The sequence below is a fragment of the Hypanus sabinus genome, chromosome 3, assembly GCF_030144855.1.
Source record: "Hypanus sabinus isolate sHypSab1 chromosome 3, sHypSab1.hap1, whole genome shotgun sequence".
Lineage (NCBI taxonomy): Eukaryota > Metazoa > Chordata > Chondrichthyes > Myliobatiformes > Dasyatidae > Hypanus > Hypanus sabinus.
The window spans coordinates 171,768,287-171,890,182 of record NC_082708.1 but is presented as its reverse complement, the minus strand read 5'-3'; the positions used below and the strand labels follow the sequence as shown (position 1 = coordinate 171,890,182).

General features: G+C 42.5%; 1 protein-coding gene across 1 annotated transcript; it reads left to right on the top strand.

The window, feature by feature from the left end:
* The first annotated feature begins 2,476 nt into the window (after positions 1-2,476).
* LOC132391915 (alpha-1D adrenergic receptor-like) lies at positions 2,477-55,039 on the top strand. The gene is made up of 2 exons (XM_059965690.1): positions 2,477-4,171; positions 51,190-55,039. Exons 1-2 carry the CDS (start codon positions 3,217-3,219, stop codon positions 51,801-51,803), a joined length of 1,569 nt encoding a protein of 522 aa, XP_059821673.1. The 5' UTR covers positions 2,477-3,216; the 3' UTR covers positions 51,804-55,039.
* The last annotated feature ends 66,857 nt before the right edge of the window (positions 55,040-121,896 follow it).

Here is a 121,896-nt window from a genome sequence, read left to right as displayed (position 1 = left end):
ATATTTATAGATTTCTGGGGATGTAGGATTTGAAATAAGATTTAAAGTTCAATCAAAACTTCATGACGCTTTGTGCAGAGTTTGTGTTTAAAAAGGACACTGAAACAAAAAAAAACAATACGCAGAGCTAAGTTACGTTAGTACCTAAAACGGGGCAAGACTGAGGATTCATACACAGTGATGAATGAAACCGTCGCTCTATGTGTATGTGGACGTAAAGGGAAATTCAGAATGAGGAGCCATACATACCAGTTGGAAAATGGAAGGACAGGTATTTTCGAGTGAAATCCTGGTCTTCTTCCCGGAAGAGGCAGGTGACGTGAACAGCTAGTTAGCAAATATTTGGTGAGCGAATATCTGAAACTGGAATTATAAACACTGAGTTGAAGTAAAGGAGGTGGAGTGCGACGAAACTCCAGCACAGACGAATTGATCGAAATGGTCTGTTTCTAAGATAAACCTGCATTCCATATGCTTTTCTGTTCGGGAGAAGGGAACTCGGTTGAGGTATCCCCACAAAGGGCAGATAAATTAGGACAGCACTGCAGCCGCAGATGGATTTTCCACACACATTAATTGATCAGTTTCCAAAACGTGAAATTAACAAGTGTGCAGTGCTGGCAAAATTATACCAACCCACAGAAGGGGGGGGGGGGGTTATTTTGAAGGAAAACATAGAAAATTAGATGTTTTAGGTCCTTTGCGATAATCAGCTTATCGAGTCTATGGTCTTGCGATTGACGGGTGCCATGTTCATTAAGTCACTACCTGACCTTGGGCTGTCTCAGAACGAAGTCTTTTTGGGGTCAGAATATGGCTCGACATTTATCCGTACTACATTGGTAGACACCTGTTGATTAATGTCGATCCAACAGCTACACTTATAAATAAAATTAATGATGTGTCGGGACAGACCTGTCTAAGCTCTGTAGTAATCGATTAGACGTGCTGTTCTCAAGTGTGTGCACAATCAAATTTCGATTAGCCGCGCACAGCGTTCGTGGTTCACTCACTGTCCAGTCCTCAGTGTTAGGCGCTGCATGGTGAGCGCCTTCTTACTTCATAAGCTAAAATAGAAACTCGAACTACTCTTATTCCACTTGTTGCTTATTGATGGGGATCAAGTACCCCTGTAACATGTAGAAATTACATTCACCTTCCGACATGATGCATCCTCTCTCTTTCTCTCTGTCTCTCCTTCTCACTCTCTCCTTCTCCCTCTCTCTCCCTCTCACTCTCTCTCCTTTCTCTCTCTTTCCTCTCTCTCTCTCTCTCTCTTCCACTCTCTTCCCCTCTTTCCCTCTCTTTCAACCCTCAACTACAAGAATAAATACCAGAGAGATGAATAGGAAGAGAGCTGAAATAGATCCGGGGGTGATGGAGTGAGAGTTAGAAAGTGAGGGATGAGAAGAAAGAATAGTAGGTTAGAAGGTAGAGTATAGGACAGACGAGATATTGGGGAAAAGGCCACAGTTCTGTGGGTCAAAGTTAAAAACAGTGAGACAGAACGAGAAAAAGGCAGGTAGCTATCGTTAGAAACTGAGAGGTTCAAAGACTGAAAGTCTCAGAGAAAGGCAAGGAGAGCAGCTACAACGAAAGCAGTCAGAGCACGGAGGGCTTGGGAAGGGAAAGAGAGGGAAGATAGAGAGAAATACGTAGAAAATTGCGTTTTACAGGGTGGACCCCGGGACAGGTTAGAAACAAATAGAAAGCTGATAGAGAGAGAAAAAAAAGATTGAGACAAAGTCAGAGAGATACAAAGAAAAAAAAATCTAATGACAAGATGATGATGGAAACAACGGGGAAAAAAACTGGAGATAAAATAAAATCAGTTTAAAAAGATTTTAACATCTATTTAATTACAAATTTACCATAGTCAATCACATGTTGTTGCGAGCTTAATACACGTTTAAAGGCAGATCTTATTGAAATTAGTGATGGTGCTTTGCATTTGGTTACATTCTGCATGTTATATGGTTATATGGCCAAATCACTGTTAACATTGTAATGTAACGTAATGTTTGATATGACTGGAGTATTTCGCGTGAGCATGGGTCACCATAGGAACTATCTTGTCAAAACTTCTTACTTTTGAAAGTCAATGAGTTATTATACCCGCCCTTTTCTCGATAAGTTTAGGGAGGTTTCTGTAAACAAGATCCCCTACTTCCGAGATATTTAAACGATCAAACATTGAGGCGTTTGATCATTCGCTTCCGAACTGCGTATCGCGCCCCGTTGTTGCGAAGCTTTGCAACGTACTGTATCGGAACCAGGAAGAATCAACGCGCTTCTCCTTCTGAAACAGCATGAAGTAGTGAATTGAAAATCCATTTACATGCTATTGAAAGACAAGAGAAACAAATAATACATCAGAGCAGGGGAGAATAATGAAACTCAAAGTAAAATGTTTGGTATTCGCGGCAGAACTGGACAATGAAGGAGTTTGTATTTCAGGATTCGGAGGTGAGCGGAGTGGTCAAACAAAACTCGGTATTTTCCAATGGCCCGTTAAGCACTGACAGTGGGATAGGTTAGCTGCAGTTTATTTATACGACTCGATGTGATATATTTCTATAAATAAGAACACTTTCCATCTATAGTTTAGTGGCTGGTGGTTGTCCAATAGGTCTCTCCACAGTCGGATCTCTGGTGCCCCCTAACGCCGGTCGCCACAGGCGCACGGGATCCGTGACGTGAGGACCATCCCGAGGAGGCGAGGTTTTCAGGAGATTGAAAAGTGATACTGAAGCTTCAGCACCTAAGTGCTTCGACGGATTTTCAGTAGTGGTCAGCTTTGGGGACTCTTTTTACTAGTTGCATGACTTTATGTGTGCCTGTGTGTGCGGGGGGTGTGTGTGCGCGCCTGTGTTTCTGTGGGTTTGTGTGTAAGAGGGACGGTAACAATATTATCCCAGGACTGTGCAGATGCTAGGCAGTGAGACTGTGCGGGAAAAGTTGCAGCCGCTTTTGAATGGGAGTCGGTAAAGGAAAAGGATGCCGCCTGGAACAGGGAGCCTAACGGCGGGGCTTCGATCAAGCTGGAAATGCGATGGACAAGTGGACTTGCCCAGTTACCCTGCAGGACTCAGTCATGGAGCATGAACAACCCCGGGACGGTTTCCGGCAGGGACCGCGGCGCTACGTGGATATCCTTCTGCTTGGAGAGGCTGAAGTTGGCAGACTCACTCACATGGAGACGGCAGTTCTTCTAAAATGACTTTTTCTGAGTTTACCAATGAGAGCTTCCACGGGAACTGTTCGGATGCGTCCACGATTAACTATGGCCTGTCCACGAATGAGTCCATCACCGCCAACAGGTCAGTCCGCCCCGAGGAGCTGGATGTCAACCAAGCGGTGGCCCTGGGGGTTATTCTAGGTGCTTTCATCCTGTTCGCCATCGTGGGCAACATCATGGTTATTCTGTCAGTGGCTTGCAATCGACACCTACAAACGGTGACTAATTATTTCATCATTAACTTGGCCATCGCTGACCTCCTCCTGAGTACCATCATCCTTCCCTTCTCGGCCAGTCTGGAGATCGTTGGTTACTGGGCTTTCGGGAGAATTTTCTGCGATGTCTGGGCTGCGGTTGACGTCCTGTGTTGCACCGCCTCGATAATGAGCCTCTGTGTCATATCCATTGACCGCTACATCGGCGTGCGCTACTCTCTACGCTATCCAACTATTATGACCGAGATGAAGGCGGTGTGGATCCTGATCATTCTTTGGGTCACTTCCATTGTCGTCTCGGTGGGTCCTCTACTGGGCTGGAAGGAGCCGGCCCCGGACGACGAGACGGTGTGCAGCATTACCGAGGAACCGGGTTACGCCTTGTTCTCCTCTCTCTTCTCCTTCTACCTTCCTCTCATGGTTATCCTGGTCATGTATTTCCGCATCTACATTGTGGCCAGGCGGACCACCAAGAGCCTGGAGGCCGGAGTGAAGAGGGAACGGAGTAAGACCATGGAGGTGGTCCTGAGAATTCACTGCAAGAGCGTGCTGGACGACTCCAACCCCAACTTCAAGAGCAAGGGGCATCACTTGCGCAGCTCGCTCTCCATGCGGCTCCTCAAGTTCTCCCGAGAGAAGAAGGCAGCTCAGACCCTGGGTATCGTGGTCGGAGTCTTCATCCTCTGCTGGCTGCCCTTCTTCACCATCTTGCCGCTAGGTAAGGTAGATCGATAAGGTCTAGTTTATAGAATCACGCCGGTTTCACACTTCAGCAGTTTCTTTACCATATCGCTCTTGTCAGGAACTGGTTAATTGTCACTGTCAGACCAAGACGCATCTAGCTGTGTGTGACCCCCATTGCCTTATTCTGAAACGAAGCTTTATCTGGGTACGAGGCCAAATAGCATAGAGTCTGCCGGCAGACCCTAGCAGCGATCACTTACTATCCCCTTTATTGTCGATGTACGTTCAGTTTCCTACTGTGTCACAGTGAGGTGTTTAAACTTAGTTACGAATGGCAAGAAGCCAAAACCAAAGTACCCAAAATAAACCAGTAGTGAAACTCAATTCTCTAAACAAGGGGATCAATTATGTTCACCTCTCCCCTTCTGGTCACCCGTTACTACTCTCACCCCCAGACCACATCCCCAACCCGGTACTCGGTCTGGAGGGCCGATTGTAGTTAGGGACGTTGCTGTTTTCTGCATAGTTATTTAATTGGATGAACCTGACAGCACTGGCTTACGCTAAGGCAGTTCTCAAACTGCGATGATAATGCCACACGCATTCCAACTTTCAGCAATCCACCCTTTGCCTCCCGACTTTCCCACTTAAATCAACTAGTGTTTCTGTGCTGAGCTGTTGCTCCGCACTCGGTGAATACGATTTCATTGCGGCTGTGATCCACCTTTAAGTTACCAAGTTAACAGGAAGTTTCACTAGACAATTGGGGCAATCAAACTGTTAAATTCGGGAACAGACCTTTCGGCTCTTCGTGTCTGCACAGACCATGATGCCAATCTAACCATAATCCCATCTGCCAGCACATGCTCCTTGTCCCTCTATTTCCTGCTTGCTCATGTGTCTCACGTGATACCTGGTTCCACCGCTCCCAGCCACGCATTCCATTCTCTGAGTAAAAGCGTGCATCATAAATCTTCGTATTTTCCCTTCGTTCTTAAATTTATGTTTAATTCCACCATGGGAAAAGACACCAAGCCCATCTATGCCTTTCATAATCTTATCAACCTTGGTATTCCAGAAAAAAAAATCTTGTACCTTCTTCCTGATGGCAGCAGCTAAGAGAGAGCATATCCTGGTGGCGAGGCTCTGCTGGTAAAGAATGGCATCAAATCATTAGAAAGATGTCACATAGGATTGGAAGATGTTGAATCCTTGTGGATTGAGTTAAGAAACTGCAAGGGTAAAATGACCCTGATGGCAGTTATATACAAACAGTAGCTGGTGTGTGGACTGCAGGACTCAACAGAAAATAGAAAAGTTGTGTCAAAAGGGAAATGTTATAATAGTCATGGGAGATTGTAACACACAGGTAGATTGGGAAAATTGGCATGGTAATAGATCTCAAGAGAGTGGAACTGAAATCTACAAGATGGCTTTGTGGAGCAGCTGGTCATTGAGCCTACTAGGGGATCAGCTATACTGGATTGGGTGTTATGTAATGAACTGGTGGCGACTAGGGAGCCTAAGGTAAAGGGACACTTAGGAGACAGTGATCACAATATGATTGAGTTCAATTTGAAATTTGACAGGGACAAAGTAAAGTCTGAGGTGGCAGTATCTCAGTGGAATAAAGAAAATTACAATGGTACGAGAGCAGAGTTGGCCAAAGTATACTGGAAGGAGCTGCTGACAAGGATGTCAGCAGAGCAGCAATGACATGCGTTTCTGGGGGGAATGAGGAAAGTGCAGCATAGATGTATTCCAAAAACAAAGAAATTCTCAAATGGCAATATAGTACAAGGGAAGTCAAAGCTAATGTAAAAGCTAAAGAGAGGGCATACAACAAAGCAAATATTAGATTTAGGAAGATAGAGGATTAGGAAACCTTGAAAAACCTACAGAGAGAAATGAAAAGAATCATTAGGAGGGAAAAGATGAAATATGAAAGCAATCTAGAAAACAATATCAAGATGAACAGAAAATGCATTTTCAAGTACGTGAAAAATAAAAGAGAGATGAGAGTGGATATAGGACTACTAGAAAATGAGGCTGGAGAAATAATAACGGGGAAAAGGAGATGGCAGATGAACATTTTGCATCAGTCTTCACTGTGGAAGACTCTAGCAGTGTGTTAGTTGTTGAAGGGTGTGATGGAAGAGAAGTGAGTGCAGTTACTATTGCAAGGGAGAAGGTGCTCAAAAAGCTGTAAGATCTAAAGGTACATAAGTCACCCAGACCAGACGAAGTGCTCATTTAGGTTCTGAAAGAGGTTGCGGTAGAGATTGTGGAAGCATTACTAGAAATCTTTCAAGAATCATTGGACTCTAGCATGGTTCCAGAGGACTGAAAAATTGTAAATGTCATTCCATTCTTTAAGAAAGGAGGGAGGCAGCAGAAAGGAAATTCTTGACCAGTTAGCCTGACCTCAGTGGTTAGGAAGATGCAGAAGTCAATTGTTAAGGATTACGTTATGGAGTACTTGCTGACACAGGACAAGATAGGACAAACTCAGTATGGTTTCCTTTAAGGAATATCTTGCCTGATGAACCTGTTGGAGTTCTTTGAGGAGATCACAAGTAGGACAGATAAAGGGGTGTGCAGTGGATGTTGTATATTTGGAGTTTCAGAAGGCCTTTGACTATGTGCCACACATGAGGCTGCTTACTAAGTTAAGAGCCCATGGTATTACAGGAAACTTCTAACATGGTTAGCGCATTGGCTGATTGGTAGGAGGCAGCAAGTGGGAATAAAATGATCCTTTTCTGGTTGGCCACCAGTAACCAGTGGTGTTCCGCAGGGATCGGTGTTGGGGCTGTTTCTTTCTGTGCTATATAACAATGTTTTAGAGGATGGAATAGATAAGACCAATAGACCATAAGCTATAAGAGCAGGAGTAGGCCATTTGGCCCATCAAATATTCTCCACCATTCAATCAAGGCTGATCCAATTCTTTCAGTCATTCACATTCCCCTGCATTCTCCTCATACCCTTTGATGCACTGGCTACGCTAATCAAGAACCTATCTATCTCTGCCTTAAATACACTCAATGACTTGGCCTCCAAAGCTGCTAATGGCAACAAATTCCACAGATTTACTACCCTCTGACTAAAGTAATTTCTCCACATCTCTGTTCTAAATGGACATCCTTCAACCCTAAATTCATGTCTTCTTATCCTAGACTCCCCTTCCAATGTGAAGACTGTTGCAAACTATGCATTCAGTTCCTCTGCCATCTCTGCATCTCTCATTACAATATCTCCAGCATCATTTTCTATTGGTGATATATCTACCCTCGACTCACTTTTACCCTTTATGTACTTAAAAAAGCTTTTAGTATCTTTTTTGATAATTCATCTTTCCCTTCCTTATGATCTTCTTAGTTTCCTTGTGCAAGTTTTTAAAAGCTCCCCAATCCTCTATCATTCCACTAGCTCTGGCTTCCTTGTATGCCCTCTCTTTTGCTTTTACTTTGGCTCTGACTTCACTTGTCAGCCATGGTAGTGTCCTTCTTCCATTCAAAAATTTCTTCTTATTTGGAATATATCTTCCTTGCACTTCCCTCATTTTTCGCAGAAGCTCCAGCCACTGCTGCTCTGCTGTCCTTCTTGCTAGTGTCCCTTTCCAGTCAACTTTGACCAGTTTCCCTCTCATGCCATTGTAATTTCCTTTATTCCACTGAAATACTGACACATTGGATTTTAGTTTCTCCCACTCAGATTTCAAAATGAACTCAGTCATATTATGATCACTGTTTCCTAAGGGCTCCTTAACCTTAAGCTCTCTTATCACCTCTGGATCATTGCACAACACCCAATCACAAGCTGTTCTAAAAAGCCATCCCTTAGACATTCTACAAATTCTCTCTCTTGAGGTCACATACTGACCTGGTTTTCCCAATCCATTTTCATGTCAAAATCGCCAATGATTTTCATGACATTGCCCTTCTGACACACCTTTTCTATCTCCTGCTGTAATTTGTAATCCACATCCTGGCTGTTGTTTGGGAGTCCTGAATACAACTGCCATTAGGGTCCTTTTACCCCTGCCATTTCTCAACTCAACCCATGGAGACTCTACACATTCCCAGTCCTATGTCATCCCTTTTTAATTAATTAATACTATTTCTTATACACAGGGCCACACCACCCCCTCTGCCTACTAACCTATCTTTCCAATATACTGTATACCCTTGGATGTTCAGCTCCCAATGGCAGCTATTCTTTAGCCAAGTTTCAGAAATGGCCATGACATCATACTTGCCAATCTGTAGCTGAATTTCAAGATCATCCATCTTATTTCTTATGCTGCGTGCATTCAAATATAACACTTCCAGTCTGTAGTTGTTGCTTACTGTTTTAACTGCACATGCCTCTATTGCCCTGTAAATCATCCCACTGGCTGTGATTATGCCTCATCTCCTGCCTGTCCTTTCTATCATCTCTGTTGCTTGCATCTTTGATTTATTTCTGCTTTCCCCTTCCTCAGCTCTTTCAATCCAGTTCCCATCCCCTGCTAAATTCTATTGAACTATCTTACAATAGGGGTTGTTCCTACTTTCCTAATCAGGTATGAATATGATGGACCTATATACAGTACAAAAATATGGGAGTATTACTTCAAAGCTCTCACAAAACTTGCATCAAGCTCCATTGAGTCTACACGGTAGGAATACAAGCAACTTAAATTTCCTGCTGGAACAGTAAACATGCTCTCTTTGCTGATTTAACCTATTTGTACTGATTGTGTTGGCATTACTTATAAGATAAGATAACATTTTATTTATTCTGAAGGAAATTATCATTGCAAGGTTGCTCAGTCAGAAAAAAATATACTTTAAAATAAAAAATGTAAGCATTGAGGTATGAAAAAAATACAAAATGTGCATTAAAATGAAACCATGTGCTTATGCACTTAAGGAGGAGGAGTTGTAGAGTCTTATAGCTACAGGGAGAAAGGGTCTCCTGTGTCATTCAGTGGTGCTTCTCGGTGGAATCGGTCTGTTCCTAAAGGTGCTCCTCTGTTTGCCCAGTATGCTCTATTAATGCATACAGACTTACTTTCACTTTGTTACACACACTGCCTGGGAGTTAACCTCTAAAAGAGGTTCATTTATTGCTCAGGATTCACAAACTGCAGTAAAAAACTCTACAGGAGGAATTCAGTTGATCAGGCAGCAACCACAGAGGCAGAGAGATTATCAAAATTTAGGGTGGAGATCCTGCGTCGGATCTTACTCAGAATCATTATCACTTATATACAGTGGCATGCAAAAGTTTGGGTACCCCTGGTCAAAATTGCTGTTACAGTGAATAGTTAAGTGAATTTTGTGGTGAGGATGCAGAAAAGGATTTCTTCTAATGACTCTTCCATGAGGGTCATATTTGTGCAGGTGTCACTGCACAGTGGAACGGTGCACCACCACTCCAGTCTGCTAAATCTTCCTGAAGGTCTTTTGCAGTCAAATGGGGGTTTTGATTTGCCTTTCTAGCAATCTTACGAGCAGTTCCCTCAGAAAATTTCCATGGCCTTCCAGACCTCAAATTGACCTCCACCGTTCCTGTTAACTGCCATTTCTTAATTACATTACGAACTGAGGAAACAGCTACTTGAAAACGCTTTGCTATCTTCTTATAGCCTTCTACTGCTTTGTGGGCATCATTTATTTTAATTTTCAGCGTGCTAGGCAGCTGCTTAGAGGAGCCCATGGCTGCTGATTGTTGGGACAAGGTTTGAGCAGTCAGGGTATTTACAAAGCTTTGAAATTTGCATCACCTGGCCTTTACTAATTATGACTGTGAACAAGCCACAGCCCTAACAAGCTAATTAAGGTCTGAAAACTTGGTAAAAATTATCTGAAAGCTCAAATCTCTTGGGGTCCCCAAACTTCTTCATGGAGCTCCTTTCCTTTTTTTTCACTCTAAAATTGTACAGAACAAAAATAATACACTAATCTTGCTTAAAATGCTGAGAAGAATGTTTCATCTTTACCTTAATGACTTTTGGAGATCAGTTCATCTTCTGCTCACTAACTATTCACAGTAACAGAAATTTTGACCGGGATACCCAAGCTTTTGGATGCCACTGTATCTTTATCTCGCTCTATATCTCTCTCTATATATATATATCTCTCTATCTGTCTCTCTTTCTGTCTCTATCTGTCAATCTATCTCTCTATCTCCCTCTACCCTCTCACTTCCCTTCTCACTCTCCCCTCCCCCTCTCTGCCCCCCCCCCCCCGTCTCTATCTATCTATTTCTACCTCCACATTAACTATTTATAATGCCATTCATTACAATATTGTGGGGGTTGGGCACCATATCAAGGGAGTTTTGTGTATTTTATGACTCATGAACAATATCAATTTATAGACGACTGTAAAGATGGATCCTGTTTGTTATCTAAAGTGGCCTGTAATTCGTGTTTCAGGTGATTAAAGACTCTAATTAGTAGTTCCTAAAATTGTTTCTCTAGCCATTACTGGATAGATATAAAGGAAGTAAATGCAATTCCACTCACTGGAACAATGGAATACCATATGACTTGGGAACAGAATTAGACTATTTGACCCATTCAGTTTTCTTTGCCATTTCATCATGTCAGAGTTATTATCCGTCTTAACCCCATTTTCCTGTGTTTTCCCCATAGCATTTGGCACCCATAGTAATCAAGTACCTTTCAACCTCTGTCTTAAATACACCCAATAACTTTGCCTCCATAGTCATCTGTGGCAATGAATTCCACAGATTCACCACCCTCTGGCTAAAGAAATTCCTCCTCATCTCTACTCTGAAGCTCTGCCCTCTGGTCCTAGACTTTTACCCATTATAGATATTACCTTCTCTACATCCTTTCAATATTTGATAGCTTTCAATGAGATTCCCACTCATTCTTCTAAACTACAGGCACAGAGCCACCATATGCTCTTCATCCATTAACATTTTCATTCTCAGGCTCATTCTTATGAACCTCCTCTGCCCCCTCTCCAATGCCTGGACTCCCTTTCTTAGATAAGGGACAGAAAATTACTCACAATACTCCAAGTGTGCCCTGACCTATGCCACCAAGAACATATATAGAGATAGGTGTTGATTAAGGGTCGGTGACATCATGAGCGATCCCACAGACCTTGCTGATGGACTGTTTGTCCCACTCCCATCAAAGAAGAGTCTGCATCGCATCCACACCAGGACCACCGGACTCAAAAACAGTTTCTTTCCCCAAGAAGAAATAGTGATCAAAGTCTCCATCCAGTAACTCCCCCACTACCTTATTATTTCCCATCATTCAGCTTATGTAGAGCCTTGCATCACTTTATGCGCATACAATCAATGTATAGAAGCTACATTATGTATTTATTTTAACTGTGTTTTGTTATTATTATTGTGTTCTTTATCTTTTGAGTTTTTTTTTGCTGCATCAGATGCAGAGTAACAATTACTTTGTTCTCCTTTCACTTGTGTACAGGAAGTGACATTAAACAATCTTGAATCTTATAAAGCATTACAACCTCGCTTTTATATTCTAATCCTCTCGAAGGCATTTATCTTCCTTACTATCTATTCAACCTGCAAGTTAACCTTCAGGAAATCCTGCACAAGGACTCCTGCGAACTCTGAAGAAATATTGGAGGAAGCCAGTGTAATCAACTGTCATAGAATTTGGCTGGACTCTGAAGGGCAAGAGGGAGGAGTTTATCTTCATCATTGTTTATGAGTTCTGTCAGGCTCACTTTGGTTCTGCAGGTACCCAGTGTGCTTCTGGGTAGGTTGGCATGATTTTGGAAGTTTACAGCCTATTCAAGAACTTTGGAGAGGCACAAGGGGTTGGAGTTGGGCTAGTAAGACAATGAAGGCAAGGGTATTGATTTGAGGAGATGATACTGGATTTGAACGAGTGGAGAATAATTCCTGCAGAGAGGGAACTGTTGACAATATCAGCCAAGAACTGAAGTCAATGGTCAGTAGCTTAATGGAAAGTGATTCTAAGGAACAGGAAAGGAGTTTCTTGGATTAGATGCATTCAAAGATGATATGAATGGAAATTGGAGGTGCGTCATCACAACCGGGTATTGTAACATAGGCATTATGTTACTAAGCAAAACATTCAGAGTCCCAGACTAACAATTTGATGATTTGAGTTCAAACAGTAGCAGTTGGCCACATTGACTAATGTATAAAATGATATGGCCTCAGAGAGAAAGTCCATAAATCTCCTCGTGCTCGAGTTTCCTCCCGCAGTCCAAAGATGTGCCTGTTAGTAGGCTGCCTGTAGGGAGACGAATCTCAAGGTTGTACAAAGTGTACATACTTTGATAATAAGTGTACTTTGACTTTGAATTGGGCAACGTAAGTTGTCCTGTGATTAGACTAGAGTTAAATAAGTGAGTAGCTGGGCAGTGCAGCTCATTGGGCTGGAAAGGATCTGTTCCGTACTGTTTAGCTACATAAATAAATAAATAAGATGAAAGAAAGAAAGATTTAAAAAAATAGAAGTTTCCCCTCAGGTCCCTTTCAAATCTTTCCCCTCTCATTATACACTTACCCCTCTCATTCTAATGCCCTTTTCCTGGGTAAAAGACTGTATTTACTCTGTCTGTGCCTCTCAAGATTATAAGGTCTCCCCTCTGTGTGCTACACACGAAAGAATGAATTTCTAGCCTGCTCATCTTTTGCCTTTATCTCAGGCCGTCGAGTACTGGCAATATTCTTGTAAGATTATATAGGATAACTTTATTTGTCACATGTACATAGAAATATATAGTGAAATCCATCATTTGCATCAAATTAAATCAGCGAGGATTGTGCTGGGCAGCCATCAGGTGTCACCATGCTTCCTGCACCAACATAACATGCCCAAACTGGCCATCTTCGCAATGTAGGAGGAAACTGGAGTACCTGGAGGAAATCCATGCAGTAACAGGGAGAACATACGAACTCCTTACAGACAGTGACGGGAAGTGAACCCCAATCTTACTGCTGATGCCACCATAGTGTTCTGCTAAGTGCTACACTACCAAGCCATGTAAATCATCTTTTTGTTTCAAAACTAGACCTTTTTCGTGATCAAAATATACACAAAAGGAGAAAAATTAAACCTGGTCACCTCATTACAGGAAGGAGAGAGCGCAGAGGAGATTTACAAGGATGTTGCCTGGATTGGAGGGCGTACCTTATGAGAATAGGTTGAATGAACTCAGCCTTTTCTCCTTGGAGTGACGGAGGATGAGAGGTGATCTGATAGAGGTGTATCAGGTGATGAGGCATTGATTGTGTGGATAGCCAGAGGCCTTTTCCCAGGAATGAAATGGCCAACACAAAGGGACACAAAGGGACATAGTTTTAAGGTGCTTGGACATAGGTTCAAGGGGGATGTCAGAAGTAAGTTTTTCACACAGCGAGTTGGCTAAAGAAATTTCTCTTCATCTCCGTTCTAAAGTCACATCCATCAACTCTAGGGTATGCCTCCTGGTTCTACGCTTGTCCGCTATTAAAAACATCCTCTCCACGTCCACTCTACCTAGTCCTTTCAATATTCAGTAGGTTTCATTGAAACCACACCCCCCACCCATTCTTTCAAATTCCAAGTACATGCCTAGAGCCATCATATGCTAATCCTTTCATTCCAGAGGTCATTCTTACAAACATTGTCTAGACCCTCTCCAATGCCAGCACATCCTTTCTTAGACATTGGGCCCAAACCTATTCGCAGTACTCCAGAAGCAGTGAAACCTCATTGTATTAGTTTCCATTTGCCATTGTTCTACTTAACTGCTTAATTCTATAGAGTAAATCATTCCCCCCTCACTGACAATTGTTATAGCAACTTCCATGCATGCATGTATTTCAGCAGGCCTGTGGAACACACTGGAACCTGCCTGTCAGTCACAGGAACAACCATCAAACATTCCCTACTTCTTTTGCTACTCTCCCCTGAATTAGGTGGGATTGTACTTTTTGATCAGGCCCTCATGTGGAACTTTGTCAAATTCTTTGCTAGACACATCCATGTTGACTCTGCCTGATTAATGCCCATCTACCTCAGTAGCAGCTTACACTATTCTTAGAACCGATTCCAATTAATGTTCCTATTAAAATTAACTGGCCTGTAATTTATACACCCAACCCTTTCTTAAACAATGGGCCAAATTTAGTAGTCCTTCAATTTTCTGGCGCTTCTCTTTTAGGCCAAAAGGACTGAAAAAAAAAATAGAAAGAACTTCTACAATTATCAGCATGACCTCTTGATGTTTTCCTCATTCAGACAGGACTAATTGTCTACCCTCAAAGACACTGACTCCTTAATGCATACAACAGATTTTGCGTAGATTGGAAATCTTGAGCAACACTCACAAAATGCTGGAGGAATTCAGCAAGTCAGGATGACATGCCAATGCTGACTGTTTATTCACCTCCATAGATGCTGCCTGACTTGCTAAACTACTTAATACTCTCTCTTTTACTACACTTCTCCCATGTGTATTCCACGTGACCTTCTTAACTGCAAGAAGCATCACTCCCCTATCACAGCTGCAAAATATTCCACAAAAAATGTTACCCACATCCTCCACCCCCCACACAGAGATTACTTTTGTGCTCCCTTGTGAACACTATTGCCTTAATTATCCTTGAGAGTTTTGTTTATATACTTATAAAACATGCTTTGATTTTCTGTGATACCATGTGGCAGTTTTTCTCATGCTGTCTCTAATTTTCCATTTTTTTTATTTCCACTCCTCATTTTCTATTTTCTATGAAGCATTTTGTAGAAATGCATTTTGTATTCAGCTCTTAATTCCAATACAAGCTTTGATCTTATGTTCAATCTTGCACTTCATATGGCAATTCAATCCTTCTTTGTGGGAGTATATTTATTCTGAACCATTTGAATCTCTTTGACTTTCTCAAACTGCCTTAATGCTGATTTATCAGATTCTGATAGCGGTACCATCATGGCAGTGCAATAGTTAACACATTCACCGAGCATGCAAAAGTCCCCAGTTCAATCCTGGGCAGGAACACCCGATTCCATTCAATTCTGCACACCTAATATGAAGCCAACTTGCTTCTGTCATGGTTTCTCGTGCCCCACAAACAACCAGGAGACGCAGAAGATTCTTCAAGAAGGTTTAAACTTTAATTTGCAAATCAAAGCTGAGATAGTCAGTGAGCTAGTCGCCGATTGCCCACCGATCCTTGTACACAGCATTTTTTTATAGCAATCTTCTGGTTTAGTTGCATTAGCATATCCAATCGGTCTACAGTTGCGTATCACAAGTACATCAGCCACTATTGTTTCTACCCATTAACTTAATCATGTTCTAATCTACATCTCTCAGCTACCTCTCATTAACACACCATTATAATCTACATCTCTTAGCTACCTCTCATTAACACACCATATCTTCTACATTCTTAAGATTTCATTCTCCTACTAAATTGGATACATACATAGCAAATAGCAAACACGAAGCTGAAGACATAATCTACATCTCTTAGCTAGCCTCTCATTAACACACCATTATCTTCTTATTTGGCACTGATGTGTTCAATAGTACAGAGACAATACAGAGATTTCATTCTCCTACTAAATTGGATACATGCATAGCAAATAGCAAACACAAAGCTGACTACATAGTTTTGGTTACACAGCAAACAATGCAACCTTTATAGGGTCTCACAGAGAGAAAGAAGACTAAGAGTCCATGCACAAAAGCCCCAATAAACTCAAGCACTTATTCCCAAATCTCGGGTTAAAATATAATTTTCTGCGCCAAGACCTCAAAGTATTCTCTCCCTGTAACCCTGGGCCACTGAGCCAAAAACCTGTCCCTTTGTACCTGAGACAGGGAAAAAAACTCAGAAGCCCTTACAATCTACTCCCACACTGTCGTTTTGCTCTTGTTCATCCTGCAGGTGTTGTAGGCTGTAATGATACATTTTCGGTGTTTCTTTCTCCACTAAGCTTGCTTCAGTAATTGCCACGAGCATCGGAAATTGTTTGGTTGCAGCACGCTCTACAAGAGACTTGAGACAAGGAAGAAAACAGCACAGCACAAGCACACAGCTCAACAATACAATACTGACAGTTATCGCCATTTTAGTCAGCCATGCTCCCCACCCTCCGAGTCTACTTTCTAACCAGTCAAATAACTGATGTCCGAACCCTGCATTCTGTGTGCATACCTCGCACTGTGACAAGACAAAGTCCACTGAAGCCTGTAAATAAGGTGACCAAAAACCATCCTTCTTTATTTTCTTTATCACTTCCCCCCTTGCACAATGGTCAATCCCATGTGCTTCTGAAATCAGAATCGTCAATAGAGGGGTGGGCGCTACCAACAAACCATCTTCCGTGCTCCACAAGCCTTCCGGGTTCTGCTTGGCCCCCTTTCGTCTCCACATTGTCTGTTCTGCCAAAGTTGCCTTACCTTGTATTTCAGTTAGGTCCTCTACCACAGGTTCTGGAGCTAGGCTTACCTGGGGGGCAATGACAGCTGATGTACATCCAGATGCTTTTCTGGCTGCCTCGTCCGCAGCTTGATTTCCCTTTGTTATTACATCATTTCCCTTTTTATGTGCCTGTTCAAACTCGCTTTAGTAAAATCAATTTTCAGCCTAGAAAAGCTGTCCTGAAACCTTAGGTGAATCAATTATTATCCACTGCCCAAGTGTTCTTCAACAGGTACTCCTTATTCCTGCCCAGAGTCATGCTCTGAAACTAAATCAGAAAGCTCATTTTCAGGCCTCACACCTAACCCTTAGTGACTAAAGAGAAGCCCTCCTAAATGCAATAGAAAAATTCAGTGTGCTCTGCACTTTTCACACTGATTGTCATTGCCCTTCATCCTACCACGTCCATTTTGTCCATATACAGTAATCCCTTTGACACTACGTCCATTTCCAGGCATGCCTTGCCTATTTAAGGGTCTGTCAAAGTGACTCTTTAACGTAATGATTGAATCTGACTACGTCAACTCTGGCTCCAAGTTGCCGATGTCAACCTTCTTTATGTAACCCTTTGTATCCTTTCAAAACTCCTTCCTCACACTTTATGCCCTCTTGTTTTTGATACTCTTACCATAAGAAAAAGATTCTGAACATCTTCTTTCTCAATTATTTTTTTAAATCTCCCTCCGGTCTCTCCTCAGCTCCCTTTATTCCAGAAAACTAAACTCAGCCTATCCAATCTCTCTGCATAATTGCATTCCTGAAAATGTTCTTTCTTCTGCCTTCACTCCACAGCAACCATTTTCTCCTAGTGTTCCAGTTAATAGAAGGTAATTGAAAGCCCTCCTTTATTCCTGCCCATTGCTTTTGTTAGGAATTTGCCTACAATACTGTTCTATTTCCATTTTGTTGTTCATTGGTCTATCTTACCGACCAGAGTGTAAATTCCCCATTTTGTTGTATTGGACCGACCAGAATGGGAATTCCCTATTTTGATTTATTTTATGTTTGCAGTTACACCTAAGGATCTATCTAATTGCCACACCTCTTCCTTTTTTGCATTCATATTCCATCTGTCTGAAAACATAGCCACGTACACTAGGCAGATATTTGTACTCCTCTTTAAGGCATGTTTCAGTAATTGTTCAGTTACTGGACTAGTAACCAGAGTTCCTCATCGCAGTCCAAACCTGACCCTGCCCAGAGTCACTGTGGGAAAAAAAGATTACGAACAATTAACAAGGTCCGGAATTTAAAAAAAAAATCTCAGTTCCACCAGCTGTGGAGCTACCAGGTTATTGTAAAAGCCTGTTTGGTTCATCATTGTTCTTCAAAAGTAAACCTTCCAATTCCTCCCCGAGCCTGCTTGTAGACAATTTCAGATCTACCATGTTTTAAAGGCTCAGCTGGATCCTTATTACAGGGCAATTGGGATGGATCCTCAGTGCAGGGGCAATTGGGAAAACATGTAATTGCTGGCATTGCCAGTGAAATCCCCATCTAATGAATTTTGGGGTATCTCTCCAAATCATGAGCTCAGCTACTTTATTCACTGTACTCCATGCATTTAGGTTCATAAACATAGTCGTACGACATAGCACAAGAAAGGCCATTCTGCCCACAGTATCTGTGCTGACCATGATACAAATTTACACTAATCCCATCTGCCTGCAAATATTCTAAATCCTTCACAAACACAAGAGATTCTGCTGATACTAGAAATCTTGAATAAAATATATAAAATTCTGGAGGAACTCAGCATCAGTGGAGGGGAATAAACAGTTGACCTTTTGGGCTGAGATCCTTCATCAGGAAAGGAAGAGGGAAGAAGGTGGGTGAGGGGAAGTAGTACAAGCTTGTAGGTGCTATGTGAAGCTCCTTGGGGGGGGGAAGGTGGGTAAATGAGGGGAGGAGGATGAAGTGAAAAACTGGGAGATGATAGATGGAAATGGTAAAAGGCTGAAGAAGAGGGAATCTGATAGAACCATGGAGATAGAAGAAAGGAAAAGAAGAGGGGCATCAGAAGGAGGTGATCAGCATGTGCAAAGAAGGGAAGTGGTAACATGGGAGCCAGAATGAGGAATGGCAAAGAGAGATGGGAAGAAATTACTGGAAGTTTGAGGGCTGAATGTTCATGCTGTCAGATTGGAGGCTACCCAGTCAGAAGTTGAGGTGTTGCTTCTCCAACCTGAGAGTGGCCTCCTTCTATTCTCTGCCTGCTCATGAGTCTGTTAAACTTCACAATTCTACCTGCTTCTCCCACCTCCTTTGACAGCGTGTTCCAGGCATTTACCTACTCGCCTCATAAATCTTCCTCCTCACACCTGAATGCTACATTTTCTAATATTTGACATTTCAACACTGGAGAAAAAACTCAATGCCTCTCATAGTGTAATTTTATATACTTTGATCAGATCACCCCACAGACTCCTCTCTCCAGTGAAAACAATCCAAGGTTGTTCAACTGCTCCCTGTAAATAATATTCTAACCGAGGCAGTATCCTGGTGAACACTTTTTGAACCCTCTGCAGGCATTTCACATCCATCCTTTAATGCGGTGAGCAGACCAGCACAGAGTACTTCAAAACGAGCTACTTTCTTGTTTGAAGAAAAGCAGAGAATGCTGGCTGCACTCAGCAGGTCAGGCAGCAGCCATGGAAAAGAGAAAGAAAGAAACGTTAGTCTTACTTGTTACGAGTTCACAGAAGCATACAGTGAAATGCATCGTATGTGTCCAAATCAAATTAGCGAGGATGGTGCTGGGCAGCCTGCAAGTATTGCCACACTTCTGGCGCCAACATGGCATGTCCACAACTTGCTTTCCCTTACCCAAGCTTCTTTGAAATGTGGGTGAGAACTGGAGCATCCAGCGGAAACCTACACTGTCACAGGGAGAACATTCAAAGTCCTTACAGACAGTGGCAGGAATTGTAAAGCGGTTGTGCCAACCAACGTACCACAAATGGAAATTTGACGTTCCAGATTAATGGCCTTCCATTGGAGATGTGCTGGTAGGAAACATTCTAAAGTCAGAGTTATTGGAGAGAGATGACATTGCTGTTGCCGGGGTAGAGTTGTTTTTTGGATCTTTATTGACCTGTTCAGCTTTGGAGGGAGGCAAAGTACAGGTGTGAATGGGTGGCACACTGGCACAGTTAGCAGTGCTGATCAGGAGATCTGGGTTCATTGCTGATTTGCAGTGCTGTCTGTATGTTCTCTCTGCAATCACATGCAGCTCATCTAAATGCTCCGGTTTTCTCCCATGCGAGGTTCAGTTGGTTAGTCGGCCACTGGAAATTGCCCTGGTGTACAGGGGAGTTGTAGAAACTGGGGGGCGTCACTGGGAATGCGGGAAAACAAAATGAAATGAGTGTAAATGCACATTTGATGGTTAGCACATTGGATGGAAAATGTGAGGGAGATGTTTGCTACAAAATCACTAACAATTATTTTAAAAATTGAAATCTAGAAAATCCAAGAAATATAGTTTGGTGTATAAACTGAAGCTGTGGGCAATAGAGATATACTGTCCATTTGCAGGTGTCCTCCATATGAAACTTGTTTACTGCACTTTTGTTTGCTAATGTTGTAGTTAATGGAGGCATGTAAAGACAGAATGTACTGGGACTGTCTGTCACAAAAACAGTGAACAATTGTTAGCAATAAACATTATTCAGACACTGATGCAGAAACTATCCTTGTTGACCTTTGCGCAGGCTGCACGTTTTTCAGCAGAATTGTGACAGAGGGAAAAATGTTAAAGATAAAATATAATTTAAGAAAAATCCAATAGCAATTTGTGCAGTGTTCCATAGTAACACTGAGATATTGATATAAAACAGCAAACACAACCTATGGACTTGCTTTCAAGGACTCTACAACTCCTGTTCTTAGTTTTTATTTATTTATTATGTATTTGCCCACGATGTTGCTGCATGGAAGTTTCTCCGTTGTACCTGTGCTTACATGACATATGACAATAAACTTGAATTGACTGAACCAGTATTTAATTTGCATGCATGGCTATGGACGGAGTGCTGGAAAATTAGGTTACTTGATAGTTGGCATTGCCATTATGGGTCAAAGGGATTGTTTATAATCTGTCTAACTTCTGACTCTTCATTCCTTCTCCATTGTCAGGATGTAGATCTGCAGAGTAATATAGCATGAATACTGGCCCTTCAGCCCAACTCGTACATACACACCAGGCTAGTCTCACATGCCCACATTTGGCCCATATCCCTCAAAACCCCTCCTATTCATGTACTTATCTGAATGTCATCCCAGTTCAAAATAACAGCAACTTATTTACTTTTGAAGTGTAACTCTCCATTATTATATAGAAAAAGGTGATGCTTTAGTTGGGCACAGCAAACTCCCAAAAATGGCAGGGAAGTAAATTGGTAAATGTTAATGTAAGGTGAGATGTTGTCTTGATGAAGTCATGATGTTGAATCTCGGACGTAAACTTCGACACTTTAAATTTGCCTGAGTTCTTCCAGGATTTTCTGTATTATGGTCACATGTACAGTGAAAAACTTGTTTTGCATACCAATCAAATCTGGTTCATTACACAACACTTAGTCTAGAATAGCCTTTCACCTACTAGGCTTCTACAATCTGCTCTAAAAAGCCATCTGATAGGCATTCTACAAATTCCTTCCCTTGGGATCCACCAGCAACCTGATTTTCCCAGTCTACCTGCATATTGAAACTCCCCATGACTATCATATCATTGCCCTTATAACATGCCTTTTCTATTTCCCGGTGAAATTTACCCACGCAGTTTATTGCCTCTACCCACAAGGTTTCTGCATCTTGTAGTCTTAAGTCACTTTTTCTAAGGATTTAATTTCATTCTTTTACCAACAAAGCTACACTGCTGCCTAACTTTCTAGCCTTTTGATACAATGTGTATCCTTAGATGTTAAGCTCCCAACTATGATCTTCTTTCAGCCACGTCCCAGTAATGCCCACATCATCATACAAGCTAACCTCTAACTGTGCCAGAAGATCATCTATCTTATTGCAAATACAGTGTGTATTCAAATATAACACCTTCAGTCCTGTGGTCATCGTCTTTTCCAATTTTGCCCGATGCTACAATTCATCTCATCTCACTGACTGCAATTTTGCCCTGTCTTCGACCCACACACACAATGTTGGAGAAATTTAGCATCATTGGAAAAGAGTGCTGGTGGAGGGGAACTGGTTGGGCTTCTGTTCAGATAGGGGCAGAAGGTCTTCAGGCTCTTCTGATACAGGAAGGAAAATGAGTTTTCTCTCAGGCCCAATCCTGAAATGTTAACAGCTTCTCTTTTTTAATGCCTGATGTGTTGATTGTTAGGTGTTGATTGTTTCCAACATTTTCTGCTTTTATTTCAGCATTATAGCACTTATAGTTTTATAAATTTTCATGAACATCTGTCTGTATATTTTGTTGAACATTAAAAAAATGCCCTAGAGTATTGTTTTCAGAAATGACAAGAATTCACCTGGGTATCACAGTCAATTTCTATGCTTCAGTGAAGATCTGAAAGCAATACAACGGTCGATTTGGCCCTTATCTGCCTATGGGATCTTCCTATTGTCTGCTGCATTTCCCACATTGTACAAGGGACCTCTCTTACAAAGTACTTTATTGACAACAAAATGCTTTGAGAGGTTGTGTCATGTGCCGTAGAATTGTAAGGTTTTTTTTCATAAACAACACTCACAAAATGGTGGCACTCAGCAATGCAGGCAGAGGAATGAAGAGTCAACATTTTGGGCCGACAACCTTCATCAATGTACAATGGTGACTTAACAGCATTCTCCTGGGTGTATGCTCAGCAGAACAGATGGTAAATCAACTACTGAAATAAAACTTAAACACTGCAACATCAAACGCCTCAACCTGGGCCACCAAAATCCACCACCATCCTAGACTATTCATCTATACACTATATTCCACAAATCGATTGCAAGCCAAGAACTTAGGCAAGACTTCTGCTGGCAGTGCAAATTTCTGTCTGGGCTGTCCATTTTTGTTGCTTCATTCACAATAAATCAATGCCAATGCCAAAGTTGGTGTGCACCCAGTCACAATCTCTATTTGATTGCTGGATATTCTACTTGTAAATTATAAGAGATAACAAAAGTGCTCACAGGCAGAATGATGGTCCAAGAGCCATAGATCTGTGTAGAATGTGACACAAAAGCAATCTGCCTTTAAAAACCTCATGCTTCTTTTCAAATCCTTCCATGTTGACATCTCTCCTAAGCTTTAAAATTGCTTCCACATTTTGCAATTTAATTTTGAAATTTGAAAATGAAGGATAAGCACACATAAAATGCTGAAGGAACTCAGCAGATCAGACAGCATCTATGGAAATGAGTAAACAGTCAACGTTTCAGGCCAAGCCCCTTCATCAGTTCTGGAAAGGAAGAGGGAGGATGCTAGAATGAGTACATGCTGGAAGGTGATAGGTGAAGCCAGGTAGGTGTGGTGGGGGTTGATGTAATAAATTGAGAGGGGATAAGTGGAAAAGGGAAAAACCCTGGAGAAGAAAGAATCTGTTAGGAGACGAGAGTGGAGAAAGGGAAGAAGGAGAGGCACCAGGGAGAGGTCATAGGCAGTGAGGAGATGAGATAAGAGACAAGTGTAAGGAATAGAAGGGTGAGAGGAAAAAAATTCCCAGAAGGTGAAATCGGAGCTCATGTCATCAGGTTGGAAGCTACCTCGATGGAATATGAGGTGTTGCTCCTCAACCCTCATCATGGCGGGGGGGGGGAGGCCATGGAATTAAAATGATTGGTCACTGAGAAATCCTGCATTTTATGAATAGAGCAGTGTTCAACAAAGTGGTCCTCCAATCTTCATCAGGTCTCACCAATGTAGAGGAGGCCGCATCAGGGGCACCAAATACAGTAGGCAACCCCAATAGTTTCCACAGGTTAGGTGTTTCCTCACCTGAAAGGATATTTTTGGGGTCCTGAATGGAGGTGAGGGAGGAGGCGTATGGGCAGTTGTAGCACTTATTCCCTTGCAGGGATAAGTGCCAAGAGGGAGATTAATGGGGAGGAAAGTATGGACAAGTAAATCATAGAGAGAGCAAACCCAGTGAAAAGTGTACGGTGGGGGGGGGGGGGGGGCAGAAAGTAAAGATATATTTGGTGGCAGGGTCCCATTGAAGATTGTGCAAGTCACAGAGAATGATGTGTTGGATGTGGAGGCCTATAGAGTAGCAAGTGTGGACAAGAGGAACTAAATCCCTGTAAATGAGGTGAGTGTGGATGTCTGGGAAATGAAGAAGATAAAGAAGATCTTTGATATCCTGGAAAGGAAAGCCCCATCCTGGGAGATATTTTGTCCTGTGGAGACAATATAGCTGAGAAAAGGGAATAGCATTTTTACAGGAGACAGGGTAGAAAGAGTTATAGTCAAGATTGCTATGGGAGACTGCTTGTTTCCAGTGATGGAGGCAGAGATACTGAGAAAGAGAAGAGAGGTATAATAAATGGATCAAGTGAATTTAAGGGGAGGGTGGAAGCTGGAGGCAAAGTTGATGAAATTAACGAGCCCAGTATGTATGCATGAAATAGCACCAATACAGTCTTCAATGTAGCACAGAAAGAGCTTGGGAGCTTTATGAGTGAAGGCTTGGAACATGGAATGTTCCATGTAGCCAATGAAAAGGCAAGCATAGCTGGGCGCCCATGTCTACACCCTGAGTTTGGAGAAAGTGGGAGGAGCTGAAAGAGAAACTGTTGAGGGTGACAACCGATTCCACCAGACAGAGGAGGATGGTGGTGGAGGGGAACTAGTTGCGTCTGTTGTGAAGAAAGAAGAAGAGAGCTCTAAGGCCTCTTTGATATGGGATAGAGGTCCATAGTGAAAATGAGGCAATCAAGGCCAAATAATTGAAATTCATTGAGGAGTTTGACAGCATGTGAAATGTCACAATAGTAAGTGGGAAGGGATTGAACCAGAGGGATAAAATGGAGTTGAGCTATGCAGATACAAGTTCAGAAGGGTACAGGCAGGCAAAAACAATGGACCTACCTGGACAGTCAGATTTGAGGATCTTGAGTAGGAGGTCAAAAACGAGTAAGAGAACTATGATGTTGGTGGCAGTGGATGGGAGATCTCCAGAATTGATGTGGTTTGATATGGTGAAGGCTGTTGTGTGTAAACAAAGCATGTTGCTTTTATCAATAAAAGTGTCATACTGTGAATGAACAATTTCTTCATCATTTAAACCTTGGTTTGTGAAACTATGTGCGGACAGATAGAATTAGATTGGCACTGTGTTTGACGTAGACATGGAAGGCCGAAGAACCTGTGCCCGTGCAATTCCACATTCTGGTTTATGACAGTATGTTTACATTATTTTGAGTGTGTATCTCAAGTAGACATAACCCTTCTGATAAAAGTCAGCATGAATTATTTGGAGAGGTCAAGTCAGCTATTTCTCTGGCCATGGCGGTATCTTGGTTGGTAATCTTCTATATTCCTGGCAGTCTACATATCAACACAGCCTGACGTTTGGCAAGTACTCAAAACCACAGCAATGGTTCTCATACTAACACTTGCTATGTTTATACCATCCAAACCACCCACAATCCTTTATCTGAGAAATCTTGAAATAATTTCTCATTGTTGCTATCTCAATCATCCTCAGATAATTGATAATTGATAGTCGTTACAACTATAAGCTTAATTTGGACATTTGCTCAGGTTAAGACCATAAGATATAGGAGCAGAAGTAGGCCATTCATCACCATGTCTGTAGACATCATGAGCAGATCCAATTCTTCCAGTCACCCAACTCCCCTGCCTTCTCCCCATACCCTTTTATGCCCTGGCTAATCAAGAAACTATCTATCTCTGCCTTAAATACACCCAGTGACTTGGCCTCCACAGCTGCTATGGCAACAAATTCCACAGATTTACCACCCTCTGACTAAAGTAATTTCTCCACATCTCTGTTCCAAATGGATATCTTTCAATCCTGAAGTCATGCCCTCTAGTCCTGGACTCCTATCTACCATGGGAAATAACTTTTCCATATCGAATCTGTTCAGGCCTTTAACATTCTAAAAGTTCATCCTCTGAACTCCATGGAATACAGCCCAAGAGCTGCCAGACATCCCTCATATGGTAACCCTTTCATTTCTGGAATCATTCTTCTGAAACATCTCTGAACCCTCTCCAATGTCTGTATATCCTTTCTAAAATAAGGAGCCCAAAACTGCACACAATATTCCAAGTGTGGTCTCACGAGTGCCTTATAGAGCCTCAACATCACATCCCTGCTCTTATATTCTATATCCCCAGCACAAGGACTCCCAAGTCCCTTTGCATCTCTGTATTTTGAATTCTCTCCCCATCTAAATAATAGTCTGCTCATTTATTTCTTCCACCAAAGCGCATGACCATACACTTTCCAACATTGTACTTCATTTGCCAATTCTTTACCCATTCACCTAAACTATCTAAGTCTCTGTGCAGGCTCTCTGTTTCCTTAACACTACCTGATCCTCTACCTATCTTTATATCATCAGCAAATTTAGCCACAAATCCATTAATCCCATAGTCCAAGTCATTGACATATATCGTAAAAAGCAGCGATCCCAACATCAACCCCAGTGGAACTCCATTGGTAACCAGCAGCCAGCCAGAATAGGATCCCTTTATTGCCACTCTCTGTTTTCTGTCGATCAGCTAATGCTCCACCCATACTAGTAACTCCCCTGTAATTCCATGAGATCATATCTTGCTAAGCTGCACATACTTCATTTCCCTGACACTCGCGAATGTCCGGTATACTGCAAATGTCTTCCACTGTGAAGACTGATGTAAAATACGCATTCAGTTCCTAAGCCATCTCTGCATCTCTCAACACAATATCTCCACAGTCATTTTCGATTGGTCCGACATCTACCCTCAAATCTCTTTTACCCTTCATATACTGAAAAAAAGCTTTTAGCAACTCCTTTGATATTAGTTTTAAAGCTAGCGACTAATATCAAAGGATAATAATTATTATCTAATTAGTTATTAATTTTAGAATATAATTCATCTTTTCCTTCCTAATTACCTTTTTAGGTTCCTCCTGCAAGTTTTAAAAGCTCCTGTATCCTCTATCTTCCCACTAGTTTTGGCTTTCTTGTATGCCCTTGCTTTTGCTTTTACTTTGGCTCTGACTTCACTTGTCACACATCCTTCTTCCATTTGAAAATTTCTTCTTATTTGGAATATATCTGTCTTGCACTTCCTTCAGTTTTAGCAGAAACTCCACCATTGCTGCTCTGCTGTACTTCCTGTTAGTGTCTCTTTCCAGTCAACCTTGGCCGGTTCCCCTCTCGTGCCATTGTAATTTCCTTTGCTCCACTGAAATACTGACATATTGGAATTACCTCTCAAATTTCAATGTGAACTCGATCATATTGTGATCACTGTTCTCTAAGGGTTCCTCGACCTTAAACTCTCTTATCACCTCCAGATCACTGCACAACACCCAATCCAGCACAGCCAATCCCCTAGTGGGCTCAACAACAAGCTGTTCTAAAAAGCCATCCCTTAGACATTCTAAATATTCTCACTCTTGAGGTCCGGTACTGCCCTGATTTTCCCAATCCACACTAATGTTAAAATCACCAACAATTATCGTGAAATTGCCTTTCTGACGTGCCTTTTCTATCTCCTGCTGTGATTTGTAATCCACATCCTGGCTGCTGTTTTGAGGCCTGTATACAACTGCCATTAGGGTCCTTTTACACTTGCCATTTCTTAACTCAACCCATAGAGACTCTACACCTTCCGATCCTATGTCATCCCTTTCTAATAACTTAATATTATTTCTTATACACAGGGCCACACCACCCTCTCTGCCTGCTAACCTATCTTTCCGATGCATGCTTAGCTCCCAATGGCAGCCATCTTTTAGCCAAGTTTCAGAGATGGCCACAACATCATACTTGGCAATCTGTAGCTGAATTTCAAGATCGTCCATTTTATTTCTTATGCTGCGTGCATAACACTTCCAGTCTGTAGTTGTTGCTTACTGTTTTAACTGCACATGCCTCTATTCCCCTGTAACTCATCCCACAGACTGTGACTATGCCTCATCTCCTGCCTATCATTTTTATCACCTCTGTTGCATGCTATCTTTGATTTATTTCTGTTTTCCCCTTCTTCAGCCCTATCACTGTGGTTCCCATCCCCCTGCCAAATTAGTTTACTCTCCCGAACAGCTCTAATAAACCTTTCCTGCTAGGATAGTGGGCCTTTTTGGGTTCAGGTGTAACCTGTTCTTTTTGTACAGGTCCTACTTCCCCCAGAAGAAGCCCCAATGATCCAGGAACCTGAAGCCCTGCCCCCTACACCGGTCTCTCAGCCACACATTAATAGGCCTGATCATGCTATTCTTGTGCTCATTAGCACATGGCATGGGCAGCAATCCTGAGATTACTACCCTTGACGTCTTGCTTTTCAGCTTCCTACCGAACTCCCCGAATTCTCTCTTCAGGGCCTCCTCCCTTTTTCTACCAGTGTCATTGATACCAACAGGTACCAAGACTTCTGGCTGTTCACCCTCTCCCTTTAGAACCTCTCTCTCTCTGGCTCTCCATCCCATAGGATGATGATGGTTCCTTACAGTCAGTTAGTGAGGTTACGCCACTCCTCAGAAAGGAACAGCATGTGCGTGAATATATTTTAGGTGAGTAGGGGGTTGCACAGGCCCAGACCCACCCTCTCAACATGCCCCACCCCCAGATCCAGCGGCATGGTGGGGTCTAAGACAGCTGGGGGAAGTTTTGTTGCAGTGAATGGCCAGACCAAGCTTCGATGCAAGGGATGCCCTTTCTGCGCTTCATGGCACGTGTTTGCTGTATGGCCGTTGACCCTACGAGAGGGTTCATCTGCCCTTTGACAGGATTTGTTTCTCATCCTGCGGGGTGTCTAGCCCCCTTTCGTACCAGGTAAGCCTGGGGTGGGGTGGGCGGGAGCTGGTTTAGTCGCTGACCACCTGACCATGCGGCAGGTAGTACTGGGTTACACAGTACCAGAAGCACTCAAACAAGTGACCTGACAGATACTCTGCACCCGATCCGAGACATCCTGTTTCCTGGCAGCTGGGTGGCAACACACCATGTGGGTATCTCTATCAGGCTGACAGAACCTCCTGTCTGGTTCCCTCTCTATTGAATCCCCTATGACTATCACATTCCTCATTTTATTCTAGTGCTGGAGATCCAATCGTCATGGTTGTCCTCTGTCAGGTCATTCCCCCCACCCCCAACAGCATCCAAAATGAGATAACGATAACTGACGGGGATGGCCAGAGGGGTGCACTCTACTGTTGGAGCTCTTCCCACCCCCTCGCTGACAGTCACCCACATGTCTAACTCCTGCAGCCTTGGGGTGACTAACTCCTCGTAGCTCCTATCTATCTCCTGCTCACTTTCCCTAATAAGCTGTAGGTCACTGAGCCACAGCTCCAGATCCCTAACACGGTCTCTCAGAAGCTGCATCTGGGTGCACCTGGCACAGATGTGGCCATCTGGGAGACTGGACGATTCCCAGGATTCCCAGATCTGACACCCAGAGCAAAGTACTAACCCCAAAGATGCTCTCTATTCCTCCAAAAAAAAATGCAAGGGAAAAAAAAATGAAGTCCACCTCCCCACATACCTTGCCAAAGCCCTACCACTCTGCCTCAGACCACTCCATCGATGACCGCTCCTTTGATGTCCGTTCCACTCAGCAGTGTCTCCCTTTTATGCCTGAACCTTCCCAGCTCTCCAACTCATGATTGGTGCATTGGTTATAGCCAAGTTCTAGTGAAGCTTTTCCCTTTTAAACTTCGCTCCCGGACCTGTGTGCTGCCTCCTCTCTTGGAGTTCTCCAACTCATGATTGGTGGGCCGGTTATACATCTTCATCAGTGTATTTTCACAAAATGCCTCAGCCCAGCAGCTTGCTGAGTCATCTGACAAATATCAGTGTGGTGTAGAAATCAAAGCTCTTCTACTAGTACTGGGCATGGTTATGGGAACAGAATGTTGGCTCCAGCTGGAAACACTTATACTCAATAGATTATTTTCATTTTATTAACCAATTGTTATCTATTGCAGCTGGCCAATCCGTGAACAACTCTAGGTACTTAAAAACAAGGCCCTTTAACACTCTGTATGTTGCTTCAGTCCTGAGACATTTAAAACCTGCCCTGAACAAGTATAAAGATTAATCAACATTCTTACAAGGGAAGATAACTGAGCTAGAGACAGGAGAGTTTGGGGATGATGCAGTCTGGAGCAGAAATGCTGCTGAAAGATCTCAGCAGGTCAAGAGGCATCTGTGAAGGTAAAGTAATGGTTAATATTTTGGGTCTGGACCCTGAATTAGGATGGATACAGGGTTCCAATCTGTAATGTCAACCATGGCTTTGCCTCCACATGATAACTGAAGTGCTTGCCTTGTGTGTCCTCCCTATCAGCTGTGTCAATCTGCACCCTTGCTGGTTTTTTATCAATCGGAGCTCATTGATCAGCCATGAAAATGGTGAAGCAGATTCAATGGGCTGAATGGCCTAATTCTACTCCTATGTCTTGTGGTCTTATAGACTGTGAGCTCAAACTATTAGTTCCACCAATAGTTACTTGCAGAAATGATAATTATATAAACTAAGGTCCATTTCATCTGCAAAGGTCGTAATATTGTGCAACTTCATTTCTTCTGTTTCCTGGGAGAAAGTTCCATGCTGACTGTGTGTTCTGTACTTACAAATTCTCTTAAAATATATAAAAGACGTCTGGCCAATCAGGTACTGCTATCTGACAAAATAATCCCATTCTTCACTAAAGTCCCCTTCAGACAATCCTCCCTACCTTGCCATCAACTTTCCCCAGATTTAACCATTCACCCATACACCAGCAACAATTGTTAATTAACTTGCCTGTGCCTCCGTGCACAACAGCACCTCTACACTCTTGGAAATTTGCATATATTCGGCATGTCACCTCAAACTTTGACAAACTTCAGTAGATGTAGAGTGAAGAGCATCATGACAGGTAGCATTATGGTCTGGTATGGAAACAGCAATGCCCAAGAAAGAAAAAGTTCACAGAAAACAGTGGATGCAGCTGGTTCATCGCAAGCAATACACACCCCACCATCGAGCACATTTAGTGGAGCGCTGCTACAAGAAAGCAACATCCAACATCCATCATTCCCAGCCAGGCTCTCTTCTTGTGACTACTATTAGAAGGAGGCACAGGAGTTTTACATCCCATACAACTAAGTTCAGGGAGCATAATTCCCCTCCAACCATCAGGCTCCTGAAACAGCATGGATAACTTTACTCACCAAAACTCTCAACTGATTCCATAATCTACAGGCTCAATTTCAAGGACTCTTCTACACATGTTCTCAATATTTCTTAATTTTTAAACTTTTTATTTGCCTGATTTATCTTCTTTTGCACATTGGTTTTGTCCACCATTGCTGCTGCCCTTACCCACATCTCCATTTCCAGGAGATCCACATTCACCCCATCTTCCCACTGCCTTGACCTCATCTACCACACCATGAGCCTCCACATCCAACACGTCATTCTCTGCACCTTCCACCATCTTCAACCATCTTTTCCTATCGCAAAACGCATCTTCCCACCCCCTCCCCATTCTCCGCTCTCCACAAGGGTTGCTCCCTTTCTGACTCTCTTGTCCATTTGTCCCTCCTGGCACATATCCCTGCAAGCGATAGAATGCTACAGCTGCCCACTTACCTCCTCCCTCACATCCTTTCAGGGCCCCAAACAATTCCTTCAGGTGAGACAGTACTTCACCTGTGAGTCTATCGGGATCACCTACAGTGTCCAGTGCTCCTGATTCAGACTCCAGCTTCATGAGATGCAACATAAATTGGGGAACCACTATGTCGAGCACCTCCACTCCATCTGCCAAAAGCAAAATTTCCTGATGGCCAACCTTTTTAATTTCAATCCCCAATCCCATTCCGACATGTCAATCCATGGCCTCCTCGTCTACCATGCTAAGGCCACTCTCAGGGTGAAGGAGCAACACCTCTTATTCCATCCAGATAACTTCCAACCTGATGGCATGACCATTCATTTCTCCTTCTGGGTTCTTTTCCTTTCATCCTTCTCTCTACTATTCCCCACTCTGACCTCTCATCTCCTCTCCTCACCTGCATATCACCTCCCCCTGGTGACCCTCCTTCTTCCCTTTCTCCCATGGTCCACTCTTCTCTCCTCTCAATTCCTTCTTTTTCAGCAATTTACTTTTCCCAGCCACCTGGCTTCACCTATCACCTTCCAACTTGTCCTTCTTCCCCTCCCCTAACCTTTTAATTCTGGCATCTTCCTCCTTCCTTTCCAGTCTTGATGAAGGTCTTGGCCCAAAATCTGAAATGTTTATTCATTTCCACAGATGCTGTCTGACCTTCATGTGTTGCTCTGGATTTGCAGCATCTGCAGAATCTCTCGTGGTTATTTGTCAGTTTTGGTTATGCAGTTTTCCCTGGCTTTTTGCCAGGGCTGAAATGGTTGCCACAAGAGGACACAGGTTTAAGGTGCTGGGGAATAGGCACAGAGGAGATGTCAGGGGTATATTTTTTACTCAGAGAGTGGTGAGTGCGTGGAATGGGCTGCCGGCAATGGTGGTGGAGGCGGTTATGATAGGGTCTTTTAAGAGGCTTTTAGATAGGTTATTTGAGCTTAGTAAAATAGAGGGCTTTAGGTAAGCCTAGCAATTTCTAAGGTAGGGACATATTCGGCACAACTTTGTGGGCCGAAGGTCCTGTATTGTGCTGTAGGTTTTCTATGTTTCTATAAATTCTATTGTATTTGTTTGTTTTCTTGTAAATTCCTGCAATCAGAATCCGAATAAGTTAATAACACTGACATATATAATGAAATATGTTGTTATGCAGCAGCAGTACTCTGCAATACATAATGCAACCTTCCGTTCAGCTAGTGGTTTAATCTAGGGGAAGACAGCCCCTGGTCCAGCCAAATTTAGGAAATCTTGTGGTGGATGCTGCATGATGTGTTCCCTGTTACAAATAACAAACCGTACACAATATACAATTACAAGATCGAGCTTTATAATTCTTAATTTGACTATATGGTTAGTAAAGAAACAAAAACAGAAAAGGGGCCATTCTCGTGAAACAGCCCAATGCAAATGCATAACTTTGGAGCTCACAGTTCCGTCCATTTGATCCCCGTCCACCTCCTCTGAGCATAGCTGACCCTCTGGCCCTCACTCCAAGTCCACTCCGTCTGGCGGTCTACCAACTCTCTCCATTCAAGTCTTCTCTCTTCATCTCTCCCTGACAAAAGACCGCAAAATCCCTGCTCCCTGACCCACGAGAAAGAACAACATGCCTCTTGTTGGATAGTGCACATTCCAATGCCTCTGTTATCTCCAGTCATAACCCAAACATTGCTCCTTCAGAGAAACCACTACCTTAGCAGTGAAACATTACAGAGAGGCCATTACTTTAGCAGTGAAACCTTACAGCATGTTACAATAATAATAAAATCTTTATTTTTTTATTTTTATCTGTTTATTAAATTTTAGAAAATAGTGAGAAAAATAATATTAACCCTCCCCCCTCCCCTTAACCCTCCCCCCCTTAACCCTTGTCTAAAGAAAGTAAAAAAAGAGAAAGATTGCCTGGATATCGAAGGATCCCCACATGCTCCATGGAGTTTGAAATAATTTTAATATTCATTTTTACTTTCTCCAATTACTTTATAATTTTATCTTCAAAGGACCTATGTATTTAATCCTATCTTTTGTAAGTATGGGAGCCAAATTTTCAAAAATATATCATATTCATTTCTTAGATTGTATGTAATTTTTTCAATTAAAATCTCCACCTATTAATATTTTATCATGTGCATCAGCCAAGTTCAAAAAAAACTTCTTGTATGAATTTTGCATCATTTTCATTTGGTGCATAAATGTTCATAAAAGTCCATAATTCTGAAAAAATTTGACAATGTATAATCACAGATCTCCCCACAGAATCAATTATTACATTTTGTATTTTAATTGGTAAAGATTTATTAACCAAAATTGCTCTCAATTTTGAATTAAATGAAGCTGCAATGACATTTCCAACCCAAACCCTCTTTAATTTCTTATGTTCTGTTTCTGTTAAATGTGTTTCTTGTAAAAAAGCTATATCTCCTTTCATTTTCTTAATATATGTTAAAACTCTTTTTCTTTTCACAGGTCCATTAATTCCATTAACATTAAAACTTAAAAAATTAAGTAAATTAATCATTCATAATACCTTGGGAACTCTTTAAAATTCTCCATGTTGCTATGAGTTTCTCCCCAACCATCCAGGCAAAAAAGAAGAAAAATAGAAGAAAGATAACTAATATATAAGAAAAAAAAACAAAGTACCCCCCCACTAATGTTGCGAATAAAAAGAACACAACATTACCCCCCACCACCATTTTACGGGTCATGGTAATCGCCATGATTGTACACGTGAAACTCGCAGCCATTGATCAGGAGCTCCCCCAGCTCCCCCGCAAAAAAAAAAGAAAATAAATTAGTGAAGAAAAGAAAGAAAGTAATTAATGTCTCTACTCCCAATTAATACTCCTCAACTATTTTTTTATATAAATGTCCGTCAAGTCCAACCTTGTTTCAGTCTTCATCATTAGTCCATTTCATTTCTATAATTCTTTACTTCTCTTCATGGACATCAGGTAATTCTTGTACAAATTTCTCCGCTTTCTGGTAGTCAATGAAAAATCTTCGTTCTTCATTGTCCAGGAAAATTATCAATTTTGCTGGGTAGCTCAATAAAAATTTATAGCCCTTTTCCCATAAAGATTTTTTCACTGGATTAAATTCCTTCCGCCTCTTCAGAAGATTGTAACTTATGCCTGGATAAAAAAAACTCTTTTCCCTTCTATTGTCAATGGGCTATTTCTCTTTTTAGCACCTTGAGTAGCTGCCTTCAAGATCATTTCTTTATCTTGGTACCTTAAACATCTTATCAAAATTGATCTTGGATTTTGATCTTGTTGAGGTCTTGATCTTAAAGCTCTGTGTGCTCTTTCAATTTCAATTACTTGGCCTCCTTCTTTCATTTCCAAAATTTTCGGAATCCATTCTTGAAAGAATTTTATTGGGTTTTCTCTCTCTGTACCTTCCATAAGACCAACAATTTTGATATTATTTCGTCTACTTGAGTTTTCAAGCGCATCTATTTTTTCCGACATCCGTTTTCTTTCTATTGTCCAGGCAAGATTATTGTCTTCTATCTTATCTATTCTTTCAGTGTTTTCTTCCACTTTTACTTCCATCTCTTTAACTTTATTATCCATCTTCTTTTGTTTTTCCACGACATTATCGAGTGTATTCTGCATCCTTCTTATAGCTTTTAATTCATTCATAATATATATCAGGATATCTTTTATGTCTCCTTTAATCTCCTCTTTCTTTTCCTCTTCTTCTTCATCTGAATTTCCCAAAGAGTCTGACTCCACTTCCGATTCTTCCGATTCACTTCCAGTTTCACTTCTAGCCGTAGTTGGGATTTGTAGTTTTGTTAATATCTGTTCATGCATACTTGTTTCTTCGCACATGCGTTGTTCTTGCAGTTTCTTCTTAGAGACCGCCGACATTGCTGCAACTTCCTGTCTCGTATCATCAGAAGTGCCATGCACTTCGCCGAGAGGAGATCCAACTTGAGTCCGAGGCTTCGCCGATACGGTTAGGCCTTTTTCCCCGCCGATTTGCGCAGTCTTCAAAGTAGTAGCTTTCTTCTGTTTCGGTTTAGGAGCCATATCAAAAGATAATCTTGAGTTACTTATAAATAGTTTCTAGTAGATACTTGTTAACTCTTCTTCATTTAAACCCTATTTCATTACTTTTTACGAGGGAACTGGATTCCCAACATCTCGATCCTATGTCATCACGTGACGTCCCCCCATAAAAACTTTAAATACAGTAAGAAGTCTATATATACAAAAGTTAAATTCAATAAGTAATGTAAAAAGAGAAGAAAAATATGTAGTGAGGTAGAGTTCATGGGTTCAACATCTATTCAGAAATCTGATGGCAGACGGGATGAAGCTGTTCCTGAATCATTGAATGTATGTCATCAGGATCCTGCATATCCTGGCTGATGGTGACAATGAGAAGAGGGTGTTCAAGAGGTTCTGGGTGATGGGAGTCCTTAATGATGGATGCATCCTTTTTGAGGCATCACTCCTTGAAGAGGTCCTGGATTTTGGGGAGGTTAGTGCCCATGAAGAGGCTGACTGAGTTTACAACTTTCTACAGCTTATTTCAGTCATAAGCAAAAGCCCTCCCCCCTCATACTAGGTGATTATGCAGCCAGTTAGAATGATCTCCATGATCTGTAGAAATTTGAGTGCAAGGTTGTTGCTGCGACACCACACAACTAACTGATATATCTCACTACTGTGTGCTTCCTTATCACCATCTGAAATTCTGCCAACAATAGTTGTGCCATTATACTTTGATAATAAATTTACTTTGACTTTGACATGGATTGTCCAAGGAAGTAAAAGCACTCAGAGGAAACATTTGCAAATTCCACAACGACTGCAGTAGAGGCTGGAACTGAAGCTGGATTGCTGGCACTGAGAAACACAGGCCCTCCGAATTGCATCATTGTGCCTCCCAGTAACTAACACTTCTGCCGGTTGTTATGACTTGCGTTTCACAAGCTCCTGCTATGTGACCTTTCTTCTGACATGAGTGGACTCCCTAACCAGTTGCATCAGCAGCTCCTGGCAGTACATCCCCCAGCAGTGACTTGTACCACGGAGACATGTGATGCTCTCGTTCTTTCTGAGATATTTTCTTGCAAAGGATGACTCATCTGAAAGTAAGAATACTTTTTCCTTCTCCCATTTTTCCCCATTGATTAAACATGCATTAGTAGACAGAGAAATCTTTGCTGTCCATTGTATCATATCTTGAAGAGGACCTTGAGTACTGCTATAATAAATATTAATCAAACAAGAGGGAGCACTTACATGCAGAGCTTATGTCAGAATACACATATGCATAGGCGATGATTCTGTTTCATGGATCAAAGGAGGCTGACAGCTATTCCTGAAAGAAGTGTCTCAAATATTAAGGGACAATTCACAACACAAAAAAGCTGGAGGAGATCAGCAGGTTAGGCAGCACCTGGAGAGGGAAACGCGTGTGCCAAGATGCTTCATCGGCACAGATAAAGGGTTTTATCCCAAAATGTCAACTGTCCATTTCCTTCCACAGATACTGCCTGACCAGCTGAGCTCCCCCAGCTTTTTGTATGTTGCTCCAGACTTCACCAATTGCAGTCTCTTGTGTCTCTCTGGCAGTTAGAGAGTGGACAGATAGTCAGCATCTCTGGATAGATAGTGCAAGGAAAGAGCTTTAAAGGGCCTTGAGGGGAAAGCTTTTCACACAGAGAGAGTGGCTGTAATGTTAAGCTCACTGCCGGAGGAGGTTGTGGATTTAGATACAGTCAGTTCATTTTAGACACATCTAGACAGGTACTGAAATAGGCAGAGTGTAGAATGATGTAGACCTAGAGGAGGCAAATAAGATTAGTGTACACAGGGAAAGGTCACCATGGATGTAGTAGGCTGAAAAGCCTATTTCTGTGCTGTATCATTCTATGACTCTGACTCTACAATATCACTGTATGCTCTGACCACATGGTGTAGACCATAAAACCATAAGATGTGAGAGCAAATTGGGCCATTCAGCCCATCAAGTCAGCTCCATCATTCCATTGTGGCTGATTTATTATCCCTCTTGCCTTCTTGCTCTGTATACAAATACTCCACAATAACATTGATATCACCTTATTTCAAGCACAGTATTTTCTATTACTGACCCCTGACCTGGCTGTGATGACAGCTGGTTGTCCATACTTAAAAGCTCTTAAACGGATGCTGCGTGTGAAAGGCTTGTGTCAGCTTTAGGATTCATTTGAAAATTCAGAACAGGGTTTAACTTTCATTAAGTCAATTGAATCAAAAGTATCAGGGAAATGAATCCTGATAAAAGGCCTCGGCCCAAAATATTGACTGTTCACTTCCCTCCATGGATGCTGTCTGGCCCACTAAGTTCATCCAGCATTTTGTGTGTGTTGCTCCCGGTGTCTATCTGCAGATTAGAAATTAGTGAAAGTGACAATTGTTACGTATTCAGGCAACAATAAACATATGAGTTCGGCAAGGGTTTTTTTATAACAAACAACACGTTTATTAAACACAGAAAACAAACCCCCCAAAAGTAAACAAACACTAACGCAACCGGAAACAGCTGCTGAGCGGCAGCCCAAACAGTTCTTAAAGCGATATTGCAAAAACAGTTCATTAAAGTGATATTGCAAAAACAGTTCTTTAAAGTGGTATTGCCAAAAGTTCGATATGCTCACAGTTCATTTAAAAGGAGAGACTTTATAAGACGATGTAGGTTCTCTTTCACGTCGCTTGCTCCGATCCCCGATGTCGAACTTCCCACGAAGATTTTATGAAACGAAACGGCTTAAAGGCACTGACCTTTCCTTCTCCACTACCTTCAATCCTTTCTGGTAAGACCCAGGGATTTACACGAAGATAGTCAACGAAATCCTTCCAAATAAGGATCAAACAAAGGTCGAAACCTGTTTCACCATAGAAAGCGATTCTCCTTGATCTTTAACTTCCGAACTTCCAATCTTCACTCTCCAATATCTCGAACTAGCAGAATCATAAAGAACCTGCTGGCAATTACCTTTTAAACTTTAGGCATTAAATAAAAACTTCATCCTTCAACTAAACTGCGTCATCACTTAAAACATGCAATGGCATGAAGTCAACTTGGCAAATCCAGCCACAAAGTGCCCCTCCTCACAGGGTGGGGTCTACCTTTTATAACCTGTAAAAAAAACGTCACATGATATCTACTGGCAGGAAAATGACGTCATTCCACCATCACAAGACCATTACCTCAAGTCCAGTATAGCTTCAACCCCAGTCACGTGACAAGGGCTCCACTGTCATGTGTCACGAGTACGTAACAAAATTAATTAAATTACAGAAACTGGGAGTTTAAAATTAAAGCTGAAAATGCTGGAAATACATGGCAGGTCAGGTAGTATCTGTCAAAAGAGCAAGATCAGACATTTCAGGTCAAATCTCTGTTGTCAGAATTAACATTAGCTACCAAGGTGTTTTTGATCTCTAATTCAGTAGTCAGTAATATGCACATTTTAACCCACAAACTTTTCTGGATTTTTTGTTTCCATCTTGTGGAAGTAGTTGGAGTCAGACAGAAAGTGTATAGAAAGGGTGCTCTGAACATCTTGATGTGTGGAGCAGGGTAGATGGAGCTTCTCTTGGCCTATCCCCACCCTGTATGTTGACCAACAAAAGCACAAGTCTGTTTGTCTAATGTATGCTCCAGACCAAGAGATTTGTTTTTTGATAACATTAATTAGAAATTGTTAATACATTTTGGATAGAAATATTGTTGGAATAAAGAGGTACTGGAAATCTAGAATAATGGACACACACAAAGTGCTGGAGGAGCTCAGCAGGTCAATCAGCATCTGCGGAGAGAAATGAATCCTGATAAAGGGTCTTGGCCCAGAAAGCTGACTCCTTATACATAGATGGTGCCAAACCTGCTGAGTTCCTCCAGCATTTTATGTGTGTTTCAAGGGATATCAGTTCAGCGCATGCAGGTGGCATTGAAGTAAATTATTTGTAAAGATCTATTTGAATGGCAGAGCAGGCATGGGGGACTGACTACCCTCCTCCTGCTTCAGTGGCTTAGATCCAACCATCCTCCATTCATTTCCTGACTGTTGTAAATAAAACATAGACAGTAGAAATGTGAGAATCAAAACCGAGGACCAATGGGAAAGATTCACAGCAGAAGCTCTTAAAAAGTGTTGACTGAATTGTTTACACCAAAAATTCGGGATATTAAATACAAAGCCAGCTTCTTGCATTACTCGTTGCAAACCACTAGACGAGTAAAGCAAATAGCCCCTTTTTTTGCTGGGAAGCTGGCACGTGCAAGGGGTCAGCAAGGAGTTGGGTTGCTCTGATCAGAGAGTTGTCGACATTTCACAGTGAAGCAGGTTTTCCACAAGACTCCCATCTCTTAACAGGATCATAACTCAAACAAATGCAGGAACAGAGAAAGCCACATGGCTTACACTTAAACACATTATTACATAACTAGTTGGTTTTCATCTGTACTAAGTGGACCTTTGGCAGGAACTTAAAAACAAATCTTTCCTGTGTAGAAAGTAACTGAACTGAATTGTACACTGCAGAAGCCGCAAGATAAAACAAAGGCAAGCCAGAGCCCTTTCCTTTTCTCTGATGCTTGGGTGTAGACATTTGAGGTGCACATTGAACTGCCACCTCACCACTCCAAGGGTCTGGGTTCAATCCTAACCTTGGGTGCTATCAGTGTGAAATCCGTGCATTCTCCCTTTGTGTGGGTTGGTCTCTGTAAGTTGCACTTGGAATTGACAGGGACATGGAAAGAAAAAAAATGAAGGGTTAATAGGATTGCTATGAGTCAACCTACACTTGATGGCTTCTTTCTATCTCAGAAGGTGACCGCAATGACCTACAGGTTTCGAAGGATGGATGGGGCAGTGGTTGCTGAGGAATTTTCAATGTGTATCTACTACTGTACCTCTACGGTCAGTTCAGGAAAAAAACATTATACTAACAAATGGGCTGAACCACACTGTTTATTAAATGATTTCTTCTTAAAGAAGTCATTGGGGATAGCTGAAGCAGGTGTTGATAGGTGCTTGATTAGCATGGGTGTTGAAGGTTGCTGGGAGAAGGCAGGAGAATAGGATTGGGAGGAATAATAAATCATCCATGATGGAATGGCAGAGCGCTCAATGGGCTGAATTCTGCTCCAATGTCTTATGGCCTTATGGTCTTATAAAGAAAGAAATCTGCATTTCTCCTTTCATAAAACAATAATCCAAAGTACTTCACAATCTATAAATGAATTTTGTAATTTAGTCAATTGCTGTTAATTAGACAATTTTGAGAACAGCTGTCCAAGCCAGTCAGGGAATGATGAAATACAGCACAATTTCTTGCTGATAGCAGAGGAAGGAGTGCTGACCAAGCCAACAAAAGTAAGTTTCAACTTTATTCAAAATGACTTCTTTTAAAATGCGGCACTCTCTCAGCAGTCAACCAAGCTTTCAACCTTGGATCTTGGAGTAATGTCTGGATATGCTAGTGGCTCTTAGGTGCTGTCATATCCGCCTTATTTTGCAATCCCCTCCTACTATTCATCTTCTTCCATTGGGCAGCAGGGGTACAGCCTAACCAGTCCATGCTGACCATTTGACTCAGCTACTCCTAACGCAAAGTTCAAACTTCAAACTAAATTTATTTTCAAAGTACGTATATGTCGCCATACACTTACTGCCTTGAGATTTATTTTCTTGCAGACATTCACAGAAGGTCACGCAAATACTTCTGGATACATTATCCAGCACATTCTATTATTGCTTTTCACTTTGCACAGCTTCGTACGTTTTGGGTATGTTAATTTAGCACTAGAATATGTGATGACAACTGTAGGCTGCCCCCAGCCCATCGGTTGGGCGTGTTGGTTGTTAATGCAAATGACGCATGTATGTTTCGATGTACATGTGATAAATAAACCTAATGGACTTATGTTTGAAATTATCTGTTTGGATGGCATTTCACTGTATCTCGGACCTTGTGACAATAATAAATCAATTACCAATTTGCCTCAGAAACTGAGTACAACAGCTAATCAATAGAGGCCAACAATGAATTTCTGCTCCAATGCTGATATCAGTAGTAACTCTTATTCTAAAACATCGTGTGCCTTGCTTTGCATCAAATGCCCACCCTGTGAGGACCTGCACTCTGGCAAGAGTTTCAACCACACGATGCATTGAACAGGATTTTAGATAACACGGTCACAGAATGAAACTCAGCTGGGTCTGTTGACCTCTGCGCCAGATGTCCACTGCACACATCAAGATGGGGACTGGTTGTTAAGTGCTGTAAGTTCTGCCTGTGGGATTCTGGTGCTGAGTCCAAGTGAGAACTTCTGGGGGATGCATTACCCTGGGGCAGCACAGTAGTGTAGCGATTATTCCCCTTGGTGCTCCAGTGACTTCCTACGTTCCACAATGTACGGATTAGGGTAAGTGAATTGTGGGCGTGTTACAGTACGTTAGCACTGGAATCATGTGACACATGCGGGCTGCCCCGGCATATCCTTGGACAGTGTGGGTCATTGATGCAAATGACATATGTCACTGTATGTTTTGATGTATAAGTGACGAATAATGATATTCTTTCATCATTAATTCCTACACATGAATTCCTAATAGAAGGGATGTCACTTTGTGCTCAATTTCATTTCTGCTTTTGCCTTTGATGGCCAACTGCAGTACCTTTAAGCTGGTATAAAAGGCATAGAAGGCTTTGAATACCCAAGGCATAGAAAATGTCAGATCTAATGCAGGTAAATGATTAATGGAGATAAATACAAGAGGCCACATGACCGTCTCTAACAAAGTAGGTGTAAGGCACTCCTTCCCTCTGCTAGACCGCAACTCACCCTTGGGCAAGGTGTAGCACCTGCTTAGTCCCGCCGATCAGGGTCACGTGCAGCCAAGGAAGCAGGTGGTGGATGGTCGTATGAGCAGCTGTTGCATATCACAAGTCCTGGTTATGTGACCAGTGATGCCAGGCAGACCATCTCTGAAGAGTATTAATAATAGCTGGGGGTCACCAATCTTGTAAAGGCACTGCCCAGAAGAAGGCAATGGCAAACCACTTCTGTAGAATAATTTGCCAAGAACGATCATGGTCACGAGACCACGATTGTCTACGTCATATGACACGATACATAATGATGATGATGAGCATGATCATGATGTGTCACAGAGCTTTTTTCTGTGCTGTACGATTCTATGATTCATGTTAAAAGGAAGGAATCCAACTCAGCTTGTTTCAGTTTAGTAGTTTATGACACCAGCCACAGCATTCGACCTTGCTGGATCTCGTTTAGTAAGGGTGTCAAATATTATGGGGAGAAAACAGGAGAACGAGGTTGAGACTCTACACCTAGAGTATTGTGTGCAGTTTTGGTCCCCTAATCTGAAGAAAGACATTCTTGCCATAGAGGGAGTACAAAGAAGATTCACCAGATTGATTCCTGGGATGGCAGGACTTTCATATGAAGAAAGACTGGATTGACTAGGCTTATACTCGTTGGAATTTAGAAGATTGAGGGGGGATCTTATTGAAATGTATAAAATTCTAAGGGGATTGGACAGGCTAGATGCAGGAAGATTGTTTCCGATATTGGGGAAGTCCAGAACGAGGGGTCAGAGTTTAAGGATAAAGGGGAAGCCTTTTAGGACAGAGATGAGGAAAAACTTCTTCATACAGAGAGTGATGAATCTGTGGAATTCTCTGCCACAGGAAACAGTTGAGGCCAGTTCATTGGCTATATTTAAGAGGGAGTTAGATATGGCCTTTGTGGCTAAAGGGGTCAGGGGTATGGAGAGAAAGTAAGTACAGGGTTCTGAGTTGGATGATCAGCCATGATCATACTGAATGGCGGTGCAGGCTCGAAGGGTCGAATGGCCTACTCCTGCACTTATTTTCTATGTTTCTATGAGAGAAAATAAATCATGATTGAATGGCAGAGCAGACTTAATTGATGAAATGACCTGATTCTGTTCCTATGTCTTACTGTCTAATACAATTCCACCTCCAGAGGTTTCACTTCATTACAGAGTACTGAATATGAGAGATTTCTCACACACAGAATCCACGAGCTTTGAGCAGTGGAGGTTCTCATTCTCATGAATTCCAAAAGCAAGTGCCCTGACCATGATAAGTTATTGCAGCTTAACAGCATTGTGCCTCCATAATAAGAAACAATTAAGTTAATTAATCCTTAGATAAAGCATCAATTAGTTCCTTAATTGAGAAACTGGTGAAGGTCCAAAGACCAAAGTGTTGCCTATAACTGAGAAGAGAAGTGTGCTGAAGCAGTTGCCATCGCCTCATGCTGAGCTGAAGTTTTAGATGTCGGCAGCGAATCAAATGGCTTTCATTGCTGGAGATCAGTCTCCAGTTAGCAGAATGTTTACCGATTCGGCACTCAGCATCGCTTCCCAGTGACAAAGCGCAAATATTGGCAAAGTTCTCCAACTGATGTGAATAATTAACTAACCTTGTTATCAGAATAATAACTGCTGCTCTCACACACGCTTTGATGTAGGAATTTATCCCATGCTTCTGAAACAAATGGTAAATAATTGGTTCATTATGGTCACATTTACACTCAGTGGCCACTGTATTAGGTGACAGCTGTACATCTGCTCGTTAATGCAAGTGTATAATCAGCCAATCATGTGGCAGCAAGTCAATGCATAAAAGCACGCAGACGTGGACAAGCGGTTCAGGTGTTGTTCAGGCTGAACACCAGAATGAGGAAGTAATGTAATCTAAGTGATTTTAGTAGTATGGTTCGAATCACAAATTAAAACCAAATGACTCTGCTACACCACAGACCTGCGGGAATAAAACCCAATACAATCTTGATGAAGGGTGTCGGCCGAAACGTAAATTATTTATTCCTCTCCAATGATACTGCCTGAACAGTCCAGTTACTCCAGTGTTTTTTATGCAATGCTTTGGATTTTCAACATATTCAGAATCTCTTGTTGCAGTAAGTATTTGATAACCATTTGTGTTACCTCCCTTGTCACATCCCGCTTGCCATTTTGTCTTCAGTTGGTTGGGGAATCTGGTTGATTTATTCAGGTAGTAGATTCAGACTGCCACACCTTTCAGGCTAGTCTCTCCCATTGGGAGGACTGGAGACACACTCAGAGACGCAGCAAAAGATGAACCTAAGGAAATACTTCCTAGTCCAAGAGAGACAAGAGGATGCCACCTTACCTGGAAATCCCTGCTTCTCTCCAATGTTTTTGAACTCTGGTAGTTGACTTGTGTGCTGTCTGAGTTTTTTTAGTTGGTTGAGGTGATGCTATTACCGTGCCAGTGCCAGCTAAGATCAGAATTCATTTCCCACCACTGTTTGCAAACAGTTTGTACACTCTCCCTGTGACTGCATGTAAACTGCCCTGTTTACTCCCACATCACAAAGGCATACGGATTAGGGTCAGTGAATTGTGAGTATGCTCTGTTGGTGGTGGGAGCATGGTAACACTGGCAGGCTGCCCAGCACAAACCTCGCTGATATAATTTGATGGAAACCATGCTTTCCACTGTACGTTTCATTAGATGTATGACAAATAAGGGTTTTAAAAAAACTTAAATTGGTTTATTGTAGTCTCGTATCAATGTACAGTGAACAACTTTATTTCATACAGATCATTTCAGTACATCAGGTTGATTCTTTCAGTCACAGAGAAAGGGCAGTACGGGCAAACAATAAAGTGCAAGGCCATGACGAGGTGGATTCTGAGTTCAAACATCCATTTTATCTTACAAGTGGTCCTTAAATTGTATTGTAACAAACGTCTTGAACTTGGTATCTGTTGCCTGAGGAAGGGAGGAGGTAAAAAACAAAGAATGGTTACGGTGAATGGAGTCTTTGATTATGTTAGCTACTTTACTTGGGCAGCAGGAAGTGTAGACAGAGTACATGGAGGGGAGACTGGTATCTGTGATCTGCTGAGCTGTGTCCAGCAATCTCTGCAGTTTCTTGTGGGCACATGCAGATCAGTTGCCGCACTGAATCATTATGCACCCAGGCAGGATGCTTTCTATGGTGCATCTATAAAAATTATAGGGGATATGATAGATTTCTTTAGTACTCCAAGAGAGTAGAAGCACCTTTTTTGACAATGGCTTCTATATGGTTGGATTAGGACAGGTGAATGGTAAACTTGCAGGTATCAACTATCTCCACCTCAGTCTCCAAGATTCCTGGTGTTCAAACAGAATTGAACCTCCCTACTATCATGCAGGTCCCCCACCTTATTCTTCAAAGTTCAATGTAATCTTATTATTGAAGTACTGTACATAGGTAATCACATACACCTGAAGTTCATTTTATTGCTGGCATTCACAGTAAATATAAAAAAACAATGAAAGACTGCACCCAATAGGACAGACAAACAACCAATGTGCAGAAGACAATAAACTCTGCAAATACAGAAAGAAAGAAATGAAGAATATAAGTAATAATAATAATTAATAAATAAACAATAAATATTGAGAACATGAGATGAAGAGTGAAAGTGAGTGCACAGGCAGTTCAGTAATGGGACGAGCAAAACTGAGTGAAGTTATCCTCTCTGGTTCAAGAGCCCAATGGTTGAGGGGTAATAACTGATTCTGAACATGATGGTATGGGTCCCAAATCTCCTGTACCTTCCTCCTGATGGTAACAATGAGAAGAGAGCATGTCCTAGGTGGTGAGGGTCCCTGATGATGGACGCTGCTTTTCTGCGACAGTGCTCCCTGTAGATGTGCTCAATGGTGCGGAGGGCTTCATCCAAGATCCGCACCTTGGCTAAGCCTGCCACCTCCTATCTCAAGGATTTGTTTCAGGTCTAACATTTCAGCACTCCTTCTTATCAAATCACGGGCTGAGCTGCTTTTGATCCCTGTGCAAACTACAGTGAGAGGTATTACTCAGAATACAGAAGTATTACTTTTCCATCAGTTTTATTTTATATAAAAAGAATGAATGAATATTTGTTTAAAATCTAATTTTACTCGTCCATTTTCTGTCCTTGAGAGCAGTTCCTGCTACTGAACTCAGCTGTGTGGATGTCGAGGGGATGTTTCCACTTGTGAAGCTGCCTAATTCTAGGTTCTATAAACTAATCAATCCGTGATAGTTACCAACAAATCCAAGTAGGAACATGCCAAGAGAGCAGCGATATTATAGAACCCTTGGCCATCAAAAGCAAGAGTTGCACTTGTGTAACAACTTCCCAAACATCCCAAGCAATTCACAGATGCCGGGGTACTTTCAAGAAGTAGGTAGTGCTGTAATATGGTAAACTGCATCCTTTTAAATCTCAGCTAAGCAGTGGAGTAATCATGAGAAGATACCCTTTTAGCAGATGTCCTTAGCCAGATGACAGGAGAAATTTCTTTGCTTTTCTCCAGAATCAAGATAAAATTAAAGATTAGCTTTATTTGTCACATGTTTATTAAAACATCAGAATGTATTGCTTGTGTCAATGACCAGCACAGTCCAAAGAAATGATGGAGTCAGCCAGCAAGTGTCATCATGCCAGAAAGATGCAGTGAAATGCATCATTTGCATCAACAACCTACAGACTCCAAAGATCCAAAGATCTTTCAAAAGGTACTAGATTCTGGAATGGTTCCGGAAGACTGGAAAATTGCAAATGTAACTTCACACTTCAAGAAGGGAGAGAGTCAGAAGAAAGAAATTGTAGGCCAGTTTGTCTGACCTCAGTGGTTGGGAAGATGTTGGAGTCAATTGTTAAGGATGTGTTTTCAGAGTACTTGGAGGCACATGATAAAATCGGCTCTAGTCAGCATTCTTTCCTCAATCGAAAATCTTGTTTGACAAATTTGTTGGAATTCTTTGAAGAAATAACAAGCATGATAGACAAAGGAGTTTTGGTTGATGCTGTGTACTTGGATTTTCAGAAGCCTTGGACAAGGTGCCACACATGAGGCTGCTTAACAAACTATGAACCCATGGAATTACAGGAAAGATTCTAGCATGGATAAAGCAGTGGCTGATTGGTAAGAGGCAAACAGTGGGAATAAAGGGAACCTTTACTGGTTGGCTGTCAGTGACTAGTGATGTTCCACAGGGGTCTGTGGAACTGATTCTTTTTACGTTATATGTCACTAATTTGGATTGATGGTTTGTTGCAATGTTTGCAGATGATATGAAGGGACAGGTAGTTTGGAGGAAATAGAGAGGCTAAAGAAGGACTTTGACAGATTAGGAGAACAAGAACAAAGAAGTGATCAATGGAATATAGTGTCAGAAAGTGTATGGTCATACACTTTTGTAGAAGAAATGAAAGGGTTGACTATTATATAAATGAAGAGAAAATACAAAAATCTGAGGCACAAAGGGGTTTGGGAGTTCTTGTACAAGATTCCCTAAAGGCTAATTTGCAGTTTGAGACTGTGGCGAAGAAGGCAAATGAGATGTTAGCATTCATTTCATGAGGACTAGAATATAAAAGCAAGGATGTAACGTTGAAAATTTATAAAGCGCTGGTGAGGCCTTGCTTGAAGTATTGTGAGCATTTTTGGGCCCCTTATCTTAGAAATGATGTGTTGAAACTGGAAAGGGTTCAAAGGAGGTTCACAAAAATGATTCCAGGATTAAATGGCTTGTCATATGAAGACCATTTGATGGCTTGGGCCTATCTTCACTGGAATGCAGAAGAATGAAGGTTTACCTAATTGAAACCTATCAAATGGTGAAAGGCCTTGATAGAGTGGGTGTGGAGAGATGCTTCCTAAGATGGTAGTGTCTAAGACCAGAGGGCACAGCCTCAGAATAGAAGGGCATCCTTTTAGAATGGAGATGAGGAGAAATTTCTTTAGCCAGAGAGTGGTGAATTTGTGGAAAGCATTGCCGAAGGCAGCTGTGGAGGCCAAGTCTTTATGAATACTTAAGGAAGAGATTGAGAGATTTTTGATTGGTCAGGGCATGAAGGGATACGGGAGGATTGGGGTGGTGCAGGTAGGAGACAGGCTGAGATCAGCCTTGACGAAATGGCAGAATACACTCCATGGGCCAAATGGCCTAAATCTGCTCTTGTATCTTATGCTTTTATGGACTTTAGCTTCCAGCACAAACATAGCATGCCCACAATGGAATAAACTTAATCTGCATGTCCTTTGAACGAGAGGGGAGACCGGAGCAGCTAGAGGCAACCTGTGCAGTCATGGGTAGAATGTACAAAGTACAGAGAGTGGCATTGGACCCAGAACTTCCAATTGCTGGTGCTGTAAAGCCCTATGCTAACTGGTATGCTACCATGCCACCTATCAAATAACATAGAAATTTATAGCACAGAAGCCTTTCTGGACTTCCTGACAGATCGCCGGCTGTGGTAAGAGTGGGCTCCCTCACCTGTGCCCCTCTGACCCTCAACACACATGCCCCTCAGGGCTGTGTACTAAGCCCCCTCCTTTATTGTCTGTATAACCATGACTGCATCACCACCCACAGCTCCAATCTGCTAATTAAATTTGCTGATGACACTACACTGATTGGTCTAATCTCAAATAATAATGAGGCAGCCTACAGGGAAGAAGTCATCACCCTGACACAGAGATGTCAAGAAAACAACCTCTCCCTCAATATCGCAAAAACAAAGGAGCTGGTTGTGGACTAGAGGAATGGAGACAGGCTAACCGCTCTTGACATCAATGGATCTAGAGTTGCGAGAGTGAACAAGTTCACTTGGCATAAACATCACCTAGGATCTCACATGGTCTGTACATACTGGCTGTGTGGTGAAAAAGGCACAACAGCACCTCCTTCACCTCAGAGGGCTGAAATAGTTTGATATGGGCCCCCAAATCCTAAGAGCTTTCTACAGGGGTACAACTGAGAGCATCCCGACTGGCTGCATCACTGCCTGGTATGGGGAACTGTACCTCCCTCTATCACAGGACACTGCAGAGAGTGGTGTGGACTGGCCAGTGCCTCTGTAATTGTGAACTTCCCATGATTCAGGACATTTACATGTGTGTGAAAAGGGCCTGAATGATCAGTTGGGACCTGAGTCACCCCAACCATAAACTTTTCTACAAACGGTACTGCAGCATAAAAGCCAGGACCAACAGGTTCCAGGACAACTTCTTCCACCAGGCCATCAGACTGATTAATTCATGCTCATACAACTGTATTTATATTGACTGTCCTGTTGCACATGTTATTTATTATAAATTACTATAAATTGCACATTGCACGTTTAGCCGGAGACGTAACATAAAGATTTTTACTCCTCCTGTATATGAAGGATATAAGTAATAGTCATTTCAATTGAATTCATTTGATCTATCACAACCGCAATGGCCAAAAGATTAGACTAAAGTGCCCTGGACAATTTTACACTCACCTGAATTTAACATATCACTTGAAACCTCCAACAAAGCAGCCTCTCGTCAACATTGTAATGGAGTGCTGGATCAAGCTTTTATATGATTTAAAAGGCTGCAGTTTTCCATATTATAATCCTGCCCAGAGCCAAGTTTCTCTCCACAGATGCTGCCTGATCTAAGAGTCTGAATCACAATCAGAAGCAGCATCAGAAATCAGGTTTATTATCACTGCCTTGAATTTTGTCACTATAAATACTACAAATTACGATAAGAAATGTATTTTTAAAATAAATTAAATAAGTGGTGCTAAAGAGAGCAAGCATACTGAAGAAGTGTTTTTATGGGTTGGTTCATTGTACGTTCTGAAATATGATGGCGGAGGGGTAGAAGCTGTTCCTAAAACTTCGAGAGTGTATCTTCAGTTTCCTGTATCTCCTCCCTGATGATAGCAATAAGAGAGCACGTCCTGGGTGACAGAAGTCCTTAATGATGGATGGCCCCTTTTTTTGAAGCATTGCCTTTTGAAGATGCTAGTGCTAGTGCTAGTGCCCAGGATGGAGCTGGCAGAATTTGCAACCCTCTGCAGCTTTTTCCGATCCTGTACAGTGGCCCCTTCTTACAAAGCAGTGACACATCCAATTAGAATGCTCTCCACTATACATCTGCAGAAATTTGCTAGAACCCTTGGTGACATAGCAAATCTCCTCAAACTCCAAATGAAATATAGCTGCTGGCATGCCTTCTTCATAATCCCATCAATCCATAACAGAGTTTCAGAGATGTTGACGCCCAGGAACTGCTCACCCTTCCCACTACTGACCCCTTAATGAGGACTTTAAAACATTTTCTGTTCTTATTCCAGATGAAACGGAAGAAAGTTCACTGGAGGATAAAGACCATAAGATCGTAAGACATTGGAGCAGAATTAGGCCATTTATCTCCACCATTCCGTTACGGGTGATCCACTCAACCCCATACACGCGTCTTCTCCCCATATCTTTTGATGCCCTGACCAATCAGGAAATTATCAACTTCTGCTTTCAATATACCCATGGACTTGGCCTCCACCAGAGCCGGTGGCAGAGCATTCCATAGACTCACCACTCTCTGGCTTTAAGAAAAATCCTGCTAACCTCTGTTCTAAAAAGTCACCCTTCAATTTTGAGGCTGTGCCCTCTAGTTCTGGATATCCCCACCACAGGGAACATCCTCTCCACATCCACCGTATCTAGTCCTTTCATCATTCGGTAGATTTCAATGAGATCCCCACCCCCCACCCCCGCATTCTCCTAAATTCCAGTGAACACAGGCCCAAAGCTGCGAAATGGTCCTCAAATGTTAACCCCTTCATTCCCAGAATCATCCTAGAAACACTGACAGAGACATGCTGGGTAGATAAGTATTGTAACTTCAAAGAGATGATGAGATATCCACTCAGGCTTTTATCAACCTCTCCTCTGGATATATTTCAGGTGCATTCTTCCCGTCCATCAAGCCCTCCGACGTGGTTTTCAAAGTGATCTTCTGGCTGGGATACTTCAACAGCTGCATCAACCCTATCATCTACCCCTGCTCCAGCAAGGAGTTCAAGCGAGCCTTCATCAGGCTTCTGAAGTGCCAGTGCCGCAGGAGGCGCCAACCCCCCTGGCGCGTGCACAGCCACCGAGATTGGCAAGTCTCCATGAATAGCTCAGTGCGTGGCTTCAACGGGGACACGATGGCCAGGTCTGTCATGAACCAAGAGACGGTGTCGATCAACAGCTCCTCCACACTGAGCCGCGAGCAGTGGGGGAGCAGCGATGGGGCCGGAGGGGGCATGGGGGCCAGCCGAGTGCTGAGCCGCCATAGCTGGAGACTCTTTCCCTCCTTGTCCAGATCGCCTTTCCAACTCAGAGAGAAAATGAACAACCTCTCCAACAAGATCAGGATGGGACAGCGCCAGCCTTGTGCATCAGCTATCGCTAAGGTAGAGAGCATTCCAGTGGAGTCCATTTCCATTGGCGTCTGTCAGGAGTTCAAAGAGCAAGACACCTATCAAATATACGAGGTTAACGATTCCTGTGGACTGAAAGAGACCGATATTTAAGGGGAAGGCAGTGGGATTGTTGGTGTGAGATGCATGCTCTCTAAATGTGCTTGTTCAAGGATTGTTGTTGTTTTAGCATTTCCAATTTTGACTTGAGAATGGGTAAAAGCTTTAATAAGTACTCATGCTGGGAAGTTTCTCAGGATCTCTAGTGACTGTGTTCCCTGTGGATTCCTTGAGAATTCTCTGGCTTGTGTTTTCTTTCATGTTCCATTAGAAAACACCCGGTCCATATCACCCACATTCCTCTTGGTCAGTTCCAATTGTGTTTGCCTGTGAACATCTGTGTTCCTCTGGGGATACCCCATTCATCCCAAACAATTTCTTCTAGGGATGTCCCAACACACCATTATGCTCCTCCATATATCCCTAGTAGTCCCCATTCTCCAGAGATTTCTTCAACCGTCTCTAAGCATCTTCCTCTAGGAATTTCCCTGTTGCTCCCCTTGAGAGTTGGAGTCTTTTTTTCTTTCCCAGAGCAGAGGTATCAAATACCAGAAGGCGCAGCTTTAGGGTGAGGTGGAGCAAATTTAAAAGAGATCTGTGAGGTAACTTTTACCCAGAGAGTGGCATGCCCCACCAGGGGTGATGATGGAAGCAGATGCAACATTGGAATTTAAGAGACACATGAACCAGCAGGAAATGGAGGGATATAGATCCCATTCAGACAAATGGGATCAGTTTAGTTTGATATCGTGGTCTGCACAGACATAACAGACCGGGATCTATGTTGCTCCAGATTCCGTCATCTCATACCTTGTGGAACTTGTGTTCCGTGTTTCACTTTCTATGTTCTATGCTTTGATTCATGTTCCCCTAGAGATTGCTCAAGCAACTAAAGGGGGAAGAATGATTGGAAGATCCCTTGTCTAGCCTTACCTAATCATGCCCAACCATGTTCTTTGTGGTTGGTTATTATTTTCCCGTGTTCTGTGTTCCCCTTTTTTCCTGCTTCATGACATGCCTTTTGAGGCTTTCACCCAGCAATCTTCTCACGTCCCATGCCCCTCAGAAATTGCACTGCAAATCACCCCATATTGTACTGCCTGAGGTACCTCCCAGTCATTTCCTACCTCTTGCCACCATTACATTTCTTTCTCTCTCTCTCTCACACACACACACACACACACACACACACACACACAATTTTCCTCCCCATGATCCTGAAGTGTCTTCCCATGCCATTTCTGGTCCCCACCAATTTCTATCCACTCAATCTTTGAGTTTTGTTCCATTTTCCATGATCATGCCTTCTTCCAATGTTCACTCGAAGTTCTCTCCCCACTCAGCCACCATGGGTCAAGCAGGAGCTCAGCGAGCCCCTGGACAGGTCTGGATAATTGAGTCATGCTGAGGTTGCGGTAGCTGCTTGGCAGAATCCCTGTGGAAGTTCCTGGCAACACTGTCCTGGATATAAGCGCAGATCAGAAAGTTGCACAGATTGCCTTGTTTCCGTTTCTGCAATTTGAATAGCTTAGGACTATCCTTTTATTTTTCATGCATGGGATCAAATCTAGCTCAGGAACAAAGGAGTGAAAATTTCTCCTCTGCTGATTGTGAAAGTTGAACCAAAAAATAATGAGCTCTGGTCCACGTCAGTCTGGGAACATGGTAAGTTGCCTATACTACCCTATAGAGGGGTGCACACCAGCCTGAAAACATGGTACATTGTCAGTTCTGCCCCATTCCTCCCACTGGGGCAGTAGAGTAATGGTGGTAAATACCAGACTCCTGGAGGAATTCAGAGTCAGCAAGAATCTGTAGAGAGAAATGTTGCTGCAGGTTCCATCACTTGTGGCACCTTGTTTCTCTAGCGCTGTACTGTGTTCCCAGAGAGAAGAAGGCAGGTCACAGAGAATATGGGTTTATTCTACATTTGACCATCTGGCCACTGAGTCCTAGATGCATAAAAAGGGCCAGTCCCCCACTACACACACAGCCTTCACCCTAACAGTCATTCAAGGAACCAAGCAAATAGCTGCCTATTGGATCATTATTCTGAGAGCTGCAAAACAGTCCTGGGGACCCACAGGCATACACAGTAAAGAAAATAAACGTGGTTCTTTGGAAAAAAGGACCTTCAGTGTTGGATTGAAACTGTTCTCATTGCTGACTGCAGGTTTATTGACTTTCAGAGTTCTGTTGAATGTCCTGCCAGCTTTAACAAATGGCCGTCCAGCTCAATAACAGGAACTCCACATGTATTTTCGCACTTCAGTGCGTAGCAGGACATTGTAGGGCTTTGAAAGTGGAGCAAGTGCCAGAGACCATCAGTCAGTCTCTCCTGACAGCAACACTTCATCCCTGTAAATGATGAACTCCCCTGGTTTAACCTCACATCTGAAGCTCCTGATAGAGGAGAAGCTTTGAGTCTCGTGGTGAGATGTCAAAGCCTCAGGAACCTGCAGGGAGTGTACCATGTTGATTTCTTTGATACCTTACATTGAGAATAGTTTAGAAACATTTGCTTGGTGGGTGAAACGACAACAGTGCACAACAGCCATTTTCACCATCACTGTTCTGTCCACAACGTGGACTGAAGTATTGTGATGAGACTTCATCAAATCCCTGACCTTCTACATCCTGATAATCCCCACTCAAGTAACACTCTGCTCTGATTCCTTAAAGACAGTTGAGGATTGTCAATAAACACAGGCCTTGCCGATGATGCCCCCTTTCGGTCCTCCCTGGATAAAACACAGAAGGAGACCTGATGATGTTGCCCCCCCCACCTCCCTTTGCCTGGGAAGACGCAAGGTCAAGCATGCTTTCTCCAATGTGGCCTCAACAAAAGTTATCACAGACTGTGACACTGCACAGTGGGACTCCACTGGCCCTTTGGAAAGTTTCCTTCTCTCTGTGCTCGGGGTTCAATTATGCAGCAGAGACAATTCCTTTCCAGAATGGGCTCCTACTGAACACTAAGCATCTTTGGAACTTTACATCACGGAGAGTAGTAAAAGTGTGGGGACTTACTGTACAAATGTACAAGTTCAGAGCTGTCCATCTCACTCACCTCTCTAAAAGGTCTGATGGGAGTGGTTTTTATTGCAGTTAAATCCCCGGTGATCAACAATCTGAAACTTGTGATTCTTGTAGAGTGTTTATCAGTGGTATTCTTTCACCATCAAAGTACAGGGAATAAATTGGTTTACACAAGTGAATGGCTCTGTACTGTTGGTTAATGTCTGCCTCTTCTTAATCTTCAGTACTTACTCTCAAGCAGAAGCGGCTACTGAAGTGAAATGGGGAAATTGTAAGTATGGCAAATGCAAATGATTCTTCAGCCCAGACCTTAACATGGTATTAATGTGGTATTAACAGCCAAAGAGTAGGGTCTGAAACTTCATTTTCTACTGGGTGTTTGATCTGCACAGCTCACAACATATTGAGGAGGAGCTCGGACTGACTCTTTCCTTTCCAGTCCCAATGAAGAGACTCGGCCCAAAATGTCGACTGTTCACTCTTCTTCATTAATGCTGCCCCACCTGCTGAGTTCCACCAGCTTTATTTCCAGCATCCACAGAATTTCTTTTGTTATGTCGAGGAGGAGTAGGGTTGCTATGGAGATGGGGTTATAAGGACAGGGTGAAACCAGCCTCTTCTGAAGAGCAGGAACTGGAGGGGAGGATTTATTTTCCACGCAGTTTTAGCCGTCTCCATTAACGCACATAAAATGCTGGAATCTGCATGTTCTCCTTGCCACTGTATATGTCTCCTCCAGGAGATAAAGTTTCCTTCCACATCACAAGGACATCTAGTTAATTGACCGCTGTAAATTACCCTTAATGTGGGTGGGCAAGTGAGAGAGCACTAGCACAGATTGGATGGACCAAATGTCCTCTATCTCATTAAAATTTACAAATATCCATCAAGTATTATTAGGCATAAGTTAAGGAACACCTGAATAATATTGGGAGCACTCGGAATTACAAAAGCAGTTTCATCTGCTTGGGCAATACCAAAATTTCTTGAGAAAAGTTTAAATTGAATCAGCGTCACATAACTCCTGTCCAAGCACTCCTCTCTCTTTCATTAGTCACTACTGAAAACAAATGGAGGCACTAACAATTTTCTAAAGCTCAGACCTTGCTTTCTTTTTGAAGGTGCAGAGAAAGGAAACAATAAATGCAAAGTGACCAAGTAACTCAGTTTACTGCACGAGTTGGACATTGCTTTGTTTTTGGTCTGATTGTATATGGGAATATTGAAAGCATACAATTTAAAACCAAAACAGGTATGAGAATTCACCTTATGAGATGCCGGTGAAGAAGCTCTCACCTCTAGTTCTATAAGCTCAATGAAGCCAGATGAGATATTCCACATTGGATTGGTTTGAGGATTATGAACGTGTACTTTCTGGTTTGACGTGTTACTGGGGGAAAAGCACACACCGATGTGTTGAGTTACTATCCCGTTTCCATGCTTGTCAAGCCTCTCCACCAGAGGTTCTGGGCAGAGGAGAAATATCTTTCTTTAGTCACCGTCATATGGGTGCCACTTTATCGGAGAGGATAACGGGACACTATTACAGCCCGGGCATCAGAGATCAGAGTTCAGCACTGGCACCATCTGCAGGGAGTTGGTACTGTATATCCTTCTCAAGAGTATGTGAGTTTCCTTCAGATGGTCCGTTTCTTCCCAAAGTCCAAAGATGTACCAGTTAGTAGATTAATAGGACATTGTAAATTATCCTGTGATTAGGCTAGTGTTAAATAGGTGAGTGGTGCAGGCTCATTGGGCTGGAGGAGTCTGTTCTGCACAGTATTTCTAAATCAAACCAAATCATAAGCATGTTGGCCAAGATTCCTTTGCTGTAATCTTCCAGCAGAAAGGAGGGAGTTTTAATTGCACCTGAAAATATAAACTCAACGTAGACAGACAAAAGTACTGTCTGCAGACAGGCTCCTTACATTATATTGTTATTCCGTGTCTGCAGTTTTGGGAAGTCACCAAGCACCACATTTGATGTTAAATTATGTTTTGGTTATTTTCCAAATGTCTTCAGAATAAACCACACAATGATTAATTTGCATGAGTTTCTCCTCTGGGGATAAAAGGGTATTTTTATCCTTTTACTGATGAAACAGAGTAAGTTGTTTAATAGGACTCATGATGTTGAAATTGGATTAGGTCACGACCAATATGTAATGGGGAGTGTTGGGGGATTAAAAGGCGACATGATTTTGTATCTGCAGTGCACATTATTGCCGTTGTCATGGTGTCTAAGCAACTTCTCAAATTCATGCTTTTTTTTTCCTGATAGAATGAGATATGTAGAAGTATTGTAAAATCCTTGCTCCCAAATAGAAATGTCAAAACATCAACCAATCAGAATGGGTAATAAAACAATGTTGAGCCGCTCATTTTCTTCCAGCTGGGTAACCATGGATCCAGTTCCTGCCTCTGTTCTCCAGTTGAGCCTCATCCTTGGTGCTCTGTGGTACCCTTGGCCAGAGCTAAACCATCCAGACCTGACAATAGCCCTGTGCCTCAGCCTGTATTCATTTAGAAACACAAAATTCAATCCAGCTGTATTTATTAGCATGTCTATTTCCATATGCACCACTGAATTAAATAAACAGAGATCAATGAACTGGCTTTTTTGGTTATTTGATCAATAATCTGTCTTTGGGGGCATGCTGGAGAAGATGATTAACCTCGTCCCCTCCCCCCTTCTCCTTATTCTGGCTTCTAACCCTTTCCAGTCCTGATGAAGAGTCTTAGCCCAAAAAGTTGACTGCTTATATCCTTCCACTGATGCTGCCTGACTTACTGGACTCCTCCAGCACTGTGTGTGTTGCTCAGAAGAAAACCAGAATCAGAATCAGGGTAATTGTCTCTGGCCCATGTCATGAAATGTATTATTTCATCAAAACAGACACGGACTGTATGGTGCTTGGCTCTTGCAACAATGTAAGATGCCTCAGTGGTTTCAGTGGAATGGATCTCAGAGCTGGAATAGAACATGCAATTACCACTAAAAGTTGAATTTATAACCTCTTTTGATCTGTAATTCACAGTATTAACACCATAGGCACCACCCAATGTATTCTTTAAATACATACATGCGCAATGTGTTGAAATACACATGCATTCATATACACATGTGCGCACACACTCATGTACACACAAACACACACCCTGCAGACACACTCATACATAAGAACAAACACTTGCTGGGAGGGATGTTCTTAAGTATGTACAGTAGCTGAATAGTCTAAGGGTAGATGAATCTCCCGGACCAGATGGAATGCACCCTCGTGTTCTGAAGGAAGTAGCTGTGGAGACTGCGGAGGCATTAGCAATGATCTTTCAAAAGTCGATAGATTCTGGCCTGGTTCTGGAGGACTGGAAGATTGCAAATGTCACTCCACTATTTAAGAAGGGGACAAGGAAGCAAAAAGGAAATTATAGATCTGTTAGCTTGACATCACATCGGTGGTTGGGAAGTTGTTGGAGTCGATTGTCAAGGATGAGGTTATGAAGTACCTGAGGCATATGACAAGATAGGCAGAACTCAGCATGGTTTCCTTAAAGGAAAATCCTGCCTGACAAACCTAGTGCAATTTTTTGAGGAAATTACAAGTAGGATAGACAAGGGAGATGCAGTGGATGTTGTGTATTTGGATTTTCAGAAGGCCTTTGACAAGGTGCCACACGTGAGGCTGCTAAACAAGATAAGAGTCCATGGAATTACGGGGAAGTTACATACGTGGATAGAGCGTTGGCTGATTGGCGGGAAACAGAGAATGGGAATAAACGGATCCCATTCTAGCTGACTGCTGGTTACCAGTGGTTTTCCACTGGGGTCCGTGTTGTGGCTGCTTCTTTTTACGTTGTATATCGATGATTTGGATTATGGAATAGAAGGCTTTGTGGCTAAATTTGCTGCTAATGGCAAAGATAGGTGGAGTGGGCAGTAGTGCTGAGGAAACAGAGAGTCTGCAGAGAGACTTGGATAGATTGAGAGAATGGGCAAAGAAGTGGCAAATGATATACAATGTTGGAAAGTGTATGGTTATGCACTTTAGTAGAAGAAATAAACTGGCAGACTATTATTTAAATGGCGAGGGAATTCAAAGTTCTGAGATGCAGTGGGTCTTGGGAATCGTCATGCAGGATACCCTTAAGGTTAACCTCCAGGTTGAGTTGGTGGTGAAGAAGGCAAATGCAATGTTGGCATTCATTTCCAGAGGAATAGAGTATAGGAGCAGGGATGTGATGTTGAAGCTCTATAAGGCACTGGTAAGACCTCACTTGGAGTACTGTGTGCAGTTTTGGGCTCCTTATTTAAGAAAGGATGTGCTGACATTGGAGAGAGTTCAGAGAAGATTCACTAGAATGATTCTGGGAATGAGAGGGTTAACATAACAGGAACGTCTGACTGCTTTTGGGCTGTACTGCTTGGAGTTTAGAAGAATGGGGGGGACCTCATAGAAACATTTTGAATGTTGAAAGGCATGGACAGAGTGGATGTGGCAAAGTTGTTTCCCATGGTGGGTGAGTCTAGTACAAGAGGGCGTGACTTAAGAATTGAAGGGCGCCCATTCAGAAGAGAGATGCAAAGAAATTGTTTTAGCCAGAGGGTGATGAATCTGTGGAATTTATTGCCACGGGCGGCAGTGGAGGCAAAGTCATTGGGTGTATTTAAGGCAGAGATTGATAGGTATCTGAGTAGCCAGGGCATCAAAAGTTATGGTGAGAAGGCAGAGGAGTGGGACTAAATGGGAAAATGGATCAGCTCATGATAAAATGGCGGAGCAGACTCAATGGGCCGAATGGCTGACTTTTAATCCTTTGTCTTATGGTCTCATATACTGTTTGTAAGTAGACATCAGTAGCCGCACAAGCATATACTGTACATATGCATGAAAACTGCACACTTTGAAGAGAGATGGCGGAGATGGGTGGACATGCTGGGCGGCTTTACAAATCATTCTCTCCATGATTTTTATCCACACCCTGAACCTGGTCACATCCCTCTGACCAGCTCCAGTGTACACTTATAAACACACATACTTCGAACACAGTCAGAATACTTCTGCAAATAATTAACAAATTAAATGTTTTGTTAGAGTTCAGATGAAACACCAACTGTCCATTCCCTTCAATAGATGATGCCTGACCTGCTGAGCTCCTCCAGCATTTTTTGTGCCATTCCTGATTTCCCTTTATTGTATTTCCTTTTACTTACTGCAATCTCCATGTAATTACAATTTTCAATTTCCCTTCCGCTCACAGCTACCATAATATATGCTGCAGCGCACACTTCATCCTCAGGAGCCCCGGTTTCCAGTGGAAACAAGGAATCAGAATAGATTTAATATCACCAGCCTATGTCATGAAATTTGTTAACTTTGTGCAGCAGTGCAATGCAATACATAACATTAAAGGAAAAAAAACTGTGAATGATAGTATCTGTATTAAATAGTTAAATGAAAAAAAGTACAAAAATAGAAATAAAAAAGTAGTGAGGTAGTGTTCATGGGTTCAACGTCCATTCAGAAATCAGACAGCAGAGGGGAAGAAGCTGAATCATGGAGTGTGAGCCTTCAGGCTTCTGTCCCTCCTTCCTGATTGTAGCAATGAGAATAGGGCTTGTCCTAGATGATAAGGCTCCATAATGACGGATGCCGCTTTTTTTAGATGTCCTGGGTACTACGGAGGCTCATGCCCATGATGGAGCTGTCTAATTTTACACCTCTCTGCCACTTACTTAGATACTGTGCAGTTGCTCCCCTCCCATGGTGATGTAAGCAGTTAGAATGCTCTCCATGGTGCATGTGTAAAAGTTTGCGAGTGTCTTTGGTGACGCACCAAATCTCCTCAATCTCCTATTGAAATATAGCAGCTGTCTTGTCATGGTAGGTCTCAGAGATATTGACACCCAAGAGCTTGAAATTGCTCACTCTCTGTGAGGAGTGGTGTGTGTTTCCCCACTGGAACACAAAGCATGAATGGAATATTAGGAAGAGGAATACACAATATGTTGGTATTTATAGCAACAGTAAAGTTATCAAGTTCAAATTGTATGGACCACATCTAGAATATTGTGACTATATATGGTTTCCCTAAGTAAGGACACATTTACAATAGAGGGGTGCAGCACACATTCTCTAATATAATTCATGGAATGGTGGTTTTGTGATATGAGGAACGATTAAGCAGATAGGTTTATATTCTTAGGTTTAGTGGAATGAGAGGGCATCAAATTAAAACAAAATTCCTACAGGGCTTGACAGGGTAGAAACAGAGTTAATGTTTTTCCTGCCTTGGGGGGGGGGGGGGGGCAGGGTATCTAGACCAAGGCCAACGACTTAAGAAGTTAACCATTCAAGAACAAGATGAGATGAAATTTCTTTGCTCAGGGCAGAGTGAAGCTTTGAAAATTTGTACTCAAGAAGGCTCTGATGAGTTGTTCATTCAGAAATTCAAGACAAATTGATAGACTTTTAGATATCAAGGGATACATGGGCAGATTATTGGTGTTGACATAAAAGGTCAACCATGATCTTATTGAATAGCAGGGCAGCCATGAGAGCATTACATCACCATCTGTGAGGACTTTGTATGTGAATGACTGAGTTTTCTCCAGGTGCTCTGATTTCCTTGCACATTCCAAAGATGTAGTTTTAGCAGGTTAGTAATTGTAAATTGTCCTGTGATACAGAAGAGTCAGGTGTTTAAAAAACCCTTAAGCAAACACTTGAAGAAGCGATGATGGATATGGACGGAATATGTTTACACAGTGAATGGTAGGGCACTGAGGAGTGTGGTATCTGGGAATACAGGTACATGGTCCATTGAAAGTGGCATCACAGGTCGATAGGGTTGTAAAGAATTATTCTGGCACATGGGGCTTCATGAATCAATATATTGAGTACAGGAGATGAGATGTTAAGTTTAAGTTATATAAGACGTTGGTGAGGCATAACTTGGAGTACCGTGTGTAGTTTTGGTCACCTAGCTACAGAAAAGATGTGAACAAGGTTAAAAGAGTGCAGAGAAAATCTACAAGGATGTTGCTGGGTCTGGAGGACCTGGGTAATAAGGAAAGATTGAATAGGACTTTATTCCTTAGTGTAGAGGATTGAGGGAGATTTGATAGAGGTATACAAAATTATGTGAGTGTAGATAAGGTAAATGCAAGCACTGAGCTTGGGTGGGACTACATCTACAGGTCATTGGTTAAGGGTGAAAGATAAGAAGTTTAAGGGGAACATGAAGGGAAACTTCTTCATTCAGAGGGCTGTGAAAGTGTGGAATCAGCTGCCAGCACAAGTGGCGCATGCAAGCTCAATTTCAACATGTCAGAGGAATTTGAATAGGTACATGGATGGTAGCAGTATGGAGGGCTATGGTCCCAGTGCAGGTCGATGGAAGTAGACAGTTTAAGTGGTTTTATCATGGACTAGATGGGCCAATGATCCTGTTTCAGTGCTGTACTTCTGTATGGCTCTACGACTCTATGGACAAATAAGGTTAGTGTCGGTGGGCGAATGTTGAGCATGGACACAGTGGGCTGAAGGACCCATTTGCTGTTTGTGGGTCTTTAGGGTTTTCTCACTCTCCTTATGCCAGTTGCACCAAAGATACCGTTAAGTGTGTACCTCTAAAATACTGAGACACATGAGAATTAATAAGTAAATAAGCTTGTGACATCTAAGAGCAGCCCAACCTTATTGTGGTTTGGAAGTTTGTGTGCCTCAATGACCCGGCGAGCTGTGTTGGTTGGAGTCAGGGCTTTACACTTTGGCTGCTGGTTGGGTCACCCATGCCAAACAGATCAAGGGGTAGAGGCCAGACTAAGAGTGGTCCACTGGGTCCTCCAGGTTTGGTAGTTCAGCTCAGGGCTAACAACCCTGACTGGTAAAACGACATTGTTATGGAAACAGCGGTGAAGAATCCTTCCACATCTGAGTGCAACAGTATCCCTGAGTCTCCACCTAGGACTTGCATGACTGACAGTAGTGACAACCAAGAGGAAGCTACTGTCATGATGAAGGAAGCCCTGAATGTTGCCAGAGCTGGAGCACATTCATTGCTGCTCTGAACACTAGTGCCGTAAAGGGCAGTAAGTAAGTAACTTGGTGAGCTTTCTGCATGATTGATTTGAACTGTTGGGCTCAAAGCTTTGGAACTCTGTCCTGGACCCTCTCTACCTCTCATTCTGATGAAGGGGCCCAGCATGAAGCATCGACTGTTCACTTCATTTCCATAGATGCTGCCTGACCTGCTGAGTACCACTAGTATTTTGTGTGTGTTGCCCTGGATTTCCGGCACCTGCAAAGTCTCTTATTATTCTCCTTTATGACAGTTATTACTTTATGCCCCAATTTTTAATCACTTTCCAATAAATCATTATACAATTCCATGAGATTTCTTCATGAGTAAACTCTCGCTGGAGTGGCTCGGAATGTTTTATTATATTTAACCATTGTGTAAGAGCAGGTGTTTTTTTTATTGATTCAGTTCAGAATTCCCACAAGTATTTATATAAAAACCCACTTCACTAAATTGCTCCTTTTATGACTCCTCACCAATTTTAAGATCTGTCCCCTGTTTGAGATCCCCAAACAGAGAAAATAGTTTCTCCAAATCCATTTAACACTTGTACAGCCCTTGGTCTTTTGCTATAAGGCAAATCCTATGTTCTCTGTTCTGAGTTCCTTTGAAACCTTTACTTCCTCAGCAGCATTTTAGTTGGTTTTGCCCTTTTCTCTGCTTCTTTAAAGGTATATATTTCAGTGCACTTTGCCCACTGTGAACTATTTTGCAATTATTTACTTATTTCATTTCAAGCTTCTCAGTATTATTTGGAGTTCTTAAAGGTAACTCATGTTCAGGCAAGGAGAGATATTTGAGGAGAGCTGGAAAATAGTATTGAGATAAAGGATCAGCAATGATTCTATTAGTTGGCAAGTCAGGACTGAAGGGCCAAATAGTCTGTAGCTCCAATTCTTCCCTGTTTCAACCAGTATATCAACTGGTTTTCCTTTATCTGGAGGGTAGCAGAAATCTCACAGCCAGACAATCGTAAACAGTGCACTACATCTCATTGCAAAAGGGACGCTCAGAAATATAGAAGTTTGGAAATAGTAACAGAGATGTACTGGGTGGAAGGCATTTGGAATTCTTCAAGTGTATGGGTCTTTTGTTAAGTTAACAATGTTAGGGGTATACAGAGAAGGCAGGAAAACAGTGATGAGAAAAGGTTGTCGGTGAACAGGTTAAAGATTAGTTTTATTGAAAAGTACAGTGAAGTGCAGCATTTGTGCCAACAACAAACACAGTGTAAAGATGCACTGGGTCATCCTTCTTCTGGTGCCAACATAGCATCAACAAATCACTAACCCTAACCTGCAGGTCTTTCAGAATGTTGGAGGAAACTGGAGCGGCCAGAGGAAACCCTCGCGGTCATGGGGAGAACATACAACCTTCTCCAGTACTCCTACATGAAATATATGGCAAGACAATCAGCATCTGCAGTCAGTAAATAATTTGATATTCCACATAGATTTGTTCCATGCAAAGATTTTTTGTTCTTATGAAGTTTTGTGAACATCTCATGCAAAGCCAACATTTATTGCCCATTTTTCATCACACTTAAGAAGGGGGGAACTAGTCATCTTCTTGAACCACTGCCATAATTCTAGTGAAGCCGCTCTCATAGTATAGTATAGTCTTTACGAGTGTGTGTTCATGTATGTCTTTAGAACCACTTGAACCATGTAATATGACTTCTGACACATTGTTGTACCAACTATATTTGCTAGTTGTGTGTTGCCCACATTCATTAAAAGATGTTATATTGACAGCCCTCTCCTTGTTACTTGGAACACAGAAGAGCCTACAGACATTACAGGTGGAAATTTCCATATTTTCTACCCACCATTGATGGAGGAAAGGTGATATATTTTCAGGTCAAGCTGGTGCATGATTTGGAAGGCAATCTGCAGATGGTGGTGATTACGTGCACCTTGTCACAGCCACGGATTTGGCGGCAAAGCAGTTTCAGCGATTGCGCTCGTGAATATGCACGCATCAGCTAATTATTATTTCATTGTGATGGTATTTAATTCCACTCTTTTCGTCATAATGCTTGTCGAGACTTGAAGACAGCACTGCAACGTTTCACCGCCTGCTTGCATTCTGCCCTGCCTGAGAAATTGGACTGTTGTGTCAACTGACTCTGAAGACTAGCGGTATTCGTTTTATATTTAGTTATTTCTTTCAGCCACAAGGTTGGCTTCATTTTCCATTTGAGAGTTTGAGTTTTCGTCCCTGTTTGGCCTAGTGTTTGTTGCTTTCTTTTCTCTCTAACTCTGTTTGCATTAAAGTCTGTGAACTATCGACCTGCCTCAGTGTCTCTCACTTCGCATTTGGGCCATATCTGAACTATCAACCCGCTTCAGTGTCTCTTGTTCTGCACTTAGGCCATATCCAATGACATACCTGCTCCCTCATTATTCTTGGTCATAAAGGTTGTGGATTTAGGAGCTGCCATCAGCTCAGTTTTGCTGTGATGTGGGTCAGCTGAAGCTACACCAAAATGTTAATACTAAAAGCATTAGAGAGTCATAGAGTCATAAAAAAGTACAACACAGGAACAGGACATTTGGCCCATCCAGTCCATTCTGAAACCATCTAAATTGCCTATTCCCTTCAACTAGCACCAGAGCCGTACCTATCCTAACATCAGTTAAATATCGAAACTGAGCTCACATGGACCACTTGTGCTGACAGCTCATTCCACACTCTCACAACCCTCTAAGTGAATAAGTTTCCCCTCGTGTTCCCCTTAAACTTCTCACTGTTCACCCTTAACCCATGATGTCTGGTTGTAGCATTTTATTTATATTACCATGTTAAAAACACTTCTGAAATAGCAGTAATTAAATCTCCCAGAAGAAGTGATGTTTGCTATTCCACAACCCCATCTTGTAAAACAAAATATCACTCTTCTACCAGCGTTCATCTTCAGGCAAAAGCTACTGCAACTGGTACGTCTATGTGTTTGAACAGGTTTAACGCAGACTGTATTCTATCAGTGGCCAATATCCATATTGTCGTATTTTCATTACAAAGTGGTTTACTGTAGGTCTGGAGTCACATACAGTCCAGAGATCTCTAAATGGTAAATGAACACGACCTCACTGTTATATAAATTGTTCCTTATGTGCTGTGTCATAAGGGCAATCAGGGTCTTTCCACGACCTTGATTGTTCTTGGCAAATCTTCCTACAGAAGTACAAAAAAGCTGGATGAACTCAGCAGGTCAGGCAGGATCCGTTGACTGCTTCTTTCAACGGATGCTGCCCGACTTGCTGAGTTCATCCAGCTTTTTTGTACGTCTTGATTTGACCACAGCATCTGCAGTGTACTTTGTGTTTTCTACAGAAGCAGTTTGCTATTGCCTTGTTCTGGGCACTGTCTTTACAAGACGGGTGACCCCAACCATTATCAATACTCTTCAGAGATTGTCTGCCTGGTGTCAGTGATCACATAACTAGGACTTGTGATCTGCACCGGCTGTTCATACGACCATCCACCACCTGCTCCCATGGCTTCACATGATCCTGATCAGGGGCTAAGCAGATGCTACACCTCGCCCGAGGGTGACCTGCAAGCTAGTGGAGGGAAGGAATGACTCACACCTCCTTTGGAAGAGATCTATCTCCACCCCATCACCCAATATTATATTTTTTTAACTTTAAATGTATAAAATATTGTATCGTACATATTTATGTATCTTATTGTAATTTTTAATATTTTTACACACTGCACTGTACTGCTGCTGCAAAACAACAAATTTCTCAACATGCAATATGTCAGCAATGCTAAACCTGTTAAACCTGTGTCTGAGTCAGAGAAAGTAGGACAGAGCAGATATCACAGTGGATTCCTCCAGTAAGAAATGCAAGTGAACCGGACAGGCTTTTGTGACAAACATAGAATGCCCCCTTAATTCCTTCTTGGGAAGATCAGAGAGCTCTTCTCCATTACAAATTCTTTTGCTGATAGTTTGCATTCCTGTAGAGCTGCCTGACTAAAGCAAAGCCACAAACTGCAGTAGGCTCCCAGAGTTGGTCCAGATCCTCTCATCCTGTCCACTGGAGTTGACTGTGTCGCACAGTCGGCCCAGTTCCAAGCTGCTGTTGATGTCTTGAGGTTCACTGTGACTTTGCATCCCTGGATGCACTCCAACCATTTGCATTGGCTTACAGCCAGGGAAGGATAATTGACTGCAGGAAGATGACCTTTCCCATGCAAGTTGTTCAAAAATTCTAGCGATATTGGATTAACCGGAAATTAAAAATCAAGCCCTACAATTATGCAACATGATTTATAAAACCATTCGGACTAATTACTATCTTATCATTGCACTTCAACCCCTCAACCATCAGGCTCCTGAACCAAAGGGGATAACTTCATTCACCTCAGATCTGAACTGATTCCACAACCCATGGAGTCACTTTCAAGGACTCTACAACTCGTGTTCTCAGTGTTATTTATTACTATTATTAGCAGTTTTTTTTTGTATCTGAACCATTTGTCTTTTTTTGCACATTGGTTGCTTGCCCATATTGCTTGTGTGTAGTTTTTCATTGATTCAATTGTGTTTCTTGCTATCTACTGTGCATGCCCACAAGAAAATGAATCTCAGGGTAGATCTGAAGCACATCTACATGAAACACTGTCACAGGAAAGCAGCTTCCATTATCAGAGATCCTCATCACCTAGGCCTTGCCTTTTTCTCACTGCTGCCATCAGATAGAAGGTACAAGGGCCTTAGGACTCGGATCACCAGCTTCCAGTACAGTTACTACCCCTCAACCATCAGACTCTTAAACAAAAATGATAACTACACTCATCTGTTGAGATGTTCCCACAACCAATGATCTCACTTTAAGGGCTCTTTATCTTGTTATTTCATGCTCATTATTTATTGCTATTTATTTATATTTGATATTTGCACAGTTTGTTGTTCATTGATCCTGTTTACAGTTACTGCTCTTTAGATTTGCTGAGTATGCTCACAAGAAAAGAATCTCAGGATTGTATGTGGTGGCATATATGTATTCTGATAATAAATATTACTTTCAACATAGAATTACATTGAGCTTCGAATTTCACAGATTCCCCACCTCCAGCTAAATTAATTCATCCTTAGCTTGGTTCTAAAGGGCCATCCTTCTATTCCGAAGCTGTGCTCTCTGGTCCTAGACTGCTGACTGTAGAAAGTATACTCTCCATGTCCACCCTCTCTGGACCTTTCAATATTCGATAGGTTTCAATACAATCCCCCCTCATTCTTCTAAACTCCAGCAAGAACAGATCCAGAGCCATCAAACACTCCTCAATTTTTCAAGCTTGACCTCTGTACATACCCCATAGTATATACTATATGCTACAGTTTAGTATATACTCTAAAGCTATAGTCTGATGACATCACTAGGATCTCTATCTCCTTTCTATACTCTTGACATCATTATTTGAGACATGGTTCATGACAGTAATATCATCTGCAACTTTGTAGATGGTGTTACAGCTGAATCAGACATGAGTGTAGTGAACAGAGTGAGATGCTGAGGATGCAGCCTTGTGGGGCACCAGCTCTGAGAATAATGGTGGCAGAGATATTGGTTTATTATTGCCACATGTACCAAGATCCAGTGAAAAGCTTGTCTTGCAAATGCTTATCCTCATACAGATCAAATCATTACACAGAGCATTAAGGAAAAAGAGTAACAATGTAAAATAAAGTGGAAAAGCTGCTGAAGAAGTGCAATGTAGATAATCGACAAAGTGAAAGATCATAATGAGGTATTTCATCAGGAGTTTGAGGGGATTTGGTATGTCACAAAAAACACTCGCAAGTTTCTACAGATGTACCATGGAGAGCATTCTGACAAGCTGCATCACCTTCTGGTATGTGGGGGGGGGGGGGGTTGCGGTGAGGGCTACTGCACAGGATCGAAGTAAGCTGCAGGAAGTTGTAAATGCATGCCATCTCCATCATGGGTACTAGCCTCCACAGCATTCAGGATAACTTCAAGGACTGACGCCCCAAAACCGCAGCATCCATCATGAAGGACCCCTCCCCCAACTCAGGACATGTCCTCATCTCATTTTTCTCAACAAGGAGGAGGTACAGGGGCCTGAAGGAACACAATGATTCAGGAAAAGCTTCTTCCCTTCTGCAAGCTGATTTCTGAATGAACATTGAACCCATGAACACCACCTCACTACTCTTATTTCTCTTTTTGCACTAATTTAATTTATAGACTTGTTACTGCGATTTACAGTTTTATATTATTTATTGAAATGTACTGCTGCCACAATACAATAAATTTCACAAGATATGCCAGTGATATTAAGCCTGGTTCTGATTTTGAGATTGTGAGGCTAAGAGTCTGTTGGTCAGGAAGTCAGGGATCCAGTTGCAAAGGGAGGTGTTGAGTCTCAGGTCTCAGAGTTTGCTTGGAATTTTAGTGTTGAAGTTAGAGCTGTAGTTGTTACATGACCACAGGTTTCGTTTACTCTAGTCATCACTTTAAATGCCTGGACGAGGCAGGAGTACGACGTCAGTATAACAAAATGTGGACAGTCTGCTGGGACATTCAGTAGACCGAGAGATAGAGAGAGAGAGAGTTAATACTCCAGACTGTGAGTACACTCACTACAGTAATGGGTAAAGTTTGATACTCTACCATGCCCGAAGGATTGGGTGAATGAGCGGCACACAGTGCATATTGGATATGTAACTGTCACTGTGTACGATCCATATGTGGATTCCTGGAGTACACTGTGGTATCCACTTTCATTAACCCTTACATGGATTCGGGTGTGTCATGTGGTGACCACTTGTGCTAAGGAATATTCCATGACTGTCACCTTGTGATATCTCTATGTGGATTTTAGAACACTACTCATTGATCTTCTGTGACTGTGACTTCGTTTTCCCAGCATGGAAGCTGTGGAATCCTTCTTGATTACCTCCTCATTGCAATTTAGGGGTATGATTCTTCTTGGGGCGCACGAGATACCAGGTTCAGATCCCGGATGAGCCCCCAATTTATGTTAAACACCAGCAGCAATAGACCACAACTGGAGTCAAGTTTTAATGTTAAACCACTATATTTATTAGTATCTACTCAAAATATAAAAAATTAAACAAACCATTGTCCTAACAGAAGTTAACACTGTTACGCGTTTGTGGCTGCCAAACCATTAGGCTTAGGGACGATTCTTAAAGGTTTAAGATGGAAAGCTAGAAAGTTCCAGTAATTCATGCAATAGGTGTGAGGAGAAACTTGTAAGAACATGAAAAAGCAAAAAATAATATCCATTAAGTGGCAGTTCCTCAGGCGAAAAATGCCTTGTTAATGAAAGAGATAAGAAAAAAATGGCCAAACTGGCTCAAGCTGACCAGAAAGTGACAGAAGCTCAGATAACTATGTATTACAACAGTGGTGTGCAGAAGAGCCTCTCTGAACACAGAACATGTTGAACCTTGAAGTGGAAGGGCTACAGCAGCAGAAGACCATGGAACATAGTAAGTGGCACACACACTAAGGAGAACAGGCTGGAGTTCCTCACACACTCAGGAGAATAATGCAGAACAGGCCCAACAGCTGCACTGCTCAGTGACCCACCTACTTAACACTAACCTAATCACGGGCAACTAACATTGACCAATCGACTTGATAACCAGGAGGTATTTAGTCTGTGGGAGGAAACCGGAGAACATACAAACTCCTTACGTATGCCGCTGGAATTGAACTCCGAACTCCAAAAGCCCTGAGTCGCATCACAATTGCCCACTGCAAATTGCCCCAAGAGTGTCAGTGAGTGGTAGAACCTCAGAAATGTAAAGAGTAACACAGAGTAGGATAGGATTAAATGGTCGACAGCTGAAGAGTCTGTTTCTATGGTGAATCTCTACATTATGCTGTGTATACTTTCAGAAGACAGAGAAAATGGGGGAATGAAATGAGGAAGGATGTCTCAAAGCAACCATCCAAAACTTTGGATTTGTGTCGAGAGAGCTTTGTCAACCCCTTGTGGGACCATGAAAGATCTTGCTTTAATGTTGAATTGGAAAGATGCCATCTCCAAGTGTGGGGCATTCCCTCAGCACAGTGCAGAATGTTCTGCAAGGGCTGTGTGTGTGTGTGTGTGTGTGTGTGTGTGTGTGTGTGTTTGGGACTGTGAACCCACACCTTCTCACTGAAATGGTGAGTGGCATCCAGCAATCGATCAGCAAGGGGCTGCAGCTGAGGGAAGGTTTGAGATACCCTCATGATCAGAGTGGATTCTGGCACTCAGCTCCCACATTCCCATGTGGAGGAGATGGAAAGACGTTAAAGTTTAGCTTTATTCGTCACAAGTATTATACATCGAAATGTCAGAGCATACAAGGAAATGCATTGTTTGCATCAACAAACAACACAGTCCGAGGATGTGCTGGGGGCAACCCACAAGCATCATCATGCTTCTGGCACCAACATAGCATGCCTACAATTTCCTAACACGTACGTCTTCGGGATGTGGATGGAAACCGGAGCACCCAGAAGAAACCCATGCAGTCATGCGGAGACATACAAACTCACAGTGGGAAATGAAGCCTGATTGCTGATCACTGCCATTGAAAAATGTTGTATTAACCACCAGACGACTGAGCCACCCCCTTTGGATCCTTTGGAGAATTCACTTTCTGGAAACACAAGGAAATACAATTTATATGGTGCAGATTTATCAACACAAAAACATGTGTGAAGGTCCTATGATTAACACAGAAGTGGGTCAGTGAATCACTTCTGCTTAATGTATAAATTGGAAGTATCAATGTACTTGCAAAAGCCTGTCTCCCTCTACTGGTGCATCCTGGAAGTGCGATTTATTTGAACCACCCTTGTGCCTCAGCTGATAAAGCTGTTAGCTGCACAGAGTCAGTCCAAGCTGCCTGGAAAAGATAGTTAGTGGACAAACCCTTCCCCTTCATCACTATTTCACACCCTGATATCCTAAATGTTAAGCTTGTAAAAGTGCAACACTTACACTACTGAAGTTCCTTTCATAACCTCGGAATTTTTCAGCCAATGAAGTACTCAGGGAGCATTGTAGGAAGCACAGGAACCAGACTGAATGCAATTCCCCATTGTGGAGCATCAGGTGCCAGATTTGGGACATCGTGTTACATTAGCATAGCATGCTGGTGTGATTGCACCTGGACGTTTCTGTGCTGTCCAGGCCACCGCACTAAAGCAATGATGTGCTAGCTGGAGAGGATGCAGAAACAATTCACGAGGATGTTATCAGGACTAGAGGTCTTGAGTTCAAAGGAGAGGCTGTATAAGTGGAGGCTGTTTTCCCTGAAGTGAAGGAGTGGGAAGGATAACCTGAAAGAGATTTATACAATCATGGGGAGGATAGATAAGGTCACAGCCTTTTTCCCATGGTAGGGGAATCTAAAACTAGAGGGCATAAGTTTAGAGTGAGAGGGGAAAGATTTAAGTTGGACTTGAGAAGCCAGTTTTTCACACAGAGAATGACGGGTATATTAAACAACTTGCCAGAGGAAGTGGTAGACAATAGCAATGTTTAAAAGACTTTGGGATGGGGTCAGATGGATATGAGCCACATGCAGGCAAATGGGACTACCTCAAGAGGGGAGACTGGTTGTCAAGGATGAGCTGGGCTGAAGGGCCTGTTTCTATGCTTATAATTCTTTGACACTAATTGACCAGCTAGTAAGAAGATAACAATATAAGAAATTGGAGCAGGAGTCGGCCATCTGGCCTGTCGAGCCCGCTCCGTCATTCAATCAGATCATGGCTGATCTGGCCACAGACTCATCTCCACCTACCTGCCTTTTTCATATTACCCAAAATTCCCCTACTATGCAAAAATCTATCCAACCTTATCTTAAATATATTTACTGAGGTAGCCTCCACTGCTTCATGGGGCAGAGAAATCTGCAGATTCACCACCTCTGGGAAAAACAGTTCCTCCTCATCTCTGTCCTAAATCTATTTGTCTGAATCTTGAGGTTCTAGTCTCACCTACCAGTGGAAACAACTTTCCTGCCTCTATCTTACCTATCCTTTTCATAATTTTCTGTTTCTATAAGATCTGCTCTGGCAATGCTAGCATTGTCCATCTCAGGAAGGAATGTTTTTTTAAAATTGTTTCTTTACTGAAATGAAAAAGGTGTTGTTCCTCGAGCTCACTTTGAACCTCACTGACTGATCTGCCAAGCTCTTCCATCATTTTGCGTGTGTTGCTCAAGATTTCCAACATCTGCAGAACCTCTGGTGTCTCTGTTAGAGAAAGTACAAAGAGAATTTATTTTTCCCTACACAGAGTGCAGATAAAATCGAAAACCTGAAGAGACAGTGAATGCAGACACTCTGACAACGTTTAAGAAGCTTGACTGAATTGCCTGCTATAGAACTGAAGTGTGTGAACCATTGCCTATTGATCGCAGGTGAATTGATTGGACCTCCTACACTCGCTTTAGGTGCAGGTTTTCGAATCCATACTTTTTCCATCTCAGCGGGCTCGGTTTGCTGCTCCCACACTGTTAAGTTGCACATCAAGACTCAGTAAATATTTAATCTTCCTACTCCATTGTAGTTCCTGCTCCGTGGATATGTAACATTTGGGGACGACAATCAGAAAAAGAATGTCCTCTCGGTTCCTAGCACCCAATATATTTTGAGCTGCAGCAATGGCAAAACCAGCCACTAGAACTGGGCTGCAATAGGAAAAAACCCTACACCTCAGCTTGGCAGAGTGGCATAGCGGTTAGCATAAAGCTTTACTGTGCCAGTGCCCCAGGTTCTGTTTGTGCCGCTGTCTGTAAGGAGCCTACACACTCTACCTGTCACCTCATGTGTTTCCTCCAACTGCTCAGTGGAAAAGTCTGTTCTATTCACCTTTTTTATGCCATGCATGGTTCTATAATCCTCACCCTTCAGCCTCTTATGCTCAAGGAAAGAAAATTCCTATTCACTCTAGTTCCATTTGCTCAAGCCCTCCGGTCCCGGTGATATCCTTTTACATTCTTTTGCAGTTTAATTACGTCACTCCTATAGCAGAACTACAGTATATTCCAAAAGTGCCCTTACCAATGTCTGATCCAGCGCTTGTACTCAATATCATCATAGATGAAAGCAACACCCTCTTCAGCAGCCTGCCTACCTGAGGTAGGGAATGCCTTAGAAACAAACATTCTGGACAGAATTCCCTTGGAACATAGGATGTACAGAGGAACAGGCACTCCAGCCCACAGTGTTGAGCCAAACTAATTAAACTAGTAATTAAGCAAGGTAATACAGTGGTTAGCATGTTGCTTTACAGCAACAGTGATCACAGACTGGGATACAGTTCCCACCACTCCCTGGAAGGTGTTGATATGTTCTCACCCTGACTGCGTGTTTCTTCCGGGTGCTCAGGTGTTCTCCCACACTCCAAAGACATCCAGGTAAGGGTCACTGAGTTGTGAGCGTGTTATGTTGGGGCCAGAAACATGGCGACGCTTGTGGGCTGCCCCCAGCGCATCCTCGGATTGGGTTTGTCAGTGACGCAGACAAGGCATTTCTCCGTAGGTTTCACTGTTCTGATGTCAATGTGACAAATAAAGCTGATCTTCACCTTGTGAACAGGTCTCTTCACCCTCGCAGTCCATCACGGGTAAAGGCCTCCCCACCATTCAGCATATACACGTGGAGAGCTATTGCAGGATCCATCTTCAAGGACCCCCACCACCCAGGCCGTGTTCACCTCGCTGCAGCCATCAGGGAGAAGGACCCACATCACCGGGTTCAGGAACAGTTATTACCTCTCAGCCATCACACTCCTGATCCAGTGGGCTTAACTTCATTCAACCTCACTCAACCCATCGCTGAACAGATCCCACAACCTATGGGCTCGCTGTCAAGGACTCTTCATCTCATGTTATCAATATTTATTCCTTATTTATTTATTATCATTGTTTGTTTTTTCCTTTGTATTTGCAGAGTTTGTCATCCTTCACACATTTGTTTTTGGGTACGGTCTTTCACTGATGCCATTATGTTTCTTGGATTTTCTGTGTTTGCCCGCAAGAAAACAAATCTCAGGGTTGTATATACGTACTTCGATAACAAATTTACTTTGAATTTTGAACATACTGTATGTTCCAGAGTTTAAGCTCATTAACCGTGTAAGTAGCCTTTCCCATCCATTCCTTATGATACAGATATCAACACCAGTAAGGCCAGTATTCATTGTCCATCTTGTTCAGTCTGCTTTAATTTCAGAAATAAACCTTAGTCATAATAATAATTACAAACATTAAATAATAATAAATTACAGAAGAATTAACACAGTATACAACATTTTACATCTGTGGTCAATGCTTTTAATAGTGTTGACTTTTTAAAAACCATAGCACCATTACCACACATGTGGCCCACTGGAACAATGCATCAGTTCAATGTCTGAGGGGCTTCTCCACCAGACTCTGCCTCTTCGTGAGCCATAGTGGATGAAAGCTAGGTTGTGGTCCTTCTGCATACAGCCTTTGCGTTGGATGAATGAAGCTTCAATGTGCTCGGCCCATAATCCTGTAGCCTAGAAATTGGCCGTCAACAGCATTCCCTTTATGGACATCTCTCTGCGCTGGCCAACCAACAAGTTTCGGGCAGACCAAAAAGTATCTGTCATCCAAGTTGATGATCTACCAGCAGCAGTTAATTGCTTTTGTTAAATCAAAATAAATTTATTCCTAATTTTAAAAAAATATTTACAAAAATAAACCATGCAGACTCTTAATGTCTGTCTCTTTCACTCTATTGTTAGGCATTTTGGAGAGTAATTGGGACTCACTCACATTGTAGGTCTGGACTCACTCCAGGTCATTGAAGCACACAAGCCTCCAAACCAGGACAAGGTTGTAGACCTCTTGGAAGATCTCCAGGGAAAGAAATCCATTATTCCTATCTGGTCTGACCTGTAAGAGTTACGTTGGTAGGAGTCAGCGCCTTGTACTTTGACTCTTGGTAGGGTCACCCATGCCAAACAGGTCAAGAAAGAGAGGCCAGGCAAAGAGTAGCCCACCGGTCACAGGTTTGCTGGTTCAGCTCAGGGCTAGCAACCCTGACTGGTAAAACAAATATTGTTACAGAAATAGCAATGAAGAATCCTTCTTTATCTGTGTCCTTCATTGCTGACATAAACACCAGCAGCGTAACAGGCAGTGATTGTCTGAAAATAATGAATAAAGCTCATGTTTGTTTACTGTAGTTTCATGGTCATTGTTGAAGAGTCTCAGCTGTTAATTCCAGGAATTATTTAATTATCGAAGTGCGAATATCTCGGAACAATTCCATGTACTGTAATTTAACCACCATGGTTCTTTACCCGTAGTGTGTCACCATGTCACTGTGACAGTAATCACTGCCAGTAAATCGAGGTATCATTATATCAGCAGTCTTTGCGTCACTAAGCCATTGAATTAGTGGGCAGTATCATTGTATCAAAACACTACAGTATCATGTTGCCAATGAATAGATGTAACACTGTATCAGCTCACAGAATCTCGCAACAGTTACGGTACTGAAGGGAAACATTCTGCACATCAATGTACAAGCAATCCAGCCGGTCTACCCCTCCCTCTCCCCACAACCCTGCTTTTCTCCTTCCTTTCAGGTACTCATCTCACTCCTTACTGAGTGCTACGATTGAATCGCTTCCTCTGGCAGCACATTCCAGACACTAAACCAAACTGTGCAAATACAATTTTTTTTAAAAAATAATAATAATGATAATAATAATAATAAATAATCAAGTACACGAGTTGTAGAGTGCCAAAGAGTGAGTCCATGGATTGTGGATTCAGTTCCACGTTGGGGAGTGAAGTTCAAGAGCATGATGGTTGAGGAGTAATAATTGTTCTTGAAACTGGTGATGTGGGACTTGAGGCTCCTGTATCTCCTTCCTGATGGCAGCAGCGAGAAGCGAGCATGGCCTGGGACTGTGGGCGTCCTTGATGATGGATTCTACTCTCCTGGAACAGTGTAAATGTGCTCAGTGGTTGGGAGGGATTTACTTGTGAAGGACACTTCCATCACGTTTCCAGGGGCAGTCCCAGCTCCTCCAGTCCATCCCTCATTTGGCAGATCTTTTCCTCACCCTTGCTAAAACCCTTACATCTTTCCTGAATTCTTCCAGGCACAACAGGGCACCACATGTTAAGGAGACCAGTGACCCCAGTACCAACCCGTGGCATACTCAACCACTGTCCTCTCATTTCACTGCTTTCTCTCTATGCTGTTATGACCTTCAAGGTTAATGATACCAATTATGTAGAACATTGACAAAGCCCATCAGTCACATTCACTTCATTAAGAAAAACTCCCTCTTGTTAGTTAGACATGATTTGATTTTAATAAATCTATTCTGGCTTCCTTGGGTCGTGTTAGAGAGAAGGGGTTGGTTTTAAAGAAGATGAGCTTTATTCGTCATACCTACATTGAAGCATCGAAACATGCAGTGAAGTAAGTGCATCATTTACATCAATGACAAACACAGTCCGAGGGTTTGCTGGGGGCAGCTCACCAGTTTCACCATGCATCTGGCACCAACATAGCACACCAACTACTCATTAAACCCAACCTGTATACCAGAGGAAACCCATGCAGTCACAGAGAGAACATATAAAGTTCTTACAGGGAGTGGCGAGGATTGAATCCCGGTTTGTGACCTCTGGTGCTATAAAGCATTATGATAGCCACTGTACTCATGATCATCATTATGTGCCATGTCGTATGATGGGTCTTCCATCTGCCTTTAATCTGAGAAGTTCTAATAAGCTCTTCAAAACTCATGTCTGTCCATCCCACGATCTAACTCATGAATGTCATGAACACAGGAAAATCTGCAGCTGCTGCAAAGCCGAGCAACTCACACAAAATGCTGGAGGAACTCAGCAGGCCAGGCAGCATCTGTGGAAAAAAGTAGACAGTTGACGTTTTGGACCGAGACCCTTCATTGGGATTTGAAAGGAAGGAGAGAAGTCAAAGTAAGTAGGTGGAGGGAGGGCAGGAAGAAGTACAAGGTGGCAGGTGATTGATGAAGCCAGGAAAGGGGTGAAGTAAAGAGCTAGGAAGTCAATTGAAGAAAGAGATAAAGGGTGAAGGGAGAAGGGAGAAACTGATAAGAGAGGACAGAAGTCCATGGAAGAAAGGGAAGGGGGAGGAGCACCAGAGGGAGGTGATGGGCAGGTAAGGAGATAAGGGGAGTGTGGGAAATGGGAATGGGGAATGGTGAAGGTGGAAGCATTATCAGAAGTCCCGGAAACGGATGTTCCTGCCAGCAGGTCGGAAGCTACCCAGACAGAATTTAAAGTGTTGTTCTTCCACCTGAGAATGGCCTCGTCACGACCATAGAGGAGGACACTGACTGACTTGTCAGAATGGGAATGGGATGCATAGTCGACTGCGACTTTTTTCTTCCACCAAACTTTCCCTTCACTGCAACATGTTCCTGCTTCTCTTCCCTCACTACATGCCCCAGCAATTCCAGCTGGTGTTTCCTGATTGACGATATCAGCTCTCTTCTTATTCTGGCTTTTTGTAACACTTCCTGATTTGATACCCTGCCCGCTGTGCTATCTTGTTTAATTACTAGTTTAATTAGTTTGGCTCAACATTGTGAGCCTGAGTGCCTGTTCCTCTGCAGATGTGCGGTACGTCCTGTGCTCCAAGGGACTGTGAATTCTGTCCAGAATGCTTGGTTCTAAGGCATTCCCTACCGCAGGTAAGCAGGCTGCTGAAGAGGGTGTTGCTTTCATCCATCATGATATTGAGTACAAGAGCTGGGACATCAGGTTGCAGCTGGATCAGACACTGGTAAGGGCGCTTCTGGAATATTGTTCTGTTTGTCCTGCTATGGAAAAAAATGTCATTGAACTGGAAAGGATGCAAGAAAGATTATGAGGATATTTCAAGGATTGGAGGGCTTGAGAATAATAAACTAGATAGACTATGATTTTTTTTCCTGGGGCATAGAAGGCTGAAGGGCGGCTTTATCGGGGATTATAAAATCATGGGGAGGCATCAATAAGGTGAAGAGCACAGATTTTTCCCCAGAGTAGGTGATGGATTCCAAAGCTCAAGGACGTACAGTACAGTAGATTTAAAGTGAGAGAGGAAAGATTTAAAAGGGACTTGACAGGTCAAGATTTTCATACTGAAGGTGGTTGGTACGTGGGATGAGCTGCCAGAAGAAGGAATCACGACAGATACATGGATAGGAAATGTGTGGAAGAATGTGTACCAAATGCAGACAAATGAGACTAACTCAGTTAGGCAACTGGATGAATTGGGGTGAAGAATTGTTTCTGTGCTGTAAACCTCTTTGACTCTACAACACAGATGTTAAACTGACTGTTCTTCTTTTACTAGCCGGCTCTATCTCTGCAGGGTAAAGTATTTGTAGTTTTCCAGTCCACAACTACCACCCCAAATCTACAGATGTTTAGAACGTAGGGTTGCTTCAATTTCACTCCAACTGGCCTCATCTCACAACTTTGACATCCGTCAGCTATTTTCCTCACTAGCTTTCCTCATAAACCCATCAGTCAGATAATTTCATCAGCAGCTTTCTCTCATGGCAAATAAAAATTATAAAAGCTGCAATTTCTGCTTCACACTTTCAGATCTGAAACAAGAACTTCCCACGGGTGCTGCCTGACTTACTGAGGGATTCCACCACTTTTAGTTTGTCTTGGTGCTGTGAAAAGCTATAGCAATATTTCCTCCTCTCCTTCCTCTCCCATTTATATATGCCAATCACCTTGTTATGAAGTCCTGCCGAAGGGTCTCGGCCCGAAACGTTGACTGTACTCCTTTCCATAGATGCTGCCTGGCCTGCTCTGTTCCTCCAGCATTTTTGTGCGTGGCATGGGCTTCCAGCATCTGCACATTTTCTCTTGTTTGTTATGAAGGTTAAGTTTCCATTAGGTTTTTTAACATAATTTTACCTGACACCAGCCAGAAGATTATTAGTATGAAACTCTCCTCTCCTATCAGGTTCCTTTTTTTTCCAGCCCTTTACTTTTTCCACCTATCACTTCCCAGCTTCTCACTACCTTCCCCCTCACCTGGTTTTACCTATCACCCTCCAGCTTGTACTCCTTCTTCCCCCCGTCCGACTTTTTCTTACCCTTTCCTTTCCAGACCTGATGAAGGGTCTCGGCCGGGAGCATCAAATCCATAGATGCTATCTAACCTCCCTCCTAGGCACCCCCACCCTTTTGTGTGTATTACTCTGGATTTTCAGCATCTGCAGAATCTATTGTGTTTACGAACTGAAACGTTGTCCTGGATCTTGCTAGTAAATGTTCCCAATGGATCCATCAATGAAGACACACCTGGATCATTTGCACATCTCTTGCTAAATATAAACTGATTGGCAGATTGTGCAGATGAGAAACTGAAACCCTTTTCCCTTCATTGAGATTCGCATGGGCTGTGGTGAGAATCTGAAGCCCTTTTCCCTTCATTGAGATTCGCATGGGCTGTGGTGAGAATCTGAAGCCCTTTTCCCTTCATTGAGATTCGCATGGGCTGTGGTGAGAATCTGAAGCCCTTTTCCCTTCATTGAGATTCGCATGGGCTGTGGTGAGAATCTGAAGCCCTTTTCCCTTCATTGAGATTCGCATGGGCTGTGGTGAGAATCTGAAGCCCTTTTCACTTCACTGGGATTTGCATGGCTGTGGTTAAACAGCCAAAAAGAAAGTTAGCTCTTTCTTTATTAACCTCAATTCCATTCAAATATTAATCTGTTTTAGATATTTTTCAATCAATTATTTTACTTTAAAAGTTTTGATTTGTCTTTGAACGTCTGAACCCTCTAACCCAGGATCTGTGCTTCCAGCCCCGAGATGCTCCATCTTGATTATGACTGATCAACCAGATCATCTCCAGTTTTCTTTCTACTTGCTCACCATTTGGCACTATTCCTCAAATTTCATGTTGGGCTGTGTCTGCTCCGAGTTCAGCTGCCCCTGTGAGGGGGGCCTTCCTGACATTCTCCCTGCGGTCCTACGGGCTGAAGGTGATGGCAGCCCCACCAGCCGTCCGGGGAACAGCAACAGTGCTGAGAGTTTGCAGTGGTTCATCAGGCTGTTCCAAAGGAATATAGTTAGAATTCCAAGCAATACCGAGGAGACAAACTGAAAAGATACTGCCCACTTCAGCAGGGAGCAGCGCATATCTTGGACTTTGTCAGTGGACAGCTCCTGTCCTGCAGTTATCAGAATATTTAACAGTCCCCATGATTGAATTTAGGAGCCAAGAGGTAATGTTCCAGCTATATAGGATCCTGGTCAGACCCCACTTGGAGTACTGTGCTCAGTTCTGGTCGCCTCACTACAGGAAGGATGTGGGAAGAGTGCAGAGGAGATTTACAAGGATGTTGCCTGGATTGGGGAGCATGCCTTATGAGAATAGGTTGTGAACTCAGCCTTTTCTCCTTGGAGCGATGGAGGATGAGCGGTGACCTGATAGAGGTGTATAAGGTGATGAGAGGCATTGATCGTGTGGATATCAGAGGCTTCTTATTATTATTAGAGGCTATTTGTGACATACTTAAGAGCACTTAATAGGTAGTGGGAGCTTATCCCCACTACCACCCCTAGCTTTAACAATCTTAAGGAACCATGAAATAAATGGAACCATGAGACTATGAAATAAAATTGAAACCATTGACTCGGAGAGGAGTCCCATCTGGACAATGTTCTCTTCTCGTTTCTGTCAGAAGACAGGATGTATAGGAGCCTGAAGTCCCACACATCTAGATTCAACAGCAGCTTCTTCCCTATTGCTATCAGGTTCTTGAACTGACATGTAAAACCCTACCACTACATAGGGTTACATTTCACTCAACTTGCACTAATGTCGTTATGTTTATATTTGTTTACTTTGTTGTGTAAGTTATATATAACTTATGTTAATTTAAGTCTATGTAATCAATGTTTGTAAAGTACAGTGACATTACTGGAAATAGCAGATTTTCATGGCATTTTTACCTTCCATCTGTGTAGAGTGCACAGAAGTGTCTTCGTCATTCATTAATGGTTTCAAGAACTACAGCGCTGTGCAAAAGTTGTAGGCGCGTGTAAAACATTTCCGTAAAGTGAAGATGCTTTTAATGAAAGGAAAAGTTCCTAAATATCAGAAAATTTACTATAAAGAGCAATAAACAGTTAAAAATTAAATCAATCAATATTTGGTGCAACCATCCTTTACCTTTAAAACCATCAATTCTCTGTCATGCAGTTTTATAAGAAAATTGGCTGGTAGGTTGTTCCAAGCATCTTGGAGAACTTGCCACAGTTCTTCTACAGACTTTGGCTGTCTGGTGCGCTTCTGTCTCTCCAGACTGCCTCGATGATGTTAGGATCTGGGTTCTACGGAAGCCACACCATCTGAAACCATCTAAAAAATCTAATGTGCCTAAGACTTTTACACAGTGCTGTATATATCTAAATCAGCAAAAGCACAGAGAACTGTCAATTCCAATGAAGAATTGAAAAGTTACACAAAAAAGCAGGAAAAACAACAATTTAGATTAAGAGAGTGGTTGATATCCTTGCAACTTGACTTTAATGCAAGAAAATATCTTTCAGTTTTGGCCACGAATTGACAGAACTGAGATGTATTTGAATTGAGATGAGCATAGAGGATAGAGGTCCAGCAGGATAGATGGTGTCTCTGGGTTGGGAAACATAATTAATAGGCTGAATCTGCTGGGCCAGGCCCACCATCCACAATCACCACTCATGTCCCCACACTTGCACTGGCTTGGATGAACACATAGATACAATCACAAAATAGGCACACCGGCACCTCTAGAGCCATAGAATCATAGCGTACTACAGCGCAGAAACCTCGGTGCTGTACTGTTCTATGACTCTACTTTCTTAGCGGGTTATGGAGATTTGGTACCTCAGCAAGTGTTGTAACAAATTCTACAGCTGCTCTGTTGAAAGCCAGAGACCTTTTACTAGGGCAGAAATGGCTAACATGATGGGGCATGATTTTAAAGTGTTTGGAGGGAAGTATAGAGGAGGGGATGCCAGAGTAAAGTTTTTCTACACAGAGAATGGAGGGATGATGGTAGAGGCAGATGCTCTAAGGTTTCAGATTCCTTAAAACCTGTCGCTTCAGGCAGATTAGGAGAAGGAAGAGTCTGATCTCAAACATTTGCCGCTGCATTGTGGCTTTCCCCACTCATAGGGAAGGCTTCAGGAGTAAACCTCGAGGAAAAGTTAAGAGCTGGAATCCCTAAAGCAGTCCTACATTGAGTTCAATGCTAACTGGCAACATCAGCCACAAAGGAAAATTTGGCAGGAAGATAGAGGATTGGGAAGCATTTAAAAACCTACAGAGAACAACTAAAAGAATCATTAGGAGAGAAAGATAAAGTATGAAAGCAAGCTAGCAAACAATATCAAAGTGGATAGTAAAAGTTTTTTGAAGTATGTAAAAAAATAAAAGAGAGATGAGAGTGGATATAGATCAGCTAGAAAATGAGGTCGGGGAAATAATAACAGGGGCCAAGGAGATGGCAGATGAACTAAATGAATATTTTGCATCAGTCTTCACTGTGGGAGACTCTAGTAGTGTGCCTGATGTTGTAGTGTGTGAAGGAAGAGAAGTGGTTGCAGTTACTATTACAAGGGAGAAGGTACTTAAAAAGCTGAAATATCTAAGGGGAAATAAGTCTCCTGGGCCAGATGAACTGCACCCGAGGGTTGTGAAAGTGCTAGCAGTAGAGATTGTGGTGGCATTAGAAATGATCTTTCAAAAATCATTGGATTCTGGCATGGTGCCAGAGGACTGGAAAATTGCAAATGTCACTCTACTTTTTAAGAAAGGAGGAAGGCAGCAGAAATAAAATTATAGACCAGTTAGCCTGACCTTAGTGGTTGAGAAGATGTTATAGTCAATTGTTAAGGATGAGGTGATGGAGTACTTGGTGACACAGGACAAGGTAGGACAAAGTCAGCATAGTTTTTATGAAGGAAAATCCTGCTTGACAAAACTGTCAGAATTCCTTGAGGAGATTACAAGTAGGATAGAGAAAGAGGATGGAGTGGATGTTGTCTATTTGGACTTCCAGAAACCCTTGACAAGATGCCATACATGAGGCTACTTACCAAGTTAAGAGCCCATGGTATTACAGGAAAGTTACTAACATGGTTAGAGCACTGCCTGATTGGTAGGATGCAGCAAGTGGGAATAAAATGATCCTTTTCTGTTTGGCTGCCAGTGACTAGTGTCGTTCTGCAGGGGTCGGTGTAGGGACCACTCCTTTTTGTGCTGTATATAAATGATTTAGTTGATGGAATAGATGGCCCTGATGCCAAGTTTGCAGATGATACGAAGATTGTTGGAGGGCCTGGTAGTGCTGAGGAAACAGATAAGACTTAGACAGATTAACAGAATGGGCAAGAAAGTGGCAAATGAAACACAATATTGGAAAATGCATGGCCGTGCGCTTTGGTAGGAGAAATAAATGTGCAGCCTATCTTCTAAGCAATATTAGCATTCATTTCAAGAGGCACTGGCGAGGCCTCACCTTGAGTGTTGTGAACAGTTTTGGGCTCCTTATTTAAGAAAAGATGTGCTGCCATTGAAGACGGTCCAGAGGAGGTTTTCAAGGATGATTCCCGGAATGAAAGGTTTATCATACGAGGGACATTTGCTAGCTCTGGGTCTATACTTGCTGGAATTTAGAAGGATGAAGGGGGATCACAACAGGCGATCCCACGGCATGAGGGCCTGGCTCACACAACAACCGAGGCAGCGTAGCTCCCCCGTCATCGCTCTCACCAATGATCTGGTGAACCGGACTTGCAGTATTCTGCAATACTGGTATCTACCAGGTTCTTGCAAACACAAGAAAAATGTCCAAGACAATCATTGGTACTGTTTGTTGAACACAGCACTTCTGTGCACTACCTTTGATGTGGTGTAGCAGATCAGCTTCTTCACTATCAAACAACTCACTGATGGGGTAAGCCTGCAATACTTGATGATCTTAATAACAAGCAGTGTCATGCAGTTTTATAAAAGAGATAAAGGGTGAACAATTGGACCTTAGTTTGGACACAGAAAGGCTGCTATGAACAAACTCACCACCATTTTACTGGATGTGTAACGTACCCACCTTTCTCTGTGTAAAACACTTGCTTTCATCATCCCCCCCATACGTTCCTCCAATCACCCTAAAATTATGTACCCTGGTATTAACCATCTCTACCCTGCGAGAAAGTCTGGGGCTATACACTTCTTCCATGCCTCTTATAATCTTATACAACTCTTTCTCATTGCATCTCATCCTCCTTCACTCCAAAGAGAAATTCTCTCACTCGCTCAACCTACCCTCATAAGATATGTTCTCCAATCCAGGCAACATCCCGGTAAACCTCAGGTAAGTTCAGATAAATTATACATTTTGCTATTTCAGTTACTTACTAAAAAAACAGCAACTTTCATTATATAAATCCTCACTTTTAAAAATCATATATAACCTCACTTGTAAAAATTCATGCTGAATCTGTCTTCTCAGCTCATATTTTCTAAGTGTTCTGTCATTATCCTGATCTGTAAATTCCAAAACCTTCACCACACAAAAATTTAAAGCAATAGACCGATAATATCTTGTGCCTCTCAAATTCCTTTCTTAAATAATAAAAGTTATGCATGCCGTCTTTTAATCCAAAAAAGAGACCTCAATCTTTAATTGGTATCGAAGTGGCAGGGCCTCGGTCCGAGAGTGAGGAATGTCCTGAAATCTGACCAAGTTCAAACAGTCAGGGTATCGGAGTTGGAGGCACAGGACAAGCCAGTGTTCAGCTCACGGCTTGCGAGGCTTGCTCTGCGCTGAGCTGGGGTGGTGGCCTGCAACTAATAGTCTCTTGGATTGGCAGCAGTGATGTGTGGCTTATGGCGGTGTACTCCCTTTCGTGAACTTCAGCTACGAATGTCATTTGCTTGCTTTTGTTTTTTTAGGCATTTGACAGTCTTTTTTTAATGGTTTCTATTTAGTTTCTTTGCTTTGTTGGCTGCCTGAAAGAAGACAAATCTCAAAGTTGTGTATAGCATACATACTCAGATAATGTATGTACTTCAAAAGTCTGCAGTTTTGAACTTTGAACTTGTTCAGCCAAAAGTACTTTGAAAAGTCATTTCAGCTTGGAAACCCTGGGATAAAAACCAATGGTCTTTAGGAAAATTTCTAAACTTCCATCTTTACTTTATCTTTTTGTGAATTCCTTTTGTGGTTTACAGCTGGAACGGACACAAACGGATCAATATACATAGGCATCTGCAAGACTGAATTATCACAAGTCAGGTGAAGTTTATTGTCATTTAACTACATATAGGTATAAACATATATAATATATATAGAAACAAGACAATGGTTCCTTGAATCAGAATGTAAAGCACAGCATTACACATAACACAATAATTTATGAAAGTATGGATAAAATCTACAGAAGAATCACACATAAATAACAGACTAAAGTGCATTAATATAAAATACTTTTAAGGTACAGAACAGATGAACCAGTGACACTTCAAATACAATATGGCACAGAGTTCAAAAGCCAAATGGCCCGAGGGAAGAAACTGTTTCCCCTCCTGATCGTTCTTGCATTTATGCATCGTAGTCTCCTGCCCAATGGTAGAAAGTCAGAGCGGATGCTGGATGGATGGTGGGATCCTTCATAATACTAAGGGCCCTGCATACACCACTCCTGATAAATGTCCCCGATGGATGGTAGGGAGACCCCTATGATCCTTTCAGCTGTTCTCACAGTCCTTTGTAAGGACTTCAGGCCTGATTGTCGACTGCTTCTGCAGATGTAACCTGTCAGGATAGTGCTCCCATAGAACACAGTTAAGATGGGGAGGGGGATGTGAACCTTGCTAGCTTCCGAGGAAGTGCAGGTGCTGCCGTGCCTTGTTGTTCGGGGAAGTGTGATATTAAGGGATCCGTGATGTGAACTCCCAGGAACTTGGTGCATTTATGGAGGAGCCGTGTATTCGCAGAGGGGGATGGTTTGTCTGCGTCTTCCTGAAGTCCACAATGATTCCTTTTGTCTTCTTCACACTCAGGCTTAGGTAGTTCTTCTCACATCAGTCCATCAATCACTCCACTTACTCCATTTTGTCATCATTCTTGATGAGGCCAACCACTGTTGTGTCAACCGTAAACTTGATAATACGGTTTGAGCTGGGTCCTGCGATACAGCCAAACAATGGCAATGTGAACAGCAGTGGGCTGAGCATGTGGCCTTGGCAAGTGCCAGTGCTCAGCGTAGTGGGATGAGAGATGTTGCTGCTCACACAGACTGACTGTGGTCTTACTGTTAGGAATCCAGTATCCATTTGCAGAGGAAGGTGTTGAGACCCAACGAGGACAGCTTCCCCACCAGTTTCTGGGGTATGATGATGTTGATTGCCAAAGTGAAGTCTATGAACTGCAGTCTGGTGTATAAGACCCCATTTTCCAGGTGGGACAGGACCGAGTGGAGGGCAGAGGTCATGGCATGGTCAGTGGTTTGATTTGAGTGATTAACAATCTGGAAAGGATCCAGTGTAGGTCAGGAGAAAGGCTTTAACGTGCTCCATGACCAGACGCAAAAGCATTTCATAATGGTTGATCTGAGTGCCCCTGGATGGTAGTCACTTCGGTAGATCATTGTCACCTTCTTTGGTACTGGAATGATGGCGAAAAGCGAGGGGGCAATGGACTATTCTAGAGCAATGTTGAATATATCCGTCAGCACCTCCATCAATTGGGCTGCGCAGTCTCTCAAAACCCAACCTGGCATATAGTCGGGCCCCGCAGCCAGGGAGTGCCTCACCTCCGCTTCAGCCAGATGGAGTGTCTGTTCCCCTGGGAGGAGGAGTGCCTTCCCCGCCCGCCAGCGCATTGTTCCATGCATCCAACTGGGCATAGTCTCAAACACACACACTTGAATGCCCACGTTTCAACCTCCCTTCGGGCTAAAGAAACAGTAACATCATAGCTCATACCAGCAGGTTCAAGGGCACAGAGTTTCTGTCCTGGTGTTCTCTGAGTCTGGAACGGACCTTTCATACGCTGAAGGTGAATACGTGATCTCTCGATCTACCTTGCCGAGTCCCTTGCTGACCTGCTCTGCACTTACCCTGAAGCCGTAACATTACGTACTGCAGACACAAGAGGCTGCAGGTGCTGGATTCTGAAGCACCAGACAATCTACTAGAGGGAACTCAGTGATGTGGGGTTTTGAGCCAAAACGTTGACAATTCAGCTCCTTCCACAGACGCTGAACAACCCACTGGGGCCCTCCAACGGATTACCGATGATATGCCGCACAAGTTTTTAATGCTGTGAGTGGTGGGTGCCTGGAATGTGCTGCCGGGGGTAGTGGTGGTCAAATATTACAAGGGCATTTAAGGGGTTTTAAGATAGGCACATGAATATGCAGAGATTAGAAGGGTATGGGTAGTGAGCAGGCAGGGGGAATTAGGTGTCATTTATGAACTAGTTCAGGGCAACATTGTGGGCTGAATGGCCTGTTCCTGTGCTGTTGCATGCTTTTGGTGACTAATTGCTTGCTGTAATATATTCTGTGCTCTCTTTCCTCTTTATTGCCTCTATGTATGGCATGATCTGGCTGGGTGGTAGGCTAGAAATGCATCTCTACCAAAGGAGGTGTAAGGCGCTCCTTCCCTCCGCAGGCCTGCAGGTCTCCCCTGGCAAGGTGTGGCACCGGCTTTGCCCCCCACCCACTTCCTCCCCGAATCAGGGTCAGGTGGTGGATGGTCGTACGAGCAGCTGGTGTGGAACACAATTCCTGGTTATGGGACCACTGATGCCAGGCAGACAATCTCTGAAGAGTGTTGATAATGGCTGGGGTCACGAGCCTTGTAAAGACTCTGCCCTGAAGACAATGGCAAACTACTTCTGTGGAAGAATTTGCCAAGAACAATCATGGCCATAGAAAGACTGTGATCAGCCACGTCTTACGACACGGCACATAACAAGCTGATCTTCCTGGATGGGTCACAGGCAAAGCTTCTCTCTGTCTCTTGGTACCCATGACAATAATAAACCAATAAAAAGAAAAGCACAAAACTGGTGGGATGGGCAAGGATACACTTAACCTCAATTCTCCCTACCCCTATGGAGTGGGATGATGAGGGGTTAGGTGTATCAAATTGACAAACCTGGTGGGGTGAGGGGTGTGGAATTAAGAGCCCGTGAAGATTTTCTCGTCTCCGACAGGGATACACGATGGATTTTATGTCCCGTGTAGTTTTCCTTTTTCACTCAGATACTTTAATCCACCTGAATGAGGAACCCGTTAGATTTGAGCAATCCAGCACACCCTCACTTTGCATCCGTGTCACCGAGCACTTGGGCTGCGAGAGATTTCACATCAAAGGCACTTTTCGGAAAGTGGGCCGGAGATTAACAGTAACTGCATGACTGCATGTGTTTTGTCAACCACTCATCAGCATCAGTTGCCATCAAGTCAGCGTGAAACAGGCAGCCGTTTCACTCTGCAGATGTAGGTGGCATAGCAGGGGATCGCACGAATCATCCGCTACTAATTGTAGGAAAACTACAAGCTCTGGGAACTTGAGCTCAAAACAGGAAATGCTGGAAATTCCAAACAGGTCATCTGGTGAGGGGAAGAGGAGGGGCAAGTGAAAAGCCTCTTCTCAGCTTCACAGTGACGGTAGTGTCCTCAGCTGCGAGTCAGTTTGGGATGGGGTGAAGCCCCATTCTGCTACAAGGTCAGGCTCCCTATACTCTACCATTGCCTTTTGTTGATCTTAGTTCAATGTAGGGGAACTGATGACTTTATCTCAAAGATCATGTAAGTTATGCCTGTGATCTGGTCAACATGATCTCTTTACCAATATCATTTATTCATTCATTTATTGATTGGTTGATTGATTGAGAAACAGCATGGAACGGCCCTTTGAGCTGCACCCAATTTAACCTTGGCCTAATCACGGGACAACTTAGAATGGTTAACCTGCCATCGAGTACGTCTTTGGAATGGGGGAGGAAACCGGAGCACCAGGAGGGATCCCGCACGATCACAGGGAGGACATATAAAGTCCTCACAGAGAGCAGCGGGAATCGAACCGGGGTTGCTGGTGCTGTAAAGTGTTGTGCTAACCACTAGGCCGCCTTAGTCTGAATGAGTAGGACATATCTGGGTGCTGGAGCGACCCAACCAGTACGGCTGCTGCCTTGTAGCGTCAGAGCGCCTGGTTCGATCCTGACCTCCGATATCTGCTGTGTGGAGTCTGTTTGCTCTCCAAGCAGTGAGCCTGGTTCAATGCTGACCTCCGATATCTGCTGTGTGGAGTCTGCATCTTATCCACATCTTTCTGTGTATCCCGAGCACTCAGTGATTTCCTCTGACATCCCAGAGATGTACATGTAAAGATTAAAGGTTAAAGACAAGTTTTCTTTGTCACATGTACATGCAGACTTGGAAAGATGCAGAGAAATGCAATGTGTCAACCACCAACACAGTTCAAGGATGTGCTGGGGGCAGCTGTAAACAAATTAATTGGATCCTGTAAATTGCCCCTAGAGCAGTGGTTCCCAACCCTTTTTTTGGCCTTGCTCCACCTAATCACCTCTAAAATTCTGATGCCCCCTGTGGTGATATATAATTCTTATTATTCAAAAAGTGAACTCCTATTCACCTGGAGGAAGCCTAAAAGACCATTAACTTGGTTTAAACAAGCTTCTAAAGAACATGGCATTCATGAAAGAGAAAAATAAAAGAACCAAAGGACTGTTAAAGTTCTGAGGAAGAAATTACTAAGAAATTGTTAAAAAAAGAACATTAAGTGATATTAAAATAATAATAATAATAATAATAAATAAAACAATGCCGATTTGTTTCTACAGCGTGCAAAGACAGATATACCGTTTAAAAGAGATGATCAATGTACACACCTTCACACCACCAAGAACCGAAAGCTACTGCAAAAAGCAGCATTGGCGCGACCTCGTACGAGTTTCTTACGCGTTTGGACTTGTTCATTCGTTCCTTCCTACATCAGTCAATTCATTAATTTAATTATGAAGGCCATTTGATGGTTGTAATGATGGTGATACACTATATATACAGTGCATACGCAATTACACATGTACATACACACAAGTATTTTTATGTATGCATACTGTATATACACATATGTATTAACTCACACACACACTCATACACAGACTTACTAGAAAAAATTCACTGTTAATAACTCATTCTCGAATTGCCCCCCTTAAAAATCAAATTACCTCCCTGTGGGGCATACGCCCCACGTTGGGAACCACTGCCCTAGAGTGTAGGTAGGTGGTAAATCTGGGGGAAGATACTGCCTATGTGAGGGAGTTTAAATGCATGATCACAATCAGCATGGACTGGATGGGCCAATTTTTCTGCTCAACTACATCAGTGATAAAAGCAGAATAATTTTCCATTGCAGCCACCTGGAACAGCAACCTGCAGGATTTAAGTACAAAAATGAAGTCAAAATATCCTTTTTTTTAACCATTCCAACAAATCCTGAACTTACTGTAACTATAACTTGTACTGAGTGTCACCTGTCTGAAGTCTGACTCAGTGCGATTGCATCCATGCTGCAGAGACACAAAATACAGACGCTGGAAATCTTGAGAAATACACAAAAAATGCTGGAGGAACTCAGCAAGTCAGGCAGCATCAATGGAGGGGAGTAAACAGTGGATGTTTCAGGCTGAGACCTAACTTACAGAGTTCCTTTAGCATTTCATGTGTGCTGCAGAAATACAATATTGCCATAAGGGGGCGGTAATGCAATACTAAAATCTCCTGAAACAGCCCAGCGGTGGGAGCAAATAAAGACATTAACTTTGAGGGTTTTATTTTACATAAATAAATCGCAATAGATCAAAACTGAGGATAGGTACCAATGTCCTGAGCTCCCTGCATTTCAATGCAAGGAAAGTTGTAGAGAAGGCAGATAATAGTACTGAAGGTGAGGTAGCAGGTTTACAAACAGAGGCAATGTGTAGTGAGGAGAGGCTGTTGATAGGGCAAAATTGCAGTCAGCAGGATGAGTTGCAATGTAAAAGGCAGAAAAAATTGAAAAGGGTGAATACAGGACTGAAGGTATTATATTTGACTGCGCACAGTATAAGGAATAGGGTTGATGAACTTGCAGCGCTGTTGCAAATTGGCATGTATGACATTGTAGGCATCACTGAATCATGGCTGAAAGAAGATTATAGCTGGGAGCTTAATGTCCAAGGATACACGTTGTATCGAAAGGACAGGCAAGAAATCAGAGGGGACAGTATTGCTCTGTTGGTAAAAAAATGGTCAATTCAACAGAAAGATGTGTCATAGATGTGACATTGAATTATTGTGCATAGAGCAAAGGAACTGCAAGGGTAAAATGACCCTGGTGGGAGTTGTATACAGACCCCCAAACAGTAGTAAGGATGCGGTCTACAAATTAAATTGGGAGATAGAATTGCATGTCAAATGGACAATGGGGGATTTCAATATGCAGGTAGATTGCGGAAATCAGGTTGGTGCTGGATTCGAGGATGAGAAATCTTTAGAGTGCCTACAAGCTGGCTGTTTAGAGCAGGTCATGGTTGAGCCCACTCTTCTGCATTGGGTGTTGTGCAATGAATTGAAATTGATTAGAGAGCTTAAGGTAAAAGAAACCTTAGGGGAAACTGATCATAATATGATTGAATTCACCCTGAAATTTGAGAAGGAGAAGCTAAAGTCAGATGTATTAGTATTACAGTGGAGTAAAGGGAATTACAGAGGCTTGAGAGAGGAGTTGGCCAGAATCGATTGGTAAAGAACACTGATAGGAATGACAGCAGATCAGCAATAGTTGGAATTTCTGGAAGCAATTCGGAAGGCACGGGATACATACATCCCAAAGAGGAGGAAGTATTCTAAAGGCAAGATGACACAACCATGGCTAACAAGAGAAGACAAAGCCAACGTAAAAGCTAAAGAGAGGGCATATAATAGAGCAAAAACTACTGGGAAGTAAAAAGATTGGGAAGCTTTTAAAAACCAACTCAGGGAACTAAAGAAGGCACTAAGAAGATAAAGTCAGAACCGAAGTGTAAACTAGCCAATAATATTAAAGAAGATACCAAAAGTTCCTTCAGATACATAAAGTGTAAAAGAAATTGAGAGTGGATTTCAGATCGCTGGAAAACAATGCTGGAGAGGTAGTATGAGGGGCAAGGAAATTGCAAATTAAGTGAATAAGTATTTTGCATCAGTCTTCACTTGGAAGATACAGCAGTATGATGGAAGTTCTAGGTGGTGGGAGCATGAAGTGTGTGAAGTTAACATTACTAGGGTGAAGGTTCTTGGGAAACTGAAAGGTCTGAAGGTAGATAAGTCACTGGACTGGATGGTGTACACCCCAGAGTTCTGAAAGAGGAGACTAAAGCAAGCATGGACGCATTCATAATGATCTTTCAGGAATTACTAGATTCTGGAATGATTTCAGAAGAATGGAAAATTGCAAATGTCGCTCCACTCTTCAAACAGGGAAAGGAACAAAAGAAAATATGGGCTGAATTTTCTCTCAAGCTTCTCTGTTCCACAATGAATCTTTGTTTCTCCAGCTGAAGTCCCTCATCCTATCATATGCTGGAAACATATAGCAGTAAGGCAACATCTGTGGAAAAAGAAACAGTTAACGTTTCAAGTGAAAGACCCTTCTTCAAAACAGCTCTGTGTTTCTAGCATTTCTGATTTTATTTCGGGTTTTTGGCATCTGCAGGTTTTTTTTATTTTGTTCTCCAGTCTCTCAGGTCACTCTGTTTCTTCACAACCATTAAAACTTCCCCAATTGATTTGTATTTCCTCCATTCTTTTCTGATCTAAACATATCACTTCACTCTACATTATGATGTTATCTGCCACCTGCCAGCTCTTCTCAACAACCTGGGTCCTACTAAACTCTATTTGTCTCCTCCTTAACTTTCAACCCTCAACCTGGTTTGTAGCTTGGCTCTGGTCCCATCTGATGGCCAATCTGAATCTGATGCCCAGCTGAATTTCAGACCCCAGTCTGATTTGTAGATCATTCATGGGTTATAGCAGAATTCCGCTACTATGAACAGTTGCTGAGCGAAGTTCTCACACAGCTCCACACCAACTAGCAAATCCAACCAGCTGCTCTTCCAAATTCTCATTTGTATGTAAGGGCTTTGTGTAAATCCATGATCTGGGAAGGACCTTAATCACTGAGATGGGCTGATTTTTTTCTCCTCTAGACTTCTGGCATCCTCCATCCATATATTTCCCTGTGCCCTCAAATCCCTCACCGACACCTTTGCCCCAGACATTGGTTCCACCAGCTTTCCCAGCTCAAAGCTATGTTTTCCTCAACTCTGCTCCCATACACTGCATTTTATTGAAAGGCCTAGAAAGAGTGAACATGAAGAGGATGCTTCCTGTAAGGGGGGCAGTCTAGGACCAGAGGGCATAGCCTCAGAATAGAAGGTTGTCCCTTTGGAACAACAGTGATGAGGAATTTCTTTAGCCAGAGGGCAGTAAATACGTGGGCAAGTCACTGGATGTACTTAAAGCAGAGGTAGGTAGGCTTTTGATTGGTAAGGGCATTATGGGTTATGGTGACAAGGCAGGAGAATGGTTCTGAGAGGGATAATAAATCAGCCTTGATGGAGCAGATTCGATGGGCTGAATGGCCTGTTTCTATCCCTATCTCTTAGGGTCTTTCAAGGAAAAAATGAAATGACTGGCATCTTCCAGTCTGTGAATCTGTGACTGATTACCATGTGTATTTACAGCAAGGGGTGAGTGTGTAACGGTGCCAAGGACACAATTGTTTGTGTGTGCATGTTTATGTGTGTGGCTGTATCAGACTACAAACTGTGCAAAACAAGTGAAAACATGCATTAATGATACCCCTCTAATTTCAGAATACCTGTAATCAGTCAGCGTGCTAATATAGTAATTACCTCCTCTTCTATGCACTGAGAATAATTATGGAGTCCCTGCCATTAATTATAGGGCTAACCCCATGAGAGGGTTTCTACAACCATTATAGGTGCTCTCTAGCATTGATGAATCTTATTAACCAGAATCAGAGCAACACACACATACAAAATGTAGGAGGAAATCAGCAGGTCAGGCAGTATCTGTGCACAGAGGCTCCCAGTCTGGGGTCCACAGACCCCTCAGTTTGTGGCAAGGCTCCATAGACACCTGATCTATGGTGAGGAATGAAGAGTCAAAGTTTCGGGCTGAAATCTTTCATCAGGACTGGAAAGGAAGGAGGAAGAATATGGAGGGGAGGGGAAGGAGTACAAAGCTGGCAGGTGATAGGTGAAGCCAGGTGAGGGTCCAAGGTAAGAATCAAAGATGTTGAGCACTTGGATCTGAGTTTGCAGACTTGTTAATTAACACAACCCCAAGTTTTGCTGTTGACAGCTGGTCTGGCACCTTCATTTCACCCCTTACCTCAAGGTGGCCAAACATGGAGATGTCCAACCTGCTCTAGCTCCCTGCAAAGTTAGGCATTATCAGCCAGAGTTCTGGTCCTACAGGGAATGCTGGAAGCTGTAAAGCAGGCTGCAGAAATGTGTTTCTGTGCTTGCGGATCCAGAGTTCTCTCAACTGTGATGCAATGTGAAACCTCACACCCCCTGTCTCCCACAACCCACCATCTCACCAACACCCGCCCCCTCAGAAATCTGTGCCCGAAAATCCCAGCAAGTCCCCAGCCAGTAAAGTAAATGAAGCCAACAAAAAAGAATGTTTGCCTTTATTAGTTCAAAGGGGATGTGCATGGCAAGTTTATTTTTACACACGGAGAGCGATTGGAGCATGGAATGTTCACCAGGGCTGGTGACAGAAGTAAATAGAGGCATTTAAGAGGCTCATACAGAGGCTCATGGATGTGCAGATAATGCAGGGATGTGGACTGTGTAGACAGATGAGATTGCTTTAGTTAGGCATTCATTACCAGCTTAATTAGTTAAAGGGCCTGGTCCTTTATAGTTTATGTTGTACTTAAACAAGGCCAGGTTTGTGTAACATTTTTATTGGTTACTGAGGTCCTCTACAAGCAATCACAGTGGTCCAGAGAAAAGATGAGATTTTTATGTAAAGGCCATGGGATAATGAGAGGAATAAATATTTCTGATGTATTGTCACTGTGCCTGTAATGAACATGAACACTGAGCCAATTTTCACGCAGCGGGCGTGAACGTAATGATGAGGAGTCATTCTGTCCACTCTGAAGCACCTAATTTGGCCAAAGTTTGTCTCTGGAGGGCAAACCAAAGCGCAGCTGCGTGCCGCAGTTGCCAGCCCATGCACCCTGCACTGCGATGGTGGACCTTTCACAGAGTATAAAGTGGAAACCCAGACTCTGCTGGACTCAAGTGGCTGTTGAAATTCAGTCCTTCCTAGCACAGAGCTCCACTGAAGCTGGCATGACCTTAAGGTTTCCGGTTTAGTAATAAAAACATTTCCAGTCCACCACTCCCTCAAGGTCTGAGAGCACTCATTTCTGGCCAAATGTAGAACGATAATTTGCTGTCATCAGTTCAGTCACCACATGGTTCAGAGGTTCTAAACATCGGCTTCTCTTTAATCTGTAGCCAGCCGTTTTCTCGAAATACTTGAAGGAAGACGTTGCAGCCTCTAATTATAGAAACACCATTCAACTTATTTCAGGTTACTGTCTGCAAACAAAGTGCAGCTGATATGTTAGGCAGTCCATCAATGGCAGAAGGGCAGTGGCTCTGCCAAATATTGTAAATAAAAGGGAACGTACACACAGCTCATTCATGCAGTCCATCCCACAGTGTACATTAGCTCCAGTTCAGCCAAATGCTCAACATAGGCAGATACCAGTCCTCAGTATTAATGTAATACAGTAATACACTCAGTAGCCACTATATTAGGTTCCTTTCTGTGGCCACTGAGCATTTGATCATAGTTTTCTGCTGTTGTAGCCATTCCACTTCATGCCGTGCTTTCAGAGCTGTTCTGCCCACTCACCACTGTCGCAACGTGTGGTTATTTGAGTTACTGTCGCCCTCCTGTCAGCTTGATCTAGTCTGGCCAATCTCCTTTGACCTCTCATTAATAAGGTGTCTTTGCCCACAGGACTGCTATTCGCTGGAATTATTTGTGTTCTTCACACCATTCTGCGACAAGTCTAAAGAATGTTGTGCGAGAATTTCCCAGCAGTTTCTGAGATACGAAAACCCACCCGGTCTGGCACCAACAATCATTCCACAGTCAAAGTCACTCGAATCATGTCTCTTCCCCATTCCGATGTTTGGTCTGAACAACAACTGAACCTCTTCCTGATGAAGGGTCTCTGCCCAAATCATCGAGTGTTTGCTCTGTAACAGCCTGGGAGAGGTTTCACTGCTCACATAATGGTCTTTCAGTGTTTGGGTTACGGTTAGAGATAACAGATGCATTGGAATGTCAGCTGGGCCTTTGGTTCAGGGTGAGATGAAGAGAGGAGAGGCCGGAGAGGACCAGTCGTAGGATACAGCCTAGTGGGGAGACCGTGATTCGATGGAGCTCGGCGGCGAGATTGACTGAGGATTGATGAATTGAGCTCCAACTGGTACACATTAGACTGTTTAATTATAATGGCCCCTTTTGTTTTTTTCTTTCTTTTCTTTACTAATCCTTTAGTTAAGATTTATAAATATGATTCCTTTGGTCACACGCAGTGTGCTGTCTGTCATTTCGTGCACTGAGTTGTAACAGGATAGCAAATTACACAGCGTCCACACAAACCGGGGTTTGGGGCTGGAGAACTGTCACAATCTCATGAGTTTAGAAACACAGAAAACCTGCAGCACAATACAGGCCCCTCAGCCCACAAAGCTGTGCTGAACATACCCTTACTTTAGAAATTACCTACAGTTGACCATTGCCCTCTTTTTTTCTGAGCTCTATGTACCTGACGAGGTGTCTCTTAAAAGACCTTATCGTATCTGCCTCCACCACCATCGCAGGCAGCTCATTCCACGCACTCACCACTCTCTGTGTAAAAAGACTTACCCCTGACATCTCCTTGTACCTACTTCAAAGTACCTTAAAAATGCCCTCTCGTGCTAGCCATTCCAGCTCTGGGAAAAAGCCTCTGACTATCCACACGATCAAAGCATCTCATCACCTTATTCACCTCTATCAGGTCACCTCTCATCCTCCGTCGCTCCAAGGAGAAAAGGCCGAGCTCGCTCAACCTATTCTCATAAGGTATGCTCCCCAATCCAGGCAACATCCTTGTAACTCTCCTCTGCACTTTTTCTATGGCTTCCACATTCTTCGTTTAGTAAGGCGACCAGAACTCAGCACCGTATTCCAAGTGGGGTCTGACCAGGGCCCTGTATAGCTGCAACATTACCTCTCAGTTCCTAACCTCATTCCCATGAGATTCTTAACCACAGAGTCAACCAGCAGAGCAGCTTTGAGTGCCTTATGGAGTCAGACCCCAAGATCCCTCTGATCCTCCACACTGCCAAATGTCTTACCATTAACACTATATTCTGCCATCATATTTGACCTACCAAAATGAACTACCTCACACTTATTTGGGTTGAACTCCAACTGCCATTTCTCAGCCCAGTTTTGCATCCAATCAATGTCCCTTTGTAACCTCTGACAACCCTCCACACTATCCACAACACCCCCAACCTTTGTGTCATCAGCAAACTTACTAATCCATCCCTCCACTTCTTTGTCCAGGTCATTTATAAAAATCACGAAAAACAGGGGTCCCAGAACAAATCCTTAAGGCACACCACTGGTCACCGACCTCCATACAGAATATGACCCATCTACAAAGCAATGTCCCCTTGGATCCCATGCCCCCTTACTTTCTCAATAAGCCTTGCATGGGGTACCTTGTCAAATGCCTTGCTGAATTCCATATACACTACATCTACTGCTCTATCTTCATCAATGTGTTTAGTCACATCCTCATAAAATTTAATCAGGCTCGTAAGGCATGACCTGCCTTTGATAAAGCCATGCTGACTATTCCTAATCATATAAAACTATTCCTAATTATGCCTCTCCAAATGTTCATATGTAAATCCTGCCTCTCAGGATCTTCTCCATCAACTTACCAACCACTGAAGTAAGACTCACTGGTCTATAATTTGCTGTGCTATCTCTACTCCCTGTCTTGAATAAGAGAACAACATCCGCAACCCTCCAATCTTCCAGAACGTCTCCAGTCTCCACTGATGATGCAAAGATCATCACCAGAGGCTCAGCAATCTCCTCCCTCTCCTCCTACAGTAGCCTGGGGTACACCTCATATGGTGCTGGTGACTTATCCAACTTGATGCTCCAGCACATCCTCTTTCTTGATATCTACATGCTCCAACTCTTTAGTCCACTGTAAGTCATTCCCAGAATCACCAAGATCCTTTTCCATAGTGAATACTGAAGCAAAGTACTCATTAAGTACCTGTGCTATCTCCTCTGATTCCATACACACTTTTCCACTGTCACAGTGGGTAAGTCCTATTCTCTCACATCTTATCCTCTTGCTCTTCACATACTTGTAGAATGCCTTGGGGTTTTCCTTAATCCTGTCCACCAAGGTCTTCTCATGGCCCCTTCTGGCTCTCCTAATTTCATTCTTAAGCTCCTTCCTGCTAGCATATTCTTCTAGATCTCTATCATTACCTAGTTTTTTGAACATTTCGTAAGCTCTTCTTTTCTTCTTGACTAGATTTACAACAGCCTTTGTACACCATGGTTCCTGTACCCTAGCATCCTTTCCCTGTCTCATTGGAACATCTATGCAAATTTCCATGCAAATATCCCCCGAACACTTGCCACATTTCTTCCATACATTTCCCTGAGAATGTAGGTTCCCAATTTGTGCTTCCAAGTTCCTGGATGATAGCTTCATATTACCCATTACTCCAATTAAATGCTTTCCTAACTTGCCAGTTCCTATCCCTTTCCAATACACTGGTAAAGGAGATAGAACTGTGATCACTATCTCCAAAATGCTCTCCCACTGAGAGACCTGACACGTCACCAGGTTCATTTCCCAGTACCAGATCAAGTACTCTTGTAGGCTTATCTACATATTGTGTCAAGGAACCTTCTTGAACACACCTAACAAACTTCACCCCATCTAAACCCCTCGCTCTAGGAAGATGTCAGTCAATATTTGGGAAATTAATATCTGCCACCATGACAACCTTGTTATTATTGCACCTTTCCAGAATCTATCTCCCTATCTGCTCCTCGATGTCCCTGTTACTATTGGGAAGTCTATAAAAAACACCCAGTTGAGTTATTGACCCCTTTCTGTTCCTAACTTTCACCCACAGAGACTCAGTACACAATCCCTCCATGTCTTCCTCCTTTTCTGCAGCTGTGACACTATCACTGATTGACAGTGCGACACCCCCACCTCTTTTGCCTCCCTCCCTGTCCTTTCTGAAACATCTAAAGCCTGGCATTCAAAGTAACCATTCCTGCCCCTGAGCCATCCAAGTCTCTGAAATGGCCACAACATCATAGCTCCAAGTACTGATCCACACTCTAAGCTCATCCGCTTTGTTCATAATACTCCATGCATTAAAATAGAAACATCTCAAACCATAGGTCTGAGTGTGTCCCTTCTCCATCACCTGCCTATCCTCCCTCAAACACTGTCTCCAAGATTTCTCTTTGTGAGCCAGCTGCCTCTTCCTCCATCTCTTCAGTTCCGTTCCCACCCCCCAGCAATTCTAGCTTAAGCTCTCCCGAATAGCCTTAGTAAACCTCCCTGCCAGGATATTGGTCCCCCTGGGATTCACCCTGGGTTTGGCAGGAACTGAAGTGTGTTTTCACTAGACTTACACAGTCAAGGAAACCAACTCTTTTCCATAGATGCTGAGTTCCTCCAGCATTTTCTTTGTGTTGCTTTGGATTTCCAGCATCTGCTGATTTGCTCTTCTTCTATTCAGGTTTTATGGCAGTTGGTAAACAATTTTAAGGTGCATTATTGCCACCTTCTGAATGGGAGTGTGGGTCAGGATATCTAAATCCTTGGTATTTATATTTGTATCAAATTCTATTAAAAAGACCTGTATTCTTATGGAACTGCGATATATCCACATGGAATCTCATGTGGATAGGGTGGTGAAGAAAGCTTTTTGTATGCTGGCCTTTATAAATCAGAGCATTGAGTATAGGAGTTGGGATGTAATGTTAAAATTGTACAAGGCATCGGTAAGGCTGAATTTGGAGTATTGTGTACAGTTCTGGTCACTGAATTATAGGAAAGATGTCAACAAAATAAAGAGAGTACAGAGAAGATTTACTAGGATGTTACCTGGGTTTCAGCACCTAAGTTACAGACAAAGGTTGATCAAGTCAGGTCTTTATTATTTGGAGAGTAGAAGGTTGAGGGGGGGACTTGATAGAGGTATTTAAAATTATGAGGGGGATAGATAGAGTTGACGTGGATAGGCTTTTTCCATTGAGAGTAGGGGAGATCCAAACAAGAGGACATGAGTTGAGGGCAAAGGTTTAAGGGTAACACGAGGGGGAATTTCTTTACTCAGAGAGCGGTAGCTGTGTGGAATGAGCTTCCAGTAGAAGTGGCAGAGGCAGGTTCGATATTTTCATTTAAAGTAAAATTGGATTGGTATATGGACAGGAAAGGAATGGAGGGTTAGGGGCTGAGTGCAGGTCAGTGGGACTAGGTGAGAGTAAGCAGTCGGCACGGACCAGAAGGGCCGAGGTGGCCTGTTTCCATGCTGTAATTGTTATATGGTTATATATTTAAATCAATAATTCTCTGATCCTTTCTACAAAATATTATTAATGTTCAATTGTATTTTATTCCGTAATGGCTGGGGGATTCATAGAGATAACAATATTCCGGTATTGACTGATAAGGGTAAAATGATTGTTACTGGAACAGTGAAGGTTCAATTACGAGCTAGGTCATTTGCTGCAATTCAGAATAAAGATACTATCAGTGAAGAAGTTAAACAATGTGGGGATAAGGTTTTAAGTGAATGCCTGGTGTGTTGGAAATCATTTGTAGCAATGATAGTCTTACTGATGTAGAGATTTCTTTTTGTGTATTTTAGAAGGCTATTATTAATGCAGCCTAGACATCTACAGGAAAGGATGATATATGTTGCGTATGTTTAGACAAATGTCTGACTCTTGAGATAACATTAACATTTTTGAATTGTACTTGGAGGTTAGGGCATCTTCCTTCCTTGTGGAAAATGGCAGGTGAAGTGCCTATTCTAAAATGTGGGAAACCCCCGTCAGATCTTTCCAGTTATAGACCAATATCATTAACGTCCCGTTTGTGTAAACTTATGGAATGCATGGTACCTAGTAGAGCCGTTGAATTGTATTTTGGAAAAAAGATGTGATACAGCGTTTTATCAGAGTGGATTTCGGAAAGGTAGAATGACATTGGATTCAGTTTTATGTTTGGAAGATGATGTTAGGAAAGCACAGAGAAATAAAGAATTTGTAATAGCAGTATTTTTTGATATTGAAAAGGCATTTGATATGTTATGGAAAGAAGGACTTTTGATTAAACTATGAAAATTAAGAGTGAGGGGGAGATGGTATAATTTTTCTGAGATTTTTACTTGGATGGTCTATGCAGGTAAGGGGGGGGCAAGGTATGTTCAGGTTTCTATAACACAGAGAATGGGACCCTACCAGATAGGATTTGTAGCCCTTTACTATTTAATATTATGATTAATGATATTTTCTCTGAGATAGGTACTGGGGTGGGTAAATCATCATAAGCAGATGCTGCAGCTTTATGGATAAGATGTAGAACTTTCAAATTTACTGTATATAGGATGCAATTAGCAATTAATAAGGTCGAGCAGTAGACAAATAGATGGGGCTTTAAGCTTTCAATAGCTAAAGCTCAAGTTAAGTGTTTTACAAAGAGGATTAGAAGATCTGAACTTGATTTGAAATTATACAGTCAAACTCTTGGAGAGGTATCAGTAGTAAGATTTCTCAGCAGGTGGCTGGATAATAAGCTGACATGGAAACACCATCTCAGTATAGTAATTGATAAATGCAAAAGAACATTAAATATTCTCAGGGTTCTTTGTGGGTATTCTTGAGCTGCAACTTTGTTGACCATTTATATTTGTTATATTAGATCTGTACTTGATTTTGTCTGTGTGGTTTATGGATCAGCTTCATCTTCAAATTTAAAATGTTTAGATGTAATACAAGCTCAGGCTTTAAGATTGTGTTGTGGTGCCATAATGTCATCTCCTGTTGCGCCTTTGCTGGTTGAAATTGGACAATTACCCTTACAGTTGCAGAGGATGAAGTCGATGTTAATATTTTGGATTAATTTGAAGAGACTAAGAAATGATCATCTTGTTAAAGGTGTGTTGGAGGACTATTGGGAACATCACAAGAAGAGTGTTTGTAGTTTTAAGTGACTAGATTCTTATCACGCTAAAAATATGGGTTTGTTGGATTAGGCAATATATCCCACTGTAGCTTTCTCAGTAACCCCACCTTGGTTTTTTTCCAATGACTTTACTTGATTTTAGTTTATATGATTTAATGAAATCTAAAGATTATGCTATGCCTGAGACTCTGTTGGTTCATCAACATATTAAGGAAAATTATTACGGTACATTAACCATTTTTACAGACAGATCAAAAATAATTTAACTGGGAATGTTGGTGTGGCTGTTTTTGTGCTTGAATTACAGATAATGATAAAGGAATGACCTACTAACCATTTATCAGTATATACAGCAGAATTGGATGCCATCATTTTAGGCTTACAATGGGTGGAGGGAATTTTGTCCATGTAAAGTTTTAATTTGTTCAGAGTCTTTTTCAGTTTTGATGAGTTAAAACAGTTCATTCCAACAGTAGGTCAGATTTACTGTTAGGAGCAGTTGTAACATTATTTCAACTACAAGTATGAGAAAACCTGCAGATGCTGGGGTTGCAAAGGAACATGCAAAATGCTGGAGGAACTCAGCAGGTCAGACAGGATCTATTGAAAAGAGTGAACAATCAACATTTTGAGCTGAGATTCTTCTTCAGTCCTGTTGATGATCCCTTGATGTAAGTATTCCATGTCCTGTAGGATACCAGAGCAAAGGTGTCTAAAACTGGAGCAGTTAGATTTAGGGCATAAAGCATAGAGCAGTACAGCACAATACAGACCATTCAGCCCACAATGTTGTGCTGACCTTTTAACCTAGTCAATATTCTAACCCTTCTCTCCTAGATAGCTCATATCCCTCCATTTTTCTTCCATCTACGTGCCTATCTAAGAGTCTCTTAAGTTCAAGCTAATTGTCATTCAACCAGATTCATGCATACGGCTAAATGAAACACTGTTCCGGTCTGGCCAAGGTGAAACAGAATGAAGAATACAGTCCTACAGAGCAAGCACAGTGCAGGCCAAGAATTAATTCTAATTATAATTCTCAAACACGAGAACATCTGCAGACGCTGGAAATCCAAAGCTCCTTTTGTACTACCTCAGTGTAATTATGTACGGAATGTTGGTATGCATCAGAAGCTTTTCATTGTGTCTCAATACATGAAAATTATAAACCAATATCAATTACCAAGGAATGTAAACATAAATCTGTAAATCTCTGTAACCAAAAGAAAGGGTTGTGACCTTAGAGTTCTGAGTCACAGCTGCACAGAAGGGAAATTGTCCCACTAAGTACATGCTGGCTCTCTGTCAAGTGATCCAATCAATCTTTTTCCTCAACTCCACCCCATTATCACCACAGGTTTCTATTCCTCAGATCGAATAGCTTTTGAGACTTGTTCTCTCCCTTTCTCCGCCACCTCCGCAGGCAGCAGGTAGCAAGTTAGAAGTGCACATCAGTGTGGCTTGGTATGATAACTGCTCTGTCCGTTACCCCAAGAACTTGCAGAAAGCTGTGGACGCAGCTCGGCACATCACGGAAACTAGCTGCCCGCTGTGGTAATCAAATTCAAACTCAAGTTTAATCATCATTCAACCATACATGAACGCAGCCAAGCAAACCAGCGTTTCTCTGGGGCCAATGCGCAAGATGCACACAGCACATTTGAAATAGAGAGCACACACACACACAATCACAGATAAAAAAACATATTAATGCCCCAAGTCCCTGAGCGGCATGGTTCAGCTGCCGGCAGAGTGCAGAAAAACGTACCCCCACAATGCGGACGGTTCAGCAAGTGGTGGCAGTTCAGAGCAGCACACTCAAAATTCCGGAGGAACTCAGCCGGTCAGGCAGCATCTCTGCAAGAGATAAACGATTGATTCAACCCCATCAACCCCACCCATCCCGAATATTCTTTCTCCTCCTCTCTTCCATCAGACAAAAGATACAAAAGCCTGTAAGCACGTACAACCCGGCTGAAGGACAGCTTCTACCCCACCTGTTAGAAGAATGTCAAAGTAGTTCCCCAGTGCAACGACTTGGACTCCTGACCTTACCATTGACTTCACTATGATGACCTTACACCTTATTGTTTACCCGTACTGCACTTTCTCTGCAGCTGTCCTGCTTTGTTATTGTTTTACCTTGTTTTACCTCAATGAAATAATCGGATCTGTGCGAACGTTATGCAAGAAAACCCTTTCCATCATATCTCACTTTAGAGACAATAATAAACCAATTCCAGCTCCATTTCCAATCAACTATTTCAAAAGTGGTACCCACCACTGCTACTCTGTACCAGAGGAGGCAGGGTGAGTCCCAAAGGCAGAGAGTGGACTGTCAGTTAAACAGGCTGTTTTCATCAACAGTGTGGAGCTTCAGGCAAGTGCAGAATGTTACATCAGACTCCTAACTTGGTCTGTATGGTTGGCGAAAAGGCTTTATGGTGTCAGAAGCTATATCACTTGCCACAGAATATGGAGTGGCAGCAACAACCTTGTACTCAATATTAATGAGAACAGGGAACTGATTGAGACCATAAGACATAGGAGCAGAATTAGGCCATTCAACCCATCAAGTCTACTCCACCATTCCATCATGGTTGATTTATGATCCCTATTCTCCTGCCTTCTCCCTGATGCCCTTACGAATTAAGAACATATCAACCCCCTCTTTAAATATACCAATATGCTCTCTACAGCCATCTGTGGCAATGAACCCCACAGATTCACATCTAGTTGTGAATTGAGATTGAGAACTTCACAATGGGGAAATCAGGAGAACAGACACCATTCCACATCCAGGGGTCAACAGTGGAGAGGGTGAACAGCTTCAAATTCCTGGGTGTCAACATCTCTGAAGATATATTTTGGGCCCAGCATATTGATTCTATTATGAAGAAGGCACACCAGTGGCTATATTTCATTAGAAGTTTCAGGAGACTTTGTTATGACACCAAAGATTCTAACAAATTCCTACGGATATACCGTGGAGAACATTCTGACTGGTTGTGTTACTATCTGGTGCAGAGGCACAAAGCCACAGGATTGGAAAAAGCTGAAAAATGTTGTAAGCTCAGTATCGCCGCCATCGAGGACATCTTCAAAAGGTAATGCCTTGAGAAGGCAGCACCATTGTTGAGGAACCCCATCATCCAAGACAGGCCGCTTCTCATTACTACTGTCAGGGAGGAGGTACTAGAACCTGAAGATGTAAAACTACTTTGGGAACCTTCAGATTTCTAAATGGACTATGAACCCTTGAACACTACACTTTGTTCTCTCTTTTAGCACTATTTCTTTTACCTCTTTTTGAACTTATTGTTTTATTTCTTGCAAGATTTTATAACCACAAAACGACAAATTTCATGACATATGTCAATTATAATAAGCCTGATTCTGATTCTAGGCCTCTGGCCTGTTCTAACAGCTGATCTATTTGAGTTTCTGGTCTATGGAGCCCTACAGGGTGCTGATGGTAGAGCACTCAGTGACACTGAAGCCAATGAATCTCACAGCTGGGTGGATAGACTTTGGGTGAGCAGGGTTTTTCTAACAAGATGTGTGACAACATTGAGTAAACATTGTGATTGTAGTCAGTGAGGTCAAGAGTCTGCCTGAAATTTATATTGATTCTAAATGTTATTGGATGGGAAGCACTTGAACAAATCTAAACAAGCCAGTCTTCAGAGTCTTGTCATTTTCAATAAAAGTTTTATTTTTTTGTGCAATGCGAAACTGATACAGTTTGAGGAAGGAATTCCAAAATCAAAGATTTTGGCTGCCATCAAAATGGAGTGACTATATCTGTGATTACTCAAGGGCCCATCTTGTTTATTGAAGAGATGATGAGATAGACAGGTGGACACAAATAGTGGGAAAATCCATGGAGGAACTTTATAAACAAGGGTGAGAGCTTTAAAATCAAATATTAGTACTGGATTTATGTAAATAAACTGTTCACATCACAAAATTCTTTCAGAAAACTTTGCTTTATGCAATGAAGAGGAATTTTTATCCTTGATTGTACTGTACATACTAATCACCTGGATATCACATCAATCTGGTGAAGACATTCCAGTTACATTGTACTCCCATAAGAAATAGTTTATCAAACAATTGGCACAATGATTAAGCATTTTGGTTGCTGTGTTTTCTACCTCTTCAGTCTTGAATCTGCCTGTAATAACCCCGATGACATTTTGTTTAGCCCTGTTTGAACACATTTTGTTTCTCTCAAAAACCTCTGGCAGCATTTTCTCTAACTTTATCCAGCCGCAGTCCTACTAAATTTCCACATTAACCCGTCAAACAAACTGAACTCCATACTCAAAACCATAATAATTCGCCCTTTTCTAGAACCTGCCTTAATTGCATCTAGTACATCAACAAAGCAATCAGATCCTTTAGAATAAACAATTTCTCTAATTGTGTTAAAGTTCTGCATGAAGGGAATTAGCATGGTTTCTTAATCAGCACAGCAACAGGGAAATTAAACTCTTTGAAGTAATATAATCCATGACATTGGAAAAAATTTATAGCAGGCGCATTTCAACCATGAAAGAATAAATCTGAGGCTGTCATGCGCATTATTCTAACATTGTGACAAGTCAATGCTTTCTAGTTACTCTTGTACAATTGTGGAACCATTTTAGCAGTCTATCCAAGCTATGCCAGCTCCATGTAGTAACAAATTTGTTTATTTTCATTCCCTCTTTGGTCCTGTGACAGTGGAGAGATTAACCCAAGCTGAATCTGGTTTCAGGCTATGCTCTCCTAGATAAGATTGGTGTTTGTGTCAAGAGCATTTTTCTCATCTACCCTTATCTATCACCTTGAATCTGTATCCTCTTATCCTGACTGTCCTGACTGGGACAAATTTCTTTAACACTATCCTCATTCCTTGATCACTTTGAACACCTCTAACACACCACCTCTCAACCAGCTTTCTTCTTCTGTCTTAATTAAAGTCTTTCATCCCCAGAACCTTTTTATTTAAGCTTTTCTTCACCCTCTCCAAGAACCTTCTGTATTCTTTCTAGAGAAGGGGTTCCAAATCTTCTTTATGACATGGATCCTTACTATTAACTAAGAGGTCTGTAGGCCCCAAGTTGGTAACCCCTGTTCTAGGAGTATCCTCCCTATCACTAGATCCAATACTTCATTTTAGCTGAAACAGTGTTTTATGAAGACTTGACATTTTCGTACTCTATTCGTCCACATAGGAATATAGGGTGGCATGGTAGGGTCGTGGTTAGCAGATTACTTTACAGTATCAGCAACCTAGGTTCAATTCCCACCACTGGTTGTAAGGAGTCTGCACATTTTCCCCGTGTCTGTGTGGGTTTCCTCTGGGTGCTCCAGTTTCCTCCCACAATCCAAAGATGTAGCAGTTCATTAGTTAACAAGTTATTGTAAATTGTCCTGTGATTTGCTCGGACTAGATCCCGGGTGGTGTGACTTGAAGGGCCCTATGGACCTATTCTGTGCTGGATTTCAATAATATGCTTATAATTTACATAGACATTTGAACAATACAGCACAAAGAACAGGTCTTTCATCCCGTGATGTCTGTGATAACAATGGTGCCAATTTGAGCTGCACCTCCATGTGTACACTGTCTACTTCTCTCAGTTCCCTGTCTGTTCACGTATCTGACTAAATAACACTGAAGCATTGCTATTGTATCTGCTTCTCCTTAACTTCATTTCCTGCCACCTCAAAGATCAGTGCACAGACATTTCAATCACCATCCATCTTCAGGACATGTCACTCAAAGACTTGTGCTAATACTATTCTTTGTGTCTGTATGTGCTGTCACAACTATATGTGTGTAGCATGTGACCCATATGTCCTGTGTTTAGCCCTGTACATGTGCATAGTTCAATGACAAACTTGAACTTGAACTAACCTCTGAATTGAGAGCAAGCTGAAACCAAGCTGAACGTTTTGTTTCCAGTGATCATAACACCATTAGCTTCAACTTGATCATGGATAAAGATAGATCTGGTTCTCGGGTTGAGGTTCTAAGCTGGAAAAAAGTCAAATTTGAAGAAATAAGAAAGGATCTAAAAAGCATGTATTGGGACAGGTTGTTCTCTAGCAAGGATGTCGTTGGTAAGCGGGAGGTTTTCAAAGGAGAAATTTTGAGAGTGCAGAGTTTGTATGTTCCTGTCAGGATTAAAGACAAAGTGAATAAGAATAAGGAACCTTGGCTCTCAAGGGATATTGGAACTCTGATAAAGAAGAAGAGAGAGATGTAAGAAATGTGTAGGAAACAGGGAGCAAATAAGGTAATTGAGGAGTATAAAAAGTGTAACAGAATACTTAAGAAAGAAATCAGGAGGGCTAAAAGAAGACATGAGGTAGCTTTGGCAGTAAAGGTGAAGGATAATCCAAAGAGCTTCTACGGGTATATTAAGAGCAAAAGGATAGTAAGGGATAAAATTGGTCCTCTTGAAGATCATGTTGTCCATGTATGGAACCAAAAGAAATGGGGGACGTCTTAAATGGATTTTTTGCATCTGTATTTACTAAGGAAACTGACATGGAGTCAATGGAAATAAGGCAAACAAGTAGTGAGGTCATGGAACCTATACAGATTGAATAGGAGGAGGTGCTTAATATCTTGAGGCAAATCAGATTAGATAAATCCCCAGGACCTGACAGGGTATTTCCTCAGACCTCGAGGGAGACTAGTGTTGAAATTGCAGGGGGCCTGGCAGACATATTTAAAATGTCGGTATCTACGGGTGAGGTGTCGGAGGATTGGATGATAGTTGTTTAAAAAAGGCTCCGAAAGTAATCTGGGAAATTATAGGCCAGTAAGTTTGACATCAGTAGTAGGTAAATTATTGGAAGGAGTACTAAGAGATAGGATCTACAAGTATTTGGATAGACAAGGTCTTATTAGGGGGAGTCAACATGGCTTTGTGCGTGATAGGTCATGTTTAACAAATCTATTAGAGTTCTTTGAGGGTTACAAGGAAAGTGGATGATGGGAAGGCGTGGATTTTGTCTACATGGACTCCAGAAAGGCCTTTGACAAGGCCCCACATGAGAGTTTAGTTAGGAAGATTCAATCGCTAGGTATACATGGTGAGGTAGTAAATTGGATTAGACTGGCTCAATGGAAGAAGCCAGAGAGTGGTAGTGGAGGATTGTTTCTCTGAGTGGAGGTCTGTGACGAGTGGTGTGACACAGGGATCCATTGTTATTTGTCATCTATATCAATGATCTGGATGATAATGTGGTAAATTGGATCAGCAAATTTGCTGATGATACAAAGATTGAAGGTGTAGTGGACACTGAGGAAGGTTTTCAAAGCTTGCAGTGGGATTTGGACCAGCTGGGAAAATGGGCTGAAAAATGGCAGATGGCGTTTAATACAGACAAGTGTGAGGTATTGCACTTTGGAAGGACAAACCAAGATAGAACATACAAGGTAAATGGTAGGGAACTGAGGAGTGCAATAGAACAGAGGTATCTGGGAATACAGATACAAAATTCCCTAAAAGTGGCATCACAGGTAGATAGGGTCATAAAAAGAGCTTTTGGTACATTGGCCTTTATAAATCAATGTATTGAGTATAAGAGTTGGAACGTTATGGTGAGGTTGTATAAGGCATTGGTGAGGCTGAATTTAGAGTATTGTGTGCAGTTTTGGTCACCAAATGACAGGAATGATATAAATAAGGTTGAAAGAGTACAGAGAAAGTTTACAAGGATGTTGTCAGGACCTGAGAAACTGAGTTACAGAGAAAGGTTGAATAGGTTAGGACTTTATTCCCTGGAGCTGTAGAAGAATAAGGGGAGACTTGCTAGAGGTATCTAAAATTATGATGGGTATAGATAGAGTGAATGCAAGAAGGCTTTTTCCACTGTGGCTAGGGGAGAAAAAAAACAGAGGACATGGGTTAAGGGTGAAGGGGGAAAGTTTAAAGAGAACATTGGGGGGGGGCTTCTTCACGCAGAGAGTGGTGGGAGTGTGGAATGAGCTGCCAGATGAAGTGGTGAATATGGGCTCACTTTTGACATTTAAGAAAAACTGGGACAGGCACATGGATGGGAGGTGTATGGAGGGATACGGCCCAGGTGCAGGTCAGTGGGACTAGGCAGAAAAATGGTTCGGCACAGCCAAGAAGGGCCAAAAGGCCTGTTTCTGTGCTGTAATGTTCTATGGTTCTATGGTTCTATTTTCATTATTAATTGTCATTAACTGTCCATTGCTAGCTTGTTTTATGGTTTTTTTATGCCACATGTAAAGATGTTTTTAAATTCATACAGAAAATGATTGAAATACTCATTATGTCAGTCGGCATCTCTGGAGAGAGAGAGTTAATGTTTCAGACCAATGGTTTTAAATTCAGATATGAAGTCATCAACCTGAAATGTGAGTCTGTTTCTCCTCATCCATCTTTTGTTTTATTCCAGATTCCATCATCTGTACCATTTTGTGCAGGATTTTCTTTTCCATGATTGATGTCAAAGAACCCGAGAGGCTTTTACAATTCTGTAGATTTTCTGTCCTCAATACTGACAACATATTTTCATACAACATACACAAAATGCTGGCGGAACTCAGCAGGCCAGTTAGCATCTATGGAAAAGAGTACAGTCCATGTTTTGGGCTGAGACCCTTCATTAGGACTGGAGAAAAAAAATGAGGAGTAGAGTTAAAAAGTGGGGGGGGGGGGGAGAGGAAAGAAAAACACAAGGTGATAGGTGAGGAGTGATGTAAAGAGCAGGGAAGTTGATTGGTGAAAGAGATACAAGGCTGGAGAAAGGGGAATCTAATAGGACCGAAGGCCATGGAAGAAGCAAAAAAAGGGGGAGGAGCACCAGAGGGAGGCAATGGGCAGGCAAGGAGTTAAGGTAAGACAGGGAAAAGAGGACGGGGAATGGAGAAGCAGGGGCATTACTGGAAGCTCGAGAACTCGATGTTCATGCCATTATATTTTCATGCACCAACTATTGAATGACTTGAAATTAACTCCTCCAGCTGACTTGGTGGAATTCTGACTGCTCTTTCCACATTAGTAGTCCAGGATATTGGACACTAAACCAATAACTCAACCACTATCGTATCATGCCCTGACATCCCAATGTTTTCAAACTTCTGAATGGACTTTTTATATGATAAAATGGAGTTTTGAGCACACAATCTACAGGACTGTGCAAAAAACTTAGGTACATGTACAGCCAGTGTGCCTAAGACTTTTGCACAGTGCTGTATTTGTCAATGTGGAGTGGAGACCAAGTCTATAAATCTGGTGGGAACAAAAGTTTTTGGAGTGGGTGAGGGTAGAGTGCCATGGAAGAGGTTTGGGGGGTGGTGCGAGTGCAGACACACCCAGCCCTAAGACTCCAGGCAAGGTGATTTGATTCCAAACAATTGATTTATTGATCATTAACCACAGGTAATATAAATTAAATACAGAACATGCTAGAAAAGTCCAGCTGGGTCAGGCAGCATCTGCAGGAGGAGAAATTTCCCTTTCGTCTTCTACAAATGTTGCTTGGACTGTTGAGCTTCACTGGCATCTTCTTCCATAACCTGCCCTGCCAGCTCATAGATGTGCTGGTTCACCACTGTAAAGAGGGTGGGAGGCAGAAAAACCAAGGCTGAAAGAGAATAGGTACTGGGTAATAAATGCGTAAATAAACTGAGAGCTAGCAAAGATTCAATGGGCTGAATAGCCTCCTTCTATGTCATATGAAGATACAAAAATGGGATTGGTCATGCATTACAGACACCTGGCAGGATAGGCAAGTTCCATATCACTGCAAGTTCCCTGTTTATTCAATGAACATACACAGAGGAGAAGCAGATGAAAGGAGACAGAACTATCTGTGATCTACCCATTCCAATCTGATCATTTTCATTTCAAGTGGCTAAATTTGCTTCTGGAAGAGTGGAGTCAAATGAATAACATCTGTTAAATACATTTATCATTGGCAAACATGCTTAGAGGATTCACAAGGCATTAGTAGACATTGGCACTAGCCTAAAATAAGGTGTATTAGAAAGGGTGATCAAAAGCTTGGTGTGAAGGACACTGTGAAGGTAGGAGAGAGGTAAGGAGGAGGTAAGGGAGGACTGCACAGGCAGCTGAAGAAACCATTACCAACAGGAAGGGAAAGACAAGGTGTTTGCAGAAGAGGCTAAAAGAATAGAGGAATATCAAAAAAAGGAGCAAGATTAGAATTTAAATTGACCTCTGTTTGCAAGATCATGGCAGCTATGAACCTTGGCCTGATTTACTCTTCCCCCATGACACTTGAATTCCTAAACCTCCAAAAGTTAACACTTCAGTTTTCAGTACTAATGATAAAACACATCTAGAGCAAAGAAATCCAGACAATCACAGCACTCATAAGGAAGGAGTTCATCCTGTCAGTGAGAAAACATAGAACATACTGTAGAATGACAGGAGAACTATGTGTCGTTGGGGGAGTCGGAATATCTGCGTGTCGTTGGGGGAATCGGAATATCTGCGTGTCGTTGGGGGAGTCGGAATATCTGCGTGTCGTTGGGGGAGTCGGAATATCTGCGTGTCGTTGGTGGAATCGGAATATCTGCGTGTCGTTGGGGGAGTCGGAATATCTGTGTGTCGTTGGGGGAATCGGAATATCTGCGTGTCGTCGGGGGAGTCGGAATATCTGCGCGTCGTTGGGGGAGTCGGAATATCTGCGTGTCGTCGGGGGAATCGGAATATCTGCGTGTCGTCGGGGGAGTCGGAATATCTGCGTGTCGTTGGGGGAGTCGGAATATCTGCGTGTCGTCGGGGGAATCGGAATACCTGCGTGTCGTTGGGGGAGTCGGAATATCTGCGTGTCGTCGGGGGAATCGGAATATCTGCGCGTCGTTGGGGGAGTCGGAATATCTGTGTGTCGTTGGGGGAATCGGAATATCTGCGTGTCGTCGGGGGAATCGGAATATCTGCGTGTCGTTGGGGGAGTCGGAATATCTGCGTGTCGTCGGGGGAATCGGAATATCTGCGTGTCGTCGGGGGAATCGGAATATCTGCGCGTCGTTGGGGGAGTCGGAATATCTGTGTGTCGTCGGGGGAGTCGGAATATCTGCGTGTCGTCGGGGGAATCGGAATATCTGCGTGTCGTTGGGGGAGTCGGAATATCTGCGTGTCGTCGGGGGAATCGGAATATCTGCGTGTCGTTGGGGGAGTCGGAATATCTGCGTGTCGTCGGGGGAATCGGAATATCTGCGCGTCGTCGGGGGAGTCGGAATATCTGCGTGTCGTCGGGGGAATCGGAATATCTGCGTGTCGTCGGGGGAATCGGAATATCTGCGTGTCGTCGGGGGAGTCGGAATATCTGTGGCTGTGTGCCCAGAGACTGATGTTTGCGGATAGAGCTTGAAAAAAGTGACATATCAAGCTTTTAACATTGTAAACCAGCGAGGTGTTTGTTATTTCTCCCTGCTAGCTGGGAAAACAGAGACACCTCCTTCTCCCTTATTAGGGAGAGAGAGCCTGTGGTGTGTCGAATACTGGGTGAAACGCAAAGTCTTTGGGGTAACTCCAAGTCTGTGTCTTCACTGTTGCTTTGCTCACACTTGAGGGCTCGGTGGCAGATGCTGATGCATTTTTTTGCCGGTGGGAGGGGATTGCTGCTTGCTGCTGCTCTTACGCAGGAGGGGGGAGCTGAGGTTACTTCAGGTTCAAACATTTGACTGTCATTCATTCTTTGGGGCACTCCTCTGCATTCATGGATGGCTGCAAAGCAAAAGCATTTCAGGATGTATATTGTATATGTTTCTCTGGCATTAAATTGTACCTTTGAGCATGATTACTACAGCACGATACAAGCCCTTTGGCCCATGATGTTGTACCGACCTCTTAATCTACTCTGTTCAATTTATCTCTTCCTGTCTACATGGGCCTCCATTTCTCGATCATCCGCATGCCTATCTAAGACTTTCTTAAATACCCTAATGTATCTGCCTCTCCCACCACCCTTTGCAGGATAACCCATGCACTCACAATGCTCTGTGTAAAAAACTCACCCCTGACATCCCTCTAAACTTCCCTCTAATCAACTTAAAATTATGCCTCCTTGCATTTACTATTTCTGCCCCGAGAAAAAAGCCTCTGACTATCCACCTGATTTATGCCTCTTATCATCACATACGCCCCTATTAAGTCACCTCTCATACTCTTCCAAAGAGAATGGACTCATCCAATACTCATAAGACATGCTCTCTCACCCAGGCAGTGTCCTGGTGCATCTGCACCCCCTCTAAAGCTTCCACATCCTTCCTGCGATGGGGTGACCTAATGAGGTAAGTGTGCAACAGCTTTCTGGTAGATTGAAATCAAGGGAATTCGATTAAAAGCATTGCTAATAATGCCGTTTTTGAAGTAAGTTGTGGAAAACTATCACCACAAACAGTGAAGAGGCAAGTGAAGGCAAAGCGAGTTCATGAGACGTGTCCTGCTGGTGCGCCGCAACTTGGAGTTGGGGCCGTGCTGGTTGGAGAGGAGAAGCTGAGGCGGAGGAGTCCCAACGCCTGTCCAATTAACCCGGGTACAAGGGTGAATCACCAGGCTGATCTGGAGAAGTTGAGAACGCTTCATTGGCAGTAAGATCTAGGTCCTTTGGATGATTTAAATGCCAGCCCAGATAGTTAGGGGCTCTTCTCTCCATGACACTAAGCCTTTGAGACAACGGTCTCCCCCTCCCCACCCCCGGCTGCTGTACTTTGTGACTGTGAACTTTGCAGTGATTTGCCATGCTAACATGATTATCTGACTAGCAAGGCTTTGGGCCTACTCCAAGGATTTGGATCGAAGGACTCAATCTGGTTTGGTATGGCGTTGTTGTTACTCACAACAATTGTTTGCATGATTTATTTTTTTTCTCTCTCTGTCGCTGTGTGCATTGGGGTTTGGTCTTCTATTTTTAATTGTGTTCTTTTGGGTTCCTCAAAGTTGTATAATTTATACATTCTTTGATAGTAAATGTACTTTGAACTTTGAATATTCTGAGTGTGATCTAACCAGGGTCTTATAAAACTGCAATTACACCTCAAGGCAGTCATCCCTTTATTTTGAAAACAATTTCCTCCAGTTCCATGCTCTTGCTGTAGGGAAAACACTTTCAGGATGTGAGTAAACTTTCCAGTCCTGTCAGAATCTTAAACATCTCATGAAATCACCTCTTGGACTTAAATTTGAGAAGCTCATATTTCTCAGAGGATTATTAGTCTGGGATGGTTGCAGACTACAAGGGAATCTGATTTTTTTTTAAATCAGACTCCTGAAATTCTAGGAAGAAAACAATATTTCTACTTCCTGGTAAATTGGTTTATTATTGACACAGGTACAGAGATGCATATCATCCCCAATAGATCATTTCATCACATCAATGCATCAAGATAGTATAAAGGAATAGAATGTGGAATGGAATACTATAGTTACAGTGAAAGTGCAGTGCAAGCAGACAATTAGGTGCAATATTGTGATGATGTCAATAGTCCATCTTATCAGACTGGAGGTCAGTTCAACAGTGAGATAGAAGCTGTCCTTGAGCCTGCTGGTAGGCGTTCTCAGACTTTTGTGCCTTCTGCCTGACTAGAAAGCAGAGAAGAATGTTTGGGGTGAACAGGTCTTGCATTATGTTGGCTGCATTACTGAAGCATCGAGAAGTGCAGGCAGAATCCACTTTTCAAAGAGAAAATGACACTTTTCATAGATAGGCCATCCCAAAACACTTCACCTCAGATGGAAATTAAACAAGTTTGTAGCTAGCAACAATTAAAAAGTGGATGTTTGAGAGCTACATCAAAATGTAGGCCAAGGAGACTAGCTCACTGGCTAACTCTGTCAACATGGATGAATGGGGCTGAAAGATCTGTGTCCATGTTTTTTGACTCTATGCCTCTAAAGTCACGCAAACAGCAATCGGTTTAGAAAAGGAGGTCGATCAAAATATTATTATTAGCCAAGGGAGGTAACTCCTCCCTCCCCCTTGAGTAAGTGGAATGAGATAATTTGTAGAAACTTTGAGGGCTTCCCAGTACAAGTCATGGATGTCCAATCCAAAAAATAGCCTTCCACCATGACTCTCTACTTCCTGTTGTCAAGTCAATTGTGTATGCAATTAGCCAGCTTTCCTTAGACCTGTGCATGGTACTTTGGATTTCCAGCATCTGCAGAATTTCTTGTGTTTGTGATTTCCTTGGTTCCCGTGTGATCCAACTTTCCAGAGCAAACTGCTATGCGGAGCCTAGGTAAAGACTTTACTGAGGTCTGTACAGATCGAGTATACCTCCCTGCCCTCACTAAAACTTCTTGGCACTTCATCATTTCCTGTCGCATTTAGTGATGCATCTTGTGTGATTTTAAATAGTTCACAATTTTGAGTAGACACATTTTCAGCAAGGGGTAGAAGCTATTTCAGTTGTTAAAGTATATGGTGACAATAATACAGCCTGCCAGAGAGGCTTTAATTGTTTAATTCCTATATGGGTCAAGCTTGGTGCCCATACCATAGATAAGATCTATGATTTTATGCACTGTTTATGTGCATTTATCTTTCAATCACTGTGTTTTCCCAATTACCCTGCTGTCATTGTTCCATAAATAGACTTTGTTTGCTTTAAGTGCAATTTTTTCTGTGAGCCAAACCTCATTCCACCTATTACTCATTGGATGATGCAACCTTGGCGAGAAATTATACGTTTTTACAGCTTAAGCAATGATCACTCATCTTTCTGTACATTTCGTAAAGCATACATTATCATCTGTCCAACATGTCCTTTTTACGTATCAGTTTACAAACTTCTTCCCCAAAAATGGTTCCATGCCTTCATCTCCATGCATTGACAACTTAGCCTAACACCTCACGGAGTTATGGAGTACTACAGCGTGTAAACATACCCTTCAGACCACTCTGTCTGTGCCGGTCAAGACGCTCCTCAAAGCTAACCCCATTTGTTCACATTTGTCTCCTACCTCATGAAACCTTTCTTATGCAGGCACCTGTCCAGGTATGTTATAAATTTTGCTGCCTCTGCCTCTTCCTCTGGCAGTTTGTTCAATGCCGCAATAACCCCAGCATAAAGAAATTGCCCCTCAGGTCCCTTTTAAGTCATCCCACTCTCACCTTAACCATTTGGCCTATAATTTTTTTTTTATTTCCTTTCCCTGGGGAAAAGGATGTGTGCATTCACCCTACCGCTGTCCTTTATGACTTTATGCAACTCTATAAGGTCATTCTCAGTCTGTTATGCCAGAGGAAAAAAAGTTCTAGCCTGCCCCGTTTTTTTTTACCATATCTCAGGCATTTCAGTCCTGGTAATATTCACAGAAATCTTCCTTGCACTCCTGACTGGCTGCATCGCAGCCTGGCATGGAAACACCAATGCCCTTGAATGGAGAATTCTACAGAAAGTAGTGGATGTGGGTCAGTCCATCATGGGTAAAGCCCTCTCTACCACTGGGAACATCTACACGGAGTTGCAAGAAAGGAATATCAATCATCGGGGGCCCCCACCATCCAGGTCTGCTTTCTCCTCACTACTGTCATCAGGAAGAAGGTACAGGAGCCTCAGGATGCACACCATCAGGTTCAGGAACAGTTATTACCCCTCCACCATCAGGCCCCTGAACCAGAGGGGATTATTTCACTTAACTTCACTTGCCCCATCACTGAACTGTTCCCACAACCTATGGACTCACTTTCAAAGACTCTTCATCTCATGTTCATAGTATTTATTGCTTATTTATCTATTGTGATTATTCTTTTCTTTATGTATTTGCTCCTGTTCCCTGCACTGTTGATGCAGTCTTCCATTGATCTTTTATGGTTATTGGGTTGACTGAGAATGCCTGCAAGAAAATGAATCTCAGGGTTTTATATGGTGACATATATAAACTTTGATAATAAATTCACTGTCAACTTTTCTTGCATAATGACATGTTTCCTTTAACAAGGTAACCAAAACTGTGCACAATCCCCCAGATGTAATCTCACCAACATCTTGTACAACTGCAACATAATGTCCCAACTCTTGTACTCAGTATCCTGACCGATGAAGACCAGAACGCTAATCGCCTTCACCATTCTGTCTGTCTGGTATGCTACTTCCAAGGGAACTAGGTACCTATACTCCCAGGTCCCTCTGTTCTACAACACTCCACAGGGCCCAACCATCACTGTGAATAAAGTGAGATGTTCCTCTACTCCAGATTTACCTTTACCCAATCAAACTTTCCAGACTAGACTACCATCCATCTTCCCTACCTTACTCAAATGAAGCCCAGCTCAACTAAAGAGACAGCATCTTATCTAACATTTGCTCAGTATGACAGCCCTCAGGACTCAGTAATGAATTCAGTAATTTCAGATAGTCAGCCTTTCCATTTGTGTCAGATATCAGGTTATCCACATAGAACAAATATTAACTCAGTTTCTCCATCTCCACAGATGCTGCCTGCTCTGGTGGATTTTTCTAATATACACTTTTGTTTCAGATTTTCAACTACTGATATGCTCAATACCTGACAATTCCAAAGTTTACCTTTTGTTTCCTTTTTTGTCTCTAATTGCTATTGCTAACAAGTAATTGTTACTCTCTGCAAGTTAAGGAACTGTAGCGATGTGCTACACACAGCGTTGAAATAACAACACGCAGTTGGTAAGTTGTTTCGAGACTAGTTTATTCAAACTTTGTGGCACTGGCATTTAATCCCTAGCGCCCGCCCTCTCCAGGTGGAAATGACATCAGAGGTGCATTACCAAAGTCTCCCCCCGCGCGCTGGCTATTTGTGAGCTGGTTCGCCTGCGCAGAAAGTGCGTCACCAGAGTACACCTTTTTCCCCTGATTTATTGAGTTCTGCTGATTGGTCAATGATCTGAAACATTTACTCTGTTTCTCGCTCTGCAAATGCTGCCTGACCTGCTGAGTATTTCCAATGTTGTCCATTTTATTTTCATCTGCTCTTTCATGAACATCACACAAGTGCAATGTTTTACCAAGGCCTGTCACCACTGGCATCCTCATCAGAAGCAGTGTGGACTGGCTATCTAACTAGGACGACGTGTGAGTTAATCCGACTGTCACCTTCAAGATTCTGTTAGGTTACTGAACATAGTTTCATAAGAAGAGTAACCAGTCTAGCAAGGTACAGCTCAGCATTCCTGCATTGGCTGTTCATCAGAAATCAGCACCTTCATTAGAGAAGAATAAAAAATAAAGGAAGAATTCGAAGCTTGCTTCAGTAATAATTGGATACTGTTGGCAAATCTAGCCACCACACTGTCTGAAGAATGGAAGGGACATCTTAGAGATGGTGTAGAGGAGACTAATGGATCCATTACTGGGATGAGGGACTTCAGCTGTGAGCTAAGAGAGTGTGATTATTCCCTTCAAAACAAAGAAGGTTAAGGGAGGATAAATAGATATGTTAATAGCTCTAAATATATACAGGGAATGTTGTCACAGGAAACCAGCATCCATCATCAAGGGCCCCACCATTCAGGCTATTCTCACTGCTACCATTGAGAAGGAGGTGCCACACCAGCAGGTTCAGAAGCATTATTACCCCTCAACCATGAGGTTGCTGAACCAGTGTGAATAACCTCACTACCTCAACACCGAACTGATTCCACAACCTATTAATGCACTTTAATGGACTCCACTGCTCGTGTTCTCTGCATTATTTATTGAGCTATTTAACTCTTTATCAATTTCATTATTATTTTCTTGTATTTACATTCATAGACTCAGACTATATATTTTTGTGTGACTGTATTTCATATGCTCTATGTGCCTTGTGCTGTGTATGAATTTAGCACTTTGTCCCTGGAGTAACACTGTTCCATTTGCCTGTATTCATGGGTATTTATGTATGGTTTAATGACAATTAAACTTGAACTTTAACTTCAACTAGAACTTTTTAAACAGTTTGTCTTCTTCTGCGCATTGGTCGTTTGTCAGTCTTTATGTGTGGTTTTCCATTGACTCTATTGCATTTCGTCAGTCTGCTATGAATGCCTGCAAGAAATGAATCTCAAGGTAGTATATGATGACACATTGAACTTTGAGCTTCAAATTAGTGCAACTGACTGAAGGTTTGGTCATCAAAAGTTTAGATTTTAAGTAACTGGAATTGATTTATTATTATCATATCTACTGAGACACACAGAAGAGCAGACCATTTCATCAAGGTGGTAAAAGGGAAAAACCGAATTCAGAATATACTGTTAAACTTATGGAGTGTCCTGCAAGTAGACAAATAAAGTACAAGAGGTAAGATAAAGTAGACTGAGATATTGAGTTCATCCTTCAGAACGAGAGGCCCATTCCAGGGCATCATAACAGCAAAATAAAAACTGCCTTCAGTCCTCATGGTGATCTCAAGCCGTCGTATACTCTGCCCAAAGGGAGCAGTGAGACAAGGGAATGATTAAGGAGCAAGAGGCCCCTGTGTTGGCAACTTTCCCTAGGCTGTGAGAAGTGTAGACAGAGTCAATAGGGAAGGGCGTTTGGTTTGTGTGAGGGATTGGCCTGCTTTCCCAACTCTGCT

What these genes read in the sequence shown, in the direction of transcription:
- LOC132391915 (XM_059965690.1), top strand. Translation starts at nt 3,217, where the DNA reads ATGACTTTTTCTGAGTTTACCAATGAGAGCTTCCACGGGAACTGTTCG. An exon ending in CTTCACCATCTTGCCGCTAG is followed by an intron (nt 4,172 to 51,189) that starts GTAAGGTAGATC and finishes GATATATTTCAG; the next exon opens with GTGCATTCTTCCCGTCCATC.